General features: G+C 45.5%; 1 protein-coding gene across 1 annotated transcript; it reads left to right on the top strand.

Moving 5' to 3' along the window:
- The first annotated feature begins 47,666 nt into the window (after positions 1 to 47,666).
- LOC144770358 (uncharacterized protein ZSWIM9-like) lies at positions 47,667 to 132,976 on the top strand. The gene is made up of 4 exons (XM_078654823.1): positions 47,667 to 47,798; positions 66,177 to 66,531; positions 76,697 to 76,941; positions 129,325 to 132,976. Exons 2-4 carry the CDS (start codon positions 66,403 to 66,405, stop codon positions 130,691 to 130,693), a joined length of 1,743 nt encoding a protein of 580 aa, XP_078510949.1. The 5' UTR covers positions 47,667 to 47,798; positions 66,177 to 66,402; the 3' UTR covers positions 130,694 to 132,976.
- The last annotated feature ends 11,203 nt before the right edge of the window (positions 132,977 to 144,179 follow it).

Genomic DNA, 144,179 nt, shown 5'->3' with positions numbered 1-144,179 from the left:
CTGCGCGCTTCCCAGATTCCAGCACTCCCCTTCGGTGAAATATCTACCCCGCTCCGCTGCCCAGACCCCCTGTCCGTCACCCCTGCATATCTCTCTCTACCTTCCCACGTTAAAAGAGCACCTGCCTGTATTTGCGGCCGAAAACACACTGCCCCTCTGAAACTTTGGCAACCTGTGCAACATTCCCGCTGATTTACTTTTTATAGCACCTAGGCTGGCGTTCAGCGCTCTTCCTGGCGCTCCATAGCTTGCCAGGAATCTACCCAAAGTTGAGATTAAACAAACAAAAAAAAAATTGCCCAGAATTACGCCACTTGGTTAACAAATTAGCTACCAGATCACTCTGCCTACTCCTCCAACAAGTCAAGTCACCACGGTCCAGAGCCCACCCTGGCACCCACCCCTCCGGCGAGGGTACTTAAGGGGGATTGGGGACGCGGGACAGTTATCTGAAGAGATAGCACTACTGATTATTAGAGTTCCAGTAAACCCTGAATGGATTTCACTGCTGTCTATGGCGAGAGCCTGTAAAACCTGTAGGGATAGCTCTGTTAACCCCGGTGGGTGCTTGTAACAGCAGAGTGGGTAGCTCTGTTAGCTAGGCTGAGAGCCTGGAACATCTCGATGGATATCTGTGGTGAAAGTCTGTAAAAAGAGAAAGGATAACTCTGCTAGCTGTGGTGAGAGTGTGTAACATCCGGAGCAATACCAATGTTATCTGTGGTAAACATGTAAGCAGAGAAACGATAGTTCTGCCAGGTATGTCGAGAGCCTGTGACTTCCGGAGGAATACCTCTGTTATCTATGGCGAAAGCCTGTAAGAGCAGAAGGCATGGGTAACATCCTTTACAACGAAACTTTTACAACGCAGTGCTTTTACAACGCAGGTTTTACAACGAAAACCATTACAACGCATTGCGCTGGGGGGCGCTCTAGGATAGGGAATAGATTTATTACTATCCAACACCTTCCCTAGTGTCCACGGGGACTGGAGTTGGAATAGTAAATTAAACTATTCACTATCCAGCACCCCAAAGCGATATGCGTTGTAAAGGTTTGCGTTGTAAAAACTGCGTTGTAACAGCATGCGTGGTAAAAGCATGCGTTGTAACGTCATACATCCAGAAAGTATTGCCCTGCTAACCTCACAGAGCCTGTAGGAGCTGGTGGGATTTTACTGTTGTAAGATCTGGAGAGATAGCACTGTTGCCTACGGGTGAGATAGCCGGTAAGAGCAAAACGGATAGCGTTGTTAGCGATGGTGGAAGCCTGTAGGAGTCGGTGCTCCTTAACTGCTGTATGATCTAGTGGGATAGCATTTGTTCTCTACAGCGAGCGAGCCTGTAAGAGCAGAAATGGTAGCTCTGCTGTCTGTGGTGAGATCCTGTAAGGACTGGAGGTATTTTACTATTATTTCAAGAGCCTGTAAGATCGGGAGGGATTGTATTGAATTGTATTGTAAATGCATTTATATAGCGCTTACTACCCCTGACGAGGCGTCAAAGCGCTTTTTCAGTGAGTAGGACGCTACTCCGGGACCCATAGAGGATTAGTGTTGAATTAGTATAGTGAAACATGCAAGGACAATTTTAGTGGTGGATAGGTTAGTCAGTTATTTGGATTTGGAATGATAGCAGAAGGATAGAGGAGGAATATAGCACTTGTTACCCCGATGGGTGTTGAAGCGCTTTTCTGGCGAGTAGCACGCCACTCCGGAACCCATAAAGGATTAGTGGTGAATTAGTATAGTTGAATATGGAATTTGAGAAGTGAACATGTTATTCTGTTAATTTTGATTGAAAAGGATAGTGGAGGGATAAAAGAGTGAAAGATGTTTTTTTGGTATTTTGTTTTGTTTTTAGCAGTAGGAGGAGACTTTTGGACGAGTAAAAAGAAGTTTTGGAGGGGAGGAGTCAGAAAGAGTTTAGAAAGGTTTGTTTTAGGGGCTCGGTATAGTAAAAGAGGTGTCAGATGATGCAAGGAGGGGTAGAGTAGGAGAGAGTCTAGAAAGGGTTATTTTGGGGATCATAGTAGTGGTATGGGGTTTGGGAAAAATGAGAGTGGATGTAGAGGATATACTGATAGATGTATAGGATGAGAGAAAGGGTAGTGCATTGGAAAGAGTAGTAGAAATGTGTTTGAGATGAGTCAGAAGGGTGGGCTAGAAGATATATTGAGCAAAGTATAAGCTGAGGAGCAGGGTAGTGCATTGGAAATGCTAAATTAGAAGAAATTGATAAATATATAGATCCATAAGTACCATAAGTTTGTGGATGGTGTGGCTGGGTATTGCTAAATGGGTATCATTTCTGGCCCTGGCCCGTCTCGAACAGGCTCAAACAGGCAACTGCCTGTGTCCTCTCTGCCCTAAACAGGCTCAAACGGGCAACTGCCCTTGTCCTTGTCTGCCCTTAAAATCTCAAACAGGCAACTGCACTTGTCCTCTCTGCCTTAGCCTCAACGCCCTAACCCTGGCCTTTTATAGCCCTAGTAATCAGGGGACCCTTTCAGCCAATAGGAACCCTAGCCCTAACACTATCCAATCACAACACTAGTCCTAAAATCTAGAATCAATAGGAGACCAGGACATTACAGCCAATCTTAGCCCTAGTCCAAGAACCCAATCAGATCAAAAACCCTGATCTCTACGTCCAACAGAGGCCCTAGTCCTACCAGTAGTCCCAATCCAAGTCCAAGTAACCAATGGCACAGGAAGCCCTAGTCCCTACTTCCAATAGAAAGCCTAACCCTACTCTTAGTCCCACAACTAGCCCAGCAAACAATTACACCAGAAGCCCTAATCGCTACTTCCAATTAAAGGTCTAATCCTAGCCAAGTCCCATCCTATTCCCAAGAACCAATAACATAGGAAACCCTAGACCCTACTTCCAATAGAAATCCTGCCCTAGCCCTGGTCCCAACCCTACATTGATTGAATCACAGACCCAGAAACCAATCAGAACCCTCAAATACCCAACCAAGGAGGACACTAACCCTAATCCAACAGAAACACCAGATACAACCACCAATCAGTATACACATGTACCAACCACTAGCAGACCAAATAAGGTCCTAGTGACCTCAGACATGGTTTGCTGGCCAGGGAGTTGAAAGCTGCTTCTCCTGTTCAGAATCTCCTAGGAGACAGACAGGCTCAATCCACACTTTGGACTTCTGCAGGTAAAGGCATCACTAACTTGAAATCTAACAATACTGTTTGAATAAAACTTTACTCCCTCTCCTGGCCAAAAAACGAAGTGCACAGTCCCTAGTAAACACAGTTTAAACAGCTCAATCAATCAATCAATCAATCATAGCATTTGTATAGCGCGCTACTCACCCGGAAGGGTCTCAAGGCGCTTGGGGGAGGGGTCCGCTACTGCTCGAACAGCCAGGTCTTGAGTTGTTTCCTGAAGGCGAGATGATCCTGTGTCAGCCGGAGGTGGATGGGGAGGGAGTTCTATGTCTTGGCTGTTAGGTAGGAGAAGGATCTTCCTCCGGCGGTGGCTCTTCGGATGCGTGGTACGGCGGCGAGGGCGAGGCTTGTAGAGCGTAGCTGGCGGGTGGGCGTGTGGAAGGTCAGGCGGTCATTGAGGTACTTGGGGCCCAGGTCGTGGAGAGACTTGTGTGCGTGGGTAAGGAGCCTGAACGTGATCCTTTTGCTGACGGGGAACCAGTGCAGGTCCCTCAGGTGGCCGGAGATGTGGCTGCGTCGGGGATGTCCAAGATGAGTCGGGCGGAGGCGTTCTGTATGCGCTGGAGTCTTTTCTGTAGTTTGGCTGTGGTTCCCGCGGAGAGGTTGTTCCCGTAGTCCAGTCGGCTGGTGACGAGTGCCTGGGTGACCGTCTTCCTGATTTCGGTCGGGATCCAGCGGAAGATCTTTCGGAGCATACGCAGGGTGTTGAAGCACGATGAGGAGACGGCGTTGACTTGTCTGGTCATCGAGAGGGAAGAGTCCAGGATGAACCCCAGGTTGCGTGCGTGGTCTGTTGGCTTGGGAGCGTTGCCCAGGGCGGGAGGCCACCAGGAGTCGTCCCAGGCGGAGGGCGATGATCCCAGGATGAGGACTTCCGTCTTGTCTGAGTTCAGTTTCAGGCGGCTGTTCTTCATCCACTCGGCAACGTCTATCATCCCTTCGTGTAGGCTCGTTCTGGCGGTGGCGGGGTCGTTGGTGAGGGAGAGGATCAGCTGGGTGTCGTCGGCGTAGGAGATGATGTTGAGGCTGTGTTGGCGTGCGATGGCTGCGGGAGGGCTCATGTAGACGTTGAAGAGGGTTGGGCTGAGCGATGATCCTTGCGGTACGCCGCAGAAGACTTCGGTGGCCTCGGATCGGAACGGGGGGAGGCGGACTCTTTGTGTTCTTCCGGCGAGGAACGAGATGATCCACTCCAGTGCCTTTTCTTGGATACCGATGTTGCTGAGGCGTTGAAGTAGGGTGCGGTGGCAGACGGTGTTGAACGCTGCAGAGAGGTCCAGGAGGATGAGGGCCGCTGTTTCCCCGTTGTCGAGCAGGGCTCGGATGTCGTCGGTGGCTGCGATGAGGGCGATCTCGGTGCTGTGGTTGGCTCGGAAACCGGACTGCGAGGGGTCGAGGGATCCGTTCGTCTCGAGGAAGGCTGCGAGCTGTCTGTTGACGGTCTTCTCGATGACTTTGGTAGGAAAAGGGAGGAGCGAGATGGGGCGGAAGTTCTTGAGGTCGGTGGGGTCCGCTGTTGTTTTCTTCAGTAGGGCGTTGAGCTCGGCATGCTTCCAGCTCTCCGGGAAGGTGGCGGTGTTGAAGGAGGAGTTGATGACGTCCCGGAGTTGGGGTGCGATGATGGAGTCGGCCTTGTTGAAGACGTGGTGGGGGAAGGGGTCGGTCGGAGATCCGGAGTGGATGGTGTTCATCGTGCGGGCTGTGTCTTCGGTGGTCACTGTGGTCCAGGTGCGGAGGGTGGCGGTGGGGGGCTTTGGTTCGACGGTCGAGTGCGTGGAAGGTGCGCCGAAGCTGTTGTGGATGTCGGCGATCTTGCAGTGGAAGGACGAGGCGAGAGAGTCGCAGAGATCTTGTGAAGGAGTGATGTCCTTGTTGCCGGTGCTGGGATTGGAGAACTCCTTGACGATGCTGAAGAGTTCCTTGCTGTCATGGGCGTTGTTGTCCAGTCGTTCCTTCAGTGATTTCTTCTTGGTGGTGCGGATGAGCTGGTGGTGCTTGCGGGTGGCGTCTTTGAGGGCGGTCATGTTGTCTGTGGTCTGGTCGAGGAGCCAGGCTTTCTCGAGGGTGCGGCAGTTCTTCTTGGAGTCCTTGAGTTCGTCGGTCAACCAGGAGGCTTTCTTGCTTCTGGGTCTGCTGGGCGGGTTCTTTAGTGGCGCGAGGTCGTCGGCGCAGGCGGTCAGCCACTGCGTGAGGTTGCGTGCTGCTTCGTTGGGGTTTGTTGTGCTGGCGGGTGGGTTCTGGCTGAGGGAGGTGGTGAGCTGCTCGGCGGTGATCTTGCTCCAGCTCCTGCGAGGAACCTGTTGCGGGTGGTGGTGGCTCACAGAAGCACCCTCTAATGTAGAATATCCCTATTGTGGGGGAGGTAGGGGGGCTGATTTCACTGGCTTGTGAACACAAAATGGTGGCTGGGGGTAAACTGTTTTAACATACAGGTCTTAGCACAGAGCAAAGGAGAAATTTGGAGGGAAAACTGAATTGTCATCAGGAATGAGAGGGATAAACTACAGAGTTCGGACTGCAAATCCCACAATTCAACACGTTAAATGGGAGCAATCATGGGCAGGAAACCACAAGTTTAAAACACAAAACAGGTGATAAAATATGCAATCACAGGCAGGTTAAAACTACAATTTTAAACTGTAACAACCACTGGCAAAGACAGTAATCACAGAAAGGGAAAAACTTTTTTTAACAACTTTTGTTTTTGGGAAGAGGCAGCACTAGTCTGTCTCCTTACCACTTCCTGGACTCTGCTCACTGCTATCTGGGGCACAGGTAGGCTGAAACTCACAAGATGGAGGAGAAAGATTTGGGGTGCACCCAGCAAAGCCTTAAGGGGCCTGGGCAAGTGTGAGGGAAAGGCTCAGAGTTGCCTGGTAGCTGAATTACCAATGGTCTGCTGGCCTGGGGGTGGGGGCTGGGGAGCTGCTTCTCCTGTGCAGAATCTCCTAGGAGACAGACAGGCTCAATCCACACTTTGGACCTCTGCAGGTAAAGCCTCACTAACTTGAAATCTAACAATACTGTTTGAATAAAACGTTACTCCCTCTCCTGGCCAAAAAACAAAGTGCACAGTCCCTAGTAAACACAGTTTAAACAGCTCACAGAAGCAGCCTCTGATGTAGAATATCCCTATTGCTGAGGGTAGGGGGGGCTGGTTTCACTGGCTTGTGAACACAAAATGGTGGCTGGGGGTGCACTGTTTGAACATACAGGTCTTAGCACAGAGCAAAGTTGAATTTGGAGGGAAAACTGAATTGTCACCAGGAAGTAGAGGGATAAACTACAAAGTTCGGACTGCAAATCCCACAATTCAACACATTACATTGAAGCAATCATGGGCAGGCAAAACCACAAGTTTAAAACACAAAACAGGTGATAAAATATGCAATCACAGGCAGGTTAAAACTACAATTTTAAACTGTACCAACCACAGGCAAAGACAGTAATCACAGAAAGGGAAAATTGTTTATTTAACATCTTTTATTTTGGGGAAGAGACAGCACTAGTCTGTCTCCTTACCACTTCCTGGACTCTGCTCACTGCAACCTGGGGCACAGGTAGGCTGCAACTCACAAGATGGAGGTGTACCCATTTTTAATGCTTGTTGAGGTAATGGAGTGGGTCGCCACTGGGATGGAGCCAGTGCGCAGGGCCCACACCCCTGGTTATGTTCAACTAATTGCATTGGGGGCAAGATGATGTTATGCAATGTCACAAAGTAATTCCAACAGCTTATGTATATTTGTAAATTGGTGCATAGTATTGAGTAGTGTGTGTGTTTGATAAATGTGCTCTTACTTTTATAAAGCAAAGTACAGACTGGTCAATTAATTATTGATTGTTATTTTTGCGCACCTAGCACAGTTGTATTTAGTTATAGCCTGTAAGAGCAGAAAAGATGGATCTGCTAATGTTAAGAGCCTGTAAGCTTCGATGGGGTGAGGTTGCTGGCTGTGATGAGACCCTGTGAGCTCTGGGGGCACACCAATGCTATTAACTGCGAGAGCCCATGATATCTAGAGAGATGAGGTGCTATCTAGGATCTGGAGGGATATCACTGCTGTTCACGGAGAAAGCCTGTAAGATCTGCAGTTATGGGGCTGCTATATATGATCAGCCTGTTGGTCTGGAGGGATAGCACTGCTATCTTTGAGAGTTTGTACAACCCGGAGAGGTTCCCCAGTCAATAGCCTGTGTGACCAGACGTGACAGCCCTGATGTCTGTAGGGAGCCTTTACAATCATGCCGGATAGCTGTGCTGTCCAAGGGCGGGCCCCCACAGCAGGCTGTTGCCGAGGGGAGAGGGTACTGGGGCGTTACAGCAAACCTTTCAGCTCTTCCTTCACCCCAGCGCCCTGAGGCCGGCCTGCGTGAGCTCAGCTGGTGTGCAACACCCGGGAAGGGCGCTGTGGGCTTGGGCATGTCCTTGCCTGTGCTGGCAGGATCCCCAGGGCAGCACGGCCGACGTGTTAACTGTAGTGTAACAGCACGCAGGATAAGTGTCAGCATGTGAAATACACTGGGGGCATTCTGTGCAGTGTCCCATGAACAGACCAGCCACGCCTACAGGCACTTTACAGATTTGAGAGGAGCGGAAATCACAGTCCATGCCTTCAGAAGGCATTTAGAGGTAATTCAGCAGTGTTTGGAGATGAACAGAAACGAGAGGGTCAGAGTCTGTGTTATTGTGATCCTATTCCAACAGACTCACGGTACACTGCACCTTTGTGTAGGGCAGTAAGCAGTGCCTGTGCATAGACAAAGCAGCGATCGCCGCCCCCCCCTGAAAGGGAGTGATAGTCATAAAGTAGGCTCAGAGATCCAGAAGAACAAGCATTTACAATGCTATAGGTGTTGCAATTGCGAGTTTTTAACCTCTGGCATTGTAAACAAGCATTTGCAATGCAATAGGTCTCGCATTAGGAAAGTTTGAGCTATTGGTATTGTAAATGACAATTTTTTAATTATTGTGTTGGTTTTGAAAATAGCTAAATTAATAGCTTTGTCATTGACAATGCCAATTGTTTTAACTTTCGCAAATGTGACACCTATAGCATTTGTACTGCAATATGTGTTGTATTGACGTGACTTAGATGTATTGATATTGCAAATAACAATGGCTTTTAATTTTTTTAAATAATTAATACTTAAATGAAAATTATTGTAATTTATAATGGCAATAGCTTAAACTTTTGTAAATGACTTTTGTGAAGATTATGTTCAGTGTATTTTATTGTGACAAAAATCCAAGAACAGAAGTGAAATATTAACATCTTTTTGTGACATTTGTAATAAAGCTTGAAACATTGAGAGAACATATTTGAACCAGTTGTTGTTGAATGGTTGCACAGATTGATGCTATGGTGGTGCTGAGTGATGCGATAGATAGAGTGAGTGCGATAGATAGATAGAGGGAGGGTGATAGATAGAGGGAGGCCGATAGTGGTGGTCCCGAGTGATGCTGTGGAGGCCCTGAGTGATGCTGTGGAGGCCCTGAGTGATGCTGTGGAGGCCCTGAGTGATGCTGTGGTGGTGCTGAGTGATACTGCGGTGGTGCTGAGTGATGCTGTGGTGGTGCTGAGTGATGCTGTGGTGGTGCTGAGTGATGCTGTGGTGGTCCTGAGTGATGCTCTGGTGGTGGTCGAGAAGAAAATCGTGGATAAGAGGGAATGAAAGAGGCCGTAGGAAAACAGGGGGACAGGGGGTGACGCAAGAGTGTCTGGTAAAAACTGAGGCGAGCACCAAGAAGGGAGAATGTACAAAGAAATGCGAGTCACGGCCCATGAGAGTGAGGGGGGGGGTGGAATAAAAAACGTGCAGCTGACTGACAGAGAAGCTGTAGTCGGCGTGTTTGCGTGTTTGCGCGCAGTAAAGCTAAATAATTAAAATTAACAAAAGCATCAACGGACCATGAGAGTGAGGGGGGGTGGTGGAATAAAAAACGTGCAGCTGACTGACAGAGAAGTTGTAGTCGGCGTGTTTGCGTGTTTGCGCGCAGTAAAGCTAAAAAATAATTAAAATTAACAAAAGCATCAAACTTGTCTCATATATATTGGGAAACAACCATTACATCGCAACTTTTACAACGCACTACCATTACAACGGAACTTTTACAACGCAAAAACCATTACAACGCAGGTATTTACAACGCAGGTATTTACAACGCAGGTGCTATTACAACGCATACCATTACAACGTAAGTACTGGTAAGTATATAATTATATTTAAAATGTTATATGTTTGTTTTTTAAATGGGGTATTTTTTGGGTTAAGGGTCAGTTTTGGGTTTTAGGGTAAAGGGGCATTTTTAGGGTTCAGGGTGAGATTTGGGTTTTTGGGCAAAGGGGTATTTTTAGGGTTCAGGGTCTGTTTTTAGTTATTGGGTAAAGGGGTATTTTTAGAGTTCAGGGTCAGTTTTCAGTTTTTGGGTAAAGGGGTATCTTTAGGGTTCAGGGTCAGTTTTCAGTTTTTGGGTAAAGGGGTATTTTTAGGGTTCAGGGTCAGTTTTCAGTTTTTGGGTAAAGGGGTATTTTTAGGGTTCAGGGTCAGTTTTCAGTTTTTGGGTAAAGGGGTATTTTTAGGGTTCAGGGTCAGTTTTCAGTTTTTGGGTAAAGGGGTATTTTTAGGGTTCAGGGTCAGTTTTCAGTTTTTGGGTAAAGGGGCATTTTTAGGGTTCAGGGTCAGTTTGGGGTTTTTGGGTAAAGGGGTATTTTTAGGGTTCAGGGTCAGTTTTCAGTTTTTGGGTAAAGGGGCATTTTTAGGGTTCAGGGTCTGTTTTTAGTTATTGGGTAAAGGGGTATTTTTAGAGTTCAGGGCCAGTTTTCAGTTTTTGGGTAAAGGGGTATTTTTAGGGTTCAGGGTCAGTTTTCAGTTTTTGGGTAAAGGGGTATTTTTAGGGTTCAGGGTCAGTTTTCAGTTTTTGGGTATAGGGGTATTTTTAGGGTTCAGGGTCAGTTTTCAGTTTTTGGGTAAAGGGGTATTTTTAGGGTTCAGGGTCAGTTTTCAGTTTTTGGGTAAAGGGGTATTTTTAGGGTTCAGGGTCAGTTTTCAGTTTTTGGGTAAAGGGGCATTTTTAGGGTTCAGGGTCAGTTTTGGGTTTTTGGGTAAAGGGGTATTTTTAGGGTTCAGGGTCAGTTTTCAGTTTTTGGGTAAAGGGGCATTTTCAGGGTTCAGGGTCAGTTTTGGGGTTTTGGGTAAAGGGGCATTTTTAGGGTTCAGGGTCAGTTTTGGGTTTTTGGGTAAAGGGGTATTTTTAGGGTTCAGGGTCAGTTTTGGGTTTTTGGGTAAAGGGGTATTTTAAGGGTTTCGGGTCAGTTATGGGTTTTTGGGTAAAGGGGTATTTTTAGGGTTCAGGGTCAGTTTTGGGTTTTTGGGTAAAGGGGTATTTTTAGGGTTCAGAGTCAGTTTTGGGTTTTTGGGTAAAAGGGTACAAGGTAAAAAATAAAGTAAAATTAAATTTAAATTAAATTAAATTAAATTAAATTAAATTAAATTAAATTAAATTAAATTAATTAAATTAGAATTATTTACATTTGTAATTTAAATTATATACTTACCTATACTTACTTTGTAATGGCATGCGTTGTAATAGCCCCTGCGTTGTAAATACCTGCGTTGTAATGCCATGCGTTGTAATGGCACCTGCGATGTAAAAGTTGCGTTGTGATGGCATGCGTTGTAAATGCATGCGTTATAACGTCATACATCCTATATATTACATGCAAGAGAGGGACAGAGGAGGAAAGGTGGGAGGGAACACGGCCTGGGGGAAGCTGGCTGGGGAGGGGGAGGAGAAATCCGAGTAAGACTGTGGAACAGATGGCTGGTGCTCATGTGAAGCGCTCCAATACCTGCGGGTCGAGTTTGCGTTATATAAAATCTGCACACAAAAGAAGCTATGAGCAGAACGGGCTGCAAGGCGATTCAGGGTAATCGCTGAGGAGTAAAGGGATCAATATACGCACATCCGTTTTAGTTGGAGAGCAAAGGTCACTAGTCTGAGTTTGGGAAGATCCAGAACAGATAGAAAAAGTGCATAGCTCTATTTTAGCAGGACTGGCTGGCTGGCTCAATTGAGGGCAATCTACCGAAATGAGCGGTGACATGTTTCCAAGTATCTCTAATGACAGGCATCGCAGAGTGCATGCATTCTTTATAGCAGACGGAGCATAAACGCAACTCAGGACCAGAGCAAGAGGAACATTTACCAAACAAGCACTGGGGGAAGAGAGCAGGGGAAGTAGAAGGGAGGCACGGCCTGCGGCCGTGAATAAGTGATGGCGGGGGGGCGGGCATCCTGTGATTCTGATCAAATCACTTTATCTCCCTGCGCCTACCACTCAATGAAAGTGTCCTTGTGTAACATAACTGGTGCTCATGTGAAGCGCTCCAATACCTGGCAGAAATTGCAAATGATTTCAAGTGAGTGGTATGTGGCATGGCATCAAAACATGACATCTTGAAAGCAATGAAAATAACTATGGGTACTCCTTTCATCATCCTCATGAGGGTGAACGGCTGAGTTGAGTCTGTGACACTTCTCTGTTGTCAACGTTCCTCTTCTGAGCTATCTTTCCTTCTGTACTAATTTTCACGATGAGAGGTTGGAGTCCGTTGCTTGTGCTACACAAGGGCCGATATAACAGCAAGTTTAAACATATGCAACAGAAGCAATGAGTGAGATTTACCACGGACAGCAGGACGACGGCGGGGGTGAAAGGAACTACAGACAGCAAGAGGAGGGCAGGCCTGCGGCCGTGAATAAGTGACGGCGGGGGGCGGGGCAGCGAAGCCTTTGATGTGCCAAATGCTGCTGGGGAACCGAGTTGGAGCCTCGGCGTGGGCTCAGCATCCTGTGATTCTGATCAAATCACTTTATCCCCCTGCACCTACCACACAATGAAAGTGTCCTTGTGTAACATAACTGGTGCTCATGTGAAGCGCTCCAATACCTGCGGGTCAAGTTCGCGTTATATAAAATCTGCACACAAAAGAAGCTATGAGCAGAACGGGCTGCAAGGCGATTCAGGGTAATCGCTGCAGAGTAAAGGGATCAATATACGCACATCCGTTTTAGTTGGAGAGCAAAGGTCACTAGTCTGAGTTTGGGAAGATCCAGAACAGATAGAAAGAGCGCATAGTTCTATTTTAGCAGGACTGGCTGGCTGGCTCAATCGAGGGCAATCTACCGAAATGAGCGGTGACATGTTTCCAAGTATCTCTAATGACAGGCATCGCAGAGTGCATGCATTCTTTATAGCAGACGGAGCATAAACGCAACTCAGGACCAGAGCAAGAGGAACATTTACCAAACAAGCACTGGGGGAAGAGAGCTGGGGAAGTAGAAGGGAGGCACGGCCTGCGGCCGTGAATAAGTGACGCACAGGGAGGCACGGCCTGCGGCCGTGAATAAGTGACGGCGGGGGGCGGGGCAGCGAAGCCTTTGATGTGCCAAATGCTGCTGGCAGGGGGAAGGATCGGGCAAGCTCGTCCACGAGCTCGTGAACTGTTGGGAATCCTCCTTGAGGACAGCCAATCAGCTGCCTGAAGAGAGTCCCGGCCATCAAGCAAATGGTAAGGGGAGCCTTTGAAAAGCAAGGCAGGGGGATAGAAGCGCGGTCACGAGCTTGTGCACTTCTACAAATCCGGATCATAAAAGTCAGCTTTGTGGATGGGTGGCAATAGGTCTCTCTGCGAGACCTAAAAAGAAAGAGCCTGGGGTCCCTGAAGCGGGCGCCACGCTCCAAATTAAAGTAAATATAAATAACTAAATAAACAAGCATTGGAAATGCAATAGGTCTCGCAATAGAAAAGTTTGAGTTTTTGGTGTGGTAAATTTAAATATTATTTAAATTTTTTTATGTGTGCAAATTATAAAAGTTTTTTTTGTTATTATGAATGCCAATAGTTATAAAATTATCAAATGTGACATCTATAGCATTAGTAAAGGTACATGTTTAGTTTTCCCCTGTCTTACATGTATTGATCTGACAAATCACAATGTTTCAAAAATTAATAGCTTTGTTATTTACAATGCCAATAGTTTTATCTTTCGCAAATGTGACACCTATTGTAACACAATATGCGTTGTAGCACTGAGTGGTATTTGGAGTGTATGTTGCATTGAGCGTAGTGTAATTATGTGGCGTGTAATTATGTGGCACTCAGTGGGATTTGGAGTGTATGTTGCATTGAGTGCAGTGTAATTATGTGGCGTGCAATTATATGGCACTCAGTGGGATTTGGAGTGTATGATGCATTGAGTGCAGTGTAATTATGTGGCGTGCAATTATATGGCACTAAGTGGTATTTGGAGTGTATGTTGCATTGAGTGCAGTGTAATTATGTGGATTGTAATTATGTGGCACTGAGTGGGATTTGGAGTGTATGTTGCATTGAGTGCTGTGTAATTATGTGGGGTGTAATTATGTGGCACTGAGTGGTATTTGGAGTGTATGTTGCATTGAGTAGAGTGTAATTATGTTGCGTGTAATTATGTGGCACTGAGTGGTATTTTGTGGAGTGTGTTGCATTCAGTCAAGTGTAATTATGTGGTGTGTTGTTATGTGGCACTGAGTGGTATTTGGAGCGTATGTTGCATTGAGTGCAGTGTAATAATGTGGCGTGTAACTATGTGGAACTGAGTGGTATTTGGAGTGTATGTTGCATTGAGTAGAGTGTAATTATGTTGCGTGTAATTATGTGGCACTGAGTGGTATTATGAGGAGTGTATGTTGTATTCAGTAGAGTTTAATTGTGTGGCGTGTAATTATGTGGCACTGAGTGGTATTGTTTGGAGTGTATGTTGAATTGTAATTATGTAGCATATAAGTATGTGGCACTGAGTGGTATTGTTTGGAGTGTATGTTGCATTTGTAATCATGTAGCATATAAGTATGTGGCACTGAGTGGTATTGTGTGGAGTGTGTGTTGCATTCAGTAGAGTGTAATTATGTGGTGTGTAATTATGTGGCACTGAGTGGTATTGTTTGGAGTGTATGTTGCATTGTAATTATGTAGCATATAAGTATGTGGCACTGAGTGGTATTGTTTGGAGTGTATGTTGCATTGTAATTATGTAGCATATAAGTATGTGGCACTGAGTGGTATTGTGTGGAGTGTGTGTTGCATTCAGTAGAGCCGTGTGAAGCCGTGCCACAATGTAGGGTTTCCTCTGGTTTAATGTTGTACCTGATAAAGTGAGACAGAGAACCCAGCCGCAGAGCCAAGCTAAGCCCACCCCCTCCTCACCCGGGCTGTGCCCACTGGGCGGATATACTTGGACCACGACATCTGTGTTTGTAACAGAGACCGGTCATACACTCGTCACACACCGGCTGCCATTAAAATGCCATTAACCCACCTTGACCAACACTGATCAGCACGGCACATGCTTCATTTTCCTAACACAAAATATAGCGCTTCCGCGTCTAGTCAAGGGTGCCTAGCGCTACATAACTGTAATTTCAATGCAGTTCAATACAGCGCCTAGGCGGATGCCATCTTATTTCAGGAAGATTTGGAAATAGATGGTATTTCCAGGAAACCTGTTGTAAGCAGATCGATGTCAACTATATCATGAGGCAAAGAGATGGTCACGAGACGTCCTCGGGTTCCGGGAGGCGCGTGCTGACTCCTGCCTGGCGATGTACCCGTGGGAGAAGATACTGCATCGACGCACAATTTAAAATGCTGGAAGAGAGAGGCTTAGATGGAGAGCAACGGAGGCCTGGGTGGGTTAAACAGAGAAGGGCAGAGAGAGAAACAAAGAGAAGTAGAAAGGGGAGGTAACAAGAGAGAGAGAGAAAACGGGCAAGACATGCAAAAAGAATTGGAGAAAAAGAACAAGGGAAGTAAGACACATATAGAGCGATTTTAAAAGGCAAGAGTGTTAGATTGAGAGCGAAGAAAGGGTAAAATGGAGAAAGTGAAATATGAGCAAAGTGAAACAAGTACGGGAAATGCAAGCGGCCGGGGGGGGGGCGGGGGGCGGATCCCTTTAAAGTAGCTCATGGCCTCGCGGCCGTGAAAGTGAAAGCTAAGCAATTAGGGGGGAGGTGGGAGGGAGGCTGATGGCTTTGATGTGTGAGCGCACGCTGATAAGCTTGTGGGAGGGAGGCTGGGCTGCCTTTGATTTGGTAATGCAAGGCAGGCAGGCAGGCGGCTGGTGGCATTGTAGGGCTCAGAATGAGAAGCAGGAGGAACAAGCAATAGCGACTCTGTAGACATAACATCATTTTACTTAATATACCTACATTTCTGTTCCACTAAAGAAAAAGTGTATACTTTTCAGATCACGTTAAATTTTGTGGCTATATTTATTTTATATATTAGCCCAGTCTACGGTATGAAATCAGGTGACGTGTGTGCTTCTTGTCCATTACAGCACTCTAATTTCATGTGTTCCCTAAATACCATGCGGGGCAAAAAATTAAGCGATCTAAAATAAAAGACAAGAAGGAGATGCATTCTGTTTCTACTTCGTTCGGATAAGCGCGTCAGCAAAACCTATCGCGTTGTTTCATATAATTACATTATGTGATATTGACACACCAGGGCGCAGATAAGGAAAGTGAGGCGGTCGGAGAGACAGGGTTAGAAAGACAGAAGGAAGTAACGGAGAGAGGCATCGAGAGACAGAGTTGGAGGAGCGAGAGACAGGGATAGAAAGACAGAAGGAAGTAACAGAGAGAGGCATCGAGAGACAGAGTTTGAGGAGCGAGAGACAGAAATAGAAAGACAGAAGGAAGTAACAGAGAGGCATCGAGACTCGAGATACAGGGTTGGAGGAGCGAGAGACAGGGATAGAAAGACAGAAGGAAGTAACAGAGAGAGGCACAGAGAGACAGAGTTTGAGAAGCGAGACACAGAAATAGAAAGACAGAAGGAAGTAACAGAGAGGCATCGAGACTCGAGAGACAGGGTTGGAGGAGCGAGAGACAGGGATAGAAAGACAGAAGGAAGTAACAGAGAGAGGCACAGAGAGACAGAGTTTGAGGAGCGAGAGACAGAAATAGAAAGACAGAAGGAAGTAACAGAGAACAAGACGGAGGGCATTGCTGTGGGGAGGGGGGAGGGGAAATGCGACACGGGGCGGAGCAGGGAGAGCGGCGAGTGTGAAGCATCAGGGGCCTTTGAAGTGAAGCTAAGCTTCACTTCAAAGGAGTGGGAGGAGTGCTGCTGGGGAACAGATGGCGATTTGATGATGTGCACGCGCATTTTAGGTCAATGCGCTTGCACATTGACCTATAAGCGCACGGGCACAGCATCAAATCGCCAGTCAAGGTAAACCTTGTTTAAGCCCCTATAGTCTCGCTCAATGCGCATGCGCATTGAGAGGCGAGACCTAATAAACGGAGCGCGGTGTCCCTGAAGAGGGTGCTGCGCTCAGTATGAACATACATCTAAAAAGCAGCCGCCATTGTCAATAAACTAAATAGTGCTCACCAACTAGATAAAGCATGCGGTGTTAGGAGCGAAGTAAAAGGTACAGTCCTTAAGGGCGGGACTTAGAAGCCTCATATTGAATCGGAGGCCAGCGTTTACCAAGGACAAATACACCAGCCAATGAAAAATATGGGAGGTGAGTAAGAAAGGCTTCCACAAGCATACTCTACTACAGCATGCCTCGCAGAGTGAGTAGTGCCTGTGCGCTGCAGCTAGGCTCCACCTGAAAAAAGGAAATCCCTCTGCTGTTTACAGCAGAGGCATTTGGTTGTTGTGTGCAGAGGACGTAACAGTTCTGTCCACGGCACATGAGCACCTTGGCGAAGGAAGGAACCGTTCTATCCTGTACATCGAACAGGTTAAAGGAGAGGTTGGGATCCTTGAAATGACGTGTGCACAGTTTGCAGAAATATAAGAAGGAGTAAGCACATGGTAAAGCATTGCATGTAATTATTCACAAACCTGGAGCAAATAAACAGTATTAATTTGAGGATTTGAGGGGTTTGAGTTGCAGGTGACAGAAAGGTTACCGCTTTTTATAAAAATGTTGAAAGGTTGTCATTTATCTTAAACAGCAAGGTTTTATCACAGGTAAGCAATGGGTTGCAAACAAAAAATAAAATCAAACCATGTTGCAAAGTTGGCTAAGCAACACTAAACATTGGTCATAAATTAGTTCTGAACGCTCATGCCTAGAGCAGATGCAAAGGAATTCTAGGAGTTTGTGTTAGAACGCCAAAGAAAAGGGCTTTCCATCTGGTTCTTCAGCTTGTTCAACAGTATTGTGAGTGTGGCTGTTGTGTCATCAAAAAGGAAAAGGTCACTTCAGCTTTTGCCACAGTGCTCATTTTGTGTTGTTCTAGGCTAGGAAAATTGGGTTTCGTTGGTGCCTAGCTTGGCAATATTCAATGTCTGGAAATAAAGTGAGCCAAAGTGTTGAAACATACTAGAACAAAGGCTGCCACAAAGCAAATGAAAAAAATAACACCCACTTTTCATGTCCATTTAGCAGAACAAAATTGATTGTATACTTTTAAAATAAATGCGTCAATATAAATATAAAGGCCATCAATGCTTTGCTTAGCTCAGTTCTTTAAGATTTGAGCAGAATAGCTTTCTGGAAAAAACGTCCATTGACTTCTTGCAGTAGCTAAAACATAATTCACATTTGCAGTGTCACAATAGTCTGAGATTATATTTTTGAGTCATATTCCATTTATGTTGCTGAAATCTGCTTTGCAATAGCTCAAGCGGTCTTTTCAGAATTAACATAGAAATCTACTAAAGTGCAAATCACACCAAAAGCGGACATAATCACGATTCCTCTATACGATGCCTCAATACCAACTGAGAAATATCCATGATGTAGGTTTTAATCTGCTTGCTGGGAGGCTAAGGGTGCAAGTGGATTTTGAGGATGCATGTGATTCCTGTACAGCTGTACAGCTGTAGAAGGACTTCAATACAACTGATAAGTCACGGTAAATTACTTTAGATAGCTTGAACCAACAGTCCATAGTGTGGTAGGCGAGGCGATGTTTACCACATTTTACCTCTACAACTGTGACCTCAGTTTAAAAAGAAAGCTTACAGGTTACAGTATTAATCACTGAAGGTCTCCAATTATCGATAAAATAGCAAACGCAATGGAACTGCAAAATCAAATGTTGAAGGGCAGCATCTTGCCAGGATAAAAGTATCACAGGCTGCCAACCCAACAGAAACCAGAATCTGAATCTAATCTAATGCAAATGGGGAGAGTTGCATGTAAAAGAACATTCTGCATTGGTAAACACTTTGGTACACTTTAGTGCAATAAGGTACTCAGCATATAACAACAATTAAAGTGAGACATGCACCAAATGGGTACTTGGGCAGGTGCAGACCTAGGAAGTACATGATCAGCGGTACATGGAGGAAGGCAAAAACCTGTCAAACAAATTAAGAGCTGACTAGATTGTAATAACCTGTAGATGGTTAGGTACTTTGAATGCACTAAATTAGGGGGCAGATGTATCAAGATACCATTTTGCGATTCTCAAATAGCGATTTTTAAGGAATCGCTATTTGAGAAATGCAATGGTATGTATGTTGAAAATCGCTATTTTTTAGCGATTTCTTACAATTCCTTAATTGCGATTAGCAATTTGCTAATCGCAAATTGAGAATAATTTCAAGGGTGCAATGGTGGCTTAAGGACACCCTGCTGCACCCCTGAATTTGACATGTGTGCGCATATGGCGCACATACATGCCCTAAGGGCATGTATGAGCGTCATATGGCACCCTTAGAATTTTAAAAAAGTGCATTCTGAAAAGAATTCGCCAATTACCACCAACTACAAGTTGGTGGTAATTTGCGAATTCTTAGTCAAGAATCGCAACACTGAAATGCTTAATACATTTCAATTAAGAAATTGCAATTTGCCATTTCTTAAAAGCCTCGCAATATTAAGGAATCGCAAAATTTGCGATTCCTTAATATACCGAGGCTTTATGCATGACACATTCCAAATCCCGTTTTTTTTGTCGCAAACGCTGCTATTTTGCGAATCGCAGCGTTTGCGACAAAAAAAACGGATGATACATCTGCCCCTAGATCTCTCAGAATGCATGTATGCACTGAACTCTATTAAATGGTAAGCATCCTGTAGGTAAACAATAGAAAATAACTGACAATAATGAAAAGGTACAAGTAGTATAATACTACGCTGGTAACATATTGCTGATAGTTTGCAATCATCTAAAAATTCTGAAAACTGAATACGACTAATGTAAGATGAGTGTACATGGATCACAGGTAAATTGGTGTAAATTAGAGTTAACTGCTGCAATTGATCACAAGTAGAAAAGCTTACAATATTAAGCAAGTGCTGGCTTACACTGGGACAGCTTTTGGCTAGTAGTAGAAAGGACAAAATGTTGCTGTATTGGCCCAAAGTTTGGCATTTTTATTCGATCTATTAGGGTTTATATTGCACTGTCCTCCATAAGCAATTGAGAAGCCTCCATTAAATAAGCAACCTTGCCTTGAACATGTTTTACTGAACACGTTCTCATATTAGGTTAAAAGCCCGTAACATATTCAAAATGAAGTTGTGTTTTAGTTCCATATCGTACTCAACTGCTGTGTACAAAAATCTTCAAACCTCCAATCAAGACAATTTATCTGGCCGGTCACAAAAGGAACTTCATCAGGCAGTCAAGTTTTTTTTTTTTTTTAAGTTTGATTTTATTGAAGGGGAAGAGGGGGGGGGAGAAAAAACAGGAAAATGGATATAACAATAAAATACATCTTAAAAAAGAACATTAGCTATTATATAATGGTATAAAATACACAAAATAAAATAAGCAGTAAATGAAGACTTCTAATAAAAGGCATGTATAACGAGCATGAAATTTACATGAATATGTATAAAGCAAATGCACAAAAAATAACATTGGAAGTTAAGATTGGAGGGAAAAGGCAGTAAGAGAGTCATGGTGATTTGCGTACCTCAGCTGCACCAGGATCTCATGAGGAGCTTACAGGAGCAGAGGAGGAAAGATATGTTACCGAGGGAGCCAGACCAGATCTCGTTTTATCGCCAGGGAGATGGGGGATATATAATTGGTATCTAGGCGAAGATGAAAACAGACAGCATTCTACCAGGAACGATAGGAGACATTAGCAGCTTGCTTCCAATTAGAAGTGATAATGTGAAAAGCAACAGCTACTAGAAGGTCAAGCAGCAGGTAGAGACGTGGAGATTGAGGGAGGGCAGGTGAGAGAGATCCTAAAAAGACATGGGAGGGGGAGAAGGGAATTTGAAATTGGAAAATCTTTTGTATTTGGGTCCAAACTGAGTTCCAAAACTGGGAAATGGGTGGACAATCAAACAACATGTGTTTCAAGTCAGCAGAAGTACAGGGGCAGGACCAACAAGTAGAAAAGGGTATCTAGTGAAAAATGCGATAGAGCAAGTGGAGTTAATAAAATCCTGTTATAAATAAAATATAACGTTTGGGTATTTGTTGTATCTTAGCAATGACGTCATAGTCTCATGGTCACTGTGCTCACTGGATTCCAGAGTGTGGAATCCAGGGAGCAGATCAGAGATACACAGATGCTGAGGAAGTTAGTCCTTGAATGCTCCTGGGGTTGTTGATTAAATAAACTACTTCTTCTCAATTAACCACTGTACTCCAAGTCATTTCAGTGGCCACGAGGATGGGATTCATTTTAAGAAGAAAAGAAGACTTGGATTGAAGAATTTTCTACCAACTGAAGATATCTTCATACAACCCCAGGAAGCCTGAACATTTATAAAAGTTTCAAGGTACCTTTATTATTGATATCGCTTTGAAACGAATGAACTCTTGTTTTGCGCTTATTTTGAATTTTTTGCGTTTTGAGAGCCTAAATCAAAATTTTTAACTGTTTTTGACATATAAACTGTTTTTAATATGTCAAAATAGCGTACAACATCGTAATCTTATTGCCATTTTTAAATACGAAGGATCGCCTTCTTTTCCATCGCTTTAAGGATTACAACTAATTGTTATTTTGAAAAATGCCGACATGTTAACATCTTACTTCGTTTCTTCATTCAAAAAATGCCGCCGTGTTGATTGCCGTCGCGTGCACATCGCGCTGCCACTCAGCGCATCTAACGCTGATCACCTGCATTCTTTTTCTGGGCTACCGCGTCATCGCGTTGCTACATCAGCGCGTTCAACACTCTGACTTCAATTACTGCATCATCACGTTTGACGCTCCGCAAGCGGCCATCTTAAGTAACCTTAGCAACCAATGCCATTTCACTCGCACAGACGGCAAATGTAAACAAACAGTGTTATTTCACTCGTCGGACTCAATTTTCCTTCGGCAAGTCTACAAATCATTACTTATATTTGGCATTATTAAACGTTCCTCAATAAACAAAATTATTCAATTTTTTGGGGGAAAACATTTTTCCATGAAGTAAACTTAAAACAAGAAATGAACCTTGAACAATAATTACAAACTTGATGGAATAAACGCCTGACAACAGTCTCTCGAACATATATCATCTATTGACAACGGTGACTACATTAATTATTTTAATTATTTATTTTCAAACCACTTTGACAACGGTGACTACATTAATTATTTTAGTTATTTATTTTCAAACCACTTTGACAACGGTGACTACATTAATTATTTTAATTTATTATTTTATTGCATATACTAAGTGTCATTCTAATATTTTAATCGTATTAAGTCATTATGGATGTTTCATCTTCTGTGGTTGCTCCTCCCAAGTTCTTGCAGTCTCCTGGTCCGCCTTCTATGAATTGGGAAGATTGGTCAGAATCTTTTGAGACCTATTTAGAAGCCATAGGCGGTGATGTATTTTTACCATCTAGAAAATTAGCATTACTTAAACATAATTTAGGCGTTGAAGGCAGAAAAGTTTTAAAAACTTTACCCGTAACAAATCGTGTTGTTTCAACAGTTATTGATAATGATGAAACAAGTGAAACTAGTGAAACCAGTTCTAATGATACAGCTATTGATGTATATTCTGATGCTTTAAAAGCATTAGAAGAGAATTATGGTAAAAAAACGAGCATTGTTGTTGAAAGACACAAATTTTTCTCTAGAGCACAATTAGCTGGTGAAAATGTGCAACAATATGTGGCATGTTTAAGAACTTTAGCCATCACATGTAAGTTCAAAGACTTACACGAAGAAATAATAAGAGATCAGTTTATAAATAGAATTAAAAACATCAAAATTCAAGAGCGTTTACTTGAACTAAAAAATCCATCTCTACAGAAAACTCTTGACACAGCCAGAAAAATGGAGAATACGTCTCACTATGTCAAAGAGTTAAGTTCTAAGGATGAATCTAGTAATGTCAATACTGTATCTACAGGCTATAGAAAAACTGATTATAAAAGCGATAACAAGGAAGTTAAATCTGGTTTTTCCAAAAATAAATCTAGTTTTTCCAAGAGAGTCTGTTACAGATGTGGTAGTCAGAAACACACTGCTGATTTCATTAAATGTCCTGCTAGTAAAGTTACATGCAGTAAATGCAAAAAAATCGGTCATTTTGCCAAATGGTGTAGAACTGGTGATTACAGTAATTGGAAGCGTTCTGTAAATCTCGTAGAATCTCACCTTGATAGTGAGGAGGAAGTACTTGATGGCAATGAGAATGATATTGAAGTGATGATGTTGCAAGATGATTTTGTTAATGATATCTCTGAAGACTATTGTCCGCCTAAATGTGAAGTATTGATAAATGATGTCTACATGATGCTTTGGGCAGATTCATGTTCGCCGTACACCATCATTGATAAGAACATGTGGGAAAATGGTAACAAGTACACCTTAATAACAGCTGATGCACGACCTAAAGGATACTGTGGTGTTAGATTACCTGTTATAGACTATTTTGAGGCCAAAATAACTTTCAAAGGTAGATCATGTTCTACCAAAGTTTATGTTGTTGAACAGGGACGTGCTTTATTGAGTTGGAAAGATCTTAAAAAAATGGGGTTGGTACTAAATCCTAATCATCCTGATCAAGTAGTTTTAGCTAATGATTATCTTGAACATGTATTGGTAACTAATGAGGATTCATCTTCTAAATGGAAATCTATCTTTCCCAAATTATTTAGCAAGGAACTAGGATGTTTGATCAAATTTGAACACAAAATTATTTTAAAAGCAGACAATACTCCATCTGTGCATAAAGTAAGGAATGTACCATTTGCTCTACGAAATCCCTTGAAGGATGAATTAAATAAGTTGTGTAATGCCAAGGTAATAGAACCTATTGAAGCTTCAAATTGGCTTAGTCCCATCGTTTTGGCTCGCAAACCCAATGGAAAAATTAGGATGTGTGTGGACCTGAGGGACTTAAATAAAAATATCTGGGTTGATAGATATCCTCTGCCACACATCAATGAAATGATTTCAAGCATTAAAGATGCCATGTTTTTCTCGTCAATTGATTTGTCAAACGCATATCACCAAATCAAATTACATCCTGACTCTAGGCATTTAACATCTTTTATTACACCTGAGGGTGCCTTCCAATATCTCAGAATGCCATTCGGATTAGCATCTGCATCATCAGTTTTTCAGAGAGTTATGTGCAGCGTCCTGAAGAATGAATCTAATGTAAGAATTTTTCAGGACGATGTTCTTATCTGGGGGAAAGACATACTTTCTCATGATCAAGCAGTACACGGTGTGCTGCAGAAATTACAAGATGCTGGTCTAACTGTAAGTGGGGAAAAATGCAAGTTTGGAGTCAAAGAAATTGATTATCTTGGTCATACCATTTCCAACGAAGGGGTTAAACCTAAAATGAAACTTTTAGATGCCATTGAAAAAGCACCCCACCCTATTAATAAAGATCAGTTACGATCATTCTTGGGACTTGCGGAATACTATTCTAAATTTGTCCCAAACTTTGCTGACAAAGTGCATAATTTAAAATTGTTAATGAAAAAAGGTGTTTCTTTTACATGGTCAACCTTATGTCAACAAGCTTTTGAGAACATCAAAAAAGACATCACAAAAGCAGTGGCTCTTAAACCTTTTGATCCTGATCATATCTCTATCATTGTGGTGGACTCAAGTGCTTATGGTTTGGGTGCTGTCCTTATGCAAAAGCACAATGAAGCTGAACGTATCATAGCGTTTGCATCTCGCACACTTAAGGGTGCTGAACCTTCTTATTCTGTAATTGAAAAAGAGGCTTTAGCATGTTGGTGGGGTGTAGACCATTTTAAAACTTTTATTTGGGGCACTTGTTTTGAATTAAGAACAGATCACCGACCTCTTATTGATATCTTCACAACTAAGGGTGCTTCAAAAGCCACTCCCAGAATAGCCAAATGGTTATATAGACTACAGGAGTACAACTTTCAAATAAATTATGTTCCTGGTCATAAAAATATTAATGCAGACTGTTTATCACGCCTTCCCTTGCCGTGTGACAAAGACGATACTTCTGAGGATAAAGATGAATGGTTAGTTGCCAGCATCGAAGAATCATGTAATAATGCTATCAGTGAACAAGAGTGGGTTCAAGCTGTAACTGATGACACGTTACTACAACAAATAATTAATAACTTACATGTTGGTGTAGATCTGTCATCCTTGGATAAAAGTATTTTGGCTGATTTTAAGATGGTTTGGCCAGAATTATCTTATTATGATGGTATTCTTAGGAGGGGCGACAGATTAGTTGTACCTGCACTTTTGCGTGACAAACTTTTGAGTTTATTACACGAAGGACACAGTGGAATGACTAGCATGAAGAAGAGGGCAAGGAATGACTTTTGGTGGGCTGGAATGGACAAGGACATAGACAGGTGCGTTAGGAATTGTCTAGCATGTATGTCTAGTGACAAATCTCACAAATCGCATGAAACCACTATTTCAGCAACTCCTTTTCCTAAAAAACCTTGGGATAGAGTTGCCATTGATATTTGTGGTCCATTTCATGTCAAAGGTATTGAAAATAAGTTTGCAATTGTCTTGATGGATTTTCACTCTAAATGGCCTGAAGTAGCTTTTGTAAGAGACATCAAAGCTTCCAATATTATCGAATTTTGCGATGGTATTTTCCGTAGAGAAGGATACCCTAGCACTATTTTATCAGATAACGGCCCGCAATTTATTGCCGAAGAATTTTCTGCTTATCTTAAAAAAGTTGGAGTTAAACACATTACCACCTCTGTATATAATCCTAGAGAAAATGGTTTAATAGAAAGATTCAACCGGGTGTTGAAGGAATGCATCCAACTTGCCAACAACAATAATGATAACTGTAAGGATGCTGTCAAGGAGATGTTATGGTGTTACAGAAATACCCCTCACACAGCTACGGGAATTTCTCCGTTTTCTTTATTAAAAGGGCGTGAGGCTGGATCTAAGGTTAAACCTGTATGGATGTTTAAAAATATTTCAAAAGTGACTGATGATAAGAAACTTATATCTAAGGTTCAACAATATCAAAATAAATATATTCAGAATCACAATTCTAAAATCAATTTCAATGCTAATGTATTTAGAGTTGGGGACTGGGTACGCTCTCAATTAATGGGCAATCGGAAACCTGGTTCTTCTAAATGGTCAAAACCCAAACTAATTATCTGTGTAACAGGTAATATAGTAAAGTTAGATGATGGTAAACAGTGGAATGTGAGAAGCATCACAAGATGTAATGATCTAGAGTGCAAACAAATGGATGGTCTGGAAAACATTTCTTCAAAAACATCTGTGGAGAAAAGAGATGATGTACCCATTTCTATATCGGTATCTACTAGGCCTAAATGGGATTACATATGTCCTTGATGGTGTATTTGGATGAAGGAATACATATGTCCTTGATGGTGTATTTCTTATATGTATCAAAATGAAATGTGTTTTTTGTTTTCGTTGTTATTATGTTAATTTACAGAAAGGGAGATATGTTGTATCTTAGCAATGACGTCATAGTCTCATGGTCACTGTGCTCACTGGATTCCAGAGTGTGGAATCCAGGGAGCAGATCAGAGATACACAGATGCTGAGGAAGTTAGTCCTTGAATGCTCCTGGGGTTGTTGATTAAATAAACTACTTCTTCTCAATTAACCACTGTACTCCAAGTCATTTCAGTATTGTGTGCAGCTCTAGGGGTTTTATGAAGTTTTGTCAAGAGCCTATCCCAGAGAACAGTTGACCAATCTTGAGAGAGATCAGATTCCCATGCGAGTTCAACCTTGGATTTTACTCTATCAATCGTAAAGCGGAAAGAATTATAAAGGGAAGAAGCAGAGGGAGATGAATCTAATAATGAGGAAGTGGATTTACGGTCTGGAGGAATATCATTGGATGGTGGTAATGATTGGAGGTAGAGGGTAAGAGCAGGATAAAGCAAAGCATATTGTGAACGAGCACTGGAAGGTAATGAGAAAGAGGACTGAAGTTCCGAAAAGGAAAGAGGTACGCCATGTGAAATCAATTGAGAAATCCGACATAATCCCCGAGAGTGCCAGATTTTCCAAAGGCAGTAACGTTTTTAACATAACGTTGCTTTATGTTGCATAGACTTCTACTGAAAACATAAGCCAAGTGTGCATTCACTCCAATATTTTAAGAGTGAAAAGAAAACATCTTGTAGGTAGGCTAGTTTAGAGATTAAGCTATCCAATTGTCATACATTTACTTTAGCTTTTACACGGCAGGTCATTTGATCTACTAATGCACTTAGATTAACAGCATACTTTTGCTTTTTGCCGATACTAAATGTAAGGCTTACATTTTTCTAGAAAACTGAACACGCTAAACAATATAAATTGTATTATTATCATGTTAAAAGGAGCAGTCGTGAATCTCACGTTTGGTGAGAGTTGGTTTAGGGTCCAAAGTAAACCCCCAATCTCCTCCAGATTAGGTTCATTCGCCCAGAATCAGAGGATTCTCCACTGCTATTTACCTCTAAATAAGGCCTCTATGCTGGCGGTGGCTCAAAAGGGAATTAAGATAATGCACGTGAAGCACTGTATGTCTTTCTCTTCTTAGAGACTGTGACACGCATGATACCCTCTCTCTATACTTCACATTTAATTCTTCTCTATTTGTTGTCTTCCTTTCCACCACTTTCGCTTCATACCCACCGTTCACTCTCTTCCACAAAATGTCATTACCCTCCTCTAAATCTATCTTGTCCTGCTCCATTTTCTTCCAATCTCTTCTCCCTCCCTGCTTCCTCCTTTTCACTGCTTCTCCAACTCTCCTTTCTCTGCCACTTTCCTATCACTCTTCCTAAGGCCTTACTGTCACTCTTTCGCCTCATGTTTGTCTGCCCTTCCCGTATCATTTTGTCTCACTTCCCATCGCACACCTCGCCATCCTTTTATGTCTCTCTATCTCCCTTTGTCAGAGGACGGCTTAAATCTTTGTGATTAGTAACAGCATTACCAATGATAAGCAATTTGAAGTGGGTAGAATGCTTGACTGAGAAAAGGAAGTTTGTGAATAATGATTATACCCCATCTGGCAGATACGTGCCCGCTTCTTATAGCAGGATCACACAGTTGCAGCAGGCGCAGCAGTGTACTGCATGCCACCACCACTAAGTTGAGGCTATTCTGGCAGCACCTCAGCAGTATGCATATAGAAGGCCTGTGCTGGGATAGAGGATGAGGGGACCTCCACTGGCTCACTACTACAGGGACAGAGCAGGCTAATCGGTCTGAGGATGGGCAATCTTCTCCTCCAAAGGAACAGTTCTCACTATTAGAGCCTAGGTTTACACGGATGGTCCCCTGCCAGCTCCAATGATGGAAGTCTGGAGCTCGGGCCAAGGTGGCATCATTGTCAAGGTCCATTAAAATCCCTCAGCCAGCACCAGTGACCATGTAAGAATCACACATACATGCCTGTATTAAGGCCTGAGACCTAGGTGAAAGTCTCAGGTCCTGCAGGGCTTTAAGTGTCATTGTGCCCCTGCTGAGCTGTGGCAGCAAGCAAGAAACATGAACACCCTAGAGGGGGCCTTTTATGGATCTTAATTGTGTAATAATAATGGGTCCATGTGATAATGAGGCTCTTGTAACAAAACATGTTACTCTGTGTGCCTCTTGACAGGAATGTAAAAGACAGGCAAGCTCTAAGAGTAACATTCCTTTAGAGCCAGAAATTTGCTTTGCGTCACCGGGACGAATAGCATGTCCCTCTTTCGTAGTGTATGACTGCTGAGGCGTAACATACCTGGGGAGTGACTCTGTCTCAGATGGCATTGCATTAATCAAGACATGTTGTGAGTCTGGAGTTCAGCTCCCAAATCCTCACTGCAGTACTGGCTCAAAGCAATAAGGCTCCGATAAATGACAGCGGGAATCAAGTGCAGGCAGTATTTGAGGTGGTTTAATGAATCTTTTTGAGAGCGTCAGCACAAATGTGTTAAAACCTAATAGAGGGCTGTATGAACCATTAATCTCCCTGTATCAGTCTTGGTGAAATAAGGCAGCTGAATGCAAACAAACTAGCTTTAGGTCTAAGACTAACAAATGCCATCTCAAGCTGTCAGGGGTAGTGGGATATTAAAGGACTAGCAAAAATGCCAGCATGTCAGGTGCTCTCTAATTGAACTTGTGAGTTGTTGCAGATGAAGCCAGTAGAACCCGCAGCATCTGTGGTTAGGCTGCAGCTCGTTTAACCACCATCACAGCCTAGCTGCACATGCTGCTAACTCTCCGTGGAGGAGCATAGAGCATGACAACTGAAAGGTGGGTCTGCCGATGGCAGATAACAAATGGAATATCCGATTTAATAAATACTGAGCAAGACATCTCTTCCTTTGAAAACTGCGGCTTCATACCCTGCTAGGCCTGAGGCCGGGCCCATACCCTTACCGAAGTTGAATACTACATTTAGTGGATTTATTATACTATTTTTATGCCTTATTTATTATTCTATTGTGGTGTTTGTGTAGTGTAGGGTAGTGTTTTAGGGTTTAGGGTAGTGCTGGGGGATCGTGCAGGGTAGTGATTGAGTGTAGGGACCGTACTGGGGGTTGGGGGAGAGTCGTGCTTGGGGTAGTGTTTTAGGGTTTAGGGTAGTGTTGTGAGGTTTGTGTAGTGTAGGGTAGTGTTTTAGGTTTTAGGTTGGTGCTCGGGGGTCGTGCAGGGTAGTGTTTAAGTGTGGGGACCGGGCTGGAGGTCGGGGGAGGGTCATGCTGGGGGTACTGTTTTAGGGTTTAGGGTAGTGTTGTGGTGTTTGTGTAGTGTAGGGTAGTGTTTTAGGATTTAGGGTAGTGCTGGGGGGTCGTGCAGGGTAGTATTTAAGTATGGGGACCGGACTGAGGGTCGGGAGAGGGTTGTGCTGGGGGTAGTGTTTTAGGGTTTAGGGTAGTGTTGTGGTATTTGTTTAGTGTAGAGTAGTGTTTTAGGGTTTAGGGTAGTGCTGGGGGGTCATGCAGGGCAGTGTTTAAGTGTGGGGACCGGACTGGGGGTAAGGGGAGGGTCGTGCTGGTGGTAGTGTTTTAGGGTTTAGGGTAGTGGTGTGGTGTTTGTGTAGTGTAGGGTAGTGCTGGGGGGTCATGCAGGGTAGTGTGTGAGTGTGGGGACCGGACTGGGAGTCGGGGAAGGTTGTGCTGGCAACCCTACTTTATATTCATTTTGATTAAATGCAGTCTCACACTATGGCAGTAAATCTAAAATACAAATGTAATGTATAGGCAGAGCGGAGATTCCAGAGGGTACTGGAACCTGAATAAAAAAATTAAGCCTCGGTAACCAGTTAAAATAGGTATGCAAATATGCAAACGGTCTTTAAAGACCTGTGAAAAACTTGGGCGTGCCAGAGATAAGACTCCAGACACTGCCCGGCCGAGCCCACAGCTGCACATGAGACCCACGGGGGGCGGGGGGAGGGGGTGGAATAATTGACCTTCATAAAGAGAACAGAATAGTTGTGTATAAATTCAATGTTATTCTTTTTTCAGTTTTGTATAGCACCAAGTCAAGCCGAAGATATTTGAGGGATTTACAAAAGCACTGGTAACTCATGAACACACGGAAGATGCCACAGGTCTTTAGCAGAATCCAGACATACTCAGGAATCTATAAAGTATTCCGCAGGAGGAGCTGGAGTGACAGGATAGATAAAGAGATACAAAAAGTGGAAAAAGTACCCATCAGCCCACTCAATAGTGGAAGCTCGTCATTTGGGATTTCGAGTTTGAAAATTTGGTGTCCAACAGGCACTTCCTCAAGTGAACATTGAGGCTAACCTTGGACCCAATGGTTGAACCCTCAACCAGAACAAATGACAGCATATGAGGCCGATGGGGCTTAGTTGCAGTGCTCAAAGAAATAAGAATATGTGAAAAAGAAGGAAAATGATCCAAGTGATTTAAAAATGCCTATCTTGACGTCAACAAGAAAACTTTATTGAGTGTGCCCATCAAGATGGTATGGTTAAAACAGAGTGATAGTAGCAAGAAAGATGGTTTGCTAATTACCATAGATGTTCTCTGGTCAACATGTTTCAGCCTTAAGAGGCTTTCGTCAGGACCTATGAATCACTACTGCAACACTTACTTCATATATTGTGAAAAAAGGAAATACCAATATTTTCATGGGTGGTGTATCCCCTCCTGTCCAAAAAGAAAAAGAAGAAGAAAAAAGAAAAACAGAAACATACAACAGCGAATTATGTTCATTCTAGTAACATTTGTGTGTATGTACATTTGGACAATATGCTCTGTTTAACAACTTACCCAACTTTGTGGGATCAGGAACCTCACCTCACCTGGCGACAGCTCAGGCTAAAGGAGGCCACGCACTAGAAGAGATTCATTCAAAGTGGTGTTATAGTTTATTTAGGTTCATTTTTCAAATAGTTATCTTTCAGATTAGATACAGGTGGGTGACCAAGGCAGCCAATGATGAGAGATGTATAATAAAAATTCAGAAAATTATAGATCACTCCGTCCGTGCAGGTGACCAAAAAGCACCTTGACAAAGGTATGTATATGTATGTGTAGTGCGTTAGTTTACCTCAAGTGTTTGTTTCCATTTAGCTAACAGACACAAAACCAAAAACCAAAGATTGGCACACATTGTTCTAGATGTATCAGCACAGATAGTCAGTCACAGCATACTGGTATAGTGTGCCTTTAAATTCATTTAAGAGGTCTTCTTTAAATGGCCCATATTCGCCCAAGGAAAAGGCATGCTTAAGCGCTATCATCATAATTAAAGAATGTTGAGTGCCTCCTTAACAAATCCCCAAAGACAAGGTGAACAAACGAAAAACGAAAAAGACTGCGTCCACATCGACCCTTCCTGGATACCTACCTCTCCGTCGTTACCTCTGGCTTACACTGAGCCGAGGGGGAGGTAGTGTGCCAGTGCAGATTGCTGATTTTAAGAAGGGACACGGTGGACCAGAGAGGGACACATCCTGTCTGTTTTCTGATAGGTTAACAATAGCGCGCTAATATCAGCCAGTAATATGCTCTAACACGGCGAAGCCGCGCATGCAAATATAAAGGTGTGCTCCATTTCCTATAGAAAAATAGCAGCATCCAGCAAGCGGACCGCTATGGGACCCAGGCAAAGGACGGATCTGATTGGTCCGTGAAAACAACAGGAAATACTCGGAAAAGCACATGTAAAATCGCGCCCCGTTTCCTGTTCGAAAATGAGCAACACCCAACCAGCGGACCGGTAGGGGACCTGGGCAAAAGAGCGGACCTGATTGGTCTGTGTTGATAACAGGAAATACTCGGCAGCGCAAGTAGATGTCGAATTGCGCTCCGTTCCTTCTTAAAAAAGATCAGCTTCCAACAAGCGGACCACAAAAGGACCGAGACAGAGAAAGGACCTGATTGGTCTGAAGCGATCACAAAAGCCCAATAGAAATAAAAAAATATAAAAAAATAAAAAACAATAACAGTAAACTCGTGTAACTGAACTTCCTCAATGTTTACAAAAACCACACTTATCGTTTTGGTATATATTTGGCGTAGAATTCAATGTAGCCATACAATTAATGTTAGATAATGTCATGTACTGTGCAAATGTATACATTTTGTTCACAATATCCTTGGCTTAATTCGTAAGGACATTGTATATGTAACGCACAGTGCGCAGTATGTGTACAGTTGGTGTCAACTCACTGGGCGTTAATAACTGCTTTCAGATGCGTTATAAATGGGACAGTCCAGAGGTCCTGTCAGTTGATGTTGGTTGGTACTGTGTCTTAGCAGATACTCACAGTGTCCTAGTCCAACCAATAAGGACGGTAAATATGCAGTACGCAATGTGTACTCAAGTCATGGCAGCCAAATAGGTGTTAATGACTACCTTTGGACATGTTATAAGTGGGACAGTACAATGGTCCTACCGGTGACATTGATATCTACCAATCAGTCGGCTGATCTGACTTTAGGACCTCACACATTCCCAAGGTGACAGCCATCCTTCAATAGCAAAGTCTCGGGTAATATCCCCCAGACCTTGAAGACAGAAATGCGCACCAGGACGGTATTGTGTAAACCGATAAGTTGATCCCAGTGACTCGTAATTAGACACAGGAAAGAACGCTGCACTGTGTCTGGATGCCACCAATGTATGGACAGACCTTGAAATTCGAGCATTTACAGATATACAGTTGATCATCTCATAGCTGTAACCAAGGAATGTCATCATTCAGTCCTTCTGAATCACACTTCAATTTGTGGACCCATCTTTGCTCTTTCCGTAATAGAAATTGGGAGACATCTGTGACATGCTGGGGTATATAAGGCTGTTCTAACACTACCCACTGCAGTTCATCTGGTTGGTGTTTTGCAGTGAGGAAATGTGAGGTGAGGCGGGTCGCTTGTTTGTTGCGCCTGATCGTACTCTTATGTTCTTGTATACGTAGCTTGATCTTCCTCGTAGTCATTCCTACGTATCTCAGATTGCACGGGCAGGAGATTAGATAGATCACTCTCTCACTGTTACAGTTGGTATGGCGTTTTAATACCCACGGTTTGTTGGTGCCAATGTCAACATGAAGAGTCTTTCTCGTTTGTGGGCAGACTGAGCAGTTCCCACAGGGATGATGTCCCTGAACTGGAGGGAGATCCCACAGAGTAGCAGTGGGTATCTCGGGGGTCACTCGTGGTCTCGTGTGCACCAGATCATCTTTGAGATTACTACCCCTCTTGAACGCAAAAAGGGGCAGCGGGATGTTTTCTCCGGTGCTATTCAAAATACGCCATCTTTGTCGTATTATTTTCTGAATCTTGGATGACGAGGTGCCACATGCCAGTCTTTCCAGGGGTGGTTTTTTGACTGGTGGTGCTAGAAGTACCTCTCGATGATTGTTTTCTGCCCGCTTCTTGGACTTTCTAATCAGAGTGCCTGGGTATTTTCGTGTGAGCAGTTTCGTCGATAGGTCTTTTGCTTCAGACTGAAAGTCCATTTTGTCTGAGCAGTTCCTGCGGACCCTCAGGAACTGCCCAAATGGGAGGTTCTCACGAAGAGACCGAGGATGATGGCTGTCAAATCTCAACAGCGAATTACGTGCCATAGGTTTACGGTACAATGAACTGGCTAGATGCCCATCTTTGGGAAAAATCCGAAGGTCCAGGAACGGAAGTGTCGTTTTACTGTAATCCAGGGTGAACCTCAGATACGGATTCTGGCCATTCAACCAGTCTTTAAAAGAAAGTAGAGATTGTTCATCTCCACGCCATATTACCAAAATATCATCAATGTACCTTTTCCACACCATCAATTGCTGATGGTGTGGATTGGTGGTAGTAAGGACACATTGAGTTTCAAACTGGTGAACATATAGATTCGCCAGACTGGGCGCAAATTTGCTACCCATTGAGGTACCTGATATCTGTAGGTACAGATCATCTTCAAAGGCAAAAAAAATTTTGGGCATTGCTAACTTCGCCAATTCCATTATAAAATGGATCGGTGTTATGGTATCTGGGGCTGAGTCCTCCAAAAGTTCTCGTACTGTTTCAAGGGTATCCAATTGGGGTATACAAGTATACAGAGATTCGACATCCAAGGATGCCAGGATGTCTGTGTCTGTATCAAACTGTACCTCAGGTAGTAAGCGAAGTACATCTTTCGTATCCTGCAAGTACGATGGCATTTTCTTAACCAGTGGACTAAGAAACACGTCTACAAAGGAGGACAAGGGTTCAAGAAGAGACCCTATGCCCGAGATAATCGGACGCCCTAGTGCTGGTCTGGTTGGTTTGTGTATTTTGGGCAAGGTGTAGAAAGATGGAATAACGGAAAATTTAGTGACTAGGAAAACAGCCTCATGTGCTGTGATCCAGCCCTCACTGCTAGCTTCCTCCACTAGACATTTGATCTCATTTGTTAATCTCAAAGTCGGATCATCATCCAGAGGAGCATAGAAGAGGGTGTTGCCCAGTTGTCTGAGGCACTCAGTCCTGTATGAAGTCGCATCTTGGACCACTATGGCACCCCCCTTGTCGGCTGGCTTTATCACAATGTTGGTATCCTTCGACAAAGTAACGAGAGCATTCCTCTCTGACTTGGACAGATTCTGATAATTGTCTCCTTTTGAGAAATCAAGTGACTTCAAATCATGTAATACCGCTGCCTCAAAAGCACCTACTCTAGATGGTACTTCTTGGAGTAGGGGCATGAAGGTGGATTTAACCCTCAAGCCTGTGTTCTTGTCAAAGTTTGAGTCTTCGGAGTCTTTATCTCTGAAGAGGTGGTGAAGCCTTACAGTTCTGAAAAATCTCTCAATCTCACCTCGAATCTGGAAGGAGTCTCCATTGTTAGTGGGTACATACCCAAGGCCTCTATTGAGCAACTTGCATTCATTCACGGTCAGTATCCGAGCACTCAGGTTCACCACAAGATCTTCTTCCGTCTCAGTCCCTGTTGTGTCTGACCTCATTTGTTGCGAGGTGTTGGGTTCTCTGATTCGTCTGCCCACTGGACCTGATTCTGACCTCTCCGCCTCCCCCTCGGCTCAGTGTAAGCCAGAGGTAACGACGGAGAGGTAGGTGTCCAGGAAGGGTCGATGTGGACGCAGTCTTTTTCGTTTTTCGTTTGTTCACCTTGTCTTTGGGGATTTGTTAAGGAGGCACTCAACATCCTTTAATTATGATGATAGCGCTTAAGCATGCCTTTTCCTTGGGCGAATATGGGCCATTTAAAGAAGACCTCTTGAATGAATTTAAAGGCACACTATACCAGTATGCTGTGACTGACTATCTGTGCTGATACATCTAGAACAATGTGTGCCAATCTTTGGTTTTTGGTTTTGTGTCTGTTAGCTAAATGGAAACAAACACTTGAGGTAAACTAACGCACTACACATACATATACATACCTTTGTCAAGGTGCTTTTTGGTCACCTGCACGGACGGAGTGATCTATAATTTTCTGAATTTTTATTATACATCTCTCATCATTGGCTGCCTTGGTCACCCACCTGTATCTAATCTGGAAGATAACTATTTGAAAAATGAACCTAAATAAACTATAACACCACTTTGAATGAATCTCTTCTAGTGCGTGGCCTCCTTTAGCCTGAGCTGTCGCCAGGTGAGGTGAGGTTCCTGATCCCACAAAGTTGGGTAAGTTGTTAAACAGAGCATATTGTCCAAATGTACATACACACAAATGTTACTAGAATGAACATAATTCGCTGTTGTATGTTTCTGTTTTTCTTTTTTCTTCTTCTTTTTCTTTTTGGACAGGAGGGGATACACCACCCATGAAAATATTGGTATTTCCTTTTTTCACAATATATGAAGTAAGTGTTGCAGTAGTGATTCATAGGTCCTGACGAAAGCCTCTTAAGGCTGAAACATGTTGACCAGAGAACATCTATGGTAATTAGCAAACCATCTTTCTTGCTACTATCACTCTGTTTTAACCATACCATCTTGATGGGCACACTCAATAAAGTTTTCTTGTTGACGTCAAGATAGGCATTTTTAAATCACGTGGATCATTTTCCTTCTTTTTCACATATTCTTATTTCTTTGAGCACTGCAACTAAGCCCCATCGGCCTCATACGCTGTCATTTGTTCTGGTTGAGGGTTCAACCATTGGGTCCAAGGTTAGCCTCAATGTTCACTTGAGGAAGTGCCTGTTGGACACCAAATTTTCAAACTCGAAATCCCAAATGACGAGCTTCCACTATTGAGTGGGCTGATGGGTACTTTTTCCACTTTTTCCACTTTTTGTATCTCTTTATCTATCCTGTTACTCCAGCTCCTCCTGCGGAATACTTTATAGATTCCTGAGTATGTCTGGATTCTGCTAAAGACCTGTGGCATCTTCCGTGTGTTCAGTATGTATAGTTGGGGGACAAGATGCTGTTAGGTCTATAACAATAATTCCCCTCGGGCCCCTCTCCACTCTGTAGTCTTGTGTAATTTTGTGCAGCCTCGGCTGCGGGCCCTACTTTTTCCTTTTTCTTATTTTTCTTTGTTCATTAAGGCAATATAGTACATCTTGCCTTGTAGTTTATCTTTTTCCAGTGATACTATGGCAGACTTTGGTGGCCTAGGCTATGATGACGAGATTTTATCATCCATTCTAAGTGAGAACCCTAGCATGCTAGATCAAATACCAACCACGACTCCGACGATAGTAGGAGATTGGGAAACAGTACTCAATCTTAAGAAAAGTCTTTCCCGTACATCAGTGCATGGACAAATCATGGCAGAATATTTACATGGTAAATGCGCACCCACAGGACTGATAGTAACTAACGCACCGAGGCTTTTCCTGACGGATAAAGCTTTTATTAAAGACTGGTCACTAATAGCGTGGCGTTGTACTAGAGACTGGCTCATTCTTATCATTACAACGGCCAAAAGAATAGCAGATGCCATCCTAGTTGAGATTCAAGTCCTAGAAGGGCAGATAAAGACCACTCTCGCGACTAAGAAGTTTGAGAAACAACAGGAAGACTCAAATAAGGCCAACAAAGAATACAGAGACCCAATATTCTTTGCAAAGATAGAGAAGTTTAAGAAGGATCTAGAAAAGTTCTCACATGAGAAGATATATCCATATACGAGCGAAAACTACAATCCCAATGATTCAAACAAACCGAGACAGACAACTGGTTCCTCTTATGTCACTTCTTCAGATTCTTAATCATCTGATACTGAAAAGGGTAACACCAGTCAATGGAGAGGAAAAGGCCGACAAGCTCGAGCCAATCGCAGATACAATGGGCGAGGGAATATGTATCAACCAGGACCATGGTGGCCACCAGCCCCATGGGGTTACCCCCAATTCCCCCCTCCAATGTCACATTATCCAATGCAGCCTCAATATTTTGATAGCCAGGCTTTTTTAGGACAGGGCCGAGGCTGGAACCGGGGCAGGCGGAGAGGTCAGAATCAGGTCCAGTGGGCAGACGAATCAGAGAACCCAACACCTCGCAACAAATGAGGTCAGACACAACAGGGACTGAGACGGAAGAAGATCTTGTGGTGAACCTGAGTGCTCGGATACTGACCGTGAATGAATGCAAGTTGCTCAATAGAGGCCTTGGGTATGAATCCCACTAACAATGGAGACTCCTTCCAGATTCGAGGTGAGATTGAGAGATTTTTCAGAACTGTAAGGCTTCACCACCTCTTCAGAGATAAAGACTCCGAAGACTCAAACTTTGACAAGAACACAGGCTTGAGGGTTAAATCCACCTTCATGCCCCTACTCCAACAAGTACCATCTAGAGTAGGTGGTTTTGAGGCAGCGGTATTACATGATTTGAAGTCACTTGATTTCTCAAAAGGAGACAATTATCAGAATCTGTCCAAGTCAGAGAGGAATGCTCTCGTTACTTTGTCGAAGGATACCAACATTGTGATAAAGCCAGCCGACAAGGGGGGTGCCATAGTGGTCCAAGATGCGACTTCATACAGGACTGAGTGCCTCAGACAACTGGGCAACACCCTCTTCTATGCTCCTCTGGATGATGATCCGACTTTGAGATTAACAAATGAGATCAAATGTCTAGTGGAGGAAGCTAGCAGTGAGGGCTGGATCACAGCACATGAGGCTGTTTTCCTAGTCACTAAATTTCCCGTTATTCCATCTTTCTACACCTTGCCCAAAATACACAAACCAACGAGACCACCACTAGGGCGTCCGATTATCTCGGGCATAGGGTCTCTTCTTGAACCCTTGTCCTCCTTTGTAGACGTGTTTCTTAGTCCACTGGTTAAGAAAATGCCATCGTACTTGCAGGATACGAAAGATGTACTTCGCTTACTACTTGAGGTACAGTTTGATACAGACACAGACATCCTGGCATCCTTGGATGTCGAATCTCTGTATACTTGTATACCCCAATTGGATACCCTTGAAACAGTACGAGAACTTTTGGAGGACTCAGCCCCAGATACCATAACACCGATCCATTTTATAATGGAATTGGCGAAGTTAGCAATGACAAAAAATGTTTTGCCTTTGTAGATGATCTGTACCTACAGATATCAGGTACCTCAATGGGTAGCAAATTTGCGCCCAGTCTGGCGAATCTATATGTTCACCAGTTTGAAACTCAATGTGTCCTTACTACCACCAATCCACACCATCAGCAATTGATGGTGTGGAAAAGGTACATTGATGATATTTTGCTAATATGGCGTGGAGATGAACAATCTCTACTTTCTTTTAAAGACTGGTTGAATGGCCAGAATCCGTATCTGAGGTTCACCCTGGATTACAGTAAAACGACACTTCCATTCCTGGACCTTCGGATTTTTCCCAAAGATGGGTATCTAGCCAGTTCATTGTACCGTAAACCTATGGCACGTAATTCGCTGTTGAGATTTGACAGCCATCATCCTCGGTCTCTTCGTGAGAACCTCCCATTTGGGCAGTTCCTGAGGGTCCGCAGGAACTCCTCAGACAAAATGGACTTTCAGTCTGAAGCAAAAGACCTATCGACGAAACTGCTCACACGAAAATACCCAGGCACTCTGATTAGAAAGTCCAAGAAGCGGGCAGAAAACAATCATCGAGAGGCACTTCTAGCACCACCAGTCAAAAAACCACCCCTGGAAAGACTGGCATGTGTGACTACCTTTAACACCTCGTCATCCAAGATTCAGAAAATAATACGACAAAGATGGCGTATTTTGAATAGCACCGGAGAAAACATCCCGCTGCCCCTTTTTGCGTTCAAGAGGGGTAGTAATCTCAAAGATGATCTGGTGCACACGAGACCACGAGTGACCCCCGAGATACCCACTGCTACTCTGTGGGATCTCCCTCCAGTTCAGGGACATCATCCCTGGGGGAACTGCTCAGTCTGCCCACAAACGAGAAAGACTCCTCATGTTGACATTGGCACCAACAAACCGTGGGTATTAAAACGCCATACCAACTGTAACAGTGAGAGAGTGATCTATCTAATCTCCTGCCCGTGCAATCTGAGATACGTAGGAATGACTACGAGGAAGATCAAGCTACGTATACAAGAACATAAGAGTACGATCAGGTGCAACAAACAAGCGACCCGCCTCACCTCACATTTCCTCACTGCAAAACACCAACCAGATGAACTGCAGTGGGTAGTGTTAGAACAGCCTTATATACCCCAGCATGTCACAGATGTCTCCCAATTTCTATTACGGAAAGAGCAAAGATGGGTCCACAAATTGAAGTGTGATTCAGAAGGACTGAATGATGACATTCCTTGGTTACAGCTATGAGATGATCAACTGTATATCTGTAAATGCTTGAATTTCAAGGTCTGTCCATACATTGGTGGCATCCAGACACAGTGCAGCGTTCTTTCCTGTGTCTAATTACGAGTCACTGGGATCAACTTATCGGTTTACACAATACCATCCTGGTGCGCATTTCTGTCTTCAAGGTCTGGGGGATATTACCCGAGACTTTGCTATTGAAGGATGGCTGTCACCTTGGGAATGTGTGAGGTCCTAAAGTCAGATCAGCCGACTGATTGGTAGATATCAATGTCACCGGTAGGACCATTGTACTGTCCCACTTATAACATGTCCAAAGGTAGTCATTAACACCTATTTGGCTGCCATGACTTGAGTACACATTGCGTACTGCATATTTACCGTCCTTATTGGTTGGACTAGGACACTGTGAGTATCTGCTAAGATACAGTACCAACCAACATCAACTGACAGGACCTCTGGACTGTCCCATTTATAACGCATCTGAAAGCAGTTATTAACGCCCAGTGAGTTGACACCAACTGTACACATACTGCGCACTGTGCGTTACATATACAATGTCCTTACGAATTAAGCCAAGGATATTGTGAACAAAATGTATACATTTGCACAGTACATGACATTATCTAACATTAATTGTATGGCTACATTGAATTCTACGCCAAATATATACCAAAACGGTAAGTGTGGTTTTTGTAAACATTGAGGAAGTTCAGTTACACGAGTTTACTGTTATTGTTTTTTATTTTTTTATATTTTTTTATTTCTATTGGGCTTTTGTGATCGCTTCAGACCAATCAGGTCCTTTCTCTGTCTCGGTCCTTTTGTGGTCCGCTTGTTGGAAGCTGATCTTTTTTAAGAAGGAACGGAGCGCAATTCGACATCTACTTGCGCTGCCGAGTATTTCCTGTTATCAACACAGACCAATCAGGTCCGCTCTTTTGCCCAGGTCCCCTACCGGTCCGCTGGTTGGGTGTTGCTCATTTTCGAACAGGAAACGGGGCGCGATTTTACATGTGCTTTTCCGAGTATTTCCTGTTGTTTTCACGGACCAATCAGATCCGTCCTTTGCCTGGGTCCCATAGCGGTCCGCTTGCTGGATGCTGCTATTTTTCTATAGGAAATGGAGCACACCTTTATATTTGCATGCGCGGCTTCGCCGTGTTAGAGCATATTACTGGCTGATATTAGCGCGCTATTGTTAACCTATCAGAAAACAGACAGGATGTGTCCCTCTCTGGTCCACCGTGTCCCTTCTTAAAATCAGCAATCTGCACTGGCACACTACCTCCCCCTCGGCTCAGTGTAAGCCAGAGGTAACGACGGAGAGGTAGGTGTCCAGGAAGGGTCGATGTGGACGCAGTCTTTTTCGTTTTTCGTTTGTTCACCTTGTCTTTGGGGATTTGTTAAGGAGGCACTCAACATCCTTTAATTATGATGATAGCGCTTAAGCATGCCTTTTCCTTGGGCGAATATGGGCCATTTATAGAAGACCTCTTAAATGAATTTAAAAGCACACTATACCAGTATGCTGTGACTGACTATCTGTGCTGATACATCTAGAACAATGTGTGCCAATCTTTGGTTTTTGGTTTTGTGTCTGTTAGCTAAATGGAAACAAACACTTGAGGTAAACTAACGCACTACACATACATATACATACCTTTGTCAAGGTGCTTTTTGGTCACCTGCACGGACGGAGTGATCTATAATTTTCTGAATTTTTATTATACATCTCTCATCATTGGCTGCCTTGGTCACCCACCTGTATCTAATCTGGAAGATAACTATTTGAAAAATGAACCTAAATAAACTATAACACCACTTTGAATGAATCTCTTCTAGTGCGTGGCCTCCTTTAGCCTGAGCTGTCGCCAGGTGAGGTGAGGTTCCTGATCCCACTAAGTTGGGTAAGTTGTTAAACAGAGCATATTGTCCAAATGTACATACACACAAATGTTACTAGAATGAACATAATTCGCTGTTGTATGTTTCTGTTTTTCTTTTTTCTTCTTCTTTTTCTTTTTGGACAGGAGGGGATACACCACCCATGAAAATATTGGTATTTCCTTTTTTCACAATATATGAAGTAAGTGTTGCAGTAGTGATTCATAGGTCCTGACGAAAGCCTCTTAAGGCTGAAACATGTTGACCAGAGAACATCTATGGTAATTAGCAAACCATCTTTCTTGCTACTATCACTCTGTTTTAACCATACCATCTTGATGGGCACACTCAATAAAGTTTTCTTGTTGACGTCAAGATAGGCATTTTTAAATCACTTGGATCATTTTCCTTCTTTTTCACATATTCTTATTTCTTTGAGCACTGCAACTAAGCCCCATCGGCCTCATACGCTGTCATTTGTTCTGGTTGAGGGTTCAACCATTGGGTCCAAGGTTAGCCTCAATGTTCACTTGAGGAAGTGCCTGTTGGACACCAAATTTTCAAACTCGAAATCCCAAATGACGAGCTTCCACTATTGAGTGGGCTGATGGGTACTTTTTCCACTTTTTCCACTTTTTGTATCTCTTTATCTATCCTGTCACTCCAGCTCCTCCTGCGGAATACTTTATAGATTCCTGAGCATGTCTGGATTCTGCTAAAGACCTGTGGCATCTTCCGTGTGTTCAGTATGTATAGTTGGGGGACAAGATGCTGTTAGGTCTATAACAATAATTCCCCTCGGGCCCCTCTCCACTCTGTTGTCTTGTGTAACTCATGAACACATTCATTTCAGGTGCGATTAGGTCATTTTCCCAAAATCACAGGATGTTGATTCGAGACTGGAAACCTAGAACCTGGCCGTTTTGCCACTTCCCTCCTAATTGTATAAGTAATGTAAGCAGCCGCAGCACCATTGAACATTATATTACACCCTTGCACCCTTCTAAAGTCAGATGTTCTCATTTCCAGACTCCGAGCCGACATTCTTCTATTATTTTTTTAAATGATAAGTTCATATTTTCGCTACATTCAAAATAAATTAGTTTTACTGTCTTCTTGTTACTCTCATGTGTTCAATAACTTTTGTTAAAATAAACTGGATAACGGCTATACTGCAACCAACCTTGTAGCCTTGTCTCCGCCTCTAAGGCTGTTTCGGCCAATCAGTCACTGCAATTGGTGTCCATACAAGCAGCACTGGCTAGCCGACAGTTCACTGGCCTTTGTTCAACATGGAGCTGAAAACGAGGGAAATTTGAAGCTGCGAGCATAGGGCTAAAACCGGAGGAATTATACTCTTATTCTCTTTGTGTCTCTTTTGAGATAAAAACAAAGAAATGTGCAGGTTTTAAATCAAGTACATCCGGCAGGATGGGAATTGGTGTAGGAGAGATAGGAGAGACGCGATGGCCGGGGTGAGTGAGGCAGTGAATCCATGGGAAATGGCGATTTCCTCTCTCTGTATTATTTTACTACACTGTGCAGTTGCTGCTCTGCTCCGGTGTTTATTATGTGTTTGCAATCGATCTAATCTTCTTGCCAGGAGGTGGTTCCGATCGTGCCGACCAGGCTGGGTCAGCTTTGCTTTCACAGACTGTAGCTCTGCGGCGCACTTGCAACTTTGTCCATTTGTCGCCTGAGTCAGCTAAGTGGGAGGGGCGAGCTGGCGGAGGTTTGTAAGTTTACTTGCAGTCTGCCGGCCATTTCGCGCACCTCTGCCTGTGCCTCTCACATCATTATGCCATGCGACCGGACCAGACCAGAGTCTTCTTCTCGGCCGCAGTCCTGCCAAAGGGAAAAGGTGTATAAATACTGGGGCTGTGACCCCATGAAGAGGTGCTATTCTTGGATCTTTGGGGGCTTGCAGCTGCTGGGGCCCGGGAGGGACCGCCATGGGGCTTGTCTCCTTGCTGGAGGGCCCCTTGGACCTTTGGCTGGCTTCTAGCGCCTCGTGAGCGCTGTATTTTGAATTGCCCAGGTCAAACAGGATTACTTTAGAAGCCATCCCAGAGTCATTGGATGATCATTCAACTGCTGTAGAAGTCATTTACACTTCATCAGACATCATCAAGCTCTTGAAGTCCTCAGCAGACTGTAGAAACTAGGCCTGATGATTTGAGGATGAGGTGCAAATGACTTCTTGATTACTTGACAAGTTGGTTTTGTTCCTGAGGACTAGAGGATGATTTGAAAATTACTTTCGGATTACTTCACAAAACAACATTGTTCCTGATGATTTGAGAATGAGTACCTGATTACACAAGTTTTCAAATGCATGCAAATAGGAATCGCAGTAGTTATTCCGCAGTGCACTGCTGAGAGCCATTACAGTGACGTAAGTACATTGAGAGCATCTGTATATAGCAGTTTGTAAGATTTAAAGTGCATTTATTTTGCATTCCTAAAGTTAAAGTGTTTTTTAATTCATTCTATGATTGTAAATTATAATTTTGCACAATAATTCTACCTACGGCCTAGCACGTGTTTGTATATAGATACTAGCAGCCCGTCCCGACGTTGTCCGGGCATGAATTGCTGCCGGCCAGTAGTATATTGTTTTGTAGGATTTCGTTTAGATAGCATTTCTTATCTGAGACAGGCCTGTGAAACGCTCCGATTCACAGTGCACTGCTGATGCACTTAAGAGTGCGCGTTCAGTAGTGTGTGAACTCGAGTTTCCCTACTTTATTTTTCCTTGCAATATTATATAGCGCAAACTCGACAACATGGCATGAGCACAATTTACATTACAGAAGAACACATTCATTTGTGGTAGGCACGGGGAGACAAAGCGATTTACCTGGAATCACAGGATGTTGAGCTGATGCCGAGATTCAAACGTAGCTCCCCAGCTCTAAAATTCGCAATTCTAGAACTTGTGGCGGGAGGTGTGTCTAAAAGTGTATGTCAGTGCTGGCCATCAATGAGAGAGACCTGTGCATTTTTCAAATGGGTGGTGAAAAAATATGAGTATGTTGCTGGAGATGTGGGCCGCCGTACCACCAATGTACTTACCGGGGAGGGTAAACACCCATTATTCAGCAACTTTCTTTCCGCATACTATCACTCCGCATACTTTCATTACAAAAGTACCATGACTCCACAATGCCATTATAACGCATGGCATTACATTTTATATGCTTTTACCACGCATACATTTACAATGAAATTCGTTGTAAATGCATGAATGGTAAAAGCATGTTTTTTAAAAATGTTTGGATAAGGTAAGTATGGGTATAGGGGTATATGTTTTGGGGTACTGAGGTATATGTTTTGGGGTGTTTGGGTATTTTAAGGGTTCAGATATAGTTTTGGGTTATGGGTTACAGGGGTAGTTTTAGGGTTTAGGGATAGGTATGGGTTTTGGGGTATAGGGGTATTTTAAGGGTTATGGGGTAGGTTTGGGTTTTGGGGTATAGGGGTATTTTAAGGGTTCAGGGCTAGGTTTGGGTTTTGGGGTACAGGGGTATTTTTAGGGTTCAGGGCTAGGTTTGGGTTTTGGGGTACAGGGGTATTTTAGGGTTCAGGGGAAGGTTTTGGTTTTGGGGTACAGGGTTATTTGTAGGGTTCAGGGGTAAGTTTGGGTTTTGAGGTACAGGGGTATTTATAGGGTTCAGGGCTAGGTTTGGGTTTTGGGGTACAGGGGTATTTTTAGGGTTTAGGGATAGGTTTGGGTTTTGGGGTACAGGGCATATTTATAGGGTTTAGGTGGGTTAGTGTTTAAGGGTGTTGGGGTATTTTAAGGAGTAAGGGTGGGTTATGATTATGGGGTGCAGGGGTATTTAAAGGGAGCAGGGTGGGATTAGCACACGATATGAGACATGGCATGAAGGGCGGAACGTATCACATGCCCACAGCGTTTGTTACGCCACAGCACAACGCAGACACTCTCACAAGGAACTACTTTGCTGGCACGGTTCTTTTACCTTCTAAATGTATATGGTGGGCGTCTGCATAGCCTATGTCCTTCTGCTGCAACTGCCCTTTCCAACGCTGTATTGGGTGTTGTGATTGGTGCTGTGGTTCCTGAGATTACCCACCTCAACAGTTTGGGCTCTCTCTTTATTATATTAGTATGGATATATAATAATACATATATATATGTAGTGTGTGTACACACACACACACACATGCACATCTGTGCATATTTGTTTATTGCTATATTATTATAATTCATTTACATTTTTAGAGCCTTAAATGTATAGCAAATCCCAAAAATATGTAATATCTAAATAGTAATATAGTAGCAGTGGCACAACTTTACACATTTTTTTTATCTAATCATTTTAGGTACTCTTAAAAAAACATAATATATGTGGCTGTTATAGTAAAGGAATACACAGTTCCACAATATTATGTGTGGCAGTTATATTAAAAATAATATAATTCAGATAAAGCGTTGAAACAACATATTGGTATTGCTCAACTTCCCCTGATTAAATCACTTAACCTCCCTGTTCTTAAAAAAAATGGCAACATCAGGCTTTCAAGTGCAAAAATATCTTGTTCGTATGTAAAGCGCTCTGATGTCTTTTGAACTAGTTTGCGCTATGTAAAACTGCACTTAAATGCTTTACTTTTGACGCAAATGAAAATGTGTGGTATCTCACCTGCTTCTACAATTATTAGCTCAAACAAGAAAAATAAAAAGGCGATGGTGTTTATATTTTATTTTTATTTTCTATTTTTTTGTTATTATTTGTAAACAGTGGATAGCTGCATCCCCTCCTAAGTTCACTGATTGGCTAATCTCTATTAAATATGCTGCTAGCCTGAACTGAAGACCTTTAAAAAGCATGATTTTTGGTCTCCCTCAAGTGATGTGAGCAATAAATGAATAACGAAGTCCGGTGATTACGCCTTCCCTGCCTCGTCTGGCCATTTGGTCCCCCCTTGCTTCCCAGTCTATGTTTCGGCGCATGAAGGAGAGCAGGGGAGAGACAACAAGGGAACATAGGATGGAAGACGGTGCTTCAAATAAACGAGGGCGCAAAGGGTAGAAGCCAGTATCCTCCCTTTCTTATCCTCCTTCAAAGACACTTCCAAATTTAATTCACGCCCTCTCTATTATCTGAAGGAAGTCCTTCCGTTATAGGAAACTCTGTTCTCCATGACTATAAAAGTGCCTTCCCAGTGTGTTCTTGTGGTTTGAGTCTGCCATTTTTTGTAACATGCACACGTCACTTTTCCTCTTGTAATGTATCGTTTGCTACCTCATGTATTTTGTTTGGTTTGGATACATGCACAATTGCCACCATTGCCTCATGTAACGCAACATTTGTTCTTGTGTTTTGAGTATCTGCCATTTAGTGCAGTATTATACCTCTACTTGTACTTTGTACGCTTTTGTAATTTGCACACATGTCACTTTTTTCCTCTTGTAACATATCGTTTGCTACCTATTGTATTTTATTTGCTCTTGATACATGCACAAATTGTCACTATTGCCTCATGTAACGTAACATTTGCTTTTGTAACATGTTCACTTGTAATTTTCTCCTCATGTATCATTACTGTTCCTATTGTGAAGCGCTCTGACACCTTCGGGTAAAGTCCGTACTATATAAAAACGCATAAAATAAAATAAATAAATAAAATAAAAAATCTCTGCCTCCCTGTTTCCAGCACAAAAGGGCACGATACTACTTCACAGTGCAAATGGAATGGAGTTGTTTTTAGAGGCAAATGAGGTCAAGACGTTTTTTTTAATTTTTTTAAAGCGATGGTGTGCACATCCGCAGAGAACTTGATGTTTGTGTGTGGGTATAAATGAAGAACTTGACTTTGCCAATGCTTGGTGGTCTCCAGGTTAATTGCACCACACATTTGCTGTAGTCCCTTCTCTGTTTCTTTTGTCCATGTTTTTCATCTGAGCGGAAGCGGAAGTGCAGTCCGAGTGGGACCGATGGTGAGGAGCAGAGAAAGAGTTGCTGTGCCGGGCGGGCAGTACCAATGATTGAAAGTCGGCGCTGTGTTTCCTACAGAGGTACGGAGAAAACATGCTTATTATTACTCTGTCCTTTTGCTCACTCCGGCCCCGGGGGACTCAGGAGGATACATTATGGCCCCATCCACGGCTGGCTGGGAGCTCTTCACCGGGAGGGCGTGGGGCGGGACAAGGATCCTGCGGTAGAGGCCCTGGATCCGCTCAGATATCCAGAGGGGCTGAAAACACAACTTTCCGATTTCGGAGGGGCACGGAAGAAGAGTCATCCCACGACAAAGGGGAGATGGGGTCTCAAATAGTGAAGTGTTGTGAAATGCACTTAGATGACAGCCGGAGGAAGGTCTCGAGGCACTGTAAGGCTGAGTGAACAGGCATAGCATGGGGTTCAGTGTGAGAACCGGGCTGCAGCAGCCGTGCATGGAACAGGAGTAACCCTGGTGGCCTGGCGGTCAGTGGCTGATTCCAGGGCGGTCAGTGGCTGATTCCAGGGCAGGATGGGCGTGGGTCCCTGCGAGCTGCGCACTCTTTCCTCCTGGACACATATGCAATTTTAACTTCTTGGTTTCACCTTAAGACGTGTCAATCCTTTTGTGATATAGCATTTCTGAAGTCTCTGATAGGGTAATCTGTAGACCAATCAAGTTTAAATATGTTGCAATCGGTTATTGCTGCTTTTAACTATGGAGTCCTAAGGGTTTGAGCTTTTTTCTGGGCACATTCTTCCAGAGTGTGACTTTTTATGATGTGCAATAATGGTGTTTGTGGAGCTCTTTACTGAAAGTATGGTCCCTGGAGTGTTTAAATGCCATTGCCATTTATTCATTAAGTTGTATCTCTGTCCAGATGAGAGTAAAACATGAGAACGCAAGAAAGTGTATATAAAAAGTAAGCCACATTTCAGCAAAGCTCTTACACCCATTGACCTCAATAGGGATTTGCGATTAAAGCCATTTCAAAGATCTAGTGATATTGTCTTCGATAATTGTGAAGCCCACAAGGACATAAGTGAGGAAAGGCCAGGAATTCTAAATATCTTGCTTGTGCCACTTCATACACAAATCAAGTCTTGCCTGGTCTTAGTTTCATCTATTTGAAATAACAAGGATCATTAGTTTTGGGGGTAAACAAACTTCTTGAATCTGAACTTGGTGTTAAAGATGAGAATAAGAGTTCATTGTCATCGCCTTCTTAGTGCGTGGCCGCCTAGTGCTAAAACTGAAAACTGATTATCGCAAAGCCACCCGAGGTATATGGCTAGGGTGGTCGACCTCGAAGCTGGGGAACCGGGGAGCGAGTCTTGGCAGGGACGCTCAACATTCTGTGATTCTGGGCAAATCACTAAATCTCCCTGTGCCTAACAAAAATGAATGCTTCCGTCTGTAACGTAACTGGTGCTCATGTAAAGCACTCTGAAACCTTCGGGTCCAGTTCGCGCTATATTAAACTCCCGCCCAAAAAAACCCACCAAAAAACCCCCACTGAATTTGGGTTAGTCCACTAAAATGATTGGCTTTTATGGGTATTTCCTGGTTTACCGCTACTTTATGGGCTGTCTGCCAAGACATTTCGTGCGTGGTTACTTTGGCCTATTTGTGTTCCCAATGGGTTTTGATGATGGGCTAAAGTAATTCCTTTTTTAGACAGAAGTAATGTGATGTGTAGCATGTTATTCAGAGTCCGTGTGTTTTTTGATATATTTATATCACTCGGATGTTATTTTCATTGCTGTTTTTTGCCTTTTTTGTGTATCTTGGTTTTCTTTACAACAGACTAAGGCTATTCACTAATTACTCTTGCTAATTCCATTGTTAGGTCAGGACCAGCCTCATCTATTTGGTCAGCTCTCTTTATGCTCTGGCCTGTTTCAGATGCAAAAACAACAGTTGATGGACAGAATGCAGAACAATGTCATACATTCACCCCAGTACAGAGATCTGGGCCTAAATCCATCGTTTTTTTGCACTCCACACCACCCCAGTTCCGACATGGCCATATGCAAATCAGCCTTGACCCTGTGCCTCATGGGAACAGTCCAGCCCGAACTGGCAAGCCATGTCTTCCCTGGACTGGAATCAAGCATCCTAGGACCGGTTTTTGGCTATCAGCCGGGATAGCTTGACTCCAGTGGTGTGGAGAGCACAGGACTCGCGTCTGAGCATACCATTCCCACTCGGGGTGACAAATGCAAAAACAACTGATTTAGGCCCAGATCTCTGTACTGGGGTGAATGTATGACATTGTTCTGCATTCTGTCCATCACCTGTGGTTTTTCAATTTGTCATCCTGAGTGGGACGGGTATGCTGAGACGTGAGTCCCGTGCTCTCCATGCCACTGGAATCAAGCTATCCAGGCTGATGAGGGCTGAAAGCCCGAAACCGGTCCTTGGATGCATGTTTCCAGTCCAGAGAGGACCTGGCTTGGCAGCACTGGCCTTTGACCCCACCAATGACGTCACATGGCGTCCCTTAAATCAAAATGGTCTTATGTGGGTACTCCGCCTGGGAGGAAGGTATAGGGTGGGATCAAGTTGGGGGTTCTGAGGAGGCCGGAGTATGCAGCTGGTTTTACTGGGCTTCCGTGTGAGATTACTACAGTACACAGGTAGCCTGTGTATGTTTTGACTGCTCGCTTCTGACACCAATCAGTTGGAGGTGGTGACGCATCCACTTGCAAGGAGTCACGCATAGGGCATATGTCTCAAAATAATTACCTAACCTCTCACAAACATTTTCAATCTTGCAAAGGATAGAACAGTAATTTTTGCAATAATAAAATGTACTTTGTCTACACCTCTGTTCTCCCTCTAACACTCATCAAAAGACTGAAAGAGCTCTAGGTGAACCAGCCTAGCACCATGAGCGTGCTGGCGCAGGATCAACCATGATGATTTAGCAGGCAATGGGTTGCATCCTTTTTTAAGGAACTTCTCCTTCCAACAGCTTTCTTTAATCACTCAGTACAAGGGATTCAGCTCGTTCGTTATGGTGACTTCTAGAGAGTTCAAGCCTCCGGGTCCTTTTTTGTTTCTTTTTTTTAAGGGGAGTCCGTTGTTAAGGAACTGCAGACGTTTGTGGTTAGTGCTGTAGTGCCTGAAAAAACCTTCACCTTAAGGTTTTTGCGCCAGTCTGGTGAGGCAGAGGGGTTCAGGCCTCCCAAAAGGCACACGGTTTAAGCAGAAGGCGGCAGTCGTAGGGTGTTTCTAGAATGCCAATACTACAAGTACCCAAAGTAAGCATTATACCTTCTTCCATCTAAAACTGGGAGGGCAGCTGGCGCATCTTTGTTACTGGTGACGAGAACTCTGGATGTCTGGATTCTCCAAACGATACACATTGTGACTTTAGTCCAGCGGAGGAGGCATCGGTTCATATTCTTATTGTACGAAGCGCTGAGATTGATAAATGAGGCCATCAAACTGGAGCATAGAGGCACTATTGCCAAGGTAAACATTCAACCCAAATGGTTCTTAAGCTACCTTTTCTTGGTGGGAAAGAAAGATAGCGTTCTGAACGGTGATCAACCTGATCAGCGATTGGGTGTTCTATTTGCATTTGAAGGTGGAAAGCATACATCATTGTGCACGATGTCCTTTCTGAAAACGACTGAACGGTCATAGTGGACCTAACGGACTCCTATTTCTTATTTTCAACCCATAAAACATTTATTCAGTTTTTTATGGAGAAGATGAGGCTTTGCGTTCACAGACTTTCGCTTCAGATAATCGTGAGCACCTTTATCCTTCACAAAGATGTTGGCCATCCATGGAATCTGTGACGTGATGGTTGAGGATGATTGTTTACCTAGATGATCTCTTGATTTTGGATCAGACCCCTGTTCATCTGAGGGATTACTTAAACATGACCGTTTAATTGTTGTAGAGGTTAGGCTTTAGCTCAGTGCCAAAAAGTCAATCCATCAACCTTCTTACACTGTGACTTTCCTGAGCTTCATAGCAGACTCATATTCTGCTCAGTTGACGTTGTCACAACAGAAAGTGGGCACATTAGGAAAGTACGGTGAGAAACAGTTTTACTCAGACCCTTAACCAAATTTGTTTTCCTATTGACTGTTTTGATTCAGGCGATACTGCAGTGTGTTTCTGAGGTTAAAAGGCTGTCACCTGAACCATTACCACTTATTTGGTTATTGTTCAGCTCTTAAAGTAGGCTAGGACATAATTGAGTTGGTGGCTGTAGCTCATGGAACCCTGGAATGGTAAGACTATTTAGTTATAGCACCAGGATTGGTGAGACATGGTGCCATAACTCTGACCCCCTGAGAGTGTATTGTCACTGGTGAGCCGTATTCAGACCAGGAATTAGCCCCCCACTAATATACTTTGTTGAACTATTGTTGGGATCCTTCATGATCAGATCACTTGTAAAGGACTAGGTAATCAGCACTGTTCCCTTGAAAATGGACAGTGTCCACCCTGCAGTGTATCATCTGTTTAGGCGGCAGGCAAAACAGCATGCTGACGCAATTCGCCAAGGATTTCTGGAACTTCAACTTGACAGGGAAGATTTTGGTCAAGGCTGAGTACCTAATGGTGAAGGAGAATCTGACATGCATAGGGGGTTCTTGTTTCTTTCTGCATAGCAGCAACTGAAAATTTAATATCATTGAGTCTAATTGAACTGATGGAGATTGTGCCAGACTGACCGGTTTTCGTAGAAATTGACCTTCCAGCTACCCAGATTTTTCTGTTGTTGGCCTGATAAAGAACCATGGCAGTTTATGTCTTCTTTCAACAATGTGGTATAGGCTAATTATGCATTTTCCACACTGTTTAATATTCGCCAGAGTGGTAACTCAGTAGGAGACAGTTGGTGAATTTAGTTTTGGTGGCACCCTTCTGGAGAGCGCAAACTTAGGTATGTCATCTGCATGCAATTTTCTTGGCGTTTTCTGATTCCTGTCCTTACAGCGCTACTGACAAATTCAGTCACTCAGGATGACTTTCAGATCCTTTTTGTGTCATGGCATGGATGATTTCAGGAGATCCTTGGTACTCTAAGCTGCATCATCTGACAGGCCTGGTTCAAGGGTGAGGATAAATGTTGTTGTTTAGCATGCAATTGATGGACCAGTTGGTGTTGGTGATTGGGTTTGGATCACTTGGGGGGGGGGGGGCAGTCGCTGCCCCACGTTGAAGTTTGTGGCAGAGCTTGCAGAAAATAGTTTGACTAACAGGACAAGTTGTTTGAGGTCCGCTATTTCGGCGACCGAAACACCCGCTCGGGGAACATCTGCTAGTGTGTAGTCTTTTGAGGGGCATCGGTTTTTTGGTCCTGTGAGGTTCTAAGTATATTATTTTTGGGCAGTGAATAGAATATCTAGGCCAATATTTACCAGATTCCGAAATTGTGATACCCAAATATCGAATCTGTAGAAATCTCTATTTGGGAATTACAAAATGTAATGTATGCAACCTCCGATTTCCTAAAAGCTATTCCTACGAATTCGCATTCGCTACTATGAATTCACAAATTGGGAAATTGCAAAAGTGCAATTTCCTAATAGCAACTTTCAAAATGTACACATATTGGCCCAAATGCATTATCATTGTCTAGATTTGTTTGGATTATTAATTTATTTCAAAATTCTATTTGTAAGTAATACTGCAACAGGGTAAGATCAGTGTTGGTAGACACTGACTTGTATCACATTTGTGTGAAAGTTGTAAAGGCTTTGCCAATCAAAATATTTTATGAAGAACCCGGAGAATGTTGCTATAAGTGATCATTCTGCTCTCTCCTGCCATGCTTCTGCTAGGCCTAACAGTGAACTTGATTAGTGTGATTGTCTGTTTCTACTGGCCTTGTCCTCTTCCTTGTCCTGCTAGTGATGCTCTTGATAAAAAGCTAGCAGGACGAGGCACACTCTTATGCTTGGGGCATAATGCTCCTGGTGCTGCTTCAGCTGTGATCGTCCAGTAAATTTCAGTGTGCTTGTGTGACGTTTTAGGAGTGGGCTTGACAAGTACTCATGCTGTGAGTGCTGCACTCGGCTAGACTGTGCTCTGGACGGATCGCAGCAAAGCCCAGTACTAGGGCTGTTAGCATCCTGAGCAATCAAAGCCCAAAGCAGCCAGGACCGGATCACCTTTTAAAGTTCACTGCTTGTGACCTGGTGGGCTCTTTGAAAGTTGAAGATCCACGTGTCGGTAAGTAAAATCACTGACTATAATATTAAAATTAAGGCTGAAAGAGGCCGACTTTTATTGCTGGCTTCCTTAAATATGATACGTTTTAGATGAGGCAGCTGAATATACAAGCAACTCACACTTTTTGAACTTGAAATGGGGATTTCAAAATGCAAAAGCTATGATTGAGAAGGCTCTTGGGAAATCAGCAATGGAAACTGCAAACAAACTCTGAAATGTGGCGGTTTCACTGTTTGAGGCATAGAGCGAGAGTAGAGGACACTGGATTGTATGTGCTGTTAAGCAAACATCAATTCACTGTAAGTTCTATAAGGACATATTTCTCTTAAGAGATCATCTGGCTAATTACAAGAGGAGAGAGAGTTTATTTAGGCTATACTATGGTGCGTCACTTTCAGTTTTGATGGTTCAGTCACCAACCGATTGGGTCAGTTGCTGAAGACATCGTTTGCATGGGAAGTGGTTGTGCATTTGCCAACTAAACTATGGAAAAGCATTCCACACAGTTTTCAGACCATGAGAAAGAGCATGCCCACCACAGCAGAGTCTGTAAATGAAGATTAATGCTCCACAGAAGTGATCACTCTTCAAGTACCTGGAATACCTATGATTCCCCAGTGAAATCTTCTTTGGAACATACACAGCTGACATTCCGCTTCATAATGTTTAGTCATAGAATGACCTTATTTTGCATTTTGGGTGCCTTTTTAGGTCTCGCCTGTCGATGCGCATGCGCATCGAGCTTGCGAGACTATGGGGGCTTATCCACTCTTTATCCAACTTGCAAGGAATCGCCAGGCGATTCCTTGCAGTGCACGAGAAATTGAAGCTCAATGCGCATGCGCAATGAGCTTCAAAGCGCGTGCACAAGCCCCCAGCCGCCTGCATTGCCTGCTCTCTCTGTCACAGCCTCCCCCAGCTCCGCCTCCTCACTTTTTGATTGCACGGCCGTTAGGCCGTGCCTCCCCTACTCTACTCCCCCCTCCTTCTCCACTCCCCCTCACGAGTGTCACGACGCACCTCCGGATCCGCCCCCTCCCCATTTTCTCTGCCTGCCATGTCGCGTCGCATTTCTCCTCCCCCCTCCCCCCAGCCGCCTGCCTTGCCTACTCTCCCGCCCCCTCACTTCTTGATTGCACGGCCGCTAGGCCGTGCCTCCCCTACTCTCCTCCTCCTACTCTCCTCCCCCCTCCCCTTATCTGGCCTTCCCTCCGTCTGTTCCCTCTCCCCGCTCCGCCCCCTCCCCTTTTTAAAAAAAAAAGCATACACAACCGCATTCTCATCGTATATTGGGATACTTCTCACTCACCTATCCGGTCAGTGGTGGACAACAACAGCACCCCGGCGAGTAGTGCATCGGGTTATAACCTCTGTATTTTCAGGCTGGACATGACAAAAAGGGGTAACAACGGAGTTGTAAAACTGAGTTCACTGTACTACCTTGTGATCTTGTACTCACGCTAGGCTAGTTAGCTAGGGAAAGTCTCAGTGTACTCGGGTCAACAGCCTTGTCCAAATATGTCGTCTTATCAAGACTGGATTGGTAATGTACTCAAATCACTACTATGTAATAACCTGTAGTTGTGGGATTCTGGGTTTAATTCCTTAACCGAGTGGCCACGTGGAGGGTCAGTCTACCCTACGTATGGGAAGGTATGATTCTCGTGATGTGAATAAAGGGCTTAAATGCCCCGGCGTCGTAGCCACGTGTTTCAGACTAAATGCCCGGTCGTTTGTGCAGGCCCTACAGCCGTGTATAGGACCGTACTTCGCGGATGTTGGTAAGGGTCACCATTTCAATTGCGGTGCACTCGGTGGGGGCCTGTGCAATGTGGCTGCCTTTCGGACTGGCTCAAAAGTGCAAACAGAGCCCGTTAGGTGTAAGCCTGGGGAAGAAGAAGGGACCGCGCGGTATGCGGTGCTTATCAAAAATACCGCATGATAATTATTAGTCCCCCAAATCAATTACGTACCGCTGCATGTCGTATATTACAGAGCACCCCCCAAAAAAAGGTTAAAGTACCTCAAGTATGTGAAATAGGGCAGTGACCATTGCACAGACTGCTGAGTTAAAATGCATCTGCTTTGAAGGTGTAACCGGTTGAATGTTTGGGAGAACCACGACAACTCCTAATTTTTTTTTTTTTTTTTTTAATTAAAATCGTGTTTGATTTGTTTACCTTTAACACTCGTGGCCTGTTAGGCAGTGCAATATATACATATTATGCACTACAGCTTAAGCAGTATTAAATTGGCCACATACGTCACATATATGAACCTGTTGACAGTCATGTAACATTCTTAAACATTGCGAACTTTGCAAACTTGAGTTCGAACCCTGCTTACGATCATTAAGTGCCGTGATTTTGATAAACAGGCCTCTGTCGCAGATTACGTCGATGTATTCAGCATGTTGTCGGGTAGTGGGCTCTGGACTCTAGTCACTGTTCTTTGTGCATGGGAAGAGTTAGTCTGTGGTGTAGCTATTTCGGTGAGCAGGTATAGCAAGACTGTGCTTTTCGCCCTGGTCTGGAGAGTTAATACGTGTGGGGTTCTTATGTGTGTCGTCTTGTAGCAGCACGTGTTCTGCAATCAGCGCCCTATTGAGATCTGCCATCCATATTTAGGTCTCCTTATTGATAAGGCAGTAGAGCTACCTGCCAAGTGATTTTTCACGCAACCAACAAAGTCTTCTTGTTTATGTTTATGGCTTTTTTTTGTTGTAATTCTTTAGCATTGGCTACAGGAAACAAAAAAGCTAAAGATTTACAAAAAAAACCCATAAACAATTCTAAAAGCACTAACTCTAATGCTGCGAGACCTATTGCATTTCCAATGCTTGTTAAAGTTTACACTTGGTTGCCACCAGATCTGATTCAGTGGTAATTACATTTCCTAAATGGCCATTTTGTTATCGAATCGCAAATAGGAAATCCCTATTTGAGATTTCTTATTTTGCAAATCGCAAAATGCGAATTTTCCTGGGTAGAAATCGCATTTTGCGACGCCGTATACCTTTCATACACACCAAAAGGCAGTTTTTGACCGAAATAGCAATTTGGACACTTAAATGCAAAATTGGTTCCTAACCTCTTCTTTCCTGGTCTAGTGAAGATGCTAATTTGATTATGCTGCTTTGCATGTTATAGTGCAAAAGGCTGTCAAATGTTTGGGCTATTGACCGTTCAGAGAGAATGTTTACTCTGTAGAAGGCCGTGTTTAGATGACCTAGATCATCACTTTCTCACCCAATACAGTTTGGCTTTTATTTGAGCATAACCAGCATGCTGGGTACATCATGTGAATTTACTGTTAGCGCAGCTGACACTCAGAATTGAAGTAGAACTACAGTGAAAATGAAAATAGCAAAAAACATGGAAGGGTGTGCGAGTCAACTTGTGTGTAGGGCACTTTCACTTGAAGCCTTTAAATATGTTGGAGACCTTGTTAAGCGTTTATTCATACTGGCCAGATGAGTGATATTGGAACTCCGATAATTAGGGCTTGCTGGCCTAGGGGCGTTTTGAAGGTCTTTTTTGTGTGGCAGTTTCCTGTAAGTTGGTATGAGTTTGGCAGACTGGTTCAAGAAGTCAACTTTACAGGCATTCTGTTTCAAACCAATCCGAACTGTGTGGCCTTTGACACGTAAAACAAGCTTTCAACTTGCATATTACTAGACCATAGCTCCTTATAGGCACTATTAAATTTCTTAGTTATGATGTAGGAAAGTTAAGATTCTATTAAGGACAAGGAGATGAGGGTTATCACTCCCAACAGTGGTTACTTGATCCTCCCAAGTAAGTTAAGAGCTGGAAAATATTGTGCCGTTAGATGTCGTATCAATAAGTTTTCAGTTAATGTTAGAAGAGTATAAGCAGTATTAAGGAATAAGTATTGACGTACCTGAAGCTGGTTCCTTTCAAGAGAACTAACATGCTAAATTCATTGGTTGGTTCTAGGTTGCAGTCAGAAGCAAGGACTGCTGTGTAGTGACTAAAGAGAGAAAAATGCATAATTTTCACTTCCCTGCCTTAATGCAAATCTTAATTTTATCTCAAATGAGCTTGGAAATAGTACATTTTCTCCTTGACATTCTCCTTGAAGTCTCCAGACGGACAGTTAATTGGATGTGATGTGTTACTTGGTGGACTGAAGTAAGTTTTCTACACATATGTAGAGGGCAATACTGCAGTTAATACCTGGCCAGTAAGCAAATCAAACTGATTTAAGTATCAGTTTGAGTGACTTGCTGTCGAGTAGGTGTGGTAAGCTTACTTAGTGTCTTGTAGCAATGTCTAAAAACTGGTGAGTTGTATGGTTACATACTGTATGTTTCTCCAGTTAAGCTGAAATGTTATGGTTTCTTGCTGAGTGGGGGTTGGTATATGTGTCGGTACGGGAGCGATGTCTAAACACCTAATGTTCTGGAATAATGTGGTTAACCATTTATTGTCTTTTTATTAAATGCATCTAGACTGCTTGTCTGAGGTAAGCATCCCAGTTAATTAAAAAAAAAGAAAGCGAAAATAGGGATACATCTTTCCCTTCAATGTCAGAGGTTCTCAGAATTACTGCGAATGAATGAGCAGGGGAGTCCTAAATAGTTTGGAAGTATTGGAAAGATCCAAAAATCAGGACTAGCCGAGGCGTACAAACGATAGTTTATTCATAAACTAGGTTGCAATTCGACGAAAGAAGATCTTCTGAGGAGCAACTTCTAGCCTCTCAGCCAGCCTCTCTAGAGTGATAAGTAATTTCTCACAATGGCAAACATCCAGCATTTTCTCACCAGTTCAGGCTGAGCACCTTGTATCCACATTCTTGCCCTCCTTACATATTAATGAAACAGAAGTGTGAAAAGAACATTCATTAGAATCCCCTGAGCGGCAACTATTTACCTCGTTCATCACACAAGCCCAAGACTCCATCACATGAAACCTACGCTTCAGCAACATGTCGCTAAACCTTTCTCGGTCACAACTGGTATACAGATTCCAAGCCATATCTTCACATTACATTCCAATCATTCCAGGTCACCTGTCACGAAAAAATAGATAATGGGCCAATGCATCCACGCCTTACTTAAGCAGTGGGCAACTTTCTAAGAAGGTAGGAATATCACTTTTCACTAAACGTAATTTGCTTTGTACAATACAATGTGTTCTAAGCACCACCCTCACCCAATCAGTGCACCTCTCATACAGACAAGCACTGTGCGCCAGACACTATGCTCACTCATCAAGGTAACAATCGTGCCAGTAACACAAAATGTTCCAAGCACCAACACCGTAATTATACCACATTAACTAAAAGGCATAATGCACTTACCACCTGCTAAGAGACCGTTTTTCTTATTTCTGTATGAGGAAAACTTTACAGTAGTTGTTGCATCAACTCTTTATTTAAAGAACGCACTAATAATGCCATAGCATACGACTTGGGACCTAATCTCCAGCGGCCACAGCCCCTCACACCACCATGAGCCACAATTGAGAAAGAAAGCACATTAATGCCACACGTGTCCTGTACCGTACTGCTTACCACAGCCTCTTCCGACTGCACTTAACAGTTGGCATAGCCCCATTCCACCCCCATAGAACATCTGTCTAGCACTAATTCAACTGTCTTTTTTTTTTAGGTCTCGGACCTAAAGGCTGCGCTTGCGCAGTCTGGGGTCGGCGAATTAATGTCCCTTAGTAGCGCTTTGGAACCCGCCTCCCTGCCCTGTCTCTCCTCCATTGGCTGGCTTCCTAAACGGAGGCCAGCCATTGGAGGAGAGATGCCTCACTCCGATTTAGCCCCATCTTTTTCGGATTTGGGGGCGTAAGTTTTGCTGTTCTTTAGACAGTGACGTTGTCTGTCACTCAAAACAGCGAAACCACTCCGCCGAATCCGAAAAATTCGGAAGCTGGCGGGCGCCATTTTTTCTCGTCTGCGGTGAGGATCGATCGTCTTATGCCGCAGGACCCTGCTGCCGCCTCTTCTACCCAGTCCCCCACCCTCCTGTCCCCTGGGCGCCCGGAGATCACTGCTGCCGCCGGCTACGTTTGAAGGTAAAGCTTGCGGCCGCCATTTTTTGTTTGTGCCGTTTTCGGATCGTCAAGCGATTCATTAAATTGCTGCATTTCATGGGTGTCGCCTCAGAGTTTTCTGTAAAAACCCTTGATTTTTAGCCAACAAACTTGAAAACCTGCTGTAAATATATTCGTGTGGCCTCATGTAACAACGTCTTGGAGGGCCAGCCCCCTCCCTGCCAGAGGGGCTGGGCTCGCTCCTTCCCCGCTCTCTCGGTGGAGCACTGGGCTGGCGCTGAACATTTACCAGTGCTTGGTTACATTTGAGTGCAGCTCTGACCTCCTCTCCTGCCCATATAGCACTCGCCTGGGCCCGGGGCCCCGTGGGCTGCACCAATTCTGCTGTGAAGGGGGGCTCGCCCCCACTGTTGGTGTCACCCCGGGGGCCCTCTGTACTTAGAGGACATTCATGGATGCAGGAGGGGTGCCACCTCGGCTCATTCTGGAAGCTTTTCTGCGCCACTGACGTTTTTCAAAGTTCACGATTTATGCACCCGATGGAATTTGCAACATTCCTCGGTTTGCTTTCGCCCCTGATCATTACGAGATCATTTTCACCTGAGTGCAAAAAATGGTCATAGACAATAACGAACATGTATACAGAAATGTCTGTGAATGTTTTCTTTTTTGCAACATAAATGGGCACAATTGTGACGGAATGCATAACACCTCACCCCCTCCCCCTGCCTCGGCCTGCAGCACCCTCAATAAGGTCAGCGCTGTCCGGGTTGCCATGGGGACGGCCCCCACAGGTCCTAATTTGGTCAGGAGCAGCGGCCGGCAATGTCCCACCATCGCCTTAACCCTGAAGGCGCCAGCGGGGGGTGCGCTTCCGGGGAGGGCGAGGGCGATGGTCTGCGCCCCCCTTAGCTGTCCCAAAACATGCCAGCGCCGTGTCGTGATTCTGCGCCTGAGAGGCCAGGAGTCCTCGCCCCACTGCCGAGGAGCACACAACATCTCACGTTTCCGCACATAACTAAATGCACAGTGTCGTCCCCCCGCCATGGAAGTGTGTGTTATTCCTCTCTCTACCCAGATATTGCTTCAGCCACGGCCAGGGGTTTGTCAAACACGCCTGTGCGTCTGCTGGCGCGCCGGGAGCGCTAACACAATAAAGGTACCTCTGCAGGTCGAGTGAGAATGTTCGAGCAAAGAAAGGCTGGTCTGTCTCAGGAGGAAGGGCAGAGGGGCACTGGGGCATTGTCTGGGAGGGGGTGGCAGAGCCGGGGGGGGGTACCCATGGAGCCCGAGGGGGCTGAGTGGGCAGCCAAGCCCCGGTGGGCGCTCAAGGGGCCGTTTAAAGGGCAAACTCTGGGCCCAAGGATTCCTGTGTTTGCTCTGTCACTTTGGAGTCTCAAGTGAATGTTAAACGTGGGCCAAAGACCCGTGTTCGGCTGCATGGGGGGTCTTCAAGGCGCTGCAATGATGATGCGATTATGCGTCTGCAGCGTTTGCCGAATAACTAAGGAATTGCCACATTTAATTACCCCATAATCTATCATCCATGGATGTCATTTTGTGCTCCAGGTGTTGCCTCTTGCAACACCTGGCACTCCCTTTGTGACCCCTGGCCTCAGAGAATGCAAAATCAGTGGCAGCCACACATAGGCAGGTCGTTTATATGGACGACCCGTGGTTAGGGCTCCCTTGACCTTTTCCTGTCAATTGTTTATTACACTAATAATGCATAATGATACATGAATAATGAAACACTATTCACTATTTGTGTAATAAAGAATGAGGTAAACATTAGCTGGAATATGACATCCCTGCCCCCAGCAGCTGAGGGAAGTTAAAAATGCTTTTAAATGTATGGGTTTTTTCCAGGAGTGTCATATAGCGCAAACTTGGCTCAAAGGTAGCAGAGCTCTTTATATGAACACAAGGAGCTTAACATACGGACACATACATTTTTGTAAGGCATGGGGGAGTAAGTGATTTGCCCAGAATCACAGGATGGTGAGCGTCGTTGCAGAGACTCAAGCCTGGTTCTCCAGGTTTTAAGTTGAACAGCCCTAGCCGTTAGGCCACATGTTATGTGCGTGCTTGTGAGAAAGAGTGTGTTTATATGAGAGAGAGAGAGTGTGCGTGCGTAAGTGTGTGTAGGTAAAGATCAAATGGCATGTGATATAACTTCCGCTGCCCTTGGATTTTAGATGAATTGACGCCCATAAAATAATCTGCAACATAATGAGCCGTTTTAAAAAAAAAACTTCTAGCTCAAACGGATTAAAAGATGTTAAAAATGCAGCAACATTTGCTTGTGTAAAGTGCAAATTGTTCTTTGAGAAGGAGGAAAAGTCACTTTTCAGTAGGCAAATACAGTACTTCAGTGTTAAATTGGTACTAATGAGGGGAAAAAGTCGCCATGATAACTGGAAGACAGCTGTGCTGTATTCTTTTCAAGTGCGACGGGAAAGGAGGAGGGGGGGGAAAAGAGCGCGTTTGATTTTTGTTTTTATCCCCTCAGTTCAGATGGTGGACTATTTCAAATAACCTTATGCTCGGCGCCGGTTCGTGTTCCATTTCCCAGGCTTGATGATCCATAGGCGTAGCTCAAAACAGCTGAAGAATAGATTTTAATTGGCCAAACTTGTTTTTTTTGTTTTGCTTGTCTATCGAGCAGACTGCAGCCCTGCAACAACACCACTCTGCAGGTCTGCAACCTTTGTTTTTCATCGCTAGTCCTTAGACACTACCTCTGGTTGATTTCATTGGGCCACACTCCCTAGTCCCTCGGATAAAAAACATGATTTGACACTTAACATCTTTATTTTCTCATTTATGCTGTCCTAGTTACAATACAATTTTTGTAATTTATTTATACAAACAAGAGCGCCCCGAACCACCCAGTACGCTCCGTCCGCAAGAATATATCAAAATAAATTTCGTCTGTGTCTCACACTAAAATTGGGGACAGCTAATTTCCAAACAAACCTGGCTACCACTAAGGAAAAAAAATGTCCTGCCGTCTTTGCCAGGATCGGACTGGGATACAAAATAAGCCTCGGCACCAAGATAAGTGTCCCCCATTCGCAAACCAGATCGTTAAAAAGTGACCCACTTGTGCAAATCAGTCAATTATTGTTCTTGTAAAGACAAACTGTAAAGACAAACTGTATACATGTTTTGCAAGGTTTTTTTTTTTTGCAGAGTTTTATATAGCGCGAACTAGACCCAAACAGAATCCGGTATCGGAGCGCTTTACATAGCACCAGTTACGTTACATGAGGACACGCATTCATTTTAGGCACGGGGAGATTAAGTGATTTGCCCAGAATCACAGGAGGTTTTTAGCGTAGTTCGCGAGACTCGAACCCAGGTCCGAGGTAGAGCACCCTATCCGTTGCCAACCCCTCTCCCCTGGTTTGAGAGACTGCATACATTTTAGTTTGCTCCAGACAATGCTCGTGGTAATATCAGGAAAATCACAGTAAAACCAACCCATCCAGCCATAAAACAGGGCCATGAACTTCTAGAAAACAGGCCCACAAACCAATGTCAGACCAACCCATTTGGACACTGCCTGGTTGCCCTCTAGGCCAGTCCAACCCTGGTCTTTGCCATATTTCTTGAGCAATGCAATGCCACCTTGGTATGTACAGCTCTTTTATGAGGTGGAGAAGCTGGGAAGTAACTCTGTCTTCTGTCTTTATATCCCTAGTCAGGGCATAGAAGAATGACCTTTCTTCTTACTTGCCACGGTACTTTCCTGCCCATGCCTACTTCCACTGGTGAAGCAGTGCACCTATCAGTCCATTCTGATCTGTGCCCCTGCATATGTTTGCCCCTGGCTGGTGTGCCCTGTGCTACATGCTTCTCCCTGGCGCCTCTGCCACCATGCTACAGTACACCCACCTATGTCCCAAATTCACTGTGTCACCATGGCACTGCCCATCCTCTATGCCTCCTATACCCTCTATGCCACCATGGCCCTGCACTCTCTTGCTTCTTCATAGGCCTTCACTACTCCTTATTTGATCAATGTTTCCTCTGGGCCACCTTGACACAGCGCTTGCTGCCTGCTGTCCCTTTGCAACACTGCCCAGCCTCGCTGCCTGCCACATGCCACCTGTCCACTTTGTCACCATGCTCCTCCCTGCCCTGATTCCCCCCGTGTCACCAAGCACACCCTGCTCCTGACAATTTTCTCCTGCCATTTCATCACGCCGTTTCATCCAGACCCGCAGACCATGTCCCCCCACGCAGCAGTCTGCCTCTTTTCGCCCTCTGTGCCACCGCTGGTAGTCTCTGCCACTCGCCCTGTGCCACCGTGCTTCTGCAAATCTCCTTACCTCTGATCCCACTGTACCAGCTGGGCACTGCCCACCCTCTCTGACGCCCTCCCTCCTATGCTAGTCCCCTTCTACTCTCCTAGCAGTAGGGCACCGCCCACCTCTTGACATCGGCGTCTCATGTGCTGGCATGGAGGTTACCATGGCTGCACCTGGCTGGCTGGCAGTGCCACGCTCTCTGCGTCGATGTGTGCGTCGGCCTGCAGAAAAAAGGTTTCCCAAATCTGCTTTACAAGTCTGGTGGGCTGTGTTCATTTTATCACTGCAGGGTGGCCAGGCGATTAGCCGGGGCAGTCCGGGTTTTTAACCTTGGATGGTTTATGTAATTATAGGCTACAAATGTCCGTGTTTTCAAAGAAAATTCACTAAGCACGTGGAGAGGATTATCTTGTGGGTTTAACTAGCCCCCTCATAAGAGAGTAATTTATGTAACGCAGATCCCGCTGCTCACAAACTTGCATTTTACGCCCCCTTAGACTTAGCCCCCCTGTTGCATATGTTCCATGGTTGCGAGTGCATTGGCACCACTCTTGTTCCTTTCCGCATTCGACGTAAAGCACTTTTGTGAAAGCGCTACACAAATAACAGATTTTTATTTTAATAAAAACAAAAGGTGCGGTGTGCAACACCTGCATGTTTTATGGTCATGGGAAGCAGGTGCTCTGTGTGTGTGTCCGTGTGTGGGGGGTGGCTCTGTGTGTGTGGCTCTGTGTGTGTGGCTCTGTGTGTGTGGCTCTGTGTGTGTGGCTCTGTGTGTGTGGCTCTGTGTGTGTGGCTCTGTGTGTGTGGCTCTGTGTGTGTGGCTCTGTGTGTGTGGCTCTGTGTGTGTGTCTCTGTGTGTGTGTGTGGGGGGGCTCTGTGTGCGGGGTTCTGTCTGTGTGTGTGCGTGGCTGTGGCTGTGTGTGTGTGTGCGTGGCTGTGTGTGTGTGTGCGTGGCTGTGTGTGTGCGCGCGTTGGCTGTGTGTGTGGCTCTGTCTGTGTGTGCCTGGCTCTGTGTCTGTGTGTGCCTGGCTCTGTGTCTGTGTGTGCCTGGCTCTGTGTCTGTGTGTGCCTGGCTCTGTGTCTGTGTGTGCCTGGCTCTGTGTCTGTGTGTGCCTGGCTCTGTGTCTGTGTGTGCCTGGCTCTGTGTCTGTGTGTGCCTGGCTCTGTGTCTGTGTGTGCCCGGCTCTGTGTCTGTGTGTGCCCGGCTCTGTGTCTGTGTGTGCCTGGCTCTGTGTCTGTGTGTGCCTGGCTCTGTGTCTGTGTGTGCCTGGCTCTGTGTCTGTGTGTGCCTGGCTCTGTGTCTGTGTGTGCCTGGCTCTGTGTCTGTGTGTGCCTGGCTCTGTGTCTGTGTGTGCCTGGCTCTGTGTCTGTGTGTGCCTGGCTCTGTGTCTGTGTGTGCCTGGCTCTGTGTCTGTGTGTGCCTGGCTCTGTGTCTGTGTGTGCCTGGCTCTGTGTCTGTGTGTGCGTGGCTCTGTGTCTGTGGCTCTGTGTCTGTGTGTGTGCGTGGCTCTGTGTCTGTGTGTGTGCGTGGCTCTGTGTCTGTGTGTGTGCGTGGCTCTGTGTCTGTGTGTGTGTGCGTGGCTCTGTGTCTGTGTGTGTGTGCGTGGCTCTGTCTGTCTGTGTGTGTGTGCGTGGCTCTGTCTGTCTGTGTGTGTGTGCGTGGCTCTGTCTGTCTGTGTGTGTGTGCGCGGCTCTGTCTGTCTGTGTGTGTGTGCGCGGCTCTGTGTGTGCTCTGTGTCCGCGAATACTCTCTAATGCTCACCTATTGCCATTGTAAATGACAATACCATTTATTTATGTTAAAAAAAGAAAAAAAATGTCATGAGCAATGCCAATAGCTCTACCTCTAATAATGCTGAGACCATTGCATTGTAAATGCTTGTTTTTTTTTTTTTACAGGCCAGAGACTTCAAGCTGACCGAGGTCATGCCGAGGAATACCTTCTCATCACCAAAGGCAAACCATAATCTCAGTAGCATTCTCCTACACTTGCTCCCTATCTGAAAAGCGGTGGGATCGTCTAGAAACAATTAGTTGAAGGGCCTTATCATAAAAGCAGTTTATCGGTTGTTTCTGTGGTGCACAAACGGAAGGCCACGCCACCCAGACGTTACCACTTGCGCTAATGGCGAATATGAATCCTGTGCCCCATGTGCAGAACACAGTCTCCCAGAGACTGCACGAAACTCATGACATCCTTGCTGAAGAAAAAAAATTAATTGCCCTCTCCAGAACACGCGTGACAGCTGATCTCGTAAGTTACTTATTTTACAGCTAAACACAAGCCAGATTCTGCTAGTTTCAGTTCAAATAATCACGCTGACAACCAGCCAGTGAAAAATGGGCAAATATCATTATCATACATGTGTGCGCTTCCCGAACAACAGTTACAAATATGTATTTCTTCAAACATGTTCCTTTCACAGCCTACCCCCGCTGAGGATACTTGTTCGAAGAATTGCTTTCAGCAGTATTTCTCACTCACTAACAGTAAAACATCAATCCACAAATCATAACTCCCCACCCTGCTTTCTCTTGCACCTAGACGTGACCCTCCTCCTTTCAGCACAAATAAATTATTTGCCTGTGACCACCAGTGTTACTGTGGAGTGTGTCGGATTTGTAGCGTCTGGGTACTTGTGTGTGGAAATGGTATGTGCTTTATTCAAAAACCCTAGAGGATGAAGTTAGAATGTCTCGTAGAGTGTAGCATCTGCCCTGCATATTCAGTCTCTCTCTGCTGATCTGTCAGTCCTCATAGCGACTACTTCAGCACCATACATTATCTCTTCTACCCAGGCTGAGCAGCCCCTTTAATACCATACTAGTCTAGCGTGTAATACACGTTTTCTTACAAGAAAGGGATCTCTTTGAATGTATGTATATTGAAAATTTCAAAAGATGAAGGATGAGCAAAGGTATCATTTATTTCAGAGATGTGAATGGTTCCACCACTGGGCAGCAGACTATTGCTCATAGGCCCACACATTCGTATTATGTAGTTACACATTCCATAGTCTCTGTTTTCATTTTTTGTGGCCTCCACATGTAATGGGTGTTAATTTAGCAGATAAGTTATGAGAGATTTTAAAACATTATAGTTTCAGAATACAGTTTGAAAGCCACATATTGCCTGTGACTAACTTGCATTCAAGTTTGCCGCATCACAGTGAATTTGTGTGGTTGCAAGAGCAGATGAAATCCCCAAGGAGTACACGTTTTCTCAGTTCTGTGAGTATGCTAATCTACAGAGTTACACTAAGATCTCTAACAGAATGGGAGTTCTCGCTTTTTTGTTGTTGTGTTGTTTATTGGCATTTTTAAGACTTCCATAGTCAACAACAATAAGCAAACTGACCGTTGCACAACATCCATCCTCCAGCTTAAGTACAGTATATTAGACTTCAGAAAATATACCTTTGATAATATAGATTAGTACATGCTTTTGGTCAATCTGGTACACTTTCAGATATTCAATTAAATACTTCCAATAATCTCTGGGCCTGGAATCCGCAGGTAAGTTCCTCCTCATATATTAACAAAGTGCCTTTACAATACGTCCGGTCTACAATCCATAGTTTGATTGTCGGAGATCTTTTGCCATTCCATCCAATTGATATCCTACGTTTCGCCAGAAGCAATGCTACCACACAGAACTTTCGCTTGGCAGCCTGCACCTCAGGCACCAGCCCTAGTAAACATGTGCCAACTGTACAGTCAATCAGAATTCCCACCATAGCGCTCAACATTTTAGTTACTTGTACCCAATAGTCCGCTACCTTCGGACAATGCCATGCAAGGTGTATAAAATCTGCACCATGTGAGTGACACCGTTTACATTTTGAGTCAGTGCTCAGCCCATATCTATGGAGTCTGTCAGGTGTATAGGACTGATGTAGGTATTTATAATGTAGTATACGTAGGTTTCCGTTGGGTGTCAGCAGACCTGTAAGTGTGCAGGTTGTGGTCCACTCCACTATCGTTAGTGGAATGTCTAAACTAGCATTCCATTTTTCGAGAGCACGTAGCTTGTTTCCCCACTATGTCCTCTTTCAATTTAATATACAGTGAGTTGCTGTGGGAATCGTAAGCAAGAGTTGCAGAGAGGACAGTTGTTGCGGTTCTGTGGGGTAAGAGGGATACAATTTCTGTATCGCTCTCTGCAACCTGTAATATGTAAACTTAAAAAGCAAGGTCAGATTGCTTATGAATCATAGGTCCTCAAGGGTCCTAAATTGACCATCCTGATACAGGTCTCCCATAGTATCTATACCAACTTGTCTAAGTAAACCTATTCTTACCTTCTCCTGAGTGACCGAGAGCACCGGATGGTGATGTAACAGTAGTGCAGCTGCGTATAGTGGTAATTTGTTTGCTTTTTTCCCCATTATGTACCAGGCTTTGTTTGCCGCATCTATTGTATTAATATCGCAGGCATGTAAAGGGGGCCTCCGATGTGTTATCATAGCTGTCAATGGTATGGGAAGTGCGTCACCCTCTTCTATGGCCACATGCGTAAGGTATGGGATCTCATGATACCAGAAATGTGCGTACTGTGCTTGCGCACAAAAATAATATTGTAAAAAATCCGGTACCTTGAACCCTCCCCGTGAATATGGCAATGTTAAATCGCGCATCTCTATTCTCGCTTGTTTGCCTGCCCATATCAGGTTTAGCACCATAGTTGATATTCTACGAAACACTGCCATTGGCGGCTTAATCGGGATATTATTAAATAAATACAGAAATGTAGGTAGGATTACCATTTTTACTATGGCCGTACGGTCAGCTAGTGATAGTGGCAAACAGTTCCATCTCTTGATTTTGTCCTCTAGAGCACTAACCCCTTGACCGTAATTTGTACGGATAACAATGTCCGGGTCTCTATGGAACCAGACTCCCAAATACCGTATTGGTTCTGATTGCCATTCTAAGGGGTAGTCCAAAGGTTGCGGGCACGTAGTATCAGTCAACTGAATTATCTGCGATTTTAGCCCAGTTGGTGGTGAGCCTCGAGTGCTGACCGAATTTAATATATTCACGCAATAGAGGGTTTAAATTTTGCACTTTGTCCCGGACATGCAGCATCATATCGTCTGCGTATAATGGTCATTGTGGGAATTGAATAGCTGAGTGTGGTGCCCCTGCCTAATTTTGCATGCCAATGGCTCAAGCGCTAGTGCAAATAGTAAGGGAGACAGGGGACAGCCTTGTCGCGTACCTCTGGCAGTTGGGATTAGATCCGATATATACTTATTAATCTTGATACGTGCTGCTGGGGCAGTATACAACATTGATGCCCATTGTAAAAAAAATGGGAGGTAACCCCATTTTACGTAGAACTGTGTGCAAGTATGACCATTCAATGAAATCAAAGGCTTTGGCCGCGTCTAGTAAGACTGCTGCTGCCTTGATGTCGGGAACTAAGTAATGTGATAATGCAAACAATATTCTTGTGTTATGTGTCGTGGACCGTGACGGGATAAAGCCCGATTTTTCCGGTAGGACCAATAGTGGCATCAAAGGTTGAAGACGTGTGGCAATCAGTTTGGCAATAATCTTCATATCAGCATTTATAAGGTAAAGGGGTCTGTAGGAATCGCAATATTCCGGATCCTTGTCCGGTTTCAACAGGGCGATCAACATGGCTTCCCGTAAAGTTGGCGGGAGCCTTTGTTTATCATGTGCGTCACCATACATTTGAACCTGATGATTAGCTAATAAATCTGCAAACGATTTATCAAATTCACACGTGAAGCCGTCGGGTCCCGGTGCCTTACCATTCGGTAGGGATTTAATAACAGCCGTTACTTCCTCAACGGTGTCAGGCAGTGAGAGGTATTCTCTTTTTGCATCCGATAGCCATGCTATCGACACGTCGGCCAAGTATTCCATAATTTCCTCTGCATTTGTAGTGGGGTGGGATGTGTACAGTTTCCCGTATGCTAGCATGAATTTCCACAGTATACTTTGTGCATCATACCATGGGGTGGCCTCAGAGTCTCTAATAACCTGGATTGGTTGTGGGGCTCGAGCCGTACATATTTTGGTCGCCAAGGTTCTGCCGGGCCTGCCTCCCTCACCATAGGAACGCGCAATGTGGCGTTTTGTGATATATTTTAGTTTGTCATTAGCATATGATTGATACTCTGTTAGGACAGTTCTGATTTCCCCTAACAATTTGGTATTTCGTGTGCGCTTATAGTCCTGCTCTAGGTCACGTAGCCTATTTTCTCGTGTGAAAAGCCTGTTGCCTTATATATTTAAGAATGCCTGCAGTGATGCTAATGCAAATGCCCCTAATCGTCGCTTTGAAAGCCTCCCATAGCAACCCTGGGTCCTCAGTCGTTGGGGCGTTCAGCTCAAAATACTCAGTTATAGCCGTGTGCATAGTGTCCGTGTATACTGAGTCCAGTAAAGCGGTAGCATTAAATCTCCAACTAAAAGGAGGGGGAGTATAGTGTGGTAGGGTTAATGAAAGTAGTACCGGGTTATGATCGGACAGTGTTCTGGGTAAATGTCTAATCCTATTTGTCCAGAGCGACATGTCGTCTGTACCTAGCCAGTAGTCAATATGTGACCAACTATTGTGCGCTGCTGTTGTGTGAGTGGTTTCTGTATGTGCTGGATAGCGTGCCCTCCATATGTCAGTAAGTCGCATATCAGACATAATATCTTTTAGTGTAGCTAAGGCACGTTTGTGCAGCTCGGTTGTGTTCCCAGATCTGTCCAGACCCTCCTGTAAAGCGATATTGAAATCCACACCCCACAGAAACTGAAAATCTCGCAGCTCATACAGTGTACGCCACACTCTATGATAAGAGTCAGGGTCATCTACATTAGGGCCATAGGTGTTTCCTAAAGCCAGCCGTTGCCCTCACAAGACCCCTACCACTATGATATATCGCCCCTCTTCATCCTTTAGGACCTCCGTGATATTGAAATTCAGACCTTTCCCGATTAAAATGAGGACCCCCCTAGAGTAGGAGGAGTAATTCATTCGAGCCATGTACTGATTCTGCCCATCTACGGCCAATATTATTAACTGTGTGAGGAGCGATGTGTCTCCTGAAGGAGGGCAATATACACTTTCTGCCTATCAAAATATGCAAAGATTTGTCAAATCTTCGGATTTTTTAACTCTCTAATGTTCCAAGTCAGTAAATTTATATGCTTTGGTTGTAGTGTCTCAGCGAACATCTGCGGACCTAAACATCATACAGAAAATAGAGTGACAGTTGTAGCATGTATAACCTTTAAATGCTGTCGTCTTGAAGTCATAGCGTTACATAGTGCAGTAGAATACTGGAAATCTGCGATGCTTCTCAAGTGCATTGGTCTGTAGAACAAAACCCAACAACCCCACCCACTTCAGCATCCCAACTATGCCAAAGACAATCCCTTAGAGAAGCAACCTTGAAACCAAACAGTGGTTGGGGAGCACCCACTCGGGGCGGTCTGCCTCGTGCACATATCAACATCCATCATAATGGATGTGACCAGGCACTCGTTAGCTACACGGATGTGGGATAATCGAAGTGTGGTTACAGAACAACGCAGACATTAGGAATGCATAGGTGAGAACATCGGCATTTAAAAACCCAACATCAGTCACAGCTCTATAACATAACCTACAATGTGTTTCATTAATAGATGCTAACACGGGGACCGGTAGGTGAACTCCGCATATATTGCTAAGTACAGGTTATATATACAACAAATCGCCCACATAAAAGTGACAATGGAGGTGCTACCATTTATGTACAATAGATGTCAGCAATAGTGAGGGAGCTCTGGGTACAGTTTGGTTGACCTCACAGCGCGGACAGCAACAGTTTTCTGATAGAGCGTAGATAGAGAATTTAACCTTAGATAGATGGGTACGACAGCCAGAGAATTTAACCTTAGATAGATGGGTACGACAGCCAACACAAGTGTCCTGTCAGTGCGCACAGGACATCTCTAGATTGAAACATGTCCCCAGCGATCCACATCGGAGCAGTGCAGTGCCATAGGCACATGGTGCTAGTAATGTTTCTAGAACGTGGGGGTCTCCGAACATGTCCAAGTCCTGTAATCTAGCACTGCGAAGCAAGAAAGATGGCAATCTAATATATAAACAGTAGCGTGTGCGTGTGGCTTACCAGACATTAGGCGCTGGAACTTGTTCCCTTTTACCATACCAGTGATCGCTCAGTCTGAGTCTTGGTGCCGCTCTTCCCGGTGTTTCTCTTTGCGTCTGCGGTTGAGCTTTTTCAGAAAGTCCTGTGGAGTTCGGAGAATGGTAGAGCGGCCATCTTGTGTCACTTTAAGTCGTGCTGGGTAGAGCATGGCATATTCAATTCCCAGTTCGCGCAATTTCTTCGCCGGGTTATACTCTTTGCGTGCAAGTTGGACCGCTACTGTGAAATCCGGGTAGAATTCCAACGCCTTACCTTGGTAGTTGCTGTCGTGTTTCTCAAGAGCCAGCCTCAAAATGGCATCCCTGTCTCTGTAATTAAGAATACGTGCGACAATGGGTCGTGGGAGAGCCCAGGGTTTTGGCCTTGGGGCAAGGGATCGATGGGCACGCTCCACCAGCAGGACGGTTGAGAAAGGTTCCGTGCGGAACACGCTACGGATCAACTCCTCCACATATGTTTCCATTCTGCCGGTATTAGTGGATTCCAGTACGCCTGTGATGCGGACATTGTTCCGGCGCGTTCTCGCTTCCAAATCCTCTGTCTTATTACGGATGACCTCCAATATCTTTTCCATGTCCGAACATTTTGTGGTAGTAGCATGAGATTCGTCCTCCACTGCAGAGAGTCTAGTTTCAGCTTTGATCAGGCTCTCCCCATGCTTATCCAATTTGGCCGCCATGTTGTTGCCGCGTTGTGTAATGGTGTCTCGTTTCCCATTTTTATGTCCTGGAGACTCTGTTGAATAGCTTGCAATACTTGTTCCATACCTCTATTTGCCACCACTTTGTTGTCAAGCTCTGTATCCGAGTGAGCTGTTGCGCCCTTGCTGTGTTTCTTGGCCTCAAATGGTAGCTTGGATTGCTGTTTCCCAGGCTTTCCCATGTTTGCGTTTAGCAACACAGTCAGAGATATGCCAATGACACACTATGGTAGGTGGAAGGACCTTTAACACAGGGTACTCGTACACCCGGAGTTTGCAGGGTCGTCGCTATAATATGGATGGGTCCCTACCAATGTCCATGGACAGCCAACAGCAGAGGCAATAGTACAGATCCAACAGGTTTTCAGGTCGGTTATGGATAATGCCAAGCAATATGATCCCTGGATACGTTTACTGCCCACAGTGTATTAGCGAGGGGGGCCCGCAATCAGTAGCTTTGCCACGTTAAGATATATCCGCATACCGGACCTTGGTAGGCAGGGCAGGCCGACATTCAGTGTAGGAATCGCGCCATGCGACAACCACCTCGACAGCTAGTATTGCCCACCAGATCAGCCAACATAGTTACTTCGCAATACTTCACTGACGATCACCGCATGTCCCTCGCATAGCTCTCAAAGAAACATATGGTGCCGTGTCTGCGCGCAGCAACAGGGGCTCGTGCGCCTACAAGGGGAGACGCTGCCTAGCATGTACCGCGGCCGTCTTCACCATACGGGGCATAGAAAGATACCGGAGACTTCTGTTAGGATAGGAGGTCACAGGGCCGTGCCTGCCAGTATTGTTGTTGTGCCGTGGCTGCAGGGCGCGTTACACGTTAGTCGTCAGCTATCGGCAGTGTGAGGCGCCATCTTGTTTCAGCCCCGCATGGCCCGCACAATAATACGGGTTTTCACCACAATCCATGCTATCAGCGCTCTACACAGTTCAGATAGGCTAGCGCCGCGCATAGTGCCCACCTAGTGTCGCAAGTTTTTGTCTGACCTTGTTTACACTGGGAACGTTACCATAAACACTCCGACCGAAGAACGCCATAGGGCACCGCCATCTTGCACAGCACACAGTCCGCCCAATGCAGCCGCCGTTACCCCTTGGTTTTCTTACCGAAGTGGTGTCAAAGCAGCTTGGTGGTATACTCACCTCAGAGCCCATGCATTCCAACACCCGTGCCTGTCTCTGAGCGCTCGCTGGATATACGTTAAACGCACTTACACATCGTGGAATGGACCTGGTCGGGGGAGCTGTCGTATCAAGCAGCCATTCCGCTGTGCACCCTCTAGCGCCCCCCAGAGTTCTCGCTTTCCCCTTACTGGGCTCTTCTTCAATATTCACTTTTATTTTCTACAATCTGTTGTCCCAGTTTCAGAAATCGTTATAATTTCTTGGGCTTGCTTAGTTTTCGAAAGATGTTTAACTGAAGGAAGTCCTCTTCCCGCTTGACTTGATTTTATCAGTCTTATGTGGATTCCTATTTTGGGGCTCCGCAGGTTGTTGCACATTTAAGCTAACCTGGTAAAGTGATCTCCTCTCCTTGCTTCTTGACCTTTCACACCAACTCCTAAAATCCTTCATGTAAAGTTGCTTATTTCCCATTCTGCACTTGGCATCCGTCCGGATTGTCTCTTCTTTCTCAGATATCTCCATCAAATTTCCATCCATGCTTTGATTCAAATCTCCCATCCAAGAATGATCTCTCCGTAGTTTACTCAGTGTCCTTGTGATGAACTTGCTGAGTCTGATTCTAGACATTAATCAACGTCATTGTATTCTAGGAGTGCTACTTCTAGTGTGTTCAAAGAAGGATTGCTGCTTCATACGTTCTATTGTCTGCTATTGTATATGTTTCAGGATTGTAATGGTTTGATCTGAACTTACGTGAGTTTGCTTTTTTTAAAGTGATTTCCTTCAAGAACACTACCTAGGTTAGGAATACTCTCGAACTTTTTGCTTGGGGAATTTAGTCTTCTGACGTTAAAGATTAAAACATTGAATAGTACACTTGTTTCTCACTTTGTTCCACCTGTTATTCATAGCCCTTTCTTACCTTGAGAACAATTCTATCCATGGGATTCACTCTATGCCTTAAACTCGAATTAATTTTTATCAATAACTAAGGTAATACTCTACCTTGACCTAACATATATTATAGAAAGAACAAATATATGTACAACTCAGTGTCTGAAGCTCAATATGCACTGATACGAACAGCGACACTTGTCTTTCTTGAACTTTCGTCCACTCAGCCCTTCCTTCAGATAAACCATGAACTGGGTAATGATCTGTACAGCCAGCTCTCACTTTTGTTGTACATTATATCTTGTCTCAGACTTTCTTAATGTGTAAAGTTCAATGCCCATTGGAAACCTTTGGCACGGCCAGCACCAGGCCCAAGAGAGTCAATCTCCATATCCACTCATTATTTCTTTCTCTCATGATGTTCCTCTTTTCTCAAGACTGTCTCACCATTGTTCTTGATTAGGGGACAATGCTGCATTTTCCTCTTCCTCGAGACTTGTGAGCAACATCCCATCAAAAATGATGATCCCAAGATGAGTTTCATATTCCATCTGAAAATGAACTCAAGACTTTATAAAGTTCTTGCCAGGTACTTCTGTGATCTACTCAAATGACTCCTGTTTTGTTAAGGTAAAGGGTAACGGGTTGAAGCATCAGATCATGGAACTCTTTAACCATGCTTCCCAGACTATTTGTCCACTGTGTCTAGCAGGCAGTTGCTTTTGCCCTTTCTTTGGAGGTTGACTCTGTATACTCTTTAAGTATGGACCTCTATGCCTTCCTTCACGTCTAGGACCCAAGAAAAAATAATTTTGGGTAGTCCATGATGCTGTGCCAGAACTCTGTACCCAGACCTGAGCACCAAGGCTTCTTCTGCGGTGCTCCTTGTTTAATCAACATCGAGGGTACTGCTGCTTTTCAGGCTTGACATATTAGGGCTTCCTGACTCCAAGCATCAATTCAAGATATGGGCTGATCAAGCTGTTGTGGCCCAGAGATTCACAAAGTCATGTCTGCATCTCAGTGTGTTGAGCACATCCCATCCACCCCAAAGAGTCTGTTTTAAATAAACCAGTGTACAGATTTTAGCGTCTCCCATGCAATTCACATTCCAAGCATTATATAAAATAAAGAGGCTATCCTTTCTTGTACAGTTTGTATGTCCTTGATATATACTATAAGAGAGCTAGAATGGGTCAGAGTGACAATGGAGTAAGCATCTTTAGAAAAGTACATTTCTGAATAGGGTAAGTAATGGTGAAGGACATATTGAGAGTGTGGGACTCTGGAAGGGGCAGTGATGTTGGAAATATACTGGTGGTGACAGTCTTGGAGGAGAAGTGAAGTATATGTCTGGAGAGACTAGGAGAATGAGTCCGAAAGTGAGGAGCATAGTGGATATTGAGAGACAGCCATATTGTTAATTTCTGAATGGTAGGGAAAAACGCCATCTTACTTGGTTAGTATCCTGAAGTTTTAACCTTTTATTTTCTTTCTAGTGGTGTCCCACGATGGAAGAGAAAAGCTTGCTGGGCAAGCAATTCTACTCCCTGGAAGAGTTTAGCACATTTTTCGACAAGTTGTGCATGGATACTAAAGCCCTGTTCTTCGTCAAGAACTCCTCCTCCCTTAGCAAGTGCAAATGGGCGAGTAACCCACCGTCGCCTGAAGTGGTGGAGGCCTTGAAGTACAACTTTCTGCGGGTTGCTTGCAAGGAATTAAACGCCAACATCAGGGTGGACACGTAAGTGCGTTTTTCTCAGATGCTTAAATTGATGTCCCCTGTGGGAAATTAGAGGGGTAGTCATGCTGCTCTGACCAGTAGAGGCAAATAAGATGTCCATGGAGAGTGATGGGTAATAGTCTATCCATGAAATTCGGAGATGAGAATGGGGTTTGGGGAGCCATAGGGGTTTTTGTGGGTATGGATTCATGGGCTATGAAAGGTAAGAGGATAAAAAAAAGCTAACATTGGGTGGCAATTGTTTAAAATAATCTGGCCAGTGGAAGATCCAAAGATTTTATACATATTTATATATTAAACACAGTATCATAAATAAGTGCTGGTCCTAGAGTGCTGTGTAATGTCCCTGAATGCATCTTGAATAGTGTAATGCAGCATGACCTTTTCATGGATCCTGCTAACCAGTGGTGGGATTTAAAAAAGCAAACACACTGGTTACAAGTTTTAATGTTTCTTGCACCAAGTCTGTGTCAACCCAAACCCCTCAGTTTCTCAGACTGCAGATACCATCTTCCGGTTGTAGTCGCTCCCATCCCCCACCGCCCATACCGCTCCCCCCCCAGTCATCGGATTTAGGTCCATCTTTACCATCATACAAACAATCATTGGCAAACTCGGTAGGTGTCACCTAAGCGGGACAGGAGGGTAGGGAGGGGAAGCAATAATAATGGCAACCAACTCTGTGTTAATGTTGGTGAGAGGGGACAAGCAGCAATGCTAAACCAGGTGGGAGGAGGCAAGCAACAACAACCGGAGCGAGAGGATGGGAAAGGACAAGCAGCATGTCGGGACCGGGCAGGAGGAAGCAAGCAACAACACTGGGAGATATCCATCTCAAGGCATGCGTTTGCATCGCGTGCACTTAAAACGCACGGGACGTTACGACGCGTGCGTTGTCTACGCACGCCATTACATCGCATGCGCTTTCAGAACGCATGCATTCCCAACACATGGGATGTAATGGAGGTGCGCCGAGATGGGCTACGGGGGGCATCGAGACAACGCTGGAGCAACGGCGAGAGAGTTAAGGAGGTGCTCTTATTTAGGGCTTTGGGGGTTAGGGCTAATGGTAGTATGGTGCTGTTTTTGAATTCCGGCATTAGGGCTTAGGGCTACTAGTAGAATGGGTGCTGTTTTGGGGTTGCGTTAGGGCTTAGGCCTTCTTGTAGTATAGGTACTGTTTGGTATTGCGGTAGGGCTTAGGGTCAATGGTAGTATAGGTGCTGTTTTTGGCTTCAGGCACTAGGGCTTAGGGCTACTAGTTTTATAGGTGCTGCTTTGGGCTTGCGTTAGGGCTTAGGGCTAGTTGCAGTATAGGTACTGTTTTGGCCTTTGGGGATAAGGGCTTAGGGTTGAGGTTGTAGTGTAGGCTTGCTTTACAGCATTTACTGTTTAGGACGTAGGGTTTAGGGAAGTGTTAGCGTGCCATATTGTAGGGTACTGTTTTATGATTCAAAGATTATGGTGTAGGGTCGGGTGAAGGGAACTGCTCATACAGGTAAAAATTGCAATTTAAAAGCATGCGGGGTGTCTGTATGCGGAGTGAATGTATTTTGCATGCATTGCTATACAAATGCAACGTAATGGTATGCGTTGTGATTACTCGCGATCTAAGGGAACATGCCATGTAACAATTACGATGTTATGGCATACGATGTAAGCGTTTGTGATGTACCATCATACATCCAACAACACTGAGTGGGACAGAAAGTGGTGTAATGGCCTTCAAACACATGCACTCGTACGTGGGGAGTAGGGGGGGGGCTGAAACAAAAAAAAGTAGCTCTGAAAGCGCCAGCAATGGAAAGAAACTGGACAAAGAAGAATTTCTCTGGCCATGCTCCAGGGGAGGGACAACGCACAAAGCGGAATTGAAGCTGGCACACGCTCTCCCCTGTAACTAAACAAAATGACTTGGAAGCGACAACGCTTGCGCTGTCTCAGGCAAGACCAAAAAAGACAACTAAACCTGTTGGAAATCAGAGGACTTAAGAGGTCGGCTGACATTTCCAGGTTTCATAAACTGACTCCTATTTGTCATCAATTTGTGACTGTTACCCCCTTCTCAAAGTCAGACATGGACACAATGTCGATCTGCTTAAAACTCATCCTATACATATTTGGAAAGACTCCATGTGGCAATCTGCTACTAACTAGTAGAAAGTACTCTCCTGGCTGAGCTTGACTTTTAAAGGTTTTGACTTTGGTTACCCTCACTTGAGTACAACCGAGTGTATGTATACATATGCCTATTTTTCTGATCTGAGCTTCCTCATCTAAGATAGGTCTGGACTACTGCGTCAAGTTCAACCTTTGGTCTTCCTACTTGTTCTGTATGTGAAAACAGAAAATGCTTTTTTCTCTGTCGCACAATCAAAATTGACAGTAAACCGTATGAAATATTACCTTGGTATTCCCAGTAACAAGAAGGTCAAAACAAAATTGTGACAGAACAGAAATGATGAAGAAACAATGAGGGAGCCAAACTAGAATATAAAAAGAAATCACAAATTATACGAACCAGATTAACACTAGACTAATTTGTTATTCAAACACAATTTCTGCAAAAAATCCACTAAAACATTCTTTCCAAACAGTACATAAATGACCTTCTCAAGCGCTCTGTGAACAACTAGAGAACAATTTTTCTGGGGGATAAATATCTCCAAAGAGGAGGATGAGTAAGGCCAATTTCTTTAGCCATCAGTGAACTTGTTCCTAATTCAGCAGTGCTTATAGATTTCTCCCTCTCTTCTTTAAAAAAAAAAAATTTTTTTTTTATTTATTGACAGAAGTTTTAATAGCAGAAATAGTACACCGAACAAAAAGAAGAACCCTGGGGTGTGGGGGGGGGGGTGTTTAGCAAGCCAGCATGGCGGACGCTTGCTGAACGAGCTCCGTCCAGCCTGCTGTATATCCTGCAATTATCCTACCTCTACGATGTCACACGGACCATAGCAACGACCCTGTGGTCCTGTGGTGTCCACAACATCACCCAGAGTGCCTTTGGGACGCCTGTGGGAGTTAGTGGCGGCATACTTAAGTTTTAGGCGAGACTGGGCCGTGAGGGGGCGAGGCCTGGCTGGTCGAGGCGCCGCACTGAAGAGAGTTGGAGCCCGGAGCCGGGAGAGAGCGGCAGCCTCGACGTGGTATCCCCGCGAGGGAATGGAGCAGATTATCGCTGAGATCGACCAGCGGGTGGAGGCAGCCGACAGGGGGCCGGCCACTTCTCCGTGGCACAGCCTGCGGCAAAATTTGGCGGGCAGGCTCGGCGGCCAGAGCAGGCTGTGGAGATGGGGAGCAGAGCGGGGGAGTGGGGGTCGTTGTCCATGTCCAAGCGACGTCCTTGGCGATCCCCCCCTGACGGCGGTGGGGGCCCGAGGTATTTGCAGCTTACAGACCTTGCATAGATAGGCATATTCACCTGGACCCATCCCCCCTGGCCTGCTTCGTAGAAGGAGTGCAGCGGTGCTGTTGAGCCGTGAAGGGAACAGAGGCATCGGCGGTAGAGGGCTGAGGCGTGTATGGGAAGGCCCCTGGACCAACATCTGGACACAGAAGAGGCATGCCCTCTTCCTCCTTAGGGACCCCTCTCAGCCCCCACCAGAGACGATCCTCTCTGCAGCTGGTCGGGCAGTATGGGCGCCATTGGAGACCCTCGACCAGGCGGTGGCTGGTGTACGTCAGAGGGGTTGGGCGGCCCAGAGGCGTGTGTGCTGGACAGGCTGTGGGCCTTTGGGGGGGTGCCGGTTCTGGGGGCCTCCATCCTGGACCCAGGACGTAGTAGGGTGGACTGAGTGACGCCGCGGATCCTTGGTGGTACCAGCTATATTGTGGCCACTGGGCTGCGTGCTGGCCTCAGCTCTGGGGCGTCTTCTTGTGGGCCCCAAATCGGCAGTCAGACCGGGCCGTGGGGGCTCACAGTGGACTATCCCTGAATTTGCTTCCTCCCCGGGCTTCACAAACTTGTGTAGGGAGCGTTGAGAGCCGCCATGATACGGGACCAGGGCGGTGGCGGCACAGCCAAGCAAGGCCCTATTGACAAATAAACAGATGCAGGAGTGACTGCTGGGTCACCGGGAGGACAGCAGGGGGCGATGCCTGATAATGCAGCTCTTATGGCGGCCATCACTCAATCCAGGGACATGCTGGATGCGAAAACTGGAACAGTCGGCTCTGGTGTCATGCTGCTGAGACAAGACTTTTGCAACGCAGTGTCGCGGATCACGGAAGCTGAAACTCGTATCTCTGGAGTGGAGGGCGATGTCACCTCACTAAAGAAAAAAGTGGCTGACATGGAGAACGCTCAGAAGGCACTTGCATTGCGAGTGGAGGTATGTGGAGGGATGGGCCTGACGCAACCACCTCTGCTTTGTTGGGTTCTCGGAGGGTTGTGAGAGGGGCAATATGGAGTGCTTCCTCACGCAGTGGCTGGAGAGTTGGCTCCCCCCCGGAGGCCCTGTCTCATTGCTTTGTTATAAAGCGTGCTCACAGAGCGCTCATGCAGAAGCCCCCACTGGGGTTGCCCACAGCCAGTTATATCGAAACATTTGAACTACCTTGATTGCGATGCCATATTGAAGCAGGCTTGAGCAAAGGAGCCGCTGCTCTATGAAAATGCATGCATCCTTATTTTTCCTGACTATACGCGTCTGGTGCAGCAACAGCGGCAATCGTTCATGGCGGCGAAGGCCCGTCTGAGGGACCTTTAGCTCTCCTGTTCCCTGCCCACCTGAGGGTGTATACCGCTCCCGCACGCACTTTTTTGACACTCCTGAAGAGGTCTTCAAATGGACTGACGAGACGGTGCGGGTGAGAGTGCAAACACCACCTGCAAGAGAATCTGATTCCTCATCAAGCTAGATGGTTCGGAAGGGTCCCCAGGGTCAGCTGAGGGGTAACAGACGGTCACGATCTCGGCGCCGCTCCCAGTCCTGCGGCGCCTCCTCGGGGAAGGCTCCACTTCAGGGCGGCAGATTGATTTATGGATCCACGAGGAACTGCAGGATTCTAGACTGCTCACTGCTAATCGGAGAGACACTGGCACAGGCTGGTTTTCTTGCCAGGCTCTTCCTGGCGAGGGATAGGCCCGGGAGGCATGGGCTGTAAGTTGGGGATCCATTGGTCGGGGTGGCTCCCATTCCCCCGTTGGGGATTCAGGTCCAGCCCCGCTGCGACAGATGCTTCAGAGTTTTTGAGGTACAGGGTGGGGGGTTTGTTGGGTGGGGGTTGTTTACGTTCCCAGATCACTCTTTCGCTACTAGATCGCTGCTCTTCACATATGCACTGCACAGTCCCCGGGTCTACTATAGTAGTGGATGCCCGCTCTGATGGTCAGCACATCTAGTAAAGGGAGGGGGACCCCCTTCGCATTGTTACCTGGAACACTCGTGGAGCCCTGGACAAAATAAAACGTGGGGCCATATTTCAACAGGCCAAGCGGGCCGGGTCCGATATCCTTGTGTTGCCTGAAACACACCTCATGGGTACGAAGGCCCTCTTCCTCCAGCGGGGTGGGTTTCAGCAGGTCTTCCACTCTGGCTTTATGAGGAGTTTACAGGAGTAGCGATACTGATACACTGCAGGGTCCCTTAGACCCATAATAAACAATGGACGGACACACAGGGGTGGTATCTGTTTCTTCGGGGCAAGATAGGGGAAGACCCCCTAGTGCTGGGCATACGCTCCCCCTCCCCTCCAATGGAATCTGGTAGAACGGCTTATGACTTTATGGTCGGATATGCGAGAAGCACTCTCTGTAGTTGGTGGGGATTGGAACGATGTCATGGAGCTGGCCAGGGACAGATGGCGGGCGGGGGGTGATCCGGAGAATGGTCGCCCCACAAGGCTGCACTCCTTCGTGACGGGACTTGATTGGGTTGATGTATGGCGGCGACTTAACGGTGATAGTCCGGAACTTACCTACATGTCTGCGGTTCATGATTCATATTCCAGAATTGACTATCTCTTTGTTCCCAGAGTGGCGGAAGGCAGGGTAGTGTTAGTGGAGATTCTGCCCCGGGGCCTGTCAGACCATTCCCTGGTGACCCTCACAGTCCAGATAGGTCGGGGACAGCAGCCGTTTAAGTGGTGCCTCTCAGTATGGCACCTGCAGAATATCGACTATAAAGATCACATGAGTGAAGCTATTGATCATTACCTGAAGGTTAATGTGGGGTCTGTATCTAGTGCCAAGACACTGTGGGAGGCCTTGAAGCCAACACTGAGGGGGGTGAATATATCCTGGTGTGCGGTGGCACGTAGGAAGCGCAGGGCAGAACTGCTGCGAGCAGAAGCAGGAATGGAGGAACTCGAACGCATGAGCCGGGAGACATGGGGAGGCCAGTCCAGGAGGCAATTATTGATGGCTTAACAGAATTATGCGACTCTTCTGATGGACGGGCCCGCCAAGTTTGTCTGGCGACGCTTAGCAGAGTATATCAATGGGGTGACAAGTCCAGCAAGATGCTGCACCGTCTGTCAAGGTACCTTCCATCCCAGACCTTGCTGGGAGTCTTGGGTCCGGAGAGAGAGTTGCTTACAGACCCCCTGGCCATAGCCAAAAGCTTTGCCGCCGCCTACTATGCAGAGCTGTATGCTCCCCGAGAATGCCTATCGGCCGCCGTGATTGATAAATTCATAACTGACCTCCCACCTAAAACTGTGTCAGATGAGGTGCGGGAGCAATTGGAGCTACCACTGACTGATGAAGAATTGGGCACGGCCCTGGGGGAGCTCAACCCCTGGGAAGGCACCGGAACCTAATGGATTCCCCAGTGAATTTTTTCAACAATATTTTACACAGCTGTCCCCCCCCCCCCCCCATTTTCGACCTGTGGTGGAGGAGGCCCAGGAGCGGAGCTCCCTACCACCAGACTGGAGACATGCGGAGGTGGTGGTGTTCCACAAACCAGGCAGGCCCCCGGAGCAACATGCTTCGTATCATCCGATTTCCCTCTTAAATGTAGAGGCAAAGGTTCTGGCCAAAGCCTTGGCCAATCGCCGCTTGCCCCACATCTCCACTCTGCGCTCATCCTAATATTGTTCCTGGTCGCCCTCTGAGGCATGAACCCAGCCTGGTCAGGGTGTACCAGAGTGGAAATGTGGGGCAAGAGGCGATTGGCCCCTGTCCCCATACTTATTTGGGTTAGCTATGGAGCCTCTGGCTGCTTGGGTGGGTATTGATTCTGGCTGCTTGGGTGGGTATTGATGCGTAGGTCTGGGGATTCGAGTGGGCGCCGGGCCTGTCCGATAGAATCACATTATTTGCGGACAATGTCCTATTTTTTCTGACCGATATAGACAGGACTGGGCGGCGGCTATTGCGACTTTTCCTAGTCCAGTTCATGTATTTATACAGGGTTTACTTTACTCGAGTGCGTCTGTGGAGGGCAGGGTTGATCGCTTCTCCTATGTGTCTTCTCTACAGTTGAGAGGAGGGTACATTTATTCATACAGTCTGGCTTTGTCTCTCCCTTGACCGCTTTTGAAGGGGGATGTTTGCCTGCCTTTCAGAGGTCCTAGGGTGGATACTCCCACGCACACTGCAGCTAAATTCATGGATAAAGTGTTCTCGGATCTCTTAAATCAGATTGTTGTAATATATTTGGATGACATTCTGCTTTATTCAGCTGCTCCGGAGTTGTATTATGCACATGTCGCTCAAGTCCTGAAAAGACTACTTCAAAATAGTCTTTTCTGTAAGCCTGAGAAGTGTAAATTCGACAAATCTGAAGTGGAATATTTGGGTTACCGGATCATCAAGAAAGGGATTGCCATGGATCCACAAAAAGTCAAGGCTATTTTAGATTGGCAATCGCCTTCAACCATCCTAGAAACCCAATGTCTTTTAGGTTTGACAAACTTCTATCGCCAATTCATCTATTTGCTCACCGTACACGTTATATCTCCTAAACCTTAAAGAAGGAAAATCTCTGACTAGGATCCACATGGACCAAAGCTGCTGAAAGAACTTTTCAGTCGTTGAAACAGGCATTCGCTCAAGTTCCCCTTTTATGTCATCCAGATACAACAAGGAAGTTTATTGTAAAAACAGACGCTTCAGACAGAGCAATAGGTGCTGTGCTTCTCCAAAAGAGCTGTTAGCCATGAAGTTGGCCTGTCGTTAATAGAGAGAGTTCCTAATGGTTACCAAGAAAACTGTTTGAAATCAGAACAGATCATGGGAATCTACAATGTCTTCGCAACATTGTGTCAGAATAGTCGTCGGGCTCAATGAGCTTACTTTTTTAGCCAATACAATTTTGCCATTACTTGTATACCAGGGACTCTGAACAGTCTAGCAGATGCCTTATCCCGTTGATATCCAGAAGGTCTAATGCCTCCACAACAAAACATAATTGAGCCACAACTAATCATTGGCACAGTTCAATCATTCATAGACCGAGTCCAATCAGAGTTTAACTCCCTAAACCAAGAAGAATGGAAGAAGCTGAATTACCAGATTAAGTGACAAGATAGATACTATTACTATGGTAAAGCATTGTTCTTCCCAACCCAAAAAGTACAACTTGAAGCCTTACAGATGTAATTATTATCCTGTTGCTGGCCATCGTGGTTTAAAAAATACTCTAGAGTTATTACTTCGCTCCTTTTGATGGCCATCAATAAGAAAAGATACTGAGATCCAAATATCCTATTGTCCTGTCTGTGCCCAAGCCAAAACACCTCACACTAAACCTGTGGGGTTACTCCAGCCCCTACCTGTTCAAACCGCACCATGGCATACAGTGTCCACTGATTTAATTTCCTCTCTACCTCCTTCTGCAGGTAACCAAGTCATTATGGTGACAGTAGACTCCTTTTCCAAAATGGCACATTTCACTGCTATAACGAAACTACCTACCACAAAAGAACTTGGAAAAATCTTCATACAGGAGATTTACCACCTTCATGGTCTTCCGCAGATCATCATATCCGAACGAGGACCTCCGTATATATATCCTGGTTTTGGAAACACTTTTGCAAATCCCTTTATATTGAAGTAGCCCTATCATCAGGGTTTCATCCCCAGACAGATGGTCAAACTGAATGTTTAAATCAGGGGCTAGAACAAGTCCTTTGTTGCTTTTGCAACTCCACCCAAAGTGATTGGACCTGGGAACCCGGGAGTGCAGGCTGATGTCTCTAAAGCTAGGGAGGCAGAGGCGGTTCAGGTGGAGAGATGACGTTCCTTTGATTATAAGAGTTGCAGAGCAAGGATGCACGCAGAGGTGGCAAATCGAGCACGCTGCTGGTGTGCCTGGCTAACCCGATGCCCAGGGGAGAGTCGATATTGGGTTTGGTAGCCCCATCAGGGGAGATGGTGAACACAAGCGGGGATCAACAGACTGTTTCTAGAGTATTATACAGGGCTATATAGTAGCCAACTGCCGCAGGGACCTGATGGCATACAGGATGAGGTGGCTCTACCGAGCTTGAGCAAAGAGCAGGAGGATCTGCTGGGAAGTGAGATTACGGTGGGTGAGATAAGGAACGCGATTAAGCACATGTCCCGTAATAAGACACCTGGGGTGGATGGTCTTCCTATAGAGTTCAATTCCAAATACACAGATTGTTTAGTTCCACGTTTGCAGATGATTTATCGGGAGGCGTATAAAGAAGGGAGGCTGCCTAAAACCACTAGGGAAGCTATTATTATTCCTCTTCTGAAGCCGAGAAGGAAAGCTACAGATATGAAAGCATATCGCCCGCTATCAATGCTGACAGCTGACTCCAAAATCTTGAGCAAGATATTGGCGTCCCGCTTACTCCCCCTGTCTCAGCGCCTCGGAATTATCGCGCTGACTACTCCACTCGATCCACCTTAGCGGCCATCTTGAGGGAGGTAAGGGTTGCGGGCTAGTGGTTTGAGCCCTCCCAGACTACTTAAGAGGAAGTTTCTTCCTAACCTGCAAAACTGTGATTTTCATTTCTCCCCTGAGGCGCATAGCCGGGGGATCTCTTTTCACTCTCTTGTGCCTGCTTGTCAAACGCTGCTGAGTAATAGCGCATTTATTTTTACAATCTGTAAATATTTTAACTGTGCAATTTTAGAAATACCGACCAACCTCGGCGCGAGATTAGCGTCGCACCGAGGCTATAATATAGGCTCCCCCTGTCTCAGCGCCTCGGAATTATCGCGCTGACTACTCCACTCGATCCACCTTAGCGGCCATCTTGAGGGAGGTAAGGGTTGCGGGCTAGTGGTTCGAGCCCACCCGCCCTCCCAGACTACTTAAGAGGAAGTTTCTTCCTAACCTGCAAAACTGTGATTTTCATTTCTCCCCTGAGGCGCATAGCCGGGGATCTCTTTTCACTCTCTTGTGCCTGCTTGTCAAACGCTGCTGAGTAATAGCGCGTTTATTTTTACAATCTGTAAATATTTTAACTGCAATTTTAGAAATACCGACCAACCTCGGCGCGAGATTAGCGTCGCACCGAGGCTATAATATAGGCTCCCCCTGTCTCAGCGCCTCGGAATTATCGCGCTGACTACTCCACTCGATCCACCTTAGCGGCCATCTTGAGGGAGGTAAGGGTTGCGGGCTAGTGGTTCGAGCCCTCCTACCCTCCTCCTCCATCAGTATGTATAAAATCACTAGACCATCCCGTCAAGGCAAGCCCGTCTGCGCCCGTCTGCGCCGGAACCGGGCCTAGGGCCACCACCCCTGGCCTGTCTGCGATACATAAAATGCAGACTTATACGCAACACAGCCTATTGGCACTACGGCCGCTACCTAACATATGCTGCACGAGAATAGACCCTTTTCTGAACCCACTGGACTTTATCACACAATGTGTATACTGTAATTACAAAATACCCATACAACTGCCTCCGACCAATACTCCCCAAGCAAGCGATCTAAAAGAGAAGGTCACTACAGTTGCTCTGATCAACGCCCGCTCACTTGGTAAGCATAGGCAAGAGATTGCGGATTTCATAACCGACACCACACTCGACATCCTGTTCGTCACCGAAACTTGGATGGACGAATCATCTGAGCCAGACCTGGCAATTGCAGTACCGGACGGATACAAAGTATACCGTCAGGATAGAGGCAGTAGAAAAAAAGGAGGAGGATTGGCAATTATAGCCAGAGAACAGTTCCCGGCCAGAACAAACCTAATTCCATCCACTTCTTGTGAAGCGATGCAGTTCGACATTAAGCTATCAGCCTTTTTTAATTTTAAAGGAATTTTGATATATCGCCCCCCTGGACCGAAGGCTGGATTCCTTGCTAGTATTAACACTATAATGGAATCAGTCGCCACTGAAAGCTCATTTACGGTCCTAGGCGACCTAAATTTTCATTTGGACAAAGATAACCAAGCTGATACAGCTATGCTAACCTCCGACATGGAAACATTGGGCTTAAAACAATTAGTCACTTCCCCGACCCACTCGGCAGGCCACATTTTGGATGCCATTTTTTCTAGCGTTGATGGTTTCCAAATAACCAACATCCTCCCTATGCCATGGACAGATCACCACGCTATACTTGCCAAGTTCATCACCAACACCTCTTCCAATAAAATTTCAGTCCCACCATCTCAAAAATCGTTCAAAGACTGGAAAAATATAAATCAGGATGACTTTAGCACTAGGCTGGATCAAACTTGCCCAGTCTTATCTGGCGAACAAAACTTGGCATTACAACAATTCCAGTCCTGGTTGGGTCAGGCAGCTAATCAGCTAGCTCCGATCAAAGTAATTTCTAGAAATAGAGCCAAACCCACTGCCCCGTGGTACACTAAAGAATTGAGGGCACAAAAACATACTAACAGGATCAAAGAAAGATTATGGAGGAACACCTACGACATAGCCAGCAAGATATGTTACAAAGAATCACTGGCACTCTATAAAGGTATGATCACAAAGGCAAAAAAAGCCTTCTATTCTGACCAAATTCACGAGGCAAAAAACTCAAGTAGACGATTGTACCAAATCACCAAACTACTGTCAGGTAACACCCCAGATCTTACCCCTCCTCCTTCACAAGCACTATGTGATTCACTGGCAACTTATTTCTATACCAAGGTAGACGATATCTACCAAACCTTTGTTACCAAACCACCTCTAGGGACAGGTAGCTCCCTCACGCCTCGTACAGAAAACATGTTCCCAAGTTTCCAGGCGGTAACAAAAGAACACATAAGAACAATAGTGTCCACAATAAAAACAGGCTCGGCCCTGGATCCTTGTCCTTTCTCAATTCTCCCGCCTGTAATGGACTCTATTATTCCAGCACTTACCCAAGTCTGTAACTTAATCATGCTCTCAGGCATATATCCAGACCCGCTAAAAAACACTTTATTAAAACCTTTACTAAAAAAAACCTCCCTTGATAAACAAGATCTGAAAAACTATAGGCCCATTGCGAGTCTCCCTTTTGTGGCCAAAGTAGTAGAAAAGGCTATGAACGCCCAGTTATCCGAATACATTGAAAAACATCATAGATTGGATGACACACAATTCGTTTTTCGGAAACATCATGGGACGGAAACAGCCTTGATAAAGGCTGCTGATGACATCAGGACAATTAGGGACCAGGGGGGAACAGCGATTCTGGTAATGCTGGACCTGTCTGCAGCCTTCGACACGGTCGACCATACCATCTTGGTCGACCGTGTCGAAAAGATCGGCCTTGGTCACTCTGCCAAAGACCTGCTTGCATCTTTTCTAGTGAATAGAACGCAAGCGGTCACCCTAGGACCCTTTCAATCGACACCACAATCGTCACCATGTGGAGTTCCTCAAGGCTCATCCCTCAGTCCGACACTTTTTAATATCTATGTGTCGGACCTTGCTAATGTCATCAAAGCACATGGGATGAGCCTAACCTCCTATGCTGACGACACTCAGTTGGTGCTAGCTATTAAAGGTGACGGGCCTCAAATAGCAAAGAAATTTAATAAAGGACTGCAAGACATAGGAGAATGGATGGCCAGTAACTGTTTAAGACTGAACTCAGATAAAACTGAGGTGGTCATCTTTGGACCCCTTTTCCCGAGTTGGCCATTAAACTGGTGGCCAGAAACTTTTGGCACCCCTCCAAACCCCACAGCCAAGGTCAGGAACCTGGGTATCATCTTTGACGATGGACTAACTTTTATGGACCACGCTAAAAAAACAGCATCCACAGCTCATTTTAAATTAAAGATGATTAGGAAGATTCGTCCGTTTCTCCCGGAAACAGCTATCAAAACTCTGATCAGCTCATTAGTACTGTCCACTCTGGACTACTGCAACGGATTATTCCTTAACGCACAATCCAGAGTCATAAGGAAACTTCAATCCATTCAAAATGCCGCAGCTCGCTTACTTGCGAGGAAAACAAAGTTTGAGCCCACATCAAAAGTCATAAAGGAATATCACTGGCTTACAATTAGGAATAGAATACACTTTAAATCCTTATGCATAGTTTACAAGGCTCTGAATGATCAAGGTCCATATTTTCTCAAAGAGCAACTCCAACACTATAAACCAAGTAGACTGCTCCGATCAGCCACCCTCCAGCAGCTAACTGTTCCACGGGCTAGAACAGTTTCTTGGGGCGATCGCCGCTTTTTGGTGGCTGCCCCGAAACTGTGGAATACTCTCCCCCAACATATCAGGCAAAGCCCTTCCCTCTTCCAGTTTCGTAAACAACTAAAAACTTGGCTCTTTGAGCAATAATCTTCCACCATGATCTCCAGTTTCCCAATGAAAAATAGGGCAGTTTTAGCGCCGAGACGCCTACGGGTATTTGTTGCGCTTTAGAAATGTCAAAAATAAAATGAATAAATATCGCAATTAATACACCAAGATCAGTCGGGTTTCATACCTAAGCGTAACACGTCTATTAATGTGAGACGCCTATTGCAAATTCTGGAGAACTGCCAGGGCCTGATGCCGTCTGCCCTGATTCTCTCAGTGGACATAGAGAAGGCATTTGATAGCCTAGAATGGCCATTTCTCTTTCAGGTTATGCTCAAAATGGAACTGGGGGAGGAGTTTGCGATGTGGACTCCAATATTATATAACTCAGCGACAGCCCGGGTGCGAACAGGGGGGACAGTGTCGACACCTTGCTCGGTGGGACACGACAGGGCTGCTCGCTTTCTCCGCTATTGTTCGCATTGGCGATTGCACCCCTAGTGGTGCGAGCCAGAACGGGGAGCAACTACACTGGGCTAGAGATGCGGGGAGCAATGCATTATAAATCGCTCTATGCGGATGATCTGCTGATGTTTCTGGCAGCCCCTGGTGAGGACTTAATGGGAGCGACGGTCCTGTTGAGGGAGTTTGGGGCGGCTTCAGGGCTGTGCGTGAACTGGGAGAAGACTAGCCTCTTCCCGGCGCGCCGAGCAATGGGAGCCCCTGATAGAACGAATAGAATAAGATCGGAGCCCTGTTGTCTGCCATATTTGGGAACTAACATTTATCATGAACAGGCGGATCTGGTGGAGGGCAATGTGAATAGAGCAGTGCGAGGGATCAGGGGGAGCATCGCGTTCTGGCATACACTGCCGCTTTCGGTAGCAGGAAGGGTGGCGCTTCTGAAGATGGTGGCGCTACCAAGACTGCTGTATTACTTCAGGACCTCCTCAAGAACATGTAATTCCTGCCAAAAAAGAAAACTGGAGGATAAAGCCACCAGTCCACTTAAGATTACTCCTGCTCCAATACAACATACACCTTGACCTCAACAGTCTCCAGACTATGGGGATATACACTCAGAAGGGTCAATACACTCTTTTACAGGGGATTGGAGTGATGATGATGATCAACACACATTGCCCCCACAAGATGATTGGGATACATTAGACACACATCCGCCTGATGTCGCGGATCCAGACCTTAATCCCTCTAAACCCTTTCCACCAGATGATACTACTACATATTATGACCTTATAAATATAGCAGCACATTTTCATAAGGTACCTTTGCATACTGAGGAAATAGAGGATGACTTTTTAGTTGAAACGCTTTCCTCCACACAAAAATCAACCTTGCAGGGTTAAAGGGTATGATTGGACATGCTACTAATATTTTTAAAGAGCCCTTAAAATCTAGAATTATTACTTTAAGAGTGGACAAAATAAATATATAAACGTTTCACAACAGAGCCTACCTATATTCTGACTCTGCTTACACCCGATTCCTTAGTAGTTGCAACGTAAAAGAGTGAACTCTCAAATAACTTGATGCTCCACCACTTGATTACGAGAGCAAACTTATAGACACAGCAGGGAAAAGGGTTGCAACACAATCTTCTAATCACTGGAGAATTTTTCAAACTCTATATGTATGTTATCACGGTATGGTAGGTCACACTGGGACAAAATGGAAGACATTTTACAACATCTCCCAGAACAATACAAAAAACAGGCATACCAAATTACATTACAGGGTAAACTTGTATCAAGCACAAAAACATGAACATACGGTGTGCTCTTGATGCAGCCGATACAGCAGCTGGGGAAATAAATATCAGCCTTATGCTAAGAAAGCATGCATGGCTAAGGGTATCTGGTTTTAAACCATAAGTACAACAAAATATTATTGGTCTTCTTTTGATGGTGAACACCTTTTTGGTCCACAAGTGGAAACTTTGCTAGAAAATAATTAAAAAAAGACAATACGACTGCGAAATTAATGGGAACACTACAAACACAGTCTCAAAGGGCACTTTTCGGCACTCTACATATCACAGAGGATGTAAATCAACCACCACAGGCATCCACCCCTTTTTTAACAAAACTCAAACAAGTCCCCAAAGAGGATATTATAGAGGATCCTACAGAGGGAATAATAGCAGGGGCTTGGAGGTTTTAACAAAAAAACTTCCTCTACTACAACTAAACAGTGACTCAACTACCATTCTTTCGATCACATAATACCTGTCGGGGAAAGACTACAACAGTTCTTTCCACAATGGGTTAACATCAAATCAATGGGTGTTCAATTTTATCCCACATAGTTATTGTCTGGAGCTAATCTCAACTCCTCCAAACCTACCACCCTGTTTTCACAAAATATCTACACAACATCAAAACCTGTTAAAAGAAGAAATTCAAGCTCTAGTAAAAACAAGCATTTGCAATGCAATATGTCTCGCAAATGTGAGATTTGTTGCTATTGGCATTGTAAATGACAATGCCTTTTCATTTGTGTTTAGAAAACCTGGAATAATAAAAGGCATCATTTACAATATCAATAGGTCAAAGTTTCTAAAATGCGAGACCTATTGTATTGCAAATGCTTGTTAGGAATCGTTAGTAGTTGTGTGTATGTTTAACATTTGCTATCATTAGCAGGGCCTGGGATCGGATATCTGATATGTGGTGTTTCCTCCTTTTTAATTCATTTGGGAATCGTTATAAATGGAATATCTCACAAAACTTGCTGATATTTTGCACTCCTGTATTTTGTATTCTCTAAACTACCTTTTTTTCTCTTAAACCAAAAATTAGAAGTTTGCTAGTTAGATTTTGAAAAACCAGAGACTATTAATAGTTAGCCAAAGACGCAGCCTTGTATTAATGATATGCCAATGGACATTTTGACTGTGCACTGGCAACAAGTACCACCTGAGCTTCGGACCCATTATCTAGATAAAACAATTTAAAAATGCTGGGGATTATTTACAAGCCTCTTGCACCATCGGTACGTCAGGCGGCGCAAAGGGCTTGTAAAAAAGCCCCGTAGAATTTAACATTTTAAAAGCTTCTCCCAGAAGACCTTCTGATCCACCTAACCCAATGCAGCTTCGAAGCCCATGAAACCACAGAACTGGTGGTCATTGTTTGTGTTCATGGACGTCTGAGTTAAAAACCGCAGAGCAAATCAATAGTGGTGTTCAAGTTTGGACTGACTCTGCCTGCTCTTTCAGATTAAGAAACGTTCCATAAGTCGGGCTTCTAAAGGCTGCAGAACAGTCCTTACATAGTGATTTGTTTGCTAGAATCCTGTTACAGATGACCCAAAACTTTGAGGAGAGAGAGGTGCAAAGAATGCAGATGTTTGACATGTTTCTAGGGCACTGGCGAAGTCGCATTGGCGGCCCACGGAGCTTATGGTGTTGTTCAACGTCTGTATATGGCCCACCGGGTCTGTAACAAATGTGAAAATTCTGAACTGACAATTCTGTAAAAAACATGACACTGCTAACTGCTCTCTCCGGTCTCAAATGCAGATGAAAACCAGTCCAATCCTTACATCCTCGTACATACAGAAGAACATTCTGGTGCTGATCTAGCATATGCTCTGAGGAACAGGCTGATACATAAATTGAGAGATATTGGTAATTTCTTTGGATTTCGTAAGGTTCTGAAAACTTTCCTGTTTTCCCAACACGTCGACTACGTTCCATTGACTCTTTTAATACTGTGAAGCCATGTAGCTGCGTGATGTAATGAAAACAAAATACTCCATACGATTGCATTTATGTGAAGCATAAATCAGTGTAAAGCGAACAGGGTAAATTGGCGTTAAACTGAGGCTCCAATGGCACGAGGGTGCTTTGATTACATGGACTCTCGATCTCTGGAAAACAAAGATGTTCTGTGAACATTCCAGAATTTCACACTTTTCGGTTCTACTGCTGCAGTCCAGTAGCAGCTTTCAAATGTTTCAAAATGAATACAACACTTGTCTTAAAGCTTTGCTGTAACCCTGAATCGTCCCAGGAAAATCACGTGGAGAGTCAGGCAAAAATGGGCCCCCAGAGAGAACTGCTGGGGGTTGGGCTCGAGATACTACATCCGACAAGGCAGTCCAGTAGATCGCATTTGTAGCTCATTATAAGCCGCCGGAAGCAGGTGTCGAAACGTTATTATTAAAAGAGCCATAAGGAAAACGCTCAACAAATCGATTGTTTCGTCCCAAACAGCACCGCCTCTCCCCTATCTCCTCCACCGCCGAGGAACGCGCAGGAATGACTGCAACAAAAAAAAATACCGGAAACGCGATAATGAATCCCGCCCCTCCTGGACTGGTGACCTGACTCATGGTTGCCATGGCGATATTTTAGAAAATACGCTTGCGACACCGTAAGTCGCGTCACCCAGTCCTCGAGAGGCGGGATCACAGCCGGACAAATCATCCGAACACGGGCTTTGTCCAGTGGCAGGTCTCTGTTTGGCGAGGCCGGCCAATGGAAGAAGGGGCGTGGTTTCATGCCCCTTCTTGCTAACAAGAACTCTCGCCTGCGACAGCGCATGTGCTGCAACGCAGGCTTCGACCTAAAAAAGGAGCAATAGAATCTGTGCCAGTACAACAACAGGGAAAGGGGGTTTTCTCCCTTTACTTTCTAATTCCCAAAAAGGATCGAACTCTAAGACCTATGTTAGATCTTAGGATAAAATTGTTTAAAAGTCTATCAGAACATGTCCATAAGGTCACTCTTCACAATATAATCCCACTTCTCCAAATAGGAGATTTTATAACGGCATTGTATCTAAAGGATGCATACTCCCACATTCCAATTCATCCAGCACACAAGCAATATCTCAGATTTCTCTTAAACGGGCAGCACTTTCAGTTCAAAGTGCTACAGTTCGGGGTCACCACAGCCCTTAGGGTATTTACCAAATGTCTGGCAGTAATAGCAGCCCATTTCAGGAGACAAAATATACATGTATTTCCATATCTAGATGATTGGCTTATCAAAGCAACACATATTTACAAAGCACCCCGACAACAATCATTCTACTGCAAGTCTAGGTTTCACAGTAGATGCAGTAAAATCGCACCTACAACCACTACAAGTACAACCCTACTTGGGAGCAATCCTAAATTGTCAGACAGTAGTAGCTTACCCAAATGCAGACAGAATTAAGACTTTCAAAAATCTGGTGCCACTATTTCAGACCCAGAAACAAATGTCTGTGAGAGCAGTTATGCGTCTCATACGAACTGTGGCCTCATGCATAGCCATAGTACCTCATGTTGGACTAAATATGCATCCTCTGCAACAATGCCTGGTGTAACAATGGTCTCAAACGGAGGGTCATTTGGACAATCTAGTGTTGATCAGCTGTCAAGTTTGCCAAATTCTGTAATGGTGAAACTCCAACAAACTAGTACAGGGACAGCTTTTTATAGACCCAATACCGCAAACGACCATTACAACGGACGCATCAATGATAGGTTGTGGAGCGCAATTACAGGACATAACTGCAAGGGCACTGGACACACAGCCAGTCTCTTCTACAAACATCAATCAACTAGAACTCTTAACAGTACATCTGAAGATGAAAGCATTCCTTCCTCACCTAAAAGGCAAGGTAGTGTTGATCAAAACAGACAACATGAGAACCATATATTATCTGCAAAAAAGAGGAGCGACAACATCTGCACAATTAGCTCTGCTAGTGCAAAATATTTGGAACTTCGCTCTACAACACAATACAACATTCAGTTGATTTCAGAGTACATACCAGGAGTAGACAATCATCTGGAGGATCTTCTCAGCAGAACACACCAACATATCCACACGCGGTAAATAAATGTACAAGTCCTACAACCATTCTTCGAACAATGGGGACAACCAGTCATAGATCTATTTTCAACACCACAAAACGCAAAATGCCAAAACTTCGCATCCAGATTCCAACATCCACAATCCAAGAGCAATGCACTATGGATCAATTGGTTAGGGATATTTGCTTACGCTATTCCACCTCTCCCCCTGCTTCCATTTGTCCTGCTAATCGTTCCAATATGGGTCAGAAAACCATGGTACCCAACACCGTTGGAGATGGAGGTAGTACCACATCAAATGTTACCCAACCTACAATATCTTTTCTAGTAGAACAAAGGAGCAATACTACATCCAAATCCAAATCCAGATCTCTCAATCTTTGGCTCCTGAAGTCTTAGAATTTGGATACCTAAACTTAACAAAAGAGTGTATGGATATCATGAAAGAGGCAAGAAGACCCACGACAAGAGAGTGCTATGCAGCAAAGTGTAAAGGTTTTGTTTATTACTGCCATTCAAAAGACATTCATCCTATACAAGCATCACCTCAAAACATTATAGGTTAGAAGCTTCATTTAAAAAATTCTTGTTTCACCTCCATTAAAATACATCTTACAGAACTAGCTGCATATCTTCAGAATAGAGAACAAACCTCTATTTAGAATTCTTGTAATTAAAGCCTTTTTGCAAGGACTTAAGAGTTCTTCCACCTCGAGCACCACCTACATCAATGTGGAATTTAAATATTGAGCTAAAAAGGTTAATGGGTACACCATTTGAACCATTGTGTGCATGCCAACTGCAGTGTCTATCATGGAAACTCACAATTACCTCACTTAGAAGAGTAGGAGAAATTCAAGCATTGACCTTAGAAGAACTATTCTTTCAAGTACATATAGATAAAGTGATTTTAAGAACGAACCCTAAATTCTTACCAAAAGTAATATCACATTTTCACATGCCACAATCCATAGAGTTACTTGTACTCTTCCATCAACCAGAATCAGTAGCTGAAAGAGCGTTACATGCATTAGATGTCAAAGGAGCATCAATCTTCTATATAGATAGAACACAATCTTTCATTAAAACACAACTGTTTGTGTCATTTTCAAAACCACATAAGGGTAAAGCCATTTCTAAATCGGGTATTGCTCATGGGATAGTTAAATGTATCCCAACATGTTATTCTAAAGCAAAGAGAACACTACCTATTCCACCAAGAGACTATTCTACTTGCAAAAAAGGGGCTTCTATGGCATTTATAGGGAATATTCCCATAACTGGCCTATGTAAATCAACTACATTTACAAAACATTATTGTGTAGATGTTATGCCAAGACAACAAGCAAATATTGGGCAGCAGTATTACATACTTTATTTCAAACAAGTGCACCAAGCACAAGTTAATCACTGCTTATAGGGAGAACTGCTTTTTAGTCTATGCTAAGCCACCCATGTCTTCAAACTGGGAATGTTACTTACCCAGTAAGCATCGGTTTGTAGTGCTATAGATTCACATGTGCCCATCCTCCTCCCTGATGACTTGTGCTCTTTGCATTTATTTACATATCATACATTCACTACATGTTCATCTCTATAGCATACGCTATCTTTTCACTCCATCCTCACCCGCCAAACGGAAAATAATCCAACAATGAGTCAATGACCATGCACAATGCAAGTAAGAGGAGGAGTCACTATAACTCATGACTCGAAGAACTACTTCCAAGAAAAACAACTTGCACACTTCCGAGCCCAACACTAGATGAGTTTATCTTATTTTACGAAGTGTTTTTTCCAAGGTAGGAAGGGCGTTTTTCCTGACTTTATGCGGGTGTTTTCACCCTCTTTGGCACACCTGCTGACTCTTCAACAGGTGGCTAAACTGTGGTGAGAAAATGTCTCAGCAGGATGGTCACAATGTGTGTATGTGTGTTCTGTTTTTATTTTACACCATTAAGTGATGTGATATTTGCCAAGAGGTGTGTTTATGAGGCTGGTAAATACAGATCGCCCACTTCTTCAGTGTCCTTTTAGTAAGAAGGGGGCAACGTGCCAACATTACTTCTGATGCATCAGATACCTTTTCCATTTACTTTATAGGTTTCTGTAGCCAAGAAGTATAGTGCCCTGAAACACTGATGCACACTAAACCAAAAATTCCTGATTAACATGGCTATTTGACGGATCAGACAAAGATTCCAATTTCATGCAAAACAAAGATTTTTAATGTTTTTCAAAAACGTATTGGAATGCCAGGCAGTCCCAGACATTGCAGGAGGCTCTGTATGGGGAGCTTGATGACGTTTTAAGGCTCCAGATGTTGGTCGAATATGAATTTACCTTAAAACAAATGAAAAGACAACAGGTGTTTGGCAAAACAGGAACAAGCTGGTTTAATTAAATGCAGCGGAGAGTATCGTCAGAGTAGAGTCTGAAGAAAGGCTCTCATTCTACAGATATTTTGATTGACTATGTATACCATTCATGAGGTACAATAAACTGATCTAGCATTCTTGGCCTAACCATAAACAATAAGTACAACCATCTGATAAGCAGACATATGATGGCGCTTGACCTTGAGGAGAGCTAGTATGGGCCAGTGTGTATGTGCCTAGATGTGGGTGGTGGGGTGCGCGTGATCACTTTGTGTGGTGTGCATGCTGTGTTCTGAATGGCTAAGTGTTCCTCACTGCAAGTGGCATCTATCTTTGTGGTTGTTGGAATTAAGTAGCCTGGCCTAGGGCAAGACTAACATCTAGAGGCACAGTGTAAAGGTTGCAGACCACCCAAAGGTAACTTCACGCAATAGCACTCAAAAAGAAAAACACTACACCAAAATTATATGAAAATACGTGCTGCTTTATGTAAAAATAATATTCTCTCTGGGGTCAAATTTCAGTAGCTCACATGTAAATAATTCAAAGCAGTTTAAATCACTTTCAGGATCAACAATTACGCTTTTTAAATTATTGGCAGATTATCACTTAATACATTTCAAGTTAACTTAGTAATAGCAAGCACTTCTAACCGGCTAAGCAATTCTCCAGATAGATTTAACATTACAATACATTTGTCATTTAGTCAATATTAACGCTCTCAGGTCTATTAATGTAAGTTAAGCCTCAACAGTGCACTTGCTTAGACTCCAGAATCACTGTGTATGGGTATTATGCAATGTACTATATGCGTCTCCCCCAGCACCAGAGTTCCCTCCTTCTTCTTACTGCATAAACTCTGAGGGTTCAAATATACCAACTTTTCATAGCAAGGATTACCCAAGAACTCAACTCCAGTAGCAGAAGGGGGGGGGGGCAAACTGTCATAAGTTATCAAGAGCCAAGGGTGTTATAGCGACTTTATGCTCCTGGAACCCCCACTGGTGATCGGCTTCTTGAGTCAGCCAGTATTTTATTTAATAAGGCTTTTGTTTTCAGGCTCTCCTCCTCTTGTGCTTAATTAGGGTCAGTGGAGGGAAGAAGCTGAACGCGTAGGAGGCCTGACCAGCTCTCCCACGCTACCCCACACTCCTCCCTGCTTACTTGAAAAGGGGGCCCGGCAGACGGATCTTCCGCCCACCCCCTGTACCTTGGGACTGCTTCTCACACAGCCTCGATCTCTCCGCCTCTGGAGAGAACAGAACCGGAGCGCTGCACACAGCGCGTCAGCCGCTTACCAGGCTGCTCCTCACAACCGGATCTGTCCCTCGGCGCGCAGATCACTTACAAACACTCGCCGAAGCCGCCTCCTCACAACCGGATCTGTCCCTCGGCGCGCAGGTCACTTACAAACACTCGCCGAAGCCGCCTCCTCACAGCGCTCCTCAGCAAAAAGTGACGACGTCGATTTCCACACCCCCGGCCTCCACTGCGCATGCGCGGGGGAAAAGCGACTCCGCTCCGGGCCTGCTCAATCCTCGGCCCCCTCTCTCACCACAGTCCTGCAATTTCACTGGGGGATTAGCGCGCTGGCGCCGGGAAGGAGCACTGCGCTCTTACTTAACTCAGGATTCACCGGACACTGACACACAGCGCGACAGGTGCCCCCGGGGTCCCGTTCTCGGCGCTGGCCTCACAAGGTTGCCCAGGCTCAAGGGAATCCTCCACCAGGCTCCAACCACTGGCCCATTAACACAGGGTCAGCTCCTTGCCAGTTCTGTCCCAGGTAAGAGGTGCCCAGCGCCACCCAGGACAACAGTTATCTTCTTGTTTCCACTGCTGGGCAGAGGACTGCGCTCCACTGCGCTGCAGTCTCCTTACCCTACCTACACCCTACTATTTGGAAGTTAGGGGTCAGTCAGGCGCCCAGGGTCTCCCTCAACTTTCCCAGCGGGGACAGGACAAGGAACCCACAGGAGGAATAGAGAAGTGGAATTATTAGGCTGCTTCCCAGTCCAGGAGTTCAACCCTTACACTAGTCTCCTCCCACCTGCCAGGATAGCCTGTCCTCCAGCTGACTCTCACAGGTAGACAAAATGGCTGCCCCGCATTCCGCCTTATATAGGCTGCCCTTCAGTGGTCCAGAATGGACCAGAAGGTTCTGGAATGCCCTATGTTGGTCTATAGCCAGGTTCTGTTGGTGACAGTTGGGGCAGTTGGTGGCCACCATTTTAGGTGGTGCCAACTTTCCTGTCAGAACAGGCCTCTGGACCTGAGGTAAAAAACTATGAGGGGGGGAGGGAACACCTATCCCCCTGGCCAACACCTATAAAAATCCAGTAGACACAAAAATTAATAAGGGTATGAGGGGCAAAAAGAGGACAAAATAAATAATAATGAGGAGGGACTGCGCAAAAAATCCAGACAGGTCTAACACGCGTCCCCCCCAGCTGAAAGTGGGGAGAACTACCCAACCCCTTGGGAGTCCTCGTCACTAAGGCGGAAATACCTGGAGAGACCGTCTGCATTGGCGTGGTCCACTCCAGGCCGGTGTTCCACCCGGAAGTCCATTCCCTGTAGGGAGATGGACCACCTCAACAGCTTGGGATTTTCCCCCTTCATTTGCATCAGCCAACGAAGGGGGCGGTGGTCAGTCTGAACCAGGAAGTGCGAGCCAAAGAGGTATGGCCGCAGCTTCTTCAGAGCCCACACCACCGCAAAAGCTTCCCTCTCAATTGCACTCCACTTCTGTTCCCGGGGAAGCAGTCTCCTGGATAGGAAGACTACAGGCTGATCCAGGCCCTCTTCATTTAGTTGCGATAACACTGCCCCAATGCCATGTTCGGATGCATCTGTTTGAACAATGAACTCCTTGGAGAAATCGGGAGCCTTCAGGACCGGTGCTTCGCACATTGCCTGCTTCAACTTTTCAAAGGCTTGCTGACAAGCCTTTGTCCATACTACCCGTCGAGGTTGTTTCCTAGAGGTGAGCTCTGTGAGGGGCGCTACAATAGTGCCATACCCCTTCACAAAGCGACGGTAGTAACCTGTGAGGCCCAGAAAAGCCCGGACCTCAGTTTGTGTCTTGGGGGGTTCCCAGGCCATGATTGCCTCAATTTTTGCCTGCAGGGGCTGCACTGACCCCCTACCCACCAAGTGTCCAAGGTACACAACCGACCCCTGCCCAATCTGGCATTTGCTGGCTTTGATGGTCAATCCAGCTTGTTTCAGCGCCTGGAGAACTGCTTGCAAATGTTGCAAGTGGTCCTCCCAACTGCTACTGAAGACAGCAATGTCATCCAGGTAAGCAGCCGAGAATCCCTCCATTCCAGAGAGGACCTGGTTCACCAGTCGCTGAAATGTGGCAGGAGCGTTCTTGAGACCAAAGGGCATCACGCAGAACTGGAAGTGTCCCTCGGGCGTGGAAAAGGCTGACCTTTCCCTTGCTCCATCTGTCAAGGAGATCTGCCAGTACCCTGAAGTGAGGTCAAAGGTACTGAGGTATTGGGCAGCTCCTAGCCGGTCAATTAACTCATCCGCCCTGGGGATGGGATGAGCATCAGTTTTGGTAACTGAGTTCAGTCCTCGGTAATCCACACAGAACCTCAGTTCTGGTGTGGTGCCCGGTGGGGCAGCTTTTGGGACTAGCACCACCGGACTGGACCAAGGGCTGCTGGACGGTTCTATCACTCCTAGCTCCAACATCTTGGCAACTTCGCCATGGATGCTAGCCTTCACCTTGTCCGACAGCCTATAGGTCTTGGATTTCACTGGGGGGCTGTCTCCTGTGTCCACATCATGGGTACACAGGTGGGTTCTGCCTGGGACAAGGGAAAACAGTGAAGAGTACTGCCCCAATACCTGTCGGCAGTCCTCTCGTTGCTCAGGAGTGAGAGACGGGGAGAGAATCACTCCCTCCACCGACCCATCCTTCTCTTGACATGAAAAGAGGTCTGGGAGAGGCTCGCTTTCTGCTTCCTCAGCACCATCAGTCACCAACATCAGGATGACCTCTGGCCTCTCATGGTGGGGTTTGAGGCGATTGGCATGCAGCACCCGTAGGGGCTGCCTCGGGGTCTTAAGATCCACCAAGTAAGTGGCCTTACCCTTTTTCTCCAACACCTCAAAGGGGCCTGTCCAACGATCCTGAAGGGCACTTAGCTCTCCAGGTTCCATCACCCAGACTTTCTGGCCAGGCTCCAACTCCACCGGGTGAGCATTCTGATCGTACCATTCCTTCATGACTGCCTGACTGGCCTCCAAGTGTTGTGTTCCATGTCATTCCCCAACAGACAATCGACTGGCACGGCAGGGCTTACGGCAACTCGAAGTGAACCTGCAACCCCCTCCCACTCAAAGGGAACCTCAGCCACTGGATAGTGGCCCATTCTGCCGTCAGCCATCGCGGCGGGGTGGAGTACATTAGGAACAACCTGCTCTGGGGACACCAGCTGACTTCTCACCATAGTCATGCTGGCTCCTGTATCCCTCAGAGCCTCCCCTCTCTGGCCATTGATGGTAACCCATTGCCCATACTTTGTAGTATTTGGGGGCACCTGGATCTTTGGCACCATCTCCCGCTCTCCCAGGGACACTAAGGTGACACCCGCCCACTCACCCCCCTTATCTAAGGGCAACTCCTCCCCGAGCGCTACACTAGCTACTCCCGGTGACTTTCCTCCGGTGGGAGGGGGTGGTCTCTTTGGGCATCTGACATCTCCCTTATAATGTCCAACGCCACCGCATTCAAAACAGTGGGGAACCCTGGGCTGCTGGCTTTGGCCAGGATAAGGGTTCCGGGGCGGGTTTGCCCTAGGGGTGAAACCTGCTCCCTTCCCTTGGAAGTTATTTTGGGGACCTTTAGAGAACTCTTTCTTTTTCTCCCCCCCTTCCTTCTTCTGGGGGGCGCCCTGTCCGGCTTTTTGAGATTCCCCTCCAGTCCCCTTGGAGGACACCCGAGTACTTGTCCAGATGTCCGCCTCCTCTGCAAGCTTCCGGGGATTGGTCAGCTTGCTGTCTACCAGGTGTTGGCGCAGCTCGGGAAAACATTTCTCGAGGAGGTGTTCTTTCAAAAATAGATTGTACAGCCCCTCATAATCCTTTACCTCACTGCCCTTGACCCAACCCTCTAAGGCCTTTCTGGCATAATCAAGGAAGTCCACCCAGTTCTGAGTGCCCATCTTGTGACTCCCCCTAAACTTCTGTCGGTACCTCTCTGGGGTGAGCCCAAACTTCCTCAATAACGCCAACTTCATGGTGGGGTAGTTTGTCTGTTCCTCTGGATCCAGGGCCAGCAAGGTGTCCCGACCAGCAGGAGGCATGTACTTGTACAAACTACCCCCCCAGTGCTTCTCCTGCACTCCATGAACCTTCAAAGAAACCTCATAAGCGGCCAGCCACTTAGCTACATCATCCCCCTGACTGAAACTCGCTATCGGGTCCTTTGGGATATAGGGTTTAGTCTCCCTGGCTGACTCTTTTGGTTCGCTGCCACCATTCCTAACAGGAGAGGACCCCCGTTGCAGACTTTGGAGCTCCAGTTCCTTCAGTCTAAACTCGTGGACCATCCTCCTCTCCTCTTTCTCCTGCTCCAACTTAGCCAACTCCCACTTTAGCTGTCTGTTCTCTCTCCTATCGGTGAGCTCGGCTTCTGTTAGGCTTCTCCCAGAGATGCTACTGCCCTTACTGGAATAGGACATTGGTTTGGTGAGTAAGTTTTCCCCCTTATCGCGGAATAACTCTTCTACCTCCCCCAGCATGTCCTGGTCAACCTCTTCATCCTCCTCCTTTGTCTCTTGGTGTGCCTCCACCCAGGCCCTAAGGCTAGTCTGGAGCTCCCCCTTCCTGGCACCCTGTTTGAAAAAGACCCCCATTTGTTGGCAGAACATTCTCAATTGGGGCACGGAATAGACTTCCAGGTTTTCCACTGCAAACTCCATTGTGAGTCCGGCAAACCTGGATACACACCAGAAATTTCAGAGGGGTAAGGGTAACCTAAAACCAACTCCACCCACCACCAGGAATAAATTTAGAAAAAACAAAAGGACTAATTGGGAGGGCCGCAAGGAGAAAACTCCTGGTGTAGGTTAGGTGTATTACGTCAAATTACTAGTAAGTAGCTGCAACCAAGTCCGCAATCCCACCGCTAGGCACCAATATGTTGGAATTAAGTAGCCTGGCCTAGGGCAAGACTAACATCTAGAGGCACAGTGTAAAGGTTGCAGACCACCCAAAGGTAACTTCACGCAATAGCACTCAAAAAGAAAAACACTACACCAAAATTATATGAAAATACGTGCTGCTTTATGTAAAAATAATATTCTCTCTGGGGTCAAATTTCAGTAGCTCACATGTAAATAATTCAAAGCAGTTTAAATCACTTTCAGGATCAACAATTACGCTTTTTAAATTATTGGCAGATTATCACTTAATACATTTCAAGTTAACTTAGTAATAGCAAGCACTTCTAACCGGCTAAGCAATTCTCCAGATAGATTTAACATTACAATACATTTGTCATTTAGTCAATATTAACGCTCTCAGGTCTATTAATGTAAGTTAAGCCTCAACAGTGCACTTGCTTAGACTCCAGAATCACTGTGTATGGGTATTATGCAATGTACTATATGCGTCTCCCCCAGCACCAGAGTTCCCTCCTTCTTCTTACTGCATAAACTCTGAGGGTTCAAATATACCAACTTTTCATAGCAAGGATTACCCAAGAACTCAACTCCAGTAGCAGAAGGGGGGGGGGGCAAACTGTCATAAGTTATCAAGAGCCAAGGGTGTTATAGCGACTTTATGCTCCTGGAACCCCCACTGGTGATCGGCTTCTTGAGTCAGCCAGTATTTTATTTAATAAGGCTTTTGTTTTCAGGCTCTCCTCCTCTTGTGCTTAATTAGGGTCAGTGGAGGGAAGAAGCTGAACGCGTAGGAGGCCTGACCAGCTCTCCCACGCTACCCCACACTCCTCCCTGCTTACTTGAAAAGGGGGCCCGGCAGACGGATCTTCCGCCCACCCCCTGTACCTTGGGACTGCTTCTCACACAGCCTCGATCTCTCCGCCTCTGGAGAGAACAGAACCGGAGCGCTGCACACAGCGCGTCAGCCGCTTACCAGGCTGCTCCTCACAACCGGATCTGTCCCTCGGCGCGCATATCACTTACAAACACTCGCCGAAGCCGCCTCCTCACAACCGGATCTGTCCCTCGGCGCGCAGGTCACTTACAAACACTCGCCGAAGCCGCCTCCTCACAGCGCTCCTCAGCAAAAAGTGACGACGTCGATTTCCACACCCCCGGCCTCCACTGCGCATGCGCGGGGGAAAAGCGACTCCGCTCCGGGCCTGCTCAATCCTCGGCCCCCTCTCTCACCACAGTCCTGCAATTTCACTGGGGGATTAGCGCGCTGGCGCCGGGAAGGAGCACTGCGCTCTTACTTAACTCAGGATTCACCGGACACTGACACACAGCGCGACAGGTGCCCCCGGGGTCCCGTTCTCGGCGCTGGCCTCACAAGGTTGCCCAGGCTCAAGGGAATCCTCCACCAGGCTCCAACCACTGGCCCATTAACACAGGGTCAGCTCCTTGCCAGTTCTGTCCCAGGTAAGAGGTGCCCAGCGCCACCCAGGACAACAGTTATCTTCTTGTTTCCACTGCTGGGCAGAGGACTGCGCTCCACTGCGCTGCAGTCTCCTTACCCTACCTACACCCTACTATTTGGAAGTTAGGGGTCAGTCAGGCGCCCAGGGTCTCCCTCAACTTTCCCAGCGGGGACAGGACAAGGAACCCACAGGAGGAATAGAGAAGTGGAATTATTAGGCTGCTTCCCAGTCCAGGAGTTCAACCCTTACACTAGTCTCCTCCCACCTGCCAGGATAGCCTGTCCTCCAGCTGACTCTCACAGGTAGACAAAATGGCTGCCCCGCATTCCGCCTTATATAGGCTGCCCTTCAGTGGTCCAGAATGGACCAGAAGGTTCTGGAATGCCCTATGTTGGTCTATAGCCAGGTTCTGTTGGTGACAGTTGGGGCAGTTGGTGGCCACCATTTTAGGTGGTGCCAACTTTCCTGTCAGAACAGGCCTCTGGACCTGAGGTAAAAAACTATGAGGGGGGGAGGGAACACCTATCCCCCTGGCCAACACCTATAAAAATCCAGTAGACACAAAAATTAATAAGGGTATGAGGGGCAAAAAGAGGACAAAATAAATAATAATGAGGAGGGACTGCGCAAAAAATCCAGACAGGTCTAACAGTGGTATTTTGGGAATGGGTGCCTTTGGCCAAACATGTTTTATTGGAGCCAATTTCCTCGGAACTGTTTGTTGTAGAACTGCCTATGTGTGGGATTGATAAGGGTTTTCCCTGGGTGCACGTTTGTCTTTGGGTTAAGTGTAATCCCACCTGTGACCTGTCAATCGGTAGGATCTGGTTTGGGTCACAGGGCCTGGCTGACCATGTATCTCCGGCTCTGGGTTGATGGGAAGGTCCCTTTGGGTGAATCAGACTGCAGTGATATGAGTTCACTAAATTTTGTACAATTAACGCGGCAGTTATTGGTATCATTTTTACTGACATACTCAGTATTATGCCTGCAGTTGTCATAGCGTATATTAATACATTGATATCTAAGCTGACGATATGCAGTTGATCTTCTCCATCGATGATTACACAGTCTCCAAGGAGTTTCTCAGGACCATCATGCTGTTCATCAGCAATTGGATGAGCAAAAATCAATTAAAATTAAACTCAGAAAAAACTGAAATAGTCTTTCCTAACAACAAATTATCACCTTGCACTGACTCCTAAGAACTCTAATATAAGCCTAGGCATTCAAATCGACTCTGAACTCTCCATGAACTCGCAGATTGGTTTGGTCACCTCTGCCTGTTTTTTCCAACTTCGGAAACTGCGACAATTCAGACGTTTTTCAGCAGCGAGCCCAGCATTCCAATCATCATTGCCATGATCTTATCAAAAATGTATTATGCATATGCAATTTATCTTGGCCCCCTGTGTAACCAGAAACATCGTCTGCAGCTGATACAAAATCAAGCAGCCAGAATTATCTATCAACAAGACAGACAATGCCATGTCAAGCCACTGCTGAAGGAGCTTCACTGGATTCCAATGGAGCAGCTTTCCATGTTCAAAACAGGAAGAATACTGTTCAAAGCTATAAGTGGTACTGGTCCGAAGTATATATCTTCAAGAATTCATAGATACTCTTCACAGCGCACTCTAAGATCTATGCATATGAATCTAATGGTGGTTCCTAGATTCAGATGCAAACGGACAGGAGGGTCGCGGTTCTCAACACAGGGACCCCAGTTCTGGAACTCTCTGTCCTAATCATTGAGACTAGAAACAGACTATATGCGCTTTACGAAAAAGCTTAAGACTTAGCTTTTTATTCAAGCCTACAGCTAGACATGGCCTTTTCTGATTCTGTGACTCCAAAGAATAACCCTGCGCCAAGAGACCTGATTGGGGAACGTGCGCTCCACAAATTTTCCATAACATATGCATGCATAGATGACGACATACATTGACTTTGTTTCTACTGGTAATGACATTGTTATGCAGGCAAATTTTACGACGTGCTTCGACATTGCATTTATTGGTATTGCCGTGGTTGGGCCTGCATATATCAAGGTGTGTATTGACATCGCATTTACTGATATTAACACAGATGAATAACTTTTTTGGGCTGCTTTATGTTTCATCCGGCTGGTCTCTAACTAATCTTCAATTATGTCAACACACCAGTTAAGGTAGCTATATTTTTCCTTCAGATCATATATGCGGAAATACATTTGTGTGTCATCTGCAGGGGAAACAAACTTAAGTCTTTTAAATTTAACAGGGGGGCATTAGATCAGTTGTTACTTTAAAAAAAAAGAAATTGTGAATTAATTCGAGCTTTCGCATGAGCAATCTAGTAAACCGCTCTCTGTGTTCCTGGTCATCCACCTGCAGTATGTTCCTCTTGTTCCTCTAGTCTTCTGTTGATGAATATTCAGTACTGGAGAATTATTTCCTCCTTCCCTCTTTTGGACGCCAAACCCCGCTCCCCAGGATCCAGACGGGAAAATACATGACCGTCCTCCCTGTTCACGTAATGATTCCTTCTTTCGTTTGGTGTTGATTGTTGACATGTACCGTCTTCTCTATGACCTGTTGCACACTTGGGCTACTTGTTGTGAATCTTTGTATGGGTGCTCGCATTTACCTATATATGCTGGGCCAAGGGTCTATACTTTATTTCGTATCAATAAAATGTAACAATAAAGATATTTGCAAAAATATATATATTTTTTTAACTTAATTGTGTCTGGAGCAAACTGCACTATTACTGTGCTGTTCCTATCACTTAGCTTCATGTTGCTTCAAACTGTGGTATTGTACTGAGCGCATGTGCAGCTGAAAGAATGCAAACACATTGGCGATGTATCTTATCAATACCAGTCACTGATTATGAGGGATCATCCAAACTTTGAAAAGAACATGTGTGATGTTGAATTTAGTAGTCAAATAATCTTTTTCTTTTCTTCTGACAGTCCAAAAAAAAAATGGTCGTTATTTTAAAATGCTGAAACAACAGTGATGGTTTCAACTTTATCAACGTAAACACAAAGTTGCTGGCTGGAATGCTTGCAAAAGTTTCCGCCACTGGCAATTAAATGCCTGTGGGCTGAATTCCAGTCTATTGTTTTTCGACCACTATGTTACTTAAGACAGAGACCAGTGTTACGCAAATCAATCTTGCTCCAAATGTCCAGCACAAACTGCCAGGCTATGACCTCAAAGCAGACACAGAAGCAACCTCAATCTGTTTTTGGCATAGTTGGTGAATAGCATTGAGTTATAGGTTCAGTCCTGCAGCACAGTAAGATAGTGACTGGGCTGAACCTACCTGTTGTACAGGAAAAACGCATGGCTGATGGGTGGAAAGCACTGAAAAATCTCAGCCACTAGCAGTCGCTCTAGCTGCATTCAAGTCCATCATTTATTTTCTCACTAAACCCAAGTAGACTTGCTATGTGCAAATTATGTGGGTTCAGTTTCAGCATGAATAGTCTAACCCACACTGCTGTGCCAGGTCGTCCTATCAAACTTCGTTTATGTACTGGAAAACACTTTAAATGTTTGTCTCTCTAAGGGGATTTCAGTAGCTGAAACAACCTAGAAGTATTTGAGCCTCCGACTTCTTATCTTTGAGCAAATAAACCATTCACGCAACTATTGAGAATAATGCTTGGTAATTAGAGAGAAAGCTGTCAAGGCGCAAAAGGAGCAACTCCAAGGGTGTACACCACCACTTTATGTCCGATAAAGCTACGTAAAGTGTTCGTTTGTGTCTGTATATGCAATTCTTCAGAGGGTAACAGCCTTTACATTTTGTAGTGAGTAAATAAGAGTATCTAAACCATGCAAGTGGAGAATGTATGTTTGACGTGTTATAACTGCATTGTTATTTCATTCCAAATTTAAATAAAGAGCATGGTCTTTTTAAAAAAAAAAAAAAAAAAAAAATCTTTGATATTTCAATTTTTTGGGAAACAATCAGTAACAACCAAGCAGCGCACCTTGCAAGTGTGTGCTATTAGTTTTGAAATATCCTTTCATCGCCTTTGTAAATACAAACTTGATTACCCATGCAATATCAAATCGCATTTCCCTGGGCATGCTGCACAAAACAAAAACAAGCACTCCCAAAGTCTCCACCCATCCCAATCCCTGCCCTCACCTCTATCCCCTCCCCTGCTGGGGCTTATTTCTGTCCCAGAGTGTTACCATCAGGGGGCTCTGTCATCCTACAAAGCATCTCTTGCCAAGTTGCTAAATCTACTCCACCCATCCCAATCCCTGCCCTCACCTCTATCCCCCTACCCTGCTGGGGCTCATTTCTGTCACAGAGTACTAACATCAGGGGACTCTGTCATCCTACAAAGCATCTCTCTCTAAGTTTCTAAATCTTCTCCACCTTCTTGTCTCGCCTGCATGCCTGATAAACACTTCAGCAGCTATTGCCCATTCTAGCAAATCCTTTTATCATGGTTTCACCACTGTGGGGAGGGGGCGTGGCCAAGCCAGCCAAGATGGCGAACACCCCTCTGTGGTGCTCCGAACGGCTGCCCACACGAGCCCGTCATTGCCTTGCGAAAATGTCTACACATCGGCGAAACCTAATGCAGTAAGTACTGCTACCTGCAGAGATCCCCCTCAAAATCCCAATTCACGGCCCAGCAGGTGCGGGTGCCGCGAAACGGAGCCGGCCCAACGATCCCAGCTTAAAATGGCGGCGCCCGGCAGCCAGTAATAGATAAAGGGGGAGTCCGTGCTCCAGCAAAGTGGCGGTGTCGATGCGGAGGGGGCACCGGGACGAGAGTGATAAACCGGAGACACAATGAGTACTCTCGAGGGATCACTGTGTCCCATCTGCACTCTCCCGCTCCGATGCAGCCAGATACCAGGGCCGGGTAGCCCCCGCTAAGGTGTGAGCCATAGGCCCTGTGGGGCGCGTGGCTGAAGTTCACCGTAGCGGGGCTGGGGCGTGAGGAGGGCCCCCCCTGCCGCAAGGGAGCGCTGGCGATCCCCACCCCAGTCCCGGACCAGCCGAAGACCCCATAGCGACAAGAGCCTAATGAGACGATCCCCACCCGAGACTAACACTGCGGGACCTGCCTACTGATGACGGCAAAGTACTGGGGGAGCACCTCGATTACCCCTGAGGAACCAGGAACGCGATCCCAGCACCAACACAAAATAGCGGCGCCTGTTAACCAGCAATAGATAGGTGGGGGAAGAAGCCCCGAAGAGTCCGCAACCCATCAATAAAGCGGCGTCCGCGGCGTTGCTGCAGAAGGGACAACCGGACGGGAGTCCGTGACAGGCTAGGAACGTAGTGGGTGCTGCAGGCCAGAATATTCTACTCTTCCGTGCCCCTGAGACCCCCGGACATCAGGGCCGAGATTCCGCCGCTGGGGTGAGAGCCCCAGGCAGCCTATAGGTGAGGGACGCCCCTCCCCCCCACCCCCCTGATCAGTGCCAAGATCCGAGGCGCAAGGGGAGGAGAGGTGTGCAGGGCGCGTGGCTGGAGTTCACCGTTGCTGGGCCGGGGCGTGAAGAGGAGCCCCCGCCACAAAAGAGCACTGGTGATTCCCGACCCCTAGTACCAGACCAGCAGAAGGACCCACAGTTTATTTTTATTTATTTTATTTTGAAAGTTTTATATAGCGCGAACAAGATCCTTGCAGATATCAGAGCGCTTTACATAGAAGGGGTATATGAGGGAGCATAGTCAGACAGATAAATCAATAGAACAAACAGTACAAATAGGTGGCTGCAAAGCCAATCAGGTGAGTAATAAGACAGCTAATACAAAAAATAAGCAAAGGGGTCAAACATGTGGTACAGAGTTCGAGATAATAGTTCAAGTGTATTTAGCCATGAGGATAGCTTTTACTTCATTTTTAAAGAGTGTAGTGGAAGAGATAAGCCTGGTTTCGGGAGGGAGTGAGTTCCAGATCCTAGGCGCCATTCCTGAAAAGGAGCGCTTATATGTTTTTTCCTTCCGGAATCTTCGAGGTTTCAGCAGAAGATTGTTTGTGCCTCTAGTGTTTCTAGCTCCGCCAGAGATTGTCAGCTTCTGAGCGAGGTAGCCGGGTGAGTTTAGGTGTACCGCCTTGTGTGTCATGCAGGCGATTTTCAGATGTATTCTGGCTTCAAAAGGTAGCCAGTTCAGGGATTTCAAGTCAGGGGTAATATGGGAGTGCTTTTTTGACCCAGTGATGAGTCTCGCTGCAGCGTTTAGAGAAGCTCTTAGGGGTGCGGTTGTAGTTAGGGGGAGTCCGCAGAGGGCGATGCTGCCGTATTCTATTTGAGGGAGGACTAGTGCTTGTACTGCGGTTTGGAAGTCTTTGGCTGGGAGGAAGGGTTTAAGTTTCCTCAGCGTATTGATTTGGAAGTTCGCTCCCTTTGTTGCCTTGCTGATATGTTGCTGCATGTTGAGATTGGTGTCGAGTGTTATGCCTAAAGATTTTGCTGAGTCCACGATAGTGGGTTGGACATTGAGTGCGGTTAGGTGTTTAAGCCAAATTTGAGTGGTGGAGATCTTCGCTGGAGGTGAGATCAGAAGGAACTCTGTTTTCAGGGCAGTGAGTTCCAGATCCTAGGCGCCATTCCTGAAAAGGAGCGCTTATATGTTTTTTCCTTCCGGAATCTTCGAGGTTTCAGCAGAAGATTGTTTGTGCCTCTAGTGTTTCTAGCTCCGCCAGAGATTGTCAGCTTCTGAGCGAGGTAGCCGGGTGAGTTTAGGTGTACCGCCTTGTGTGTCATGCAGGCGATTTTCAGATGTATTCTGGCTTCAAAAGGTAGCCAGTTCAGGGATTTCAAGTCAGGGGTAATATGGGAGTGCTTTTTTGACCCAGTGATGAGTCTCGCTGCAGCGTTTAGAGAAGCTCTTAGGGGTGCGGTTGTAGTTAGGGGGAGTCCGCAGAGGGCGATGCTGCCGTATTCTATTTGAGGGAGGACTAGTGCTTGTACTGCGGTTTGGAAGTCTTTGGCTGGGAGGAAGGGTTTAAGTTTCCTCAGCGTATTGATTTGGAAGTTCGCTCCCTTTGTTGCCTTGCTGATATGTTGCTGCATGTTGAGATTGGTGTCGAGTGTTATGCCTAAAGATTTTGCTGAGTCCACGATAGTGGGTTGGACATTGAGTGCGGTTAGGTGTTTAAGCCAAATTTGAGTGGTGGAGATCTTCGCTGGAGGTGAGATCAGAAGGAACTCTGTTTTCAGGGCATTGAGTTTGAGATGATTATCGGCAAGCCAGGATTGGGTGCCTCTGATCGTTGAGTTCAGGAGCAGGATGTCTTTGGGGGATTGTAATTTGAGATAAAGTTGGGTGTCATCGGCGTACATGTGAAAGTGTACATTGGATGCTTGTAGCAAGGTGGTCAGAGGTTCCATAACTAGGTTGAACAGAGTTGGGGATAGAGAGGATCCTTGGGGGACGCCTAGCGTTACAGGTATTGGCGAGGACATCAGGTTGTTGCTCTTGAATTTCTGAGACCTGTTGTGAAGAAAGGAAGTGAACCACTTGAGAACAGTTCCAGATAAACCCATTCTTGTGTTCAGTAGTTCAAGTAAATTCTCATGTTTAACGGTGTCGAATGCTGAAGAGAGATCAAGAAGGATGAGGAGGCAGGTGTCGTTTTGGTCTAGCATTTGAAGTGCGTCGTCAATTATGTGAGTCATAGCAGTTTCTGTACTGTGTCCTGCTCGGAAGCCTGACTGGTGAGGATTGAGGAGATCAAATTGTTCAATGTGTTTAGTCAATTGTAGTTGTGCGCATTTTTCCAGCAGTTTGGCGAGAGTGGGAATATTGGTAATGGGACGGTAATTGTTGAGATCAGAGGGGTCGGCTGTAGGTTTCTTTAGAAGAGGTGTGACTTGTCCAACTTTGAGAGAGTCAGGTATGCTTCCTTGTTGGAGAGAGCTGTTGATAATTTTAGTCCAGAGAGGGAGAAGCAAAGGGGTAAAGTCTTTTACTGCGGTAGCAGGAAGGGGGTCTGTGAGGTGATTGGATGGTTTCAGGGTGCTGAGCAGTTTGCCAATTTCTTCTTCCGTGTATGTGCCAAAGGTTGACCATGTAGCATTGTTTTTTGGTTCAATGGGTGCTAAGCACTGGGGTTTGGAATAGAGGCTTGCGTCAATGAGGAGATCGCTCTTTATGTTGTCAGTTTTTTGGATAAAGAAAGCAGCGAAGTCTTCACAGGAGGGTGCTTCACGCCCAGTGTTGAGTGGTTGGGGTTGATCCTTGGATTGTGATCTAATTAGCTCAAACAGTTTTCTCGGGCGTTTTTTTGCTTGGTCGAGCTGGAGGCTGAAGAAATCTGATTTTGAGCGTTTTATTTTCCTGAAGTAGGCGTTTCTCTTTTCCTTCAGAGCTTTTAGGTGCAGTGCAGAGGGAGCTGATCTCTAGGTGCGTTCTGCCATTCGCATGTCTCGTCTATCCTCATTGAGACTCCCATCGTACCATGGATTGGAGATTTTAGTAGAGACTCTTTTTAGCTGCATAGTTGCAGCCTCATTAATTATTGCGGTCATAGCGTTGAGATAGTGGTCAGTCAGGGTTTGAACGTCCGTAGCGCCTGTCGGTGGGAGTAGGAGACTGCGACTGTTAGGGGGCAAAGAGCCTGGGTTGAGTTTTTTTCATGTCTCTTTTCCAGACTTTGGGCTTGGCGGGTTGAGCCGGGTTAACTTTAACTTTTTCATTGATGAAGAATGTGACAATATGATGACCTGACCAGTCTCAGGGTTGGATGGACTCGAGTTGGATAGAGTCCTCTTTGGAGATGATCAGGTCGAGGATAGATCCTTTCTCGTGTGTCAGGCTGTTGCATATTTGGGTGAGGTTAAGGGCATCGAGGACATTTCTAAGACTATTTACCACCGCGTCATTGCAATCGTTCCAGTAGAGGTTGAAGTCACCAAGGTATATTTGGGTGAGCTGCCGTCCGGAATTGGTTGAGATCATATCCATGATTTGTTGGGAAAAGGTGAGGTTGTCCCTGGGTGGGTGGTAAATGCTGTGAAGAGAGCATATCGGTTTGCCTTCACTAATAATGTCGAGGCAGATGTATTCCCAGGATGTTGGGGATGGTAGGGAGGTGGAATTGACTTTCAGAACAGAGAGGTTGTTCCTGTAGATGCATGCGATTCCACCACCTATTTTGCCTGATCTGTCGAGCCTGATAATGTGGTAGTTGGGAGGAACCAGAATGTCCATTATAGGTGACGAAGATTCAGTCAGGATGATTAGGTCAAGGTCCAGCGATAAGAGGAGATCAGCAATGGCGGCGGAATGTTTCGAGGCTGATCTGCAGTTGAGGAGAGTGCATTTGAGACGGGGTGTGTTGAGGGTGGTAGAGGGTTCTAGAGAGAGAGGGACTTTTCTAAGGTTATTGGGAATGGAGAATCTGCTGTTTAGTGTGGGGGGTCTAAGGGGATTTGAGTGTATCGCGGGAATGGTGAGGTGTGAGGTGGTTGTGTGATTTTGGGGGGCTGGGTCATAGGAGCGGAGAAGGGTGAGTGTGTCGAGGTCAGAAGTAGGGTTGTGGGTGCGACGAGGGCGGTTGTTGCGATTGCGAGCTGGGATTGAGGTCCGGTGTGGAGAGAGTTGAGTGAGAGAGTTAATCGGAAGGGAGGGGGACAAGTTGGGCGGGGAGGTGTAGGTGTGTGAGGGGTTGCAGGGTCGACGAGGGGGACGAGGGCGGTTGCTGCGAATATGAGCAGGGTTTGACGCCCGGTGTGGGGCGTGTTGCGTGAGGAGTCAGCCGGAGGGGTAGGGGAAAAGTTGGGAGGGGAGGAGGAGGTGGGTGAGGGGTGTATGGGGTGTGTGGAGAGTAGTTCTTTGATGTGTATGTCTTCTTTGATCTGAGTGAGGGTGGCCATGATGTTGTCCCTCGTGGGGCAGGTGGTGGAGGTGGGGGTGGCAGTCAAAGGTGAATGACTGACCAGGGAATTCGCGTGCAGGTGGGAGAGTTCTGGTGGGCTGGTGTTCGAGCAGGGCTGCGTTGTGTTAGTGTATGGGATGGTGTTAGGGAAGAGAGAGGTTTTGGGCGGGAGGGTTGTGGATGAGGTAGGGAGGAGGTTGGTGATATGAGTGGGGGCATTGATGGTAGGCGGGGGGGTCAAGGTGTAGGCTGGGAGACTGATAGTAGTGGTGGGGGTGCAGGAAGGGTAATGGGGGCTGAGAGTAGGAGGGGAAATGGGATTGGAGATGGTCCTGTTGTGGGGAGGGGGAGTTAAATTAAGAGAGGAGGTGTGTTCTGCGTAGTTAGTTAGAGGGTAATGGGGACTGAGAATGGGGGGGATAAAGGGAGTGATTTGTCGATGTGCGCGTCGTTCTGGTGCAGAACTGGGTTAGGTGTGTTGTGGGTGGGAGCTGTGCTGTCGGGGGTGAGAGGAGTGTTAATGACAGCTGTAGGTGTGAGAGGAGTGTTGATGGTATGTGTGGAGGTCTGAGGGTTGGTAGAGGGGGTGGGGGTGTGAGTGGTGTATGAGGGGGAGCGATCTGTGTCTGTGTTTGAGGCGTGTATGGCAACTGCCTGGTGCTGAACTGGGATAGAGGAGTTGTGGGTGGGAGATGAGAGGTCAGGGGTGGTAGGTGTGTCCCTGATTGAGGAGTATGTAGTAGCTAACTGGCGCTGAAATAGGTTGGAAGGGTTGTGGGTGGTGGGAGCTGTGAGGTCATGGTTGGTGGGACTGGAGGAGATATGAGTGTTGGTCCGCGAATTGGAGAGGTGCTCTTTGAAAGTGGGGAACAAGTTGTCTAGTAGTTCCAGGTTCCTGTCTGTGGATTGAGATAGGACAATCCCGTTATTGTAAATCGTGATGGTGGCTCTGCCTGGAAAGAGTTGGGATGGTGTGATGGAGAGAGTTAGGCTGTGAGCGGATTTCCTGGTGGAGGAGACGGTGAGTAAGGTGAGGAACGCTTTTCTCCATTGAGCTCTGCGTGTGGTGTGGAAGATGATATCGGTGTTCAGGGATCCATTGACCGGTGAGAAGTAGGTGTCAGCAAAGGGGGTTTCAGGGTGTGACCTAAGGAAGTTGTGTTTAAAGCGTTTAGCGGCTTTTTTGGTGAGTGTCAGTGGGTAGTTGATTTTATATGTGTGATTGCCGATAGGATCCATGTTAGGATGGTGGTTTAGGTGGGTATGGGAGAATGCACTATAGTGGTACGCATGTGTAGAAAAACAAATACATACAGTAAGTTACAAAGTACAGAAGTGGTGCTAGTGATCAACCAGCATAACCCAAATATAAGAGTGTGCAGAAAAACAAATACATACAGTAAGTTACAAAGTACAAAAGTGGCACTAGTGATCAACCAGCATAACCCAAATATAAGAGTGTGCAGTAGAGCAAATACATAGAGTAAGTTACAAAGTACAAAAGTGAAGTATAATACTTCAGATAGAAGTATAATACTGGGACAAGATACAGATGCAAAACAACAAGTTACATGGATCAAAAGTGACCCTAGGGGGCAGAAGTGACACTAATGAGCAACCAGAAATATGAGGTAGCAGTCGGTGCATTACAGGAGAGAAGAGTGAGAATGGATGCAGGTTGCAGAACTGTGCAGAATAGTGCAGAATACAGTAGAAGTATATGATATATGAGGTAGCAGTCGGTGCATAGAAGGAGAGAAAAGTGGGAATGGGTGCAGGTTGCGGAAATGTGCAGAATAGTGCAGAATACAGTGAAAGTATACTACTGATACAATATAAAAACAGAATACAAATGCAAACAACAATTTACATGAATCAAAAATCAAAAGTGACATTAGTTAGCAACCAAAATATGAGATAGCAATCTGTGCATTACAAATGTTCAAAATACAGGTAGAAGTATAATACTGCAATAATAGGTAGACATTCTTTCACAAGGAGAGAAATGTGGGAATGGGTGCAAGTTGCGGAAATGTGCAGAATAGTGCAGAATACAAGTGAAAGTATACTACTGATAGAATATAAGAACAGAGTACAAATGCAAACAACAATTTACATAAATCAAAAATCAAAAGTGACATTAGTTAGCAACCAAAATATGAGGTAGCAATCTGTGCATTGCAAATGTTCATTAGTTAGCAACCAAAATATAATGAGGTAGCAATCTGTGCATTACAAATGTTCAAAATACAGGTAGAAGTATAATACTGCAATAATAGGCAGACAGTGCCACGAGTCCAGTAGGACGATCCCCATCCGAGACCAAAATGATGGGACCTGCTCACTAATGACGGCGGGGTAACGGGGGGAATATCTTGTTTGCCCCTGGAGCACTAGGAACGTAAGCCCTGAGACATCGGCAGCACAAGCAGGATCAATTACCCTGGTCTACCCTCTATTCAGTTAGGTGGCCCTCAACTGCCACAAAGGTACACTGCGTGAGAACAAAGTCAGACCCAGGAGCCATCACTGCGTGGGTCGATAGAAACTGTGAGCCAGAGTCCCCCAGCACGATCTCGGACCTTGCAAGTACAGCAACACGGCATCAGCCGGGGAAGGACAGGGAAGGTGTGGCAGAGGGACGCCTGCAGGACGCTACGGACTTCACTAGACACCCCTAAACCCAGGGACCTGGCCCGGGAATAACAAGACCCAGTAAAGGACTGAAGTGACACACACCCATCGTGGTGAGTCCCCTTGATACATCTGGAAGCAATTCAGAGACAGCGGGAGGGACCACAAGAAGGTTCTCGCCGGCGCCCTCAGCAGAATAATCCCCCCCCCTCCCTAATGCAGCATCTCTGAAGTCTACCATATCACAGCCCCTGCGGCGCTGGGAGCAATCTTAATGAGCCAATACTGCTCCTCCCCGATTACCTTTGACGGTGGTCATCGCCCACAACCGAGTGTTTACTGAGGTGGCCTCGCAGCCCATTAACAGCAAGATTCATAAGGGGAGGAGGGATATACGGACCGGATTACCCCTAGAGAGACCATCAGTGTCGCTGCATAGAAAGCGCAGCAAGTGACCAACACACGACCGAGACGTACATGGGAAGACAACGGATTGCCAGCGCAACGCCAGGCCCAGCGGCAGGGAAACCACCCTCCCTGGGTCCCTCTGAGGTGAAGCAGAAGGGAGAACCCCCGCAATCGGACTCCATGTCCGCTAAAATAGACAAAGTCCTAGCGGCAATAGAGCAGTCCCGGATTACCATGGAGTGCAAATTTGGCGAACTCGCCGCGGACCTCAACCTGCTGCGGGATAACCATAGAAAACTGGCAGATAGTCAAGCAGGGAGAAAGAACACTACAAACAGTGAAACCACAAATCCAATCGCATCATGTGGCCATCAAAGATTTACAGACCAAAGTTAAATTCCTAGAACGCAAGACAGATGACCTGGAGGGGCACTCCCACCGGAGCAACATCCAAGTTCTAAATCTGCCGGAGGAAGTTGAGGAGGCTGACCCCATTCAGTATGTGGAAACATGGAAAACTTTCACCCCAGCAAAAAACCTAGTGCCATTTTTCTCAGTAGAGAGAGCGCACAGGGTCCCGGCCCGGAAGCCACCTCAAGGTTCTCCACCCAGACTGTTCCTGCTAAAACTGCTTCACTATCAAGAAAGAGATGCAGTTCTGCGAGCAGCGAGGCAGGCGAGAACACTCAGAGTCGAGGACAAAGAAGTCATGCTGTTCCCGGACTACTCCCAAGCAGTTCAGAGACAACGAGCCACATTTCTTGCGGTGAAACGCACCTTACACCAAAAAAACATGCAATATGCACTCCTATACCCGGCTCGCCTCAAGATCATCCACGGGGGATCCACACACTTCTTCGCGGATCCGGCAGATGCAAGGGACTGGGTGGAACAACACATAGGAGAACTGACCGAACGCAGAACCACACAACCAGCGACCCCACAGTGGGCGAAGATAGCAGCATAAACAAATCGTTCTCACGCAGCTGAGTCACCAATCGGTCGCCAACACCAGGAGTTCCCCTGACCTGGAACAAATCATAGCGGAGCGTAGAAGAGCCTTAAAAGCAGCGGCAGTGACACGGCGGACAGGAGGAAGTTCAGATGGAGAACGTGGCCCACCCCTCTTCACGTCAGTAGAGGAAATCAGCGATGCGCAAACCTCCCATGACTGCTCGGTCACACCACCACTACTGACCCCACAAACAGCCGAAACACTGATATGACAATCACGATGAACTGGGACAATACATAGGGGACGGGGTAGAGGGAGGCCCCTCCCCCTTGGTCCACACCACCCCGTCAGACACAAGATTCAAGAGGACACATCACAACAGCAACCAGAACATCCAGCGGCGACGTCTGCCGCTGAGTGACCTGTCGGTCGGCATAGAAGTACAGACATCAGCAGGCATCCACAATTCTACACCCATGGAGTGGGCAGCTACGGCACTGCCCCCAATGACGAAGCCTAGTCACCCCCTCACGTAACGAACTAGAAACAGTACGAGATGTACAGTTTGGACTTGTTGTTTCGAGCAATAGGCCCCTCTAGTTGGGAATGTTTCCCGAAGTTTGGTTATAGGTTCCCCCTTTTAGATAATTCCCCTAGAACCCCTACAGGAGCGAAAGGGCGAGGCGACACAAGGTACGTGGAGGGCGACTTTACTACCAGGAGGGACCTCGAGGGCGGCCTAGAATAGCGGGTAAGCCACCTCTACACAGACAACTGCAGACATGACCGCGAGACTCCCTATTACTGACGTCAAACTTATTACATTAAATGTTCGGGCATGCATACGGTGAGCAAACGCTATGCAGTATATGCCTACATAAAGAGACAGCAAGCACACATAGCCCTCCTGCAGGAGACCCATCTGACAGCGACGGAGGTAGCACGCCTGCGTAAAAAATGGAGAGGTACCATTTGCTCCATAACCTATTCGGCGTTCGCCAGGGGTACTCTAGTCTGGATTAGACCAGGAACCCCCTTTAAAGAATAGACACGAATAGTAGATAAGGAAGGGTGATACACAATGATAGAGGGATTATTAGAAGGGCAAACCATACTGATAGGGAGTATATATGCTCCTAACGTAAAGCAGGCCACATTTTGGAGTCGCCTCACAGGACTGTTATCCCATCACACGCTCACCCCGTGGATACTTGGCGGCGATTACAATTGCACCCTAGACACTAAACTGGACAGATCCCACCCCCCACCAGCACATTCACCAGCATACAGGCAAACAGAACTCTTTAATATATGGGTGAAACCCTGGACACTGACAGACGCGTGGAGAGCACGAAACCCCACCACCAAACTATACTCTTTTCACTCCATTCCACATAATCTACGAGTGCGCCTTGACAGATTTTTATGCTCTGCTACCCTACATCCCAAAGTACAACACTCGGATTATCTAGGACGGGTGCTATCTGATCATGACGCACTTCACCACCTCACCCCCCATACCCACCTGGAAATTACAGCGAGAATGCCTCACAGATCAGGTATTCAGGCAGGAACACGGGGACCATATTCAGGAACACTTCACATTGAACGCGGGAACGGCAACATCTCGGTTGGTCGAATGGGATGCATGCAAGGTAGTAGCGAGGGGGCATTGTATACAGCAAATAGTAGGGGTGCGCAGAATACTAGAAAAGGCGCTACATGGGGCAGAGCACACCTTAGCAGACCTCTCGAAAAAAGCGGACAGAGGCGAGGCCACCTCCGAACAAGTGGCCATGGCCAAGACCGCTTACGCGGAAATGTTGAGGGACCTACGCAAGTATAATTTTAGGGTTTATGCCACCAGGGTTCATCGGGAGGGCAATAGGGGAGAAACACTCCTGGCCTGGCTAGCCAAACGGGACCCAGAGGTGAAACCAATCAGAGGTAAGAGACCAGACAGGCACGCTCCGGCACTCACAACCCAACATCTTGCACATCTGCCGCAATTATTATTCTATACATCTACTAAGCCCCAAGGCAGAGTGATCCTCAAGCTGCCACTGGATTTCTGCATTCATTACCTCTACCTCCGGTCCCACAAGCGGACAAAAAAGAGTTGGAAAAGATTATATCTGCGGATGTAACGCAAGCGATCCGAGCGCTGGCGCGGAACAAGGTGCCTGGAATGGATGGCTTTGGCTGACTTGAAGATTATAGCACGTTCTCAGCCCAATTGACCCCGCATATGGTCACTATGTACAAATTACGCACTAGATAGAGGTGAACTCCCAGGGTCCCTTAGGGAATCTATCATAGTCACATTCCTAAACCCTCATAGAGATCCCACGCTCCCCTCTTCCTACAGACCAATTACCCTTCTCAGCGCATACTGTAAGTTACTAGGCAAAATATTGGCATAAAGATTCTCCCAAATTCTGGTACCATTCATCCAGCGGTGTAACACATCGCAAAACTTACGTAGGCTCTTTCACATACAAGACATGACGGGTATGCAGTTCCCCAAAGCGGTGTGTTTATTATTAGATCTCGAAAAGGCATTCGATACACTACTATGGCCGTATTTATTCGAGGTCCTCAGAAAAATTAACATTGGACCGGTCCTGATAGCATACACAAAACTCCTTTACACACACCTCACCTCTCAAGTCAGAATAGGCAAATACATCTCACCGGGGTTTGCAGTAGAAAGGGGGACCATACAGGGTTGCCCGCTGTCTCCTCTCCTATTCGCCTTGGCAGTGGAACCCCTGGCAATACGCCTGAGACAAGAGGGTGAAGAGATGGGAATTCCTCTAGCAGGCACAATGCACTGCGTGTCGCTATACGCAGATGACCTATTAATCTATGTTCGTGATGCCACCCAAGATCTGGCATCTATATGGAAGGCGCTTGTAGACTTCGCGAACGCCTCGGGCCTCAAAGTGAACTGGGAGAAATCCACAATATACCCGCTGAGCCCTCAGTTAGCCCCATTCCAAGTGCAGATCAGGCCATTATGCTGAGGCTCCCAGATATCTGGGAGTGAGGATGTACCATACCCCCGAGGACCTATATGAAGAGAACCATCGTGAGACGTTGGCAGGGATTAGATCGGCCGTGGGATTCTGGAAAACATTGCTCCTAACCCCAATAGGACGAGTGGTGCTGGCGAAAATGATAATGGTCCCTCGACTACTATACCACTTCACTAACCTCCCGGTTATACTGCCACGTTCCTCCTTTAAGGAGCTAGAAATCCTTCTCACCGAGCTGATCTGAGGAGGAAGCCGACACAGGGTGGTGCTATCAAAATTATACTTCCCCACAACAGAGGGAGGATTGGGAGCACCATCATTCGAGGCATACTTCCTAGCGGCCCAGCTACAGTGGCTGTCATACTGGAAGGCAGGGCGCCATACAGGGGAGACCACCACCACCACAGAGGGCCATACACCACTGCCAACAATCCGTAGGTTGTTGCTACCGGGCACTAAGTCCATGCGTACTCTGCTGCTGCAGGTGTCTATAGCCCGCACTTGTATGCTAAGAATACATCGCAGGTCTAAGCGTAGACCTCCGTACTCACCCCTACTCCCACTGGTGGGTTTCCGCAGAGAAATACTACACAGCAAGCACACTCCAAGTATGGTCCGAACGGGCAGTCACGGAGGTAGAGTCCCTGTTTGAGGAAGGCCAACTCAAAACATATGCCCAGATGACCGAACAATACGACCTCCCTCCTGGACAATTTGGACCCACAGACAACTCCTAGACAGTAGCCGCCGGTACTGGAACCCAAAAGAAGGGGAACCCCCGACACACCTAGTGATACACGCTATTGTACACATGGGAGTGGGGCGACATCTGGTCACGTGGCTTTACAAAGCTGTACAGGAGTTAATTCTACCCTCCCTGCAGCCCCTGCGTCAAAAATGGGAAACTGACATAGGAAGAGTAGTCAATGATAAAGAATGGAACAGTTCTACCCAGACACGCCCTTTGCATGCCCCCGATGTCAAACCCCCGAAGCAGACTTCAAACATGTTCTGGGACTGCCTTATTATCCACAATTATTGGGACAGGATCCATCGGATGCTCAGGACCACAACTGGCATTGTGACTTGTCCATTTGGGAAGCATGTGCTCTCGTGATTTTCCCCAGGAAGAGGACCGAAAAAGTACATTACCGCTTTATGTCTCTGGACATACTACTAGCGAAAAGGGGAATAGCCATGCACAGAAGCAGCCTGGATAGGAGCTGTGAAAAAATGGGGAAGGCAGAGGAAGAGACTCTGAGGGAGGAAGAGATAAAAGAGACTCGTAAGCATCCTATCTCCTTAGAATGGGTGCAATTACTACATACATTCACGCAAGAAACAAACCTACTGAGGACACCTGCAGACTCCCAGACCCCGCTGGCCCCTCCCAGCTACGACACAGCAACACCGCGAGAGAACCCGCCACTCCAGAACCAGCCCTGGGTAGACGATACGCAAGGAGTCCCCTCCGCCTAGTGTACACGGAACACCGCGCGAATGAGGCTCACATCCCGACCCTCCCCCTCCACGCACATATTACCTCGTCTCCACACATCGCAAAAGGAAAGTCCCCATAGACACTATCGATCCTATAGGTATTAGCTCCTTTAGCCCCCCTCCCTCTTTTCCCCCACAGTTTACCCCAACTGTTGACAGTTCGCAAGTTTGCGGTGGTGGATAACTCCGCCAACAGTTTGTTGGGAACGCATTTAGGCAAGAATAGACATGACCACATCGGGAAGTCTACACAACAGCGAAACACTCATACACGCCCATAGGTGAACAGCTCACCCGAACATGAGACAGAGTCGCTGATGAATTCGGAACAACGAGAAGACTCCTCCCTAACAGTCTCTTACCACTGACTCAACAGCCCTACCATTGTGAAATAACTAAATGTATGTTGACGATCACAAGTACTTCACACCCACATGTAACTGTTTTCATGCATTGATATGTTGTACAAAGTCAAGAAGCAATAACGAATGTAAAAACCCAATTAACAAATTTAAACAAAAAACATTTTCACCACTGTGGGTCTTGCCACCACCCAGTGAATAAGCTATACAACACCTCGCCAACACCACTCCCAATGCAAACATCCTGGCTTCCATCTTTGCCTGCTGTCTCTTCGGCATTCACAATGCCCAAGAGGCACAATTTCACCAACCCCTCATGTGTCAGTCCCGTAATTCTTGTCAAGTGCAGTACTGCCTCCCTCCAGAACGCCACTGTATGTGGACCCCCCACACCCCCACACCCCCAAAGTCATGTGTAAAAAGTTCCCTGCGATATGGCCACATCGCCTACATGCCACCGTAGACTCCAGATATATTTTAGAGACTGCTGATATATTTTAGAAAGCTACTTTGTTTTAATGTACATCCTGCGTAAATAGCGGGAATGTATAATCTTAAATGGGGCATTAGGTGGCACCTGTTTAACCTGGGCACAGGCTTTGCTCCAGTCCGTCAACCTCAGGTCTTCAGAGCAATCTCATTCCCACCACTCCCATGCTCGTTCCATAGTTCCCACTCTGTCTGCCACCAAGGCGACATTCAGTTGAGTTATCAACTGCCTACACCCAACCAGTTCAAATAGCTGCTGCATTGTGACGTGCTCCTGCGGCTTGGTGGGAAATGAGGGCCATATTGTTCATGCCCTCTGTACCATCCCGGAAAAAAAAGGGAACTGTCCCACCCCAAACAGCGCTTGGGCGAAACATACAAATTGGTTGTTGAACAGATCCCAGACCCTCCTTCATCCCCCTTCCGCCATACCGGACATGAAAGGACCTTAATCATCTTGTAAAAGGGCCTCCGCACCGACAAAGGGAGATTCTGTGCGAAGGGGGCCCTGTGGAAGACCTTAATAACCACTTTAAACCTCGTCGTCGCCCCTTGCCGGATTAAGTACGTGAGCTCCCTCGAATATCCCTCCCCATGAAGAACAACTCCAGGAGTGTGTATCGACCATGTGTGTCTGCCAGGAGGGCTTTTTCCCAGTTCGGGCCATCATCAAGTCTATATACTGTAGGTTGCAGTTGCATTCCAGCATAGTATAGGAACAAATCTGGCACCCTCATCCCACCTGCGAACATTAGAAGTTTCAGCGTGGACAAATACACCTGGCTCCTCCTGCCAGCCCATGCCAAGTCCGTCAACAACCTATCTAGCTGAGCAAATGTCACCGCCGGGGCCAGACACGTTACTTTTTGTTGGACATACAAACACTGTGGCAGGAACACCGTCTTAGTTAGGGGCCCCCCTCCCCATCAGGGACAGCAGGAGCATCTTCCATAAATCATCAGACCTGGTCAACCCATCTATCACCCTTCCCACATTCAAGTTGTACCTCTCCTGGTAGTCCCAGGTCAGCCATATTGCCAAATAGCGTAACGTATCACATACCTAGCTGAGCCCAAGTCCTTCTGGCAGGGGGGCTTCCCCTCTTCCCAATCAACCCAGAGGGAACAATTTAGATTTTTATTTGAAGGTCCTTAGCCCAGACACCTCAACAATTTCCTATAGCACCTTTTACTACAGGGGCACCAAATGCACCGGGTCTCGAAGATAAATCAATGTATCATTCGCCTACATAGAGGCTACGTGGACAGTGTTCACTGCCCATATGCCCAACGGTTCTAGGGACTCACAAAAATGGCAGGCCAGGGGTTACACCGCTAGCGCAAAGAGCACCGGAATAAGGGGCGACCCTGCCTAGTCCCCCTTCCCACAGGCGAAGGTTTAGATATTAAATGACCAGGGTGGACTCACCTCCGGTTTAGTATACAATAACTTAACCCACTAAATAAACCCCGGACTGAACCCCATATGGTGCATAATTGCCCACATATAGCTCCAGCCCAGCGTGTCAAAAGCACGCTCCAAGTCCAACGTGGCCAATGCCAGGTCCGCCCGAGTCTGCAGCCTAGTGCAGGACATGAGACAACTGCCTAATATTGTACATTGTAATCGTTCCTGGGGTAAAACCTGTGTTGTTGGGGTGGACCAGCAGCAGCCTATTCTCCTGTACCTTGCATAGGAGCTTAACATCCACATTTAGCATGGATAATGGCCTATAAGAGATAAGTTGCGTTGGGCCCCTTTCCTGTTGAGAATCAGAACCATCACCGATTCCCTCATAGTGTCAGGGATCACTCCCCTCTCCAGTGTCTCCATAAATACCCCTAGGAGCGTCTCAGAGAGTGAATTGGGTAGGGCCTGGCACAGCTCTGCTGGCAAACCATCTGTTTCCAGCATTTCACCTCGCAGCATCTTTGAATTCACCCACCTCAAAAGGACGGTCAAGGCTGCACCTTTGTTCCTCTGTGAGCCTCACCAGCTCCTTCCAAGGCACTCTTTGGTAGCTCCCGTGCATGGGAAATCCCTCCTGAAGGTAAGTGTGACATGCATCATTTATCTGATCGGAGCATGCTCTTTTGATGTGGTTATGCTTTCGTCACACATCCTTGTGACCCTCAAGATCAATCGTTATTTTGCATTTCTAGCCACATTTAATGCTTACGTACTCTTGTTTGCTTACATAAAACTTCAAACACTAGGTTTAGTGGAGTACTGATTGATGAAACACAGCCTAATGATTAGTTGAAAATATTTTTCCACAGTGAGCTTCTGAAACACACTCCACAATTCCAGTAACCCTTTGCTACAGCCTTTTTGGCACCTAGTATTCATTAGTTTGAAATTGAATGTCTAAAAAAATCGATATGAAGCTACATTTTTGTTTGATGAGGTCTATGGTTTCCCTTTGGAATAATGTTTTTATATGTAGGGTGCTGAATGTCAGTGTGCACATCTGGTCCATGCCACATGATCGTGATCTCATCCTTACCACAATTCCAAGTACAACGATTTTCATGCCAGCCCACAATGAGGTTGGCATAATTGGGCTCACACCTACTATCCCCTGCCATGCCGTGTGATTATACGTCCATATCCTCATGCTAGGACCTTAGATTAACTTAATTCAATTAGCACTTCAGTGTGTCCATCCAGAACAACAAAGCATGAAAATAAATATGTCTGGTGCATTTATCAGTAAATATTCTATATGTCCATGGTGTTCAAATATAACTGTATCTGGTGGCCCAAAGAAGGACAGATGTTTTTATGTACTTGGAGGCAAATAAGGTATTGATAGCACAGGATAACTATATTAGTTGTGATAAATGTAAGTAACTGATCATCCAATTAAGGACTCTCTTCTGCATCACTCATGAAAATGTTAAACAGTCTGGCATTTGTGAACTGGGTTCTAACTTGGTCTTTATATGAAGTTGCATATTCCACATAGTTATTGTTTTGGCACATCATATTATCTGGCCATCTGAAAAGGTAATATGAATGTCTGAAATTGTCGGATGGAATACATTAGTTAAAGGCCTTTTTGTGTTTGTAGTGGATGATGCAAATCAGACATCTGAAAGGATGTACTTAAAAATAGGACTTTCTTACAGGGTTAGAGACCCGACAGCTCATGAATTATTTTATTTGGTCACCCCCAGATGATGTGTACATGTGTGGATTGAGGTATAGAACAAACGATTGTACAAACGTAATATGGTCTTTTTGCTCTCCTTTGTCCTCTTCTCTTGTATCTTTAGTTACCCAGTAAAGCTTTAGCTGTACAGACCTAGAGTGAAAAGGCATTGTCCATCTCTCAGTGATTGTTCAATAATAAAGCACCTGAGGTTGATGCATTAAACAACAGTCATCCTTTTGCAGAGGGTGTAGGACTGTAAAAGTTTATTTTGGGGAGTTTTGTGTGGAGGTGGCAACGGAAAGCAAGAACAAAGTTGACTGTTACTGCTAGTCATAAAAGTAGCCATACAATATTGATCTGGGATAGCACTGTTGAGTACCTTTAAATACAAAGAATTATGATGAGCAAATTGTGCTGATGATGTTGATCAAAGGGGCTTAGGTCTGTGTTTTGGTACTTGCTTCCAGTTCTGAAATGTTGAGTTGCCTTGGGAAGATTATGTAAGATAACTGACTTCTTTTTCCTGATCTCCTTCCAGGAATAAGAAAGACCCAAAGATGATTACTGGCTGCAAGGCCCACATTGTCCTCCGGATGAGTGAAAACAAAGACTGTCTCCTTATCACTGAATGCCACTTGACCCACAACCACGTGCTGTGCCCCATTGAGTTTGACTACTACTTCAAGAAGGGATACCTGCTTGCAAATTCCTGCCTACCTGTACGCACCACTAACAAGATCTCTAAGCAATTTATCTGTGGAGAAGAAGTCAAACGTTTAGTGTCCTACTGCAAAAACCGAGACAATGGTGTCTTGGAAACCCTCCATTCTTTAGATGCCCTCTTCACTAATGACCCTGGAGCCAAAGTCAAGTTAGTGTTCATGGATGACCAAGTCGTCATCAAGACCATCTTCTTTCTCACCTCTGTAATGAAGTCTCTCTGCCAGAGGTACCCCTTCACACTCATCTTTGACCGAATGATGCATGTGAACGATGACTTCGATCTCTACACTGTTCTTTGTATAGATTCTAAGGGCCAGGGACGGGAATGTGCTTACTGCTTGACACGAGAGATGCCTGACCTGCTACGCTTCACCCTGGTGTCACTAGTACAAAGTGTGCCAGATATGAAGCTTAAAGTGACATGCTTGATACTTGGTGTTGCAATGGAGGACAAAGCTGTGGTAAGAGATTTGCTGCCACATGCCAAGGTCCAGATCTGCCAAGCCCAAGTTGAACGCCTACTCTTGCTGAAGGCACAAGAGATGGGGTCCACAGAAGTTGAGAAGATTTGGCCTCTTTTTGTGGAGCTGACGTCGGCCACCTCACAAAATGCCTACAACCAGGCAGTGAAAAATATGGATGCCATGCTGCCAAAGTCCTTTATGAATTACTTCAGGGAGCATTGGCACTCATGTCATGAGATGTGGGTGCCGCTTTGGGCTCCCAGGAACACAAAGAAAGTTAATTGCAGTGAATTGATCACAGAACACCAGCAGAAACTGAAACTGGCCCTCAAGTCTTCCTCGACAGTAGCTCATTGTGTCTTAGTCCTGGTGCTTATGCACAACCCCAAAGGGGAGAATGAAAGCCTTACTGAGGATGAGGTGGCCACACGCTACCATGCCATCTGTAAACCAGAGCCAGCCAGTCTGATTGAAGAAGAGCTTGGATTTGCCCGGCACAGTGCTTACACCATCACAGAGGCTAAGGAAGGCATTACATTGAACGATGGTGTCTCTGAATTCTTCATGGACCACAGCTTGACCTCTTGCAACTGTACTATCCATACCTCCAGCCTCCTGCCCTGTCGACACCTTTTTGCCACCCGTCTCCGAACCAAAAGTCCTTTATTTGACATGCAGCTTCTCAAAAAGAACACGACTGTCTTGCTAAAGAGTCACTAGTCATGAGGAATTTTAGCTGGTAATTGCAAACCTCTGTGAACTTACAATGCAAGTTCAAGTATCGGTATCAGAGTGAAGCACTGATTGAGAAACTTCTCAGCAGCAGAAGAAGATCTTTCAAAAACAGGAAGTATTAAGTGCGTCTGAAAGATCTACCCAATTTGAGAAGACTGCTGTTGCCCAAATAGAGCATGATAGTACATGGTGTTCTGCAAGATGTTGTACTCTGCAGTTTGGGACTAGGAATACTATATTTGTGTTTGATTGCAAACTATGGAGTATGTGGCTAAACTGGCCTAAACGTCATCATGTTTTGAGTGTGGTCAGTCTTTTTACCACTTCTGTTTTAATAGAACCCTTAATGATCTGTTTCCCCTTCTAGTGGTTAACTATTCCACTGTGACGCATGACAAAGCTCCCTAATATCTCTTTGACTGATAGCATAAAGAAGACACTACCATTACACATTGGTGTATGTGGAGAATAACCCATGTTATAACCTTGAAATAATGCAAACTAAATACACCAAGGAAGATACCTAATGAAACTGATAGGCACACAATGCTCTATTCAGCTCAGAAACCGATTAGAAAGACATGCTGTTAATGCTGCTACCAAATTCCTAAAGAATGCCTGAGAATATAAATATTCAGGTCTTGGAGAGTGAGTGGAGTAGTTCGGGAGAATTATAGTTTTATGAAGGTTGTGATTTGACCAACATGGAGGCCATGCCACCAGTCTGTAGCACCGGTCTCACATTTACCACTACCTTCTCAGCTAGGACACGGGGAAGATACCTTGTGATTGATTTGCTAAGAGGTATCTGTCCCTATTGCTCAAGGTGATGGGCCTGCTGGTCGCATATAGGTTTTGTATTGTGGAAGTCTGTCAGGGGCTTCTTGGGTGATAATGCGGCTATAGAAAGCAGTATGTTGTAGGGGTGGTGGACACCAAGGCTGCAGCAGGGAGCCATTTTGTTGCTGTGCTGCAGATGCACTTTCTGAGGCAGTAGTGTAGTACCCGAGTCATTGTTGGCAGTATGCGCTAAGTAGCAGATAGCTTTCAGATATCATGACTGGAGAGAGTATCATTGTGTTAAGTACTCAAATTGTAATTCTCCCTGACCAATGCCTCTTCCACAGTCCCTCACTAGGAAGTACTGCTCTAAAAGTACTGGATCTAAAAGTGTCCTTGTAGTTTGATGCCTTGTTATCTGGATTAAAGGTGAGTTGAGATTAATCACTAGTCCTCCTTTCTAAAGCCAAAATTGAAGTTTTTTCTTTTTAGCTTTGAATTGTTGTGAGATAGAAGGTTATGGTATGATGATTTGCAAACAAGGTTATTCAGTATAAAACAAAATTAAAATATTCTTTACTTGTGTTGTCAAACACTGTTATCGCTGTATAGTAATTATAGAACTTTGCAGCTTCGTAAGCACACAAATAAAATTACACAAAGGGCAGTTATGGCGCACAAAAGGTTGGCCACGAAGGACCCATGTGTGGTTCAAGAATAAACAACAAATGAAAATTGTTTTAATCAGGCTTTTGCTTTCAAGTTGAGGAGAATGGGTATGGCAGAGGCAGTGGTTGGTTGTTCCTTGCTGGTAAACCTATATAACGAAGTTATATTTTTTTTTGTATGAGCAATAGCAGAAATTCCATGTTTGGAGGCAGTTGTGAAATAGCTTCTCTGGTTCACCTTAAGTCTTTGGAACTTTTTTTTTTCTTCTTGGGATGCCTTCTGTTGATCTTATGGAAGTTGTTGACTTCTCGCCATGCCAGTGCTTGGTTGCATGTTATGGGTTTTTATTTACCTTGCTGCCAGAATCTAGTTTTTGAAATTATCTGGGAGATAGACATGTGCATATCTGTCCATACTCACTGCCCTTTAAGCTTAATGATATATATGTTTCTTCATGCACGTTCTTCTTCTGAGAATGTATCTTTGGTTGATAAATGGTGGTCTAAGGGCAGCAGGAGCGGAATGGTATCTATTGTGACAGCAGCTTGTGGGCTTAGCTTCAAATGAATTTTCAGCTGCTTACTGACTCCCAGAGTGAGCCTGGACTATTAATTTGGTTGATCAATAGTATGTTTCAGTTTTTCAGTTTATAAACTTTATTTCGGTTTGTTAAAAAAAAACAAAAGTTAAACAACATATACCAAATGGACAAGTGACGATAACACGTTATGTATAACAAAGAACTTGATGTACAAATGACTCCCCGGAAACGACAATTGAATCATTGAATAAATAGAAATTTAAAAGGACTTTAAAAAATAGGTCCATGATTTAAACTTACAAATAGATATAAGCTACATTTAAAAAATATGGGCAGATTAAGCCACGTATCAGTAAAATTCATAAACGATGGAATTTTGCAGAATGAGAAGAAATCAATAACATAAGTGGTTACATGAATCACCCACACCCAACCCAAGAACTTAACGGTTGCAACCACTATCGAGCTTCAACAGAAGTTTTTAAGATTCTGAAGGCCTCACGACTAGATCTAGTGCCCATATTATCACATATAGGTTTAAGCCATGTCCATCTAGGTATAGTGTATGCGTGACAAAGAAAACATGAGCCACAGTTTCACTTACATCGGGGCAAAAGGGACAAACACTAGAATTTGTAATACACCATTTGGAGGTAAAAGAGTGCAAAGGTAGAGAACCTACCCTAAACTGATGGAATAACTTCCTGTCTCGGGTTGACGTAATAAGGTCCCAGTAACCCTCCAGTTTAGTTTCATGTTTTAATTCGATAAAAGCCTTTGTCAGAGAACCATTTAAACAAGATGCAAACCGCTACATGTTAACCTGATTCCAAAAGGCTACCTTCAACTCAGTTTTACTGGGGAAAACACTTCCCATAGGAGTAGCCCACAAGTGTTCCAACCCTAGTTCACGTAATAGGATTTTAAGGGCAATAAACCATACAATTTTATGATTGGTATCAAGATCCCTCACTTCTAAAACGGCCTGGGCATAATGGGCGAGTTCTGGTGTGACCCAATAGGCTAAAAGTCTATATCTGGCCACATCCCTAATTGAATAACAGCCCAGGTCCAGAAGAAGAGGAACTATTGGAGTGGATTGGGGGAGACCAATAAGGGCCCTCAGAAATTTGTTCTGACCCAACACTAGATTGTCCAGATTTGCATGTCCTCACAACTCCACCCCAGATAAAATAGAAGCTCCAATTTTGACATTATATATCTGAAGCACTGGGGCTATTGGTTTAGTGTATGATCGTTTATGTTCCCTAAGGAGTACTCCTGAAAGTTGGGAGTGTTTGGCGGAGAGACAATCTAATTGTGCCTTCCAACACAATTTCCTATCGATTAGTACCCCCCAGATATGAGAATGTCTGTTTGTTCCAAAGACCCCTCCCTCATTCGAACTTCACCGATGACTTTTTTGAGTTGTGCAGAACCATGTACTTGGTTTTATTAACGTTTACAATAAGGTCATGGTCTTCACAAAACTCTTCGAATCTTGTGAGTGCACGTTGAAGTCCCTGCCAGGTTTTCGATAGTATGAGAGTGTCGTCGGCGAACATTAATAGAGGGGTCTTATTTCCAGCTAAACAGGGAGCATCTGTGGGATAATCTTTAAAATAACTTACATCCCCATTTATATAAATAGAAAGGAGGGTGGGTGCAAGGACGCATCCCTGTCTCACCCTCTTCTCAGCCGGGAACTTTCCAGTAGTCTGACCTGCCGGGTCCCACCTAACCTGGGAATAGTTACCAGTATGTAGTTTGACCACAAGAGCCAAAAGCACGAGCGGCAAGCCCAGTTTCAGAAGGGTAGACAACAACTTAGGACGCGGAACCAAGTCGAACGCTGACTTCAAGTCAACAAAGGCAGCATAAATGGTACCTTTCCCCAGGGTGACAGTTCGCCAATATATTAAAATACATTTTTAAACCTGATCCAGAGTGCTGATTGATTGCCGAAACCCTGTATGTAGGTTAGAGAGGATATTTAAATGTACCGATATTTATAGAGCGCACAGCTACTTCCCGAAGGTAGTGTCCCGGCGCTGTACGTATACCACTTAGGAACCCTTCCTGGTTTTCCCTGTGAGTGTCCACTCCTGGGCACCCCCAGGGTGAAACCAGGCATCCCAGCGCTTTTGGGTCCGTTGTGGAGTTTAAGCAAGCTATTGCCCAGAGTCACAGAGTGGGACCCATGATTAGAATAGGCACGAGGCGAGATTTATCGGGTCCGAGGAAATCGAGCCCAAGACCCGCTGAGGGGGGTATTGAACCCTGGTCCCGGGCCAGACTTCTGCATCAGGGTCTGCCGCTCTAACCATTTGAGCTACACTTCTCCACTCCAACCTCCAACCACTCCTGAATTCTGCCCAGCACCACGCTGGCAATAACTTTTTGAATACAGTCAATCAGGCTTATGGCCTGTAATTGCCAGGGTTAGATTGGTCTCCTTCTCATGTGCTAGGCAGAGATGCGCCTTTAGCGATGGCATTTAATAACAATTGTATGTACAATGCCCAAGAATCAACGTCGTGAAGAAATAAATCAGCAGGGATACAATCTAGCCCCGGAGCTCTACCTCTCGGAACCAGTAGGAGGGCATTTTCTACTTCCTTTTTGGTAGAGAATATTGTAGGAACAGAGGATGGCATCACAAAGATCTCTTGATCTGTTGGGCTGCTTGCAAACTGGCCCTTAAAGTGGAGAACCCATTGATCGGGCGCCACGTGATTAGTTGGAATATTACTGTGGTCCCCGATCACCCACTTCACTAAGTGCCAGGACGCAGTCGTGTCTCTGCCCTTACAAGACTTTAGCAGATCCCTCCAGTGGTCTTCATCCCAGTCCCTCTTGGCCTGAGATTGAACGACCTTATAGGCCATCCTTTTCTCACGTATCATAGCACCATCCTTGCTTTTTATGGCAGCAGCTAAGAATTTGTGAGCAGTACCACAAGCAGAGTTGTACCAAACAGCAGCCTTCTGGGCAGTGAAAGTATTCGCATGTTTAGATCTAGCAGAATTTTTTTTTTAAGACTATTAAAAAGGGTATCATGGACCTGTACAACAGTAGGTGAGAGGGAACTGTGCATTTTATCATCCTGAAGAGTGACTATAGCTTCAGCTAACATAATACTCACCTGATTCAGTTGGTCAACCTTGCTTGACACATTGGACCATTTAAGCCGGCGAGTGTCATTTGTTAGGAATACTTCTAAGTAATCTACCTGTGGTTCCAAAACTACTCCAATATTGAGATTTCTCACCTGCATAAAAAGGAGCAATGGATTATGGTCACTTTCCGGACGTGAAAGAACCTTCATATCTATCAAAAAGACCCAGAGCTCCATGGATAAAAGAAAATAGTCTATGCGACTATTACGCAGGCCACTAACATAAGTGGGCAACCCCTTTTTATCTGATGTGGAACGGCCATTGGCCGCGCTGAAACCATGTTCCAGGCACATAACTTTTAAATGTAGTGCTGCGCCGGACCACCTCTTAATAGGCTCAAGCTGAAGTGAAGGGATTGACCACTTATCATCCTCCTCTACCGTTAAAAACATGTCATGAAAATCCAGGGGTTCACCGGCCACTATTATGTGGTTTCCACCTCCGTGGTTGGTTAAAAAATCATCAAGCAACACTATAGTATTAGAGGCCTTCCCTCCTTGCAGGCCTCTAGAATAAACATTGATTAAAAGAAAGTCAGGAAATATACACGTACTAACCCTAATAATAAGGATATCCTGGGAATGAATATATATATCTCATCCAGCTTACAGTTTAAACTTTGCCTAACCCATGTTGTTAAACCTCCTTTGGGGCGACCCCGTTCTCCCTGTTCCGCATTTTTGTAAAAAATGTATATAACCAGGACGAAATACCTGTTCTACCGCCTAGGTCTCTTGGAAAGACAAAATATCAAACTCTTCAATAAAAGAGGACCATTCACTTGAAACTATTTTGTTTTCCAATCCCGCTAAGTTCCAGGAACCGATCCTAAACCTGCAGATTGTGTCTTCGTAACTGTGATACCTTCATGGGGGCTTAGATTACTCCTATGCCGGGCACAATCCAGCACTTGTGGGGAGTAGTGCACATTAGGAGGCATACCACAATCTTGTGCTGTACATGAAATGGGCCGGTATAGGTTACTACTCTGAACTTGACCTCGGGTGTCAATTGTATAGGGTTGATCATTCTGGATATGTAACATTTCAGAGGGGCCCCTAGCCACAGAAACTACTGGTAATAATGTCGCAGCGGACCCTGCGGGATTGCCCAGTCAGTCTATATTTTCCAAGCCTGACATTATATTCGTAGGGACCCTGGCCAGCACGAGTAACTTGGAGGTCACCCAGTGCAGGCGGCAAAATTTGATTTTTCCTGTAAAAGAAACCCAGGGGTAGGATGCTAATATCTACCTCACTTAAAAGCCTAGACCCTGCCCTGTCAAGAATAGTTTTCACTATATGGAGAGAGCCAAAGTTCAGCACTACACAGTCACCTCTACATGCTTTAGGCGACCTTCCAATCCAAGGAATCCTGCGAATCATTTTAAACTCCCGAAATAAATGGCTAAACAACCCAGTTTTGTTATTTAAATAAAACAGTGTCTTGTTTCTTAACGATGCCCAGTGTTCCTCCTTATCTGTTGGTAATCGGGGAACATTTGTTAGTATTACAGTATAGAGTGTTGCTTCTGGCAATAAATTGAAATGATCTTTAAGGTCAGCCAAACCACCCCTGCATTGCCATTAGTTAATTCCACTGTTCTCACCCCTGGGGCGGACTACATTGGATGCAGTTGGGATGGGAGTTTGGATGCAGGGATCCTTAGACGATGCTGGCACACCTGTTGTAAGACCAGGACCTGGATCAGTGCCTTTTTCGATTGCTGCGGACAATGCAGTATCTCTTAGAACTATAGGACCCATAGTTACTTGGTTTGGAGGGATGGGATTGGCTAAGGATAAACCTTGTTCCATTTTGTCCAGTCTCTGCTCTATTTTGGACAGCTGTGTTAATATTGGTGTAAGCATTGTTAATAGTTTGTCTTCAATTTTCACCAGTATGAGAACTGCAAAGTCACTAGACACCCCAGAGGCCTGCACAGTATTCTCAAATGCATTAAATGTACATGATTCTACACTTCCCTGTGATTTCCCTCGCACCACACCTCTGGTCTTTGCCACCTTGTTGGCCTGATGAGTAGTAAGTGGCATCCCACCCGCTTTCCTTTTTTTTATACCGGGGCAGGAACGACAACCTTTCCCTTTGACTGTGATAAGTGTTGGTTTCGGGTAAAAAATGTAGCTGGGGGTGACGGGGAAAGAATAGACACACTGACAGGGGGTGGAGAATCAACTGGTGAAGCTATAGGTGACGTGGTATTCTGATGATGCGAGGACTCTGTGGCTAAATTAGTGTTTACCAGGGAGCCCACTAAAAGTGCTTCGGAGGAAGTGCGATGGGGTTCCTTGGACAGTCTCCTTTCTGCGAGTATAATTTCATGATTTAAGACAGACGCAGCCCTCGTCAGAAATGCATCCAATGTGCCTGCAACACTCTGACCTCCCACCCCCTTGCGACTATCTTTAATCATAGTGGGGGAAAGAGAGAAACAACGGCAAAAACTTCAATTTTGCAGTAATGCAACAAGTATACTAGGACTTGAGAGTCACTAACCCAAGAGAGTAGAAGTGTTCAGTTGTTCAGTGTTCGTTGAAAGAGGGGTGGCCCAGCCCAGCCTCCTCCGGGCGCAGACGGGCCCGCCCTTGGCCCTGGCAGCGCCCGGACAAGTCCCTGTTGATTTTGAAGGGACCGGGGGTCACTCCTCTCCTCACGCGAGACCGCGCTGCCCTCTGGGTCTTGTAGGCTGGGCAGCGCGCGGTCCGCGTCACAGGAGGAGTGAGGAGCGAAAATCCACCGGAGCCAAAGCAACAGGCTTCCCCCCAAGTGCAGCCTTGTCAGGCTCCCTTCCAACACTGCCGCCAGGAATCAGGGTAAGTAATTGCAGAAGGCCCCAATACTCAATAGTATGTTTAATTGGTCATGCAATACCAGCAGTATTATGTAAGTGATATCTCTACCAAGGCCTCAGTATGCCCAACTTGTGTAACGTGTGATAGCCCTGCTGTCTGAGGACTGAGTCTGTCATTTCTAGGTCATCCAGTAGGTGTATTCTATCCAAGGCCTCGGCTTTATATTATGCTCAGTCTCAGATGGCTGTACTGTCTGTTAATAAATCCTTCAGGCCTGTATCACCTTAGTGATAACTTCTATCCTAAGTCTCTGCCTTTTTTGTATATCTCTTTACAGACAGCTGTGCCATTTGAGGCTGAACTTTTAAGGAATAGGAAGACTGAGCTGCTCTTCTGTTTAAAAGCTAGTGTCTATGTAATCTCAGACAACTGAAAGATACCTCTGCTGTACGAGGTTTGAGCCTGCACGTTGTGACTCCTGAGGGATAGGTCTGTTTAGAACTAGTAACTCTGGGGTCTGTATAATCTGTGGTAATACAGAACCTATTCAATCAATCATTTTAACGTTTTGGGGGCTGCATAGGTAACTTGAAATCTCCACAACCCCATTCATTGGGGTGGGTAATAGAGCTATTAGACTGTGGTGTAGACCTATTTAGCTTCAATCCTTGGAAGGACTGAACGTATGGATGACTGCGGTTCCCCTGAAATGCTAAGGTGTCCCTATTTGAGTAGAGGCTGATGATAGGAACGATGGGGAAACTGAACACACCCTTCTTATGTAGTGAAGTGCCTCATTGGAACAGTAGCCAACAAATGACTGTTAAATAATAAAGTGGTCCTATGGGGGAAGTGTATCCCATGACTTCCACTGCAATAGTGTTATACTGGGAATGGAAGAAAACCTCTCAAATGAGTAAGTTTCAATTGTGCTTTTAGTGCATTTTTTTCATACATTTCTCAATTAGGAATATATGAATTAATTCAAGGTGCTTCTAACAGATGACAGTGCTGTGAAAGTGATATATGGGAATAAAAAGTACTTGTACACACAACAGGAGGGGAGAAGTTAACAAACTCACCTACTCCGAACCCCCAGTCAATACTTTTTATACACCAAAAGTAGTAGGGAGCAATAAAAAGTCTGTGTCTTGTGGTGGCATGTGTTGTGTGTCTTAATACTGCCCTCACTCACACAATTTGTGTGACATGCTTCATGATAGGCTGCTACAAAACACCCCGGCGCAGCCGACGCCTGCGATGGAGCAATAGGGGTGGGAAAGACAATACAACACAAAAGAGAAACAATATTTTCAAAGGTGACTGGAAACACCGGATGTGAAAAGTGCAGTGTGGTGTAGGTTAAAACTAGCTCTGAGGTGTCGCTGTACCTAAATTTTATTCCTGGACCCTCTGGACATTGTTAAAAATGTGAAGTATGGTGGTGATTGGTAGATGCAAGGTGCTCCTTATACCCCTTCTTACTGCCAGGTGGTCGACATGTTTTGGCCGTGTGTGTGTGCCCCTCGATTGGGATCACGCCGGCCTTCTTGACTCTACCGGTCCCAATGTAAATGTGCAACCTTCTCGCCTCTGTTCGGGATGAGGGTGTCAGAAAAGCGTTAAAACCTGGCTTTTCAATAAATAATTGGTTCTTAGTCCTGGCGCCGGGAAACCCTTTGTGGGTATCTGCGCGCATTACAAATGCAATAAATAAATAAGAAACCCTAAATCTGTATCCGAGGGAATTCCTGAAAAATAGTTGTGGAATTTACGAGTTTCACCCTAATTCATGTTAGAACTGGTGGTAGGCAAGGAGAGAACCCCTATAGTCACACTTACTCCAAGGTGGTGCTCCTCTAGTCCAATGGTCGCCTGCTCCCGCCGTATAGATCTGCATAAAAAGTGCAATCATGCTATGTACAAAAATGTATACATGTGGCTGATGGGGACAATAGAATGTTTGAAGTCAACACCCATGAAACAAGTGTTGCTATCCACCATCAAATTCTTAAAAACACAGTCCTCATATGTTTCTTTGTTGACGTATTGACCCCTGAGCTTAGATATTTAGAGTTGGGTCATCATCAGGACACAAACTATGAATCAAAAACACCAAAGGATTAGGGCAGAATTTCCCACGAGCAAGAAAATGTCAGACAATATATCCTGGACCAACTTCAAAGTGGATAGTGGCATGGATAGTGGCATGCAAAGGATTGTGGCAAAAAGAATCTCGTAGATGTAAAAGTGTCACAAATTACTTCCAAGGACAACTTCACAAAAATGGATTAGCACGCACATGGGGATCTCTCAGGTAAACCTGGATAATTGTAAAACTCCATAAATAAATGAAATCAAAATTGATATGCATTTTTAAAAGTGCACCAAATTACTTCAGTTGAGCCCGCATGGAGTGGTATCCGGACCAAAATTCAAACCAGTATGTTAAGCGGATACATTAGTCATTCAAAACCGTCAGAAGCCTTCTATCAAGATGTTACCTATTCAATTTATGTAAACAAACTGGTATGTTAAATTTATGTTCGAGGCATATGAGCTGCAGAATGTACACTTAGCAATAGATCGCCACCTGGTGTTGGGCTCGGATGATTGCAGGTTGTTGTCTTCTTGGAAGAAGTCTTTGTAGTCATGAGATAGGTGACTCCTCCCTTGGACAATACTGAGCATGGTAATCGACTCCATCCTCAGATTGTTTTTTTTCTGCTCCGGCTAGAAAAGACACTTTTCGACATTTTCGAAGCGAAAACTTTAGATAACCAACTTTCGACATCGAATAAACCTTTCGACATCACAGCTACATCCTGGTGCGTCGACGCGGGCCGTTGGGCCTATCGGTGCCATACGGCCTACGCTTCATGGACAGAACTCCATTCAAGAGATGCCCGGTATGTCGAGCAAAATTCCCTCATAGCGACCATCACTAGGTTTGCAACCTCTGTCTCTCGCCAGAACACGACGAGTCGACCTGCACAGCCTGTGCCTCCTTCCGATCGAAAAAGACCATTCGGGATCGGAGGGCCCGTCGACACGAGATGAGGAGATCAGCGCCAGCACCGGAGGCCATCTTTGAGGAGGAGATCATCGAAGAAGTCTCCTCCGAGGACGAGACCCACTCGAAGATATCTCCGAGGACGAGGGTCCACTCGTCGCCGAGGAAGACTCGCCTGATCTCCAGATCATATCGGGAGCAGAGGACTCGGACGATTCGATTCCATCTCGACAACCCGTGAGTACCTCTGCCCCTGCACAACAGACACTGCCCAAACCAAAGGCAACGGTCAGCACTCTGTCCATGGGGCCCAGTCGAGACCGAAATTTATCCTCCGACGCCCCGTCTTCGGGCTCGGCTCCGAGGAAAAAGACTACGCCTTCCGGTGCCTCGGCACCGAAAAAACATGTGCCAATTCCACCTCCTCCATTGGCACCGAAACATCCTTCGACACCGAAGGACTCTTCGGCACCGAAGCTAACACACCCTTCGGCGTCCAAAGACTCTTCGGCACCCAAACCTAAACAGACATCGGTGCCGAACCCTAAAACAGTAACGGACCCGAAAGCTTAGACTCCGAAACCATCGATTCCAAGAACAAAGACAGGAAGATAGACTCCGGCGCTGCAGGCTCAACAAAACCTGTCTCCGTGCCGAAATCTTCAATAGCGGGACCAAAGACCACAAGGCCTGATACAGACAAGCCTAAACCACCTTCGGCACCGAAGAAATTGCCACAGGACTCAATCTCTCCTCCTAAGGCAAAAAACACTAAACAACCACTATCGACGCCGAAGAGGATTAAGCAAGAGGAAGATCTATTTAGACCAGATCCAAAACAGAAAAAGGTCTATATCAATCCAAAAACTGGACATGTGGAAGCAATTCCTCACAAAAAGAGACCAGCAGACACACCACTTCAAACTATGGTTCCTGCCAAAAAGGATTGTGCAACTTCTCCAATGCACCCTTCCTCTCCTTCACCTTCTTCCTCTCCTATCTCTCCTATCTCCTGCATCATCACACCACACTGACGAAGAGTATGACTTAGTGGGGGGGATGATGTACCAGAAAAACATACATACCCTTTAGATGAGGATGTCAACCCAGAATATCCCAAAGAGGATGATGCATATAATTTCCAACCAAATAATGCACCAGACATCACTGACCCTCAATACTACCCAACAAAACCTTCCCCTCCAGAGGATAGTATTGGGTTCAATCATCTAATGAACAGAGCTGCACTTTACCACGGAGTTCCAATGCACTCTGATGCCATTGAGGAGGATTTCTTATTAGACACTTTTGAGCAGTCACAAAGGTCTACTCAAATACTACCTATGATCAAAGGGGTCATTAAACATGCTCCAGAGATTTTTAAAGATCCAGTAAGGTGTAGGGTACTAAATCCCAGAATAGAGAAAAAGTATAGACCAACACCAGCTGATCCAGTCTACATTAAGGGTCATCTGCCATTGGACTCTTTAGTAGTGTCAAATGCACGTAAAAGAGCCAATTCTCAGACTTCTGGTGACACACACCCGCCAGACAAGGAATCAAAAATCATTGATGCGTCAGGGAAACGGATTGCTGCACAGGCAACAAACATATGGCGCATAGCAAACACACAAGCCTTACTCTCCCGCTACAATCGGGCTCACTACGACCAACTAGAAAAATTAATGGAACACCTACCAGATCAATACAAAGATCAGGCAGCAGAGCTCTTACAGGAAGGCGAATTAATATCTAATGCCTCAATTAAATGCGCACTAGATGTAGCTGACACAGCATCCAGGGCAGTTAACACTAGTGTTATCCTCAGACGTCATGCATGGTTACGCATTTCCGGTTTCAAACCAGAGGTGCAAACTACCATCCTCGACCAGCCCTTCAATCAGAACCAGTTGTTCGGGCCAGAGGTAGATAATACACTGGAGAAGATGAAAAAGGACACAGACACTGCTAAGTCTATGAGTGCATTACAATCTACCCAGACTAGAAGTTCTTTTCGTCGCTCCTCTTATAGAGGAGGCTCCAAGCAGACCGGCGCAGATAACACATCATCTTTTAAAACACATACACAAACCCCCTCTAATAAGGGTTACTTTAGAGGAGGGTGCAGAGGCAACAACAATAAGGGAAGAGGTAGAGGTAATAACAACAACCGCTCCTCTTCCACTCCCAAACAGTGACGTCCCTCTGCCTCCCCTACAGCATTCCACTCCTGTGGGGGGCAGATTATCACAGTTCCTACCTGTCTGGAATTCCATCACAACAGACAGGTGGGTAAGACAAATTATCCAACATGGTTACTGTCTAGAACTCGCAGCAACCCCCCCAAACATACCAACCAGGCAGCGTCCAATGTCCACAGGACACATAACTCTGCTTCAACAGGAAGTTCTAGCACTTCTACACAAAGATGCTATTCAAAAGGTCCCCTTACAGGAACAAGGAACAGGAGTCTACT

This window comes from Lissotriton helveticus, chromosome 7, assembly GCF_964261635.1.
Source record: "Lissotriton helveticus chromosome 7, aLisHel1.1, whole genome shotgun sequence".
NCBI classification, from domain to species: domain Eukaryota; kingdom Metazoa; phylum Chordata; class Amphibia; order Caudata; family Salamandridae; genus Lissotriton; species Lissotriton helveticus.
This window is presented reverse-complemented; position numbering and strand designations above follow the sequence as displayed.

What these genes read in the sequence shown, in the direction of transcription:
- LOC144770358 (XM_078654823.1), top strand. Translation starts at nt 66,403, where the DNA reads ATGGCGAATATGAATCCTGTGCCCCATGTGCAGAACACAGTCTCCCAG. An exon ending in CACGCGTGACAGCTGATCTC is followed by an intron (nt 66,532 to 76,696) that starts GTAAGTTACTTA and finishes TTTTCTTTCTAG; the next exon opens with TGGTGTCCCACGATGGAAGA. An exon ending in GCCAACATCAGGGTGGACAC is followed by an intron (nt 76,942 to 129,324) that starts GTAAGTGCGTTT and finishes ATCTCCTTCCAG; the next exon opens with GAATAAGAAAGACCCAAAGA.